Source organism: Podarcis muralis, chromosome 2, assembly GCF_964188315.1.
Source record: "Podarcis muralis chromosome 2, rPodMur119.hap1.1, whole genome shotgun sequence".
In the NCBI taxonomy this organism is placed as follows: Eukaryota; Metazoa; Chordata; class Lepidosauria; order Squamata; family Lacertidae; genus Podarcis; species Podarcis muralis.
In genome coordinates, this window is record NC_135656.1 from 103,453,618 (window position 1) to 103,596,368 (window position 142,751).

At 44.6% G+C, this 142,751-nt stretch overlaps 5 protein-coding genes across 16 annotated transcripts; 3 read left to right on the forward strand and 2 right to left on the reverse strand.

Annotated features, from left to right (window-relative positions):
* The first annotated feature begins 2,628 nt into the window (after positions 1–2,628).
* On the forward strand, positions 2,629–13,630 carry PDHB (pyruvate dehydrogenase E1 subunit beta). Its single transcript, XM_028719604.2, has 9 exons — positions 2,629–2,822; positions 5,486–5,593; positions 5,690–5,752; positions 5,905–5,940; positions 6,062–6,347; positions 8,436–8,546; positions 10,304–10,395; positions 12,265–12,406; positions 13,114–13,630. Exons 1-9 carry the CDS (start codon positions 2,703–2,705, stop codon positions 13,257–13,259), a joined length of 1,104 nt encoding a protein of 367 aa, XP_028575437.1. The 5' UTR covers positions 2,629–2,702; the 3' UTR covers positions 13,260–13,630.
* Positions 13,631–13,874: 244 nt separating this feature from the next.
* On the reverse strand, positions 13,875–67,145 carry PXK (PX domain containing serine/threonine kinase like). Of its 5 annotated transcripts, none has more exons than XM_028719601.2 (18): positions 66,857–67,144; positions 53,394–53,444; positions 51,459–51,506; positions 41,671–41,857; positions 38,769–38,846; positions 36,585–36,658; positions 34,901–34,975; positions 33,190–33,294; positions 32,386–32,487; positions 30,123–30,284; positions 28,709–28,826; positions 28,504–28,582; positions 27,815–27,863; positions 27,521–27,598; positions 26,849–26,935; positions 25,629–25,698; positions 22,445–22,504; positions 13,875–14,970 (listed from the first exon to the last, which is right to left on the reverse strand). In XM_028719601.2, exons 1-18 carry the CDS (start codon positions 66,956–66,958, stop codon positions 14,768–14,770), a joined length of 1,728 nt encoding a protein of 575 aa, XP_028575434.1. In that variant the 5' UTR covers positions 66,959–67,144; the 3' UTR covers positions 13,875–14,767. The 5 variants fall into 5 exon arrangements, with proteins under 5 accessions (XP_028575434.1, XP_028575432.1, XP_028575433.1 ...); XM_028719599.2 differs by having other exon boundaries at positions 13,875–14,973; positions 22,445–22,507; XM_028719600.2 differs by having other exon boundaries at positions 22,445–22,507; positions 66,857–67,143.
* Positions 67,146–75,013: 7,868 nt separating this feature from the next.
* Positions 75,014–79,924, reverse strand: LOC114591892 (ribonuclease P protein subunit p14). Of its 7 annotated transcripts, none has more exons than XM_028719605.2 (6): positions 79,839–79,924; positions 79,254–79,361; positions 79,052–79,136; positions 78,644–78,720; positions 77,353–77,431; positions 75,866–76,074 (listed from the first exon to the last, which is right to left on the reverse strand). In XM_028719605.2, the coding sequence occupies exons 2-6, from the start codon at positions 79,343–79,345 to the stop codon at positions 76,018–76,020; spliced, it is 390 nt and encodes a 129-aa protein (XP_028575438.2). In that variant the 5' UTR covers positions 79,346–79,361; positions 79,839–79,924; the 3' UTR covers positions 75,866–76,017. The 7 variants fall into 7 exon arrangements, with proteins under 7 accessions (XP_077781239.1, XP_028575438.2, XP_028575439.2 ...); XM_028719606.2 differs by having other exon boundaries at positions 79,254–79,358; positions 79,839–79,918; XM_028719607.2 differs by having other exon boundaries at positions 79,755–79,846.
* Positions 79,925–91,603: 11,679 nt separating this feature from the next.
* On the forward strand, positions 91,604–104,049 carry LOC114592779 (monoacylglycerol lipase ABHD6-like). Its single transcript, XM_028721052.2, has 8 exons — positions 91,604–91,725; positions 92,934–93,090; positions 94,860–94,973; positions 96,099–96,231; positions 97,729–97,886; positions 99,652–99,706; positions 102,826–102,926; positions 103,677–104,049. The coding sequence occupies exons 1-8, from the start codon at positions 91,604–91,606 to the stop codon at positions 103,851–103,853; spliced, it is 1,017 nt and encodes a 338-aa protein (XP_028576885.2). The 3' UTR covers positions 103,854–104,049.
* Positions 104,050–112,593: 8,544 nt separating this feature from the next.
* Positions 112,594–129,802, forward strand: LOC114591895 (monoacylglycerol lipase ABHD6-like). 2 transcript variants are annotated; one of them, XM_028719612.2, is made up of 8 exons: positions 112,594–112,742; positions 113,463–113,619; positions 113,982–114,095; positions 114,893–115,025; positions 115,495–115,610; positions 116,555–116,609; positions 117,370–117,470; positions 119,580–120,262. In XM_028719612.2, exons 1-8 carry the CDS (start codon positions 112,618–112,620, stop codon positions 119,754–119,756), a joined length of 978 nt encoding a protein of 325 aa, XP_028575445.2. In that variant the 5' UTR covers positions 112,594–112,617; the 3' UTR covers positions 119,757–120,262. The 2 variants fall into 2 exon arrangements, 1 of the variants encoding a protein (XP_028575445.2); XR_013392014.1 differs by lacking the exons at positions 112,594–112,742; positions 113,463–113,619; positions 113,982–114,095; ... (1 more) ...; positions 115,495–115,610; positions 119,580–120,262 and adding an exon at positions 129,490–129,802 and having other exon boundaries at positions 116,421–116,609.
* The last annotated feature ends 12,949 nt before the right edge of the window (positions 129,803–142,751 follow it).

A 142,751-nucleotide genomic window follows, 5' to 3' on the forward strand; every position in this document is an offset into this window, starting at 1 on the left:
GCAATTTGCTCTTCGAGTATTACGTGTTCACAATATGTACAAATTACACTTGACTATTAGCTGTGCTAATGAGCCCACTTAGAATAATCTAATCATTAGCTATTTGCATGCCTTAAAAAAAAGTTATTTCAGCTGCTTTCCTCTTCCTTTCCTTCCCCCTTTCAAACCAAATTCAAAAGATAAAAATGAAGTCACTGCTCCTTTCGACTGGATAATGCAAAATTCTAACATACATTTCCAAGAAAGAAAGCGCGCCAACCAACCAGCCTCAAAATTGACCCACTCAGTTATTTAAACTCATGATAATTTATTGGGTCTCACAGTAAACTCTTATAGAAAAAGGGTTAGGCATTAAGTCCTATGACGTGTTTTTCATTCAATTGCTTCAAAACGTAATAACTACATTTTCACTGTCTGAAAGCTCTCTTGTTCTGGCATCTTAATTGGTGCTCAAATTTATCTTTCTGCATAGTCCCACTGTTTTCAAAGGTCCACAGCCCACTCGAGTGCATTTTTACACAGAAATAAGTCCCCTGTGTTCAGTTGGAGTTAGTCCCAAATGGCTGTACACAGGATTGCAGCAAGCTTTCTTCTGTGCCTAAAGAGAAAATACTTGAGAATGTGAGGGTGTCACTCTGAACAGACAGCATAAGGCGGTTCCTGGTGTAAGAAGTCACCAAGCAACAGCCCAGCAGAGAGCCTGCCACCAGCTGGAGAGGCCTTTTGAATTGATAGGTGCATGAATGATCCACCCTGATGTAATGTTAACAGTCTGCAGGATAGTTCTGCTCGGAAACCTATGATAGTTACAAGTATTCAGTTCTTCAAATCTTCTACATTGTTGTTGACTCTTTGTATGGTTGCATTTTTAAATTTATGAATAGTCTCTTGTGGATTCCCATGGAACATGCTGTTTCCCCCCCTTTGATTCCTTTAATGAGTATTTTGAAAGGTATTTTTAAAATGTGGGGTTTCTGGTTTAGAAAAAAAGACAGAAAAAGAAGACTTTCCTTACCAGCATATTTATTTTAATTTTTCTCTCTTTTTTTTTTTTTTGGTGGTATATCAACTGCAGTCCACCTATGCCTCGGAAGATGTGAAACAATGACTGGAATGTGAATTTTGTGTAAATTTCCTGTGTCAGCAGTGTATCTAGTCTCTTGGCTGGTGAACTGGGCTGGTTTGGCTTCTTTAAAAGTTGATGCTGTTTTCTAGCAACACCACTGATTGCCTGAAAAGAACAATAGAATGTGGGTTCTGTAGAAATATTGTAGTTTAACGCATCATTCCCATCTTACTTAGTTGTAATGTTGTCCTTGGAAGTAGACACTCCAAAATGTTTTTCTGGAACAGAGTTTATTGCCTGGAACAGGTAGTTTATGGGTGTGAGGGTGTTAATAAAAGTATAATACAGAGGCAGTTTCAGTTCTGAAATATGTATCATGCTGTCATTCTCAAGTGTAAACCAGATGAAGGGCAGTACTGTACAGAAATCTCATAAATAATAATACTAAAATGTCTCTAACACATTCAACTGTTTTACCAAGGGGTTGTTGGGTCTGGTTTTGTTCTGTTCCAGCTTTTGGCTTGTACCCTGTCCCATACAAAGAGCCTGCTGGATCAGACCAAAGGCCCTTCTTCTTCCAACACCCTGGTCTTACACTGACTAACCGGTTGTCTGTGGGGAAACCCACAGCAGGACACAGGCACCTTCTCCCACAGCAAATGGTGTTCAGAAGATGCATGTTGCCTCTGACTCTGGAGGCTACAGCTACTGATGACCATATCCTCATTTATCTAATCCCTTTAAACCACTCAAGTTTGTGGCCATCACTACATCTTGTGGTAACCAACGGTGAAGAAATATGTGGCCTTTAGTCTGTTCTGAATCTCTCATAAATCACCCATTCGCACACATATATATAACCTACTTAAATACATGGAAACTCCCCCCCCCCCACTGCAAGGGTCCTTTAATAGGGCCACATCAAAACTTTTGCAGACACAGGCAAGCTGCATTAGGGGAAGAAATTTCAGATACTTCAAAGGCTTTCAGGCAGCCACTGTGGTGCAGTGGTTACTAGACCAGGGCTTGGAAGACCTGGATTCAAATCCCTTTTCTCAGCGATGACCTCGGGCCAGTCACCATCTCTCAACTTAAACTACCTCAAGGGTTGTTGTGAGGATTATTATTATTATTATTAATTTATATTATTATTATTATTTATATTAATTATTTATTTAAAATGGGGAGGGGAAAGAACCATATACTCTAGCTTGTCTCCTTGGGAGTTAAGGCGGGATATAATAAATAAACAAGGCTTCTCAGTTAACTAGTTCCTAGCCAGGTGGGTGGAATGAAACGCACCCCCTTCCCTCCCTAAGACATTTGACAGCCAAGCCCTGACCCGGGCTTAATGAAGCTGCTACCAACGTCACCCATGAAGCGCACGGATTGACGCAACGAGCCGCCCATCAAACGGCAGGGCCCGCCTCGGCCTTATAGGTCGAGTCTAGCCAATGGGCGCGAGCGTTCTCAACTCATGGCGGAAGTGAGGCACGAAGCAGCGTCGCGGAAGGGCCCCCCCCCGCCCCGTGCTGCTTTCTCGTTGCTAGGCGACGACGACGGCGAACGAGGCTGGCATAGGGCGCGCCGCGTAAGGTTACGCTGAGCCTCGCGCAGGGTTGAGGGCACATCCAAGATGGCGGCGGCAACGGGGCCACTGCGGGGTCTGGTGCGCTGCTCGCAGCTGGTGGCGGCCGGGCGCTTCGCCGGACTTCCGCGGCGGCGGTTCCACGGCTCTGCGGTTGCCGCTGCTCAGGTACGGGCGCTCGTGAGGGAGCGGGGACTGAGGCGACCTTCGGGGCAAGGTTATAGCGGAGCAGTTGCTGCTGCAGCAAAGCAGAGGTCGCATCCCTTTCTGTAGCCGGACAGAATTATGATGATATATTTGTTTATACGTCGCCTTCCCGCCGCCCAACTCTCTGCTTTAGCGCTTGAAACGTAAGGTCCTCTTTCTCCCGGGGGCTCCTTGGCATCCCAGCCGTGAAAGGCAGAAAAAGGACACTCTGCACCTGCTCAGAGACACTGTTGCCCCTTTTACGACTGCACGTCCTCTTCTTCCCAACCCCGGTAAATACTATTGAAGTTACTGGCGAAAGCCTAACCTCTGGCGTATCCTCACATCCTTCCTCTTTATTGCAGTCATAATAATTATAATAATTTATTATTTCTATACACGCTCAGAGTGGCTGGGTTTCCCCAGCCACTCTGAGCGGCTCCCAACAAACATGATAAAGCATCAAACATTAAAAACTTCCCTAAACAGGGCTGTCTTCAGATGTCAAAAGTCAGATAGTTGTTTATTTCCTTGACATCTGGTGGGAGGGCGTTCCACAGGACGGGCGCCACTACTGAGAAGGCCCTCTGCCTGCTTTATTATCATTATTGTATTTATTTATAATGGCGGCTTAGCGTAAAATTAGAAACAGTTTACATTTAAATATAAGCCAGGGAGTGGGAGGAATAATTAAAAGAAACAGTTAAAGGCCAGTACAATAGATACATCAATATGTATATGCACACAGAGAGAGAGATACAATAAAAACATCACAGCACCAGCCCTCTCCACCAGCCTAATTTCTCTAGGAAGGGAGCTCCAAAGTCTGGGAGCAGCCACCGAGAATGTTAATATTACAGATAGGTAAAAATACAGGTACCCCGACCGTTAGGCCCAGTTGCGGACGACTCTGGGGTTGCGGCGCTCATCTCGCGTTACTGGCCAAGGGAGCCAGTGTTTGTCCACAGACATGTGGCCAGCATAACTAAGCCGCTTCTGGCGAACCACAGCAGCGCACTGAAAAACCATTCACCTTCCCGCCGGAGCAGTACCTATTTATCTACTTGCACTTTTGACGTGCTTTCGAACTGCTAGGTGGGCAGAAGCAGGGACTGAGCAACGGGAGCTCACCCCATCACGGGGATTCGAACCACAACCTTCCAATCGGCAAGCCCTAGGCTCTGTGGTTTAGACCACAGCGCCACCCGCGTCCCTAATGTTACAGATAGTTTTATTTTATTATAAATAATGATAATAATGTAGACTGTATATCTTTGAAGACCGTGATTGTTTTCCGTGGTTTTCTTTTGTTCTTGGTGTTTATTATTTCTAGAAATTTGGGTTTCGGAGCAGAGGGCACATATACAGGTTGGGTTTTCTTCTGATACTATGGACAGCAGTACAGGACAATTTTGTACATGGCTGCTCAGAGGTAGATCCCATTCAATTCAAGAGGAAGGTTTGTAGGATTGCAGCCTATGTGGCTCAGGTGTGGGGATGAGGTTTTGGAGTTTTGAAGTAGAGAACTGAGTGAGCATCTTTGAGGCAGGTTTTGAAATAATACATGGGAAAAAGAAGAAAGAAATGGTGGTGGGAAAGGGGTATGTATGTGCTTGAATTCACAAATCTCTTTTTCTAGGAAGCTCTTTTGCTGTTTCCCTATTGTATCCTTATCTGTTTATGAATTTAATGTGCACTTGTCTATCAGTTCAGTCTTCTCCGATCTCGTAACCATGTTGGTGTAGCGTGCAAAAACGTTAACATGTCTCAAGGGGCAAAACAACCCATCAGTTAGCCTTCAGCTTGAATTTCCTGAAGCCGGTCATGCAGCTGTCACACAGCGAGCACCCAGATCTATGCTCAGATTAATCGATTGCTCAGAGTTCATTGACGGGTGAGGGCTCTTGAGAGGAGTCACTGCCAGTGAAAGTAGACAATACTTAGCAAGCACCAGCAGGCAGAATAGGCCTGCTGGCATCACTCTGGAGGCAAAGACCAGGAGATCCCTCTGGTGCTGGACAAAGGGACATTTTTGCACCATCCAACCAACATCCTATGTGGTGCAGCAGAGGTTTTCTTTACAAATTTCAGTTAAGCATTGCTACTGCTGACATGGGCATGGGCTGAAATTTGTAAAGAAACAAAGTTTTACAACAGTCTTCCTTGATCTATAAGGGATGACTTTGATTTGATATTTAAATCGCTTAATGATCTCTTTTTGCTGACAGCTTAGCCAAAGGAAATCTACCTGGCTGTTTAGAATTGTCCTTTAGAATTGACTTAGTGTCAACAGGTATCTCATCTCCAGGAACTGCTGTCAGGATCTAGCCTGGAGCTCACAAATATGCTGTGTCTCTTGGGAACATCCTAGCCAGACAAAAGGGAGTTCCACAGAAAATATGAATGTGACCCTAACCCTAACCTTTCCCACTTCTTTCGTGAGATCGTAGGTTAGCCCGAGACATTCATTTGCTTTCAGCCATGGAAGTTTCCAACCAAATTTCCTCCTTGATTATTGTGGGATTACACTAAAGCAATTAAAAATAATAATCATATCCTACCTTTCTTCCAAAAAGCTCAAGGTTCCTAATAACAAAGAGAAATGGTTTGTGGATTGTGACCTAAATATGTCTTCTCATTAATAGGTGACTGTCCGTGATGCTTTAAACCAGGCCCTGGATGAGGAGTTAGAGAGGGATGAGAAGGTTTTTCTGCTGGGGGAGGAAGTTGCCCAGTATGATGGGGCATACAAGGTAAGAAGATGATGCAGTAATTAGGGCAGCATAATCAGTGCATTTCTTAAAAAGTTATAAATAGCAATACCACAACCCTCTTTTTTAAACCTACAGATTAGCAGAGGACTTTGGAAGAAATATGGTGATAAGAGGATAATAGATACTCCTATATCAGAGGTATGAATTCATAATACATTTTAATTTTTTTCTATTTTAGTATTTAATCCGAAAAAGTGCAATAAGTCGTCTAGTTTTCCCGAAGTATATTTTCAGATAGTTATGATTTAAATTTTAGTTTTCGTCACACTTTGTTCTTCCTTCCCCCCCAGATGGGCTTTACTGGAATTGCTGTAGGAGCTGCCATGGTATGTACCTTCCATATGTGTATTAAAAAAAAAGCATCTTAAATACAAAATAGTGCCATTAATTCACCATTTAAAAAGCAACTTGGGAATGGCTGTTAACATAGCTACTTTGTCTTCACAGGCTGGCTTGAGACCCGTTTGTGAATTCATGACCTTCAACTTCTCCATGCAAGCTATTGATCAGATTATAAACTCAGCTGCCAAAACCTACTACATGTCTTCAGGTTTGGTACCTGTCCCTATTGTCTTCAGGGGCCCAAACGGAGCCTCGGCAGGTGTTGCAGCCCAGCATTCCCAGTGTTTTGCGTCCTGGTATGGGCACTGCCCTGGACTGAAAGTTGTCAGCCCCTGGAGTTCGGAGGATGCAAAAGGTCTCCTTAAAGCCGCAATCCGGGATAATAATCCAGGTAAATGAAGCCAAGATATCTTTGTGGGTGTAATGCTAAAGTGTTAGCTTATTGGGTTATTACCCGCATTAAACATTTTATGCAGGGCATTGGGTGCCAGAAACAAATCTAATTTGTGGCGTCTGCATCATGTTGAGTGTCCGATATTTAGCTGGGGTAGTGTGCAGTCTTCCATTCCCTTTCTAGGAGGAGAAGAAAACAGTTTGGGTATCCTTTCACATACTAGATTAAGGAAACATTTTTGCTTTTGGGATGATTTCCTTTTGCATTGGTTTTAAGACACGGGTTGTTCTTAGCTATAAAGTTGTGTGTTTTGCCTTGGAAACCATTATGGCTACAATGTTGTGTACAAAGGTAGCAAATGAACAACATAATAGCTCCCTTTTAGAGGAATTTTTCTTCTATTAGTGTTCCTTCAAGTCAAGCTAGTGTTCAGCTTGAGCTGAAGTGTAAGCTGCAGATGTTGCATTTGGAAATAAATCTTCAGCTCTCTCCTCCCCCTTCCAAAAAAAATAATATTGTCATGACCAAGATCTAAAGAGTTGTGCAGCGAGTTCCATGGTAACTCTAGAAGTACCTTTCATAAACAGAAGTCTCCCATGGAGCATATCAAACTACTTTAGAAACTGTGGGGAGTTAAACTTAGATTGGGTTCATGTGTGCTGCTGACGTAAGCCTCATCAGTTCTTTGGATCTCAGCCAGTTTATCATTGTGCAGGCCAGAACATACCAAAATAGCGTACATTCATTTAAATGCTATGTTTTCAGCTTGGTCAGAATTACGATTTCATAACAGTAGTGGAGGGAAGGGACTTCAAAGGACTTTGCATGGGTACAACACCCTTAGAGGTGATTGTAGAGCAATCCTAGCCCTGCCAGGAGAGCATCAGGACAGAACACAGTGGTCATAACTGAAGCTCTGACACTTAACACTAGCCCAAGGCAGGGATGGTGGTTCTTGTGTTGTGTTTACATATTTGGGTTTCGGTTTTTTACTGTGCCAGCTCTGGAGTTGGACCAGCATAGGATCCAGTGGGTCCGTGGTTGGCCCAGCTCTGCCTCTGAAATTGAGGGCTTCCTGTTGGCTACTGCCTAAAGGCACAGCACTAGTGATAGCACTTCCATTCACCAGGCTTTCCATGACTGTAGTGGCAGCCTCTGCAGCAGCAGGGCCCGCACATTGGAGGCCATCGGACTGGGATGTCCATTGGATCCCAGTCCCCTCCAGCAGTGCGGCTCATGGATTAGGACTTCAGGTACAGGAGGTTAGATTCCAATATAGAAAGGTGAAGAAAGCTGTCTGGTGACATAGGCATTCCCATCTACTAATCTAGCGCTGCTCTGGCTTTAAACTTTGAGCAGCTGCTCCCTCAACATTTTGGAAGCATTCTACTTTATCCCAAAGGGTTAAAAACAAATAAAAATGGATGAGCTCAAAGTACTGAGAACTACAAAATTTTATATCCTTTGTTCATTTGGCCAGCTTCAATTTGGAAGAAAGCTTTGCTTGGCTGGTTGTTGTTTTTTTTTGAAAGCCCTATTTGAACTAGATGAGCTACTTCCTCACTTCCTCCTCTGAAAGAAAAGTCAGAGCCCAGTTCTTTTTTTCTCTCCTAAATTTGTGGCTGTTCATGCTATCAATTCATGCTTTTATCAGCTGATATGGGTCAGATGACTGCATAAAGTTGGTATTGGAGAGTGAGCTGGGTCATTTTCCCATGCACACATCCTTAACTTCGACTTGGATATTTCAAATTGGTGTCAGCTGCATAATGGATGATGTCAAAATACTTGCATATCTTAGGCATCCTCAGGACTTTGGATCCTGTGTGCCTCGCCACCACAGGCCACATTTCTGGCATCAGCACAGGCTACTTAAGCCAGGACAAGTTCTCCCTTGGCATGTTGTACCTGCTGGATCAAGACCCAATCCCTTCTCCATAGTACCAAACTTGGAATGTGGGGGTGTTCTCTTCTGACATGTCCTAGGGGTCTTTGACCTCAAAACTTATTATTGTGGCTCACCGGAGATTTGGAAAAATGCATCATATAGTTCACATGTACCTATTTTTTAAATTGCCTTTCTAGTTGTAATGTTGGAAAACGAGTTGATGTACGGTGTGCCCTTTGAATTGTCGGAGGAAGTCCTATCAAAGGACTTTGTTGTTCCTATCGGAAAGGCGAAGGTAGAAAAGCAAGGTATGTAAAACTAGCTGTTTTTACTGAACAAGGCAAGCCCCTGCTGTGTTCTTTTACTGTATCTATCAGAGAAACACTGTGCTTTCTTCTTAAAATGCGTTTCTTTTGCTTGCAGCACAATCCTTTTATGTGCAAAGCTACCCAGTGTTCTTCCCATCCCAGATGCATTTCCATTAATCCTATATATATATATATATATATATATATATATATATATATGAAATTACCAGTTCTTCTCTGTGAAAGTGTGTTTCTCTATACATTGGGATTCAGTGAGAATGCCTTTTTTGTTTTCTCACTACACAAAAGACCATCCAGAAGCTGAGTTGGCTTTAGAAGAGATTATGCCTTTTTTTTTGAGGGGACGGTGGTGAAGCTCTTCCTTGACTATAGCACTGTAGGATGATCAGTCACATCACATTGTAAGCCCAACCCTCTTTGCCCAGCAGCTTTCTCTGGATTTGTGAGGCACATGCAAATTCCATGGTTTGGAGATTTGTTTGCCACAGGCGGCCTGTCAGTGTCTGAATTCCTTCTGTCTTTCATTGCCGTTCTCCCCGCTCCTTTTATTTTAGAAGGTTCAATAATCACAGAAGGGCAAATCTTTCTTTTGCCTAGTAAACTAGCTTTTTTGAATTCTACTTTTCCTTGCTCTCAATAAGTACATGAGTGCTTGGATATCTCAAGTTTAACAGTAATAAAAAGCACTGTGTTCTGACCTTACTTGGCACTAATATGAATGAGGGTGTTTTCTTTTTTTTTTTTTTTTTTTTTAATTTTTTAGATTTTATTAGAAAAAAATTACACGTTACACAACATAAATCAGATACATATATACACACAGTTAAAAAGGTAAAAGAAACAGAAAGAAGAAGAAAACGAATTACAAAGTTTCCTATCTTATTCCAGATTGGAATAAGATGAAGGAGTTAAAAAGACAAAAGGAAAGAAAAGAAAAAGAAAAAGGAAGAAAAAGGAAAGAAGCGGAAAAAAAGCAAACTTCCGTTCAACTTAGTATGGAATTACATAACCATCATATAATCTTTACAGTAGAGTTTACAATTGTATTATACATCGAGGGTGTTAACTATCTTCTGCTGTTGTATTATTAATGCCAATATTATTCTTAACATAAATTAAAAAATTCTTCCATTCATCTTTATGTTTCATGGTGTTATTTTGCCTTATTTTCTGAGTTAATCTCGCTAGTTCTATGTATTGATATAATTTCACTTGCCACTCTCCGATCGTGGGAATATCTGGAGATTTCCATTTTTGTGCAATTAGGATCCTGGCTGCAGCTGACGCATATTGGAAGAAGGTTCGATCCGGTTTTTTAATTTCCTCATGAATGAGGGTGTTTTCAGTGGAGACTCCACTATTGTGGAACACAATTCTACGGGGCATCAGGCGGGGTATCTGCCCTTGTAGGTTTTAAAAAGGCCCGAAAAGACACAACTCTTTACTGCAGTCTTTACTAATTCATGGGATAAGTTGCATAATTACTGTTTTGACCTGGTTTGGATGGTTTTTTATATCTTGCTGGAATAAGGTTTTTAACGTGCATTATTGCATGCTGAAAAAATGGCTGTAATCATTTACCATTCTATAAAGGATCATAAGCTGTTTGGTTTAAGAGGTTAAAAGAAGTTGACCGGGTGGCGACTGCTAGATAATCTTCTGTTCTTAAGAATATGTCTGCATGCTAAAGTTAACGACGTTGTAATTCTCAATCCTCACCAGCCTGTGTGTTTCAGGAACCCACATTACCTTAGTGTCTCATTCACGACCCGTCAGCCACTGTCTGGAAGCAGCTGCTGTCCTTGCTAAAGACGGGGTGGACTGTGAGGTATGTGTGTGTGTTGTCGTTACATGAGATTACAATCCACATTGAAGAAACCCTCTTAAGCTTCTACTCCACAGCTAACGAAGTTATGGCATCGCAGTGTTCTGTAAGCTACTTAATACAGATCGGTTCCACTGTTTTCGTGGCATTTCTCTTCAGTGAACTTTGCATAGCTGGGGCAAGTTAGCTACAGGCAGCAGAAGAGAGTGATTGCTTGAATTTCAATTCATCTTGCATGAGTTGGAGAAGGGTTGTGTCAAATCCAAACTTTGCACTGAGAAGCTGAACTATCTGATATGTATAAATTATACTAATTCACTATATGAAGCTGCCTTATCCCAAGTCAGTTGTTGTCTACTGTGACCTCCACCAGCTATCGAAGAACTCAGGTCTATTCTTGGTCCTACAGACCTACCCTACTTGATAAAACTTTAAAATTGGGGCCCTGTTTTAATCAGGTAATACATCTTTTTAAAAGTTATTTTTCCACATACCTATAGGGCGCACCTAGTTTTTTTTGGGGGGGGAATAAAGGGGAAAAAAATATTTCCCGCCCCAGGCGCGGGTCTGGGACGGGGGAAGCCCCCAGAACAGGCTGCTATCCGCAAGCCTTCCCCCACCAGTCCCGACAAGCTCTGGGAGTATTCCCCACCTCCCGCCAAAGCCACACGCTCTTTAAAGGGGCTGCGCGGCTTCTATTGACTTTTCTAGGAGATGGGGGAATTCCCCCACCTCCCGCCGAAGCCACACGCTCTTTAAAGGGGCTGCGCGGCTTCTATTGACTTTTCTAGGAGATGGGGGAATTCCCCCACTGCCCGCAGAAGCCACACGCTCTTTAAAGGGGCTGCGCGGCTTCTATTGACTTTTCTAGGAGATGGGGGAATTCCCCCACCGCCCGCAGAAGCCACACACTCTTTAAAGGGGCTGCGCGGCTTCTATTGACTTTTCTAGGAGATGGGGGAATTCCCCCACCGCCCGCAGAAGCCACACACTCTTTAAAGGGGCTGCGCGGCTTCTATTGACTTTTCTAGGAGATGGGGGAATTCCCCCACCGCCCGCAGAAGCCACACGCTCTTTAAAGGGGCTGCGCGGCTTCTATTGACTTTTCTAGGAGATGGGGGAATTCCCCCACCGCCCGCAGAAGCCACACACTCTTTAAAGGGGCTGCGCGGCTTCTATTGACTTTTCTAGGAGATGGGGGAATTCCCCCACCGCCCGCAGAAGCCACACGCTCTTTAAAGGGGCTGCGCGGCTTCTATTGGCTTTTCTAGGAGTGGGGAAATTCCCCCACCTCCCTAAAAAGCCTGCAGGCTGCCATCTGCAAGCCTTGGGAGCCCGGTGGGAAGTCGCGCCGGGCTCCCAAGGCTTGTGGAGAGCTTCCTGAAGCCTGGAGAGCGAGAGGGGTCGGTGCGCACCGACCCCTCTCGCTCTCCAGGCTTCAGCGAAAGCCTGCATTCGCCCCATAGTTCGCACACACATTTCACCTTCATTTTTGGAGGGGGAAAAGTGCGTCCTATAGGGCGAAAAATACGGTAGGTCCTTATTAAAAACTGCAGATCACAGGTGCTATTTTAAGGGGGATGAGGGTCCCCTATGTGCAAATATGTACGGATTTAATCAACCAGTTGACTTACGTGGTGTCCAAGATTTGAGAATACCAGTTGATAGGAATGGCAAATACAAATGTCCTGACTGGCCACTGTGAGAACAGGATGCTGGACTAGACAGGCCTTTGGCTTGATCCATCAGGGCTTTTGTTACTAGACAGGAGATGGCTGTTTTTATGCTTGTTTATTTTTCATAACTTGTTTTCTGCTCCGACTAGGCTGAAGTTAATCAGAAATTATCTAAAGCCTGCTCTAACCTCTCCAGGTGATAAACCTCCGCACCATTAGGCCAATGGATATCGAAGCTATTGAATCCAGTGTCATGAAGACAAATAATCTTGTAACAGTGGAAGGTGGCTGGCCCCAGTTTGGGGTAGGAGCTGAAATTTGTGCCAGGATTATGGAAGGTATTTGGGATTATCTTGTGTCTGACCTTCTTAAAATACGTTGCTATTTTCTTGAGAAGCTAGAAATTAGATCAGCAGTGGGGAACCTCTAGTCTTCCAGGTGGGGCTGGACTACATCACCCATTATCCGTGACTACTCTTCATGCTGATGGAGGCTAGTGGCAAGTTCGAGGGCCACAGGCTCCCTGTCCCAAGTTTAGGTCCTTGAATTGAATTTGCTCCATCCCATTTGTAGTAGCAGCCTTCTCTCCCACTTAAAAAGGAAAATGTATTCTTAGAGTAGGGGGTCATCAATGAGCCCACGGCTTTATAAAACCCTACTGTACAAAGCCAATGCAGTTTATTGCATTATAGATTGCAGGTAGGCTATTCCACAAACCGCATGGAATAAGCATCTTCTGTTCTTCTCCCTACAACTTTCTGCTCGGAGGAAAAATGAAACAAACCTACATGATCTTTGAGCTTGCTGCGCCCTTTACCTGCTGCTGAAATGCAAGAATAGGTAGTTTTTCTTAGGCAGGGACTTGGGTAGGTATTTTGGGGTTCACTGTCTCCTCATAGCCCTTTTTCTAAGCTAGAGGCAGTTATCAGTGTGGGCTGTAACCTGTATCACCCCAGCCACTGACTATGCTGCCCGCCCACCACATCTTAGTTTGCACTGACTGAGATTTCTTCAGCTTTTGAGAGATGAACCTTTCTGCTTTCAGGTCCTGCTTTCAACCACCTTGACGCACCCGTCGTGCGTGTCACCGGGGCCGACGTTCCCATGCCTTATGCAAAGATCTTGGAGGAGAACTGCGTACCTCAAGTAAAAGACATAATTCTTGCAGTGAAGAAAACGCTAAATATCTAGTTCTGTGTATGCTGTATGTGGGTGTTGTTCTTCTGGAGTGAAAAAAGTTTGTGGAATGTATATTGCAAGCGATTGTATACATAGCTGGCCTTGTATAGGATATAGGCCTCTGGCAAAGGAAGAGCAATAACTACGTTGTCTGTTGCAAGGCATGTCCTCCCTTTCCCAAGGGAGATGCAGATGGCCTAGAATTGTAATAATTGTAATTCTCTAAAGAACTCTCGTTGCAAGATGAAGTGTTCTGTTTATCATTGTACATGGTGATCAGGCTTGCTCTGATTAGCAGCTCTAGTGTCCGAGGAACAGTCTCTTGCTGCTCCTGCTCGTTTTGTAACCTACAAGGCTTGGAAATAAAAGTACATTAACAAAAATGGGAGAGGAAAGTGTTTTTCTGGTGTGAAATAGTCCAAAATGGAAGCAGCCTGTGACGAAACATTTGATGCAGGCTGAATTGTCTCCTTTCAGAAATTAGTGCATATTAATGTAAGGCTGAAGGTGCTGCAAAGTATCTTTGCCAAAACCACATAGATAAATGGAAATTTTAAAGCTTCTAGACATTCACATTTTTCACCACAGAGGTGGTAATTAACATTAAAGTGCGTTCCCCTCCCAGCATTATTGAAATTCCATTAACATTTATTTTAATAAAAATATGACTGAATAATATAATAGGTTACATGAAATCTTATACACAATGACACTCTGCATAGTAACAAACACTGGTGTATACTCGACTTTAAAAATCTAGCGATAATCCTTTAAAGTGCAATTTAAGAGTTTGAGCAAATCAAGAAGGGCATCTTTTCACTAACATTAAATTATGGAGCTCTTTTGTTAACGCCCACTTCAACAACACATCTCACATTGCTGCAAATTTTGGTTTGATGGAAACGCCCCGCAACTCCCAATTTAAAGTGTAACGCAAGCTCATTACAAAACTTACTTGCTTGAATTACTCCTCTTTTAAAGCAGAGCCATCTTAGGCTAACAGGCCTTTCAATAGTATTAAGAGTAGTGCTCAGGACTTTACAGATCAGAGAAGAAAGGGAGACCAAGCCTTAAATCTCTCACCAGTGTTAACTTTCAGACCGAGTGAATGTTTAGCATAATTAAAGCTAATTCAATGCATCGAATCTTGATGTACCGGGTTTTAAACTTTCAGAAGCAGGTCTCAGAAAATGAACTGCCGTTGTCGAGCTATTTTTATTCTATTAGAAGGAATACAACATAGCCAAAAACAAGATCCCACCCCCCCTAAAAGAAGAAGGGTTCCTTTAAACCAGAATCGACACTTCACCCCCCGAAACGGCAAAGCAATTTGACACGGTACTGCTACTCAGTTAAGAGATTGTGCTAAGGGGGGGGGGGGAGTGGGGAGGAGCTTGAAATGGCTCTAAACAAGCAGCTGTAAAACAAGACGCCACCAGGCAGTGGCTATATCAAATAGTTATTTAAGATTTGTTCCTAGAACACAAGGAATACCCCAAGCTGGGTCGGTATGAACAGTTTCAGCTGATTCTAGGAGCACTGTAGTCACAGGTTTCTGTTTTCTTCAGACCTCCTTTCTGGAAATTCTGAATTGAGCTGAGTAAGGCGCCCCGGCTTGTGCTGTTGACAGGCCGCAGGTCAGGCTGCGTTGCCACATCCAAATTAGGAGGAGGAGGGGGAGCTGCTGGTGGCGGCGGCGGCGAAGGAATTGTCGAGGCGCCTGCTGCTGGGAAGATATTAGACGTAACACAGTCAGAAACCGAAACCCATGAAAGCAAGATACTGCTGGATAAAATGACACATCTGTGAAAACTGCCCAATGTACAAAAGAAAAGAGTACGGTAGGAAAGCATGCAAAAAAAACAAAAAAACCAAGATGATTTCAGGTTAAATAATAATAATTTAAAAATGGACAAGAATACAGGCATACAGGATGAGAATAGATCAAAAGAGCAGGCAGGACAAATAAGTCACACTTAAGATGTTTTATGGTCCTTGCAATCCATGGTCATGTGGACAAGCAAACTGGAGGAGGAAATAATTATCATTCCAGGTCCAGTTCGTAAGCATAAAAACTGGGCTGTAGACCAGTGATATATTGCCTACGTCCCGTAGCTTGTGGGACGCAGCCAAACAGCATTGGCTCAGCTTGTGCAAAGCAAGACATTGGCCTTCCAAACGTTATTTCTAGACGCTAAGTAGAAACGTTATTTCTAGACGTTATTTCTAAACGTTATTTCTAGAAACGTTATTTCTAGACGTTATTTCTAGCCTCAAACTGACCACCACCTAACTCAGTAACACACTCCACCTTTGAATGCTGAGTGAAAGCTGGTGCCTGCTTCTCATGCGCAGCTAAGGCAAGGACCACTGTTGTAAGTCTTGCTTAGATAGGCACAGGGTCCTTATGTGCATTGCACACAACGGCATTCACGGCGCAAAACAGGAACAGGCATTTCTCACTACGTTATACATTATCCCTGACAAGCATAGCAGTAACAACTTCAGGATTAGCTCTTCCAGGATATGAACAGAGTGCCGTAACAGAGCTAAGAGGCTGCCATAGCTACAATTCTCTCTTTGGAAAATGGGGTAGATGTAACCGCTGTAACAGCACCTGATAGCCAGAAGGCTAATTTCTTTTCGGTTTTAATCTACACCGACGATACACCCACCCACCCCCAAAAATATACTTTGGGTATAGGCACCAGGACAGCATATCTAGAAATGCAGAATGACGTCCTGGGAAGAGCACAATTAAAAACAACAAAATGTTATTTTTTTATAGGTGCCTGCACTAGTACCTACCCAGGACTTCACTGTTATCACTGGCTTGAAAGACAAAAGTCATTGTATCCTCTTAGTAGCTTGGTACTATGGAGAAAACCCACACAGCAGGGGTGAGGAGCCTGTGGCCCTCCAGATGTGGTTGGACCACAGTTATCCCTGAGCATTGGCTGGGCAGATAGGGAGTTGGGAGCCCAACTTCTGGAAGGCCACAGGTTTCCCACCACTGCTATATAAGGGTTGAATGGCAAAAGAGTTCACGTGGTGCTGCTCTCCAGCATTTGTGCCCCAACCCACTGCTGAAGTCAAAGAGAAGAATGCACGTGGAAGACTTTTGAGTTTGCTTGATACTAAGCGTTTTCAGGAATTCCTACAAGAGGTAGACCAGGTCCTCCTCCTAGCAATCACACATTTGTTGGATTGCCCTTATCTTCTCCATGTATGTAATAAAATGATTTATCAAATACAGTCATACCTCAAGTTACAGATGCTTCAAGTTGCGTTTTTTTGGGTTACGGACCGCCGAAACCCGGAAGTACTGGGACGGGTTACTTCCGGGTTTTGGCGGTTGCACATGCGCAGAAGCGCCGAATTGCAACCTGCGTGTGCACAGACGTGGGTTGTGAATGCTGTGGGTTGCATCCCGCACGGATCACGTTCGCAACCTGAGCGTCTACTGTATTATGACTGTCAGAATAAAAGATGTTTGAAAAGCCAGATTTGTTATGGATATGGGAAACTAAAGGTAACCAAACTAGACTACAGGTAAACAGAACATCCTGGCAGCTCAAGTCCTTTCCCACAGAGCAGGTAACCCCTAGGCAAGTGCAGAGGGCGACAGTGGAAAGGCTTTAGCAGGTTAGAGGTAGCCTGCAAGCCAAGATCAACTTTCCACACCCAACGCAGCTGCTGGCAACGTTGTACAACACCCTGTGTACATTTGCACCACAACAGCACCCAAACCCAAATCCTGCCTAAAATGTTGGCAGAGCTGCTGCTTATGACAGCAGACATGGAGAAGCAGCACTGTATTAAGGCCCTTCTCCCAAGCGCAATCGCTTTTTCATCCTCCCGCTCCTTTCAGGAGACAAAAGCCAGCCTGACAGTCCCTATCTCACGGCACATCAGCTTAAAACCAGAGAAGCCACATGTAGGCACCATCTTTGACATGCTAATGGCAGCGAGGGATCTGGTTTTAAATTCTTCACAGAGAAATCCCTTTGAAACACTTTCTCCAGCAACAACATTTCTAAATGCTTTGATTCAGTTGATAATCAGTTTAATGCTTTGGCGGAGGGGAGGAGGGAGCGAGCTCAGAGAGAACCGAAGAAGGCTGCAGGAAATAAAATGTACAGCATGGTGAAAAATGCATGATGGGGTGACAAAGGAAGAACATGGGGAGAAACAGCAGCATGCTACCAGCTGAGCAGGATCAAGCGGCAAATACATATTGAGTTTATTAAAAAAAACAAAACAGCATCCTAAACAAGCACATACAGGTTTGTCTTTCAACCATCCCTGAGACATCTAAACACAGCAGGTTGCGAAGACGAGTAACATTCAACCAACCAAGTGAAAGAAGGAGGTATAAAAAGCTAGAAACATATAGGTAAAAATGCACCGACCGTAAGAACCAACTGAGAATGCAAAATTAGTTGCAGGATGCTAGGAACAAAAGATCAAAAGCAAAAGGATGCTGAGCGCAAGTGCCAAGGCGCATTGCTTGCAATTACAGTGACAGATGAAAATGCCAACAGTCCAATGAAAGGCAGCTTTCTACACTTAGGAATTCAAAGTCACCACCCTCAGTTACTAGAAATAGGACTTGGACTTTTACACTGGGTACTCATGTTGCTTCACTGAAAGTAATTTTGAAAAAAAATTCCAGTTAGAGACTCTCTGGCCTCGATTTGTCTTTTCAGATAGCAAATAGGGGATGGATCGGGGTGATTCTTCTTCCAGCTTGCGTGTCTGTTAGAATTAAATACTCCTAATTCTCTTTGCCGACTTTACTCCCGACTTCTGTTTCACTAGGGAATTCTGAGTGGGGTCTTGCTGCACCAGTGTCAAGAGCGCCCATAATACCCATTTAAGAAGGTGCAAAGACCACTCCCTCCCCACTCTCTCTTAAAAGCATATACACCCAACTTCTACAGCAGAAATGCTTTCCTCCATGTGGAGGAATTACATTACTCAATACGAACCATCGCTCATAAAAATCTCCACTAGAATTTCTAGAATTTCCTCCTTTGTTCTTTTACACACTACTCATATGAGCAGACTAATTGCTAAATCTGCCAATATTGCCATTTGCTGTTCCTCCTTTTTTTTTATTAAGCAGTATTTCACTTGGAAGAGTATGTTGATTGGCAAAAGCAAAGGAATCGTAATACTGGCTAGGAGGTCTGGTATGTTCAGCAGAATTTCTGTTCCACTAAACTCCCTAAAATCAAGCATTTGCCCAAACGCGCTGTTATGATTTAACAAACAACTATTCGATGAAACGGCAATCTTCAGCCAATTCAATCCACATCTATTAACTAAAGCAGGCATCCCCAAACTCGGCCCTCCAGACGTTTTGGGACTACAACTCCTATCATCCCTAGCTAACAGGATCAGTGGTCAGGGATGATGGGAATTGTAGTCCCCAAAAAATCTGGAGGGCCGAGTTTGGGGATGCCCTGAACTAAAGCATTAACTGCTTATTAGAATTTGTCCCCTTATAAATTATAGGACTAAAATGAAAGGGCAAACTAGCCACACTCCCTAGCATCAAAGAGGATGATAAAAGAACCTAATGATGTTCTTTATCTTTCTAGTTTGCATCCAATAATTTGCAGATTCCCCCCTCCCCACCATTCCAGCATGAAAGATTACCGCATTTACGCGAATCTAATGCGCCATCAAATCTAACCCGCACCTCAATTTTCAAAACCTTGAAACCAATAAAGTATTTGCTGGCGAATGTAAATGCACCATCAAATCTAATGTGCACCCTGATTTTTGCGATGTAATTTGGCCATAAAAGGTATGCATGACATTCGAGTAAATACATTAATTACAGCCAACTGAAGCCAACAGCACCTAGCTAAAAAACCAAGGCTACTGTGTCTTTTTCCATCTATACCATCAATAAAGCCAGCTCGGTTCAAACCTGTTCACACTTAAGCTATTTTAGCTCTAGAGAAATCTGTGTGTGTAACATCTCCCACTACCACATTCTGGGCAGGGTGGGGAAGAACAAGACAGGTGGGTAGGAAAGGATCTCTACTAATGGAATATCACCTCTCTTACCCTTGCCAACAAATCATGCGCTGTTATGGAAGACAGCGAGGAAATCTGTGGCCTCCAGATGTTGCTAGTCTCAACCAGCTTGGCCAATGGAAAGGGATGGTGGGAACTGTTGCTCAACAACTTCTGTAGGACCAGATTCCCCATCCTTGTGCTATAGCATATCCCCACAGCACTAAGGGGCTGCTCAGGGTCAGCTCACTGGCTGCAAAAACATGAGCAGCCCACTCTCACGTGACATAAGTCATGCTACCATTGAAGGGCAACTGATTAGTGCCTACAATCTCTCCTGCAACTGTAGATAGTGATCAAAGGTCAACTAGCAAGTCTCATGGCTGAGAGGTGATTGGCCAGGGCATTCCACCTGCCTACTTGACTACATCAGCTCACAAATTTATTTCAATTTAGGTAACACTTTTACCATTATGGGGATAAAATGGGGGGGGGGGGTTCTGCTAGCACCAAAATATACTGGACTGCCTCACCCACTCTTGTGTGTGTGGGGGTGTCCTTCAGAGGCCAGTTCTTATTTTCCTTCATGCCTCCTTCCCTTACAATTCCTTGAGTGTCTCCCTGTATTACATATTTCATAAGGCTGCAAAGGAAAATATTCTTTTCTTAACTGCTGACAGCAAAGAGTACCTCTTTGCCCTTTCATCAATGTCTTCGTAGAGACACTGATACTGTGGTTTGGACATTATAAAGAAAAAATGTTTAAAAAGCAATCAGCCAGCTAAAAGCTGAAGAGAGATGGCAAAGAGTGTTTAACGCACAGTTCACCACAATAACTTGTGAATAATGCTTTCCATTTTGGGTAAACAACTTTAAACATCAACATCAGATTACTTTACCAAGAATTCACGTTCAAAATGGCGCATGCTCTATTGAAGACAGCGGAAAGGAAAGAGAGAGAGAGAGAAAAGAGACAGGAAAAAGAGCACAAACAGTCAGTATTCTGATGTTAAGAGGGCTATTCAACAACAATGAGATACAGACATCGGTTATTAAATACAGTTATGAACACAATGGTTAGACAAACTGGCCTGCTGACATGTTTTTCTATGGCTTTAAACTGGGGTTCACAAACTGTGGTCCATGGACCACTGGTGCTGTCTGCAAGCTTCATTTAGGTGGTTCACGGCCTGTCTGTGAAGAGTGACAGCAGCAGAAGCAGCGGTGAACCTCTGTCACCCTTAGAACCCAGTGATCAACCCAGAGGGTGAGTTAGGTGGACCATTAGTGATATTGGGCGGAAGCGCTTGAAAGGAGTGGAGAGGATTAGCAGCTAAATTAATGCAAGGCTATAATTAAGAAGTTTAATATTGGTTCAATGAAAAAATATATCATGTAGCATCTAACAGAGTGCCTTACAATTGCTTAACAACATGCAGAAAAATAATTAAGCGGTCTAACAAGACCCTCAGCAATTTTCACATGGTCCATAGGCAGGGAGGGAAGGTTTGGGAACCACCAACCTAGAATGAATTGTCCAGAGATAACAAAACATCCAGATTGTAGTACACACACCACATACAAAAACATTCAATTTTTTTCCCTTTCGCAGGACTTCAGAGGCTGGAACTTTTTTATAGCGTCAGACGATTCACTCCTCTAGCCTGTATTGCCTACTCAGATTGGCAGTAACTTTCCGAGCTCTTAGAAAAAGGCATCTTGCAGTCCTGTTACCTAGGAATATTTAACTACAGGAGCTAAGAATCGAACCTCTAGCTTGCTGCAAGGCATGTATGTGGTCTACTGAACTATGGACTCCCATCTGTCAAGCACTGTGGATAGTAGGTTCCTTTAGACAAGGTGTCTTATTCACAATCCTGTCCCCAGAATTTAAGCAGCAGCAATCTCGAAATACATTTTCAAAACCCATTTGTCTTGTATGGAAGACACCACTAGAAAATGGACCTGAAATGGTCCGCTGTCTTCCAAGCTACGATATAGGTTAATTCAGCCACTATATATGGATTTGGTAAGCTCACGACAAAATATCAAAACAAGCAAGCAACTGTGCCCAAATTATATCTACCAAAGGCCTAGAACCACAGAGGTTTGTGTGACGATCAACATCTGCCACTACCTAAATAAATTAAGGAATAATGTATCCAACCAGGAGGAAGGAAATCCTTTAAGTCATTTCGCTTCTGAGCTGCCACCCACCACACAAACACACAATATGCATTTATTGTGTACTCTGGTGGAAGTTGTTCCAATGGAAAACACACAGTTTAAACCACTCACGTGGCTGTTTCATCCACCACAAGTACACCGTTGAGTTATCAGCTGCTCAATCAGGGCTTTTTTTAAAATGCCAGTTTGTATTATTCTATTTAGAAAAAGCACCACTCAGGATGCCTAGCAATGTGTATGTCTTGTCATCTGAAAGTGGAGCGAGCGCTTTTTCAAACTGTTAAAAGGTCCAAGGGGGTGACACATAGACATGTAATGAGACGGTTGGTCATGCAACACAGGCAAACACCCAAAGGGCCCAAGCGTATGGTGGACCTAAGTAGTTTAGAGACAGCACAAAAGAGTTCTCTGATTTCCCTTCCTGCCCTTTCCATGTGAAAGAAACCCACTTAGGGGGCTTTGACTGAAGCCTGCAAAAATCCTAAGTCTAGATAGAGGAAAACTTGAGCTAACCAACAGGAAGGAAAAGCACAGTGAAGAAGGCAGACAGAAGAACCCACCACACTGGAAAACAAGGAGATATTAACCTGAACATATGAATATATCTTATACAGACTATTCTGCTTCGGTGCTTAAAAGAAGTCATCTCAATGGGCTAGGAATAGCTTAGATTTAGCATCAGCAAAGGGGCCAGGCAGGATTAAAGGAAGCACAAACTATGAAGCACGGAGTCATCAAGTAATTCTCATTTATGCTGATAAAACAAGAAGGCTGAAAACAGTTTGCCAGATTCAAAGAAGAAACACAAAATCTGAACTCTCTTCTATGGTGACAAGGCAGAATCAAAAAGCTATCAAGATGCTTTTTAAGGCAAGTGGTATTATTTCCTGTCTCATCAAGAGCAAAATTGGTCATTCTTCTGCTTGGCAACAAAACCCAAGAGAGAGATGGGCAGGCGGCATGTCAACTCTTTAACTCACCTGCTGTACAAGGTGGAACAGGGGAAGAAGGTGATGTCAGAGGTGAACTCGCCCCAGAGCCTGCTGAATAAGAAACATCCAGAGTTGCTAGAAAGGTGCAGTTTCAAAATCCTTTTCACTGCTTAAAACGAGGCTTGCTGAAATAAGCAGCAAAGCTACACACACAGGGAGGGGACTGGGCCAACTGCACATTACAGGTTAAATATAGAGGCGTATTTAATGTGACATTTTTTTTATAAAAAAAAAAACAAGTAATAAATAATAGTAGTCAGAGCGGCTAACATCATATAAATAACACAGTATATATAAAAAACAGGCATCAATTAATTAAAATACATCTTAAAATCAATGCAGACAAATTAAAATCTGGACAAATGGCAGTTACCAGGTTAAGATTGAGAGCGGTTAATACGTGGCAGGATCAGCTGTTTTCACTGATCATATAAGGACTTGTGAACAGGCTGGGAGGCCTCCTCCATGCTTGTTCTTATACAAAGGAAAATAGGTCAGACTGCACCCTGGCCAAAGGCCTGGCGGAACAGCTCCGTCTTGAAGGCCATGCGGAAAGATGTCAAATCCTGCAGGGCCCTAGTCTCTTGTGGGAGAGCGTTCCACCAGGCTGGGGCCATGGCCAAAAAGGCCCTGGCTCTGGTCGAGGCCAGTCTAATCTCCCTGGGGCCCGGGATCTTCAGAGTGTTGTTGTTTGCAGACCGTAAGGTCCTCCGTGGGACATACCAGGAGAGGTGGTCCCGTAGGTACGAGGGTCCTAGGCCGTATAAGGCTTTAAAGGTTAAAACCAGCAGCTTAAAACTGACCCTGTACTCCACTGGAAGCCAGTGCAGCTGGTATAGGATTGGATAAATGTGATCTCGCGGCGAGGCAGGTACAGTGGGAAACACTCAAGATCAGGACCACAGCAGGAGGGGAAAGGGAATTTAACTATTTCATTCTCTGCCACAGTCCATGTGAAAATCCCACCTCTCCTTAAACTACTATTAGTATCAGGAGGAAAGCTTCTATTAGCGCCAATGAGAGTTTTCCTTCCAAAGCAAAATAGGAGGCAGGGGTGGGGAGTGGGGCAGTCTTTTCTTGTCAGGAAGCAAAAGAATTAAACTTCTCACCTGTCACAGTCCTGACTTTTAAACAAAGAACCGCTCTGGCAGCTATTTTGTTTTGTTCTTGTTTTAAATAAGGCACACTGAATGCAAAGAGGCATTCAACGTGATACAGTTTGGCCTTGTAGCTAAGCTGAGGAACTAGGCAGAATATGAGTGGGTGGGATGCAAACAAGGCCAGGGTGTTCTGCGGTGGGTCACGCCACGCAGTTTGCAGCAGAGAAGGGCAAACCCTGCACAAATTTCACTACTCTGTCTGCTTCAGAGGGACTAATTCTATCCTTAGGAGCACTGATCAACTAGTGCAAACTTGCCTGGAGGGGAATTAAAATTCCAGTGAGAAACTTTACCAACTGTACTCCTAGCTAAACACAAGGGGATTTGCAGGTGGGTTTTGCCAGGTCAGCGGATGTTCTCGGCACCTGGTCATGAACAAAACTGAACACCATGAAAAAGTTCTGGGAAGTAATGAATTACTAAATCCTTGAGGGTCAAACTAGGGGATTTGTGGGAGTTGGACAAAATGTCTCCCAGTGCTGGGTTTGTTTTTTAGAGAGAGAACTGCAGCAGGCAGCAGTGGCCATGGATCAGATCAGATCAGAGTGTGTCTGTGTGTATTTAACTCTTGTTCCACAGGCCTATTGTCTGATCAAACCCCTGCTTCTTTTCCACGCACTGGGAAGAAGACACAAGGCCAATTTCATTTAACAGCCCACTGGGGAGCATGGTCTACCTCCCAGACACTGCTCGGATCAAATCCACAGCTTCCCACTGCTCAATTTCAGGCTTGCCTGTTTTAAAGCAACAAACCCCAATGGGTTTCTTCATGTATCCTCTGTGCACAATCTAATTTGGGTCGCTAAGTGCTGCGCAGCAACACACGTCTCTCTATGTGGCGAGGCTACCTTACTGATAAGCAACGCTTCCAAAATGTCCCTTGATGAAATATTTTTTATCACATAGAAGTATGCAGAACCTTCTATTAATTTTATTCTAAGGGGAATACCATGCTCTATATAGTCATTCTTTATTGTTTAAATCTTGTTTGGATGTTGCTGTGTTTGAAAACTTAATAAACACATCTCTCTCTTTTAAAAAAATTTAAATGCTCTGCTTGGAAAGTGTTTCAAGGGCCTATCGCCCTTCTCATGGAAGCAGCTTCCCTTCCCTTCCTGGTGAATCAATTGCTAGAAGCAGAAGGGAAATATTAGTGAATTCACGCTGAGATGATGTGCATTTTCCAGCTTCTGGTCTCAGTCAGGCTCACCATAAGCAAACGGCTGCTGCCACAGCCAGGGCAAGGGTGTGCCAACCCAAGTGTGTGCCAATCCTTGTGCACATATGGAAAATGGCTTAACAAGGAGATCCTGAGCACTGCAAGTCAAGTCACTATCCCAGAAAAAGTCCCCATAGCTCACAGCTCGAGATCTGACAGCCTCATAGCAATGGCACTGTCAGCATTGTACACACACTTCATTAGACTCCGCAGGAAAAAATCTTTCCCCGGTGCCTCATATGTCACAACAAGGCTCCTATCTTGCTGTAAATCATGGGTAGGCAAACTAAGGCCCGGGGGCCAGATCCGGCCCAATCACGTTCTAAATCCGGCCCATGGTCAGGAATCCGCGTGTTTTTACATGAGTAGAACATGTCATTTTATTTAAAATGCATCTCTGGGTTATTTGTGGGGCCTGCCTGGTGTTTTTACATGAGTAGTAGTAGTAGTAGTGGTAATAATAATAATAATAATAATAATAATAATAATAATAATAATAATAATAATTTATTTATACCCCGCACATCTGGCTGGGCTTCCCCAGCCACTCTGGGCAGCTTCCAACAAAATATTAAAATACAGCAGTATTTTAATAGTTAAACATTAAAAGCTTCCCTAAACAGGGCTGCCTTCAGATGTCTTATAAAATGCATCTCTGGGTTATTTGTGGGGCATAGGAATTCGTTCATTTTTTTTCTCTTCCAAAATATAGTCTGGCCCCCCACAAGGTCTGAGGGACAGTGGACCGGCCCCCTGCTGAAAATGTTTGCTGACCCCTGGTGTAGTTAGTTACCTGAATTGTTAGAGTTGCTGTATTTCATCGTTTGTTCCTCTCCACTCTCAAAGGACGAGCGTTTAGACTTCTGCAGGCACAAAAAGGAAGAGATTCAACAGTTCACAAGTGGTTAGCTGATTGCCGTTTCGCAACTCTTTTTCCTAGTTCCAAACAGGCCTGCGCATTTCACACGCGTTAACCCTGTGAGAATTAGCATGGCGACTGCATGACAGGCAGCAGCGCCTGTGGACAAATCTTAACTGCAGGGGCCAAGAGCATTTACACAGGGCGCCCCAAACCCTCACCAATTACCACCTTTCGGAATACTGCAAGTACAGTTTCAGTGCACAGTGGCAACTGGAGCGCACTACTATCGTTGAAACATGACAACAGTTTCAAAAGGCAGTGTTGAGACCTGGAACTGGAATCTTCCCCTCTCGTTGCGTTAGCTGGGACCATTCTTCTGACTACGTCAACGTGCTGACGGAGGAGAACAACGTCCTTTAAATGAGCGGAACCTTCCCCTCACAGGTTTAGATTTTTCCCATGAGAAACTACCTTGAGAAGCAATGATTATCTGGCTTAGAAATGTGCCATCGCAGAGGTGGACAGGATGTAGACTGAACCAGTAGTGTGGTCCTTTGTGCAGGGTAGATTTCAGTCTGTGTTTGTCTCCCGCTGGACAGTCACATTATGAACTTTTGAGGGTAGGGTGCACATCAAAGTCTTTTGACATAGAACCAACTCCACAACCACCCACACAGAGTTGGTACAGAGCTACCACAAGTTACCGCATTGTGAGGTAGTGTTCAAAATGCTAGACTTGGATCAGGAACAGCTGGGTTGAAATCCCCTTAGCCAGGAAGTTTCAGTATAGCTAAAACTTCTTATTCTAACTCTAGCTTCTCTCACAGAGTTGCTGCAAGTACAGAAGTAGAATGATCCCAAGACACTATCTTCTTAGGCAGAAGAGATATATATAAATGAGATAAACAACAATGTGCTAGGCAGCTATCCACCCCTGTTTTAAAACTTTATTAATAAATAGAACTATTTTCCCATTATATTTATTAATAAAGTTTTTAAGCAGGGATAAATTAGCTGCCTAACATAGTGTTGCTCCTCTCATTTGTATCCTGTTATACTGTATACAGTTTGAAATGGGATGATCGCATAGACACTATTTTCCCATTCTGAGAGAACTATTATTATTAATCTTAGATTCCAGTGCTGCTTACTTTTCGTGCCAAGATCTTCCTCTTTTTTTTCTCTTCCTCTGAACCATAATGAGATTGGGCTCTCGTCAGTCTTCTGTGCTGATGAATCTTTTAACAAAAGAAGAAAAGGACTTAGGGGGCAAAGCAGATTACAAATGTTTACCAATTCAAAAACCATTTCCCCATTAGATGTTGTTGTAATAGCTTTCTCTGCTTTATATACATTATAAAATGAAATAATTATAAAAATATTTACCAATAATAATAATAATAATAATACAGTGGTGCCTCGCAAGACGAAATTAATTCGTTCCGCGAGTTTTTTTGTCTTGCGATTTTTTTGTCTTGCGAAGCACGGTTTCGGAAAAGTTTTGGAAAAGCTTCAAAAATCACCAAAGTCTTCAAAAACCTCAAAAAAGGCTACCACACCGCGTTCCATGAGTTGCTCCTCGAAGTCAAGTCGCAACTGTATTAACGGTTTTAAGAAAAAGGAAACAAACTTGCAAGACGTTTCCGTCTTGCGAAGCAAGCCCATAGGGAAAATCGTCTTGCGAAGCAACTCAAAAAACCAAAAACCCTTTCGTCTTGCGAGTTTTCCGTCTTGCGAGGCATTCGTCTTGCGAGGTACCACTGTAATTAGCAGTATTTGTCTGAGAAGCCATCAGCACTAATGGAAAGAGGTTCAAAACTTACCTGTTTCTGTTCTTCTACTAGTCTTTTCTCTATGCATTCTTTGGCAGTCTTCAATGCTTCTTTTAACTTAGTGGGGATCTGATAAGCGAAAAGAAAAAGGTCCACAGCTTGGTGACAGAGACTAATATTTATAACATGGCATTCATGCAGATATTCTCTAAAAGTCTGTTGGGCTTAGGGGGAGTGGGGGCCAGGGGGAGGTAGCAATGTGTCAAGGACTGAAAAGTTGGGAAGGGACGGCTAGATAAAATACACTATGAAAAGCAAATTGCCATCAATGTAATTCAATTGTACCTTAAACTGTGTTTTTTCTGAATTTGTTAAAAGGACATCACTGAATAACCTGAAATAAAAAACAAACAGATAATGCACATTCAAAAGCCAACCAGCCAGCACCACCCTACATAACTGCTGGGTTGTTGTTTTTTTAATTTTGCACTTGGACTAATAGGAACTGCAGCTAATTGGGTTAAGCTCCATATGGCAAGGTAGAATGGGCGAAGCAGCTCCTTTCAACTCAAGTCTCCAGCAGCTTAGCGGAAACTAGTACAACTAGGTAAGGAGCTGCTTTGCAAAAATAGCTTGCCGTGCAATGACTAAACCACGAGACTGCAATTCCAACCTTGGCTGCGATATAGGTGACAGCAGCCTCCTAACCAGTGTTGCTCGGAAATTCTAAGAAATGGGAAAAAATAGTGCAGTTTTTAAAATAGTGGTGCAAACCAGTGCCATTTCAAAAGGTTCAATCCACCACCTCCTTGACTCATTAAGGCGCCCAACTGTATCCAGATAGACAAAAACCTGATCCGTGATCCCAGGAACCGCCACACAAAATGTGGTGACGGCATCCGAATGCACAGCAAACAAAGCAACTTTCAAAACTATACAGCAGATGTTCAAACATGTGGTTCCATGACCAAGTGAGTCACTCAAAGCCAGTTAGGAGTGACTAGCCTGTACTGAGTGATCAAATAGGGACTTACGGCATTTGTAGGAGCCGGGAGACTGTAGGCATGCCGTTCTTCATGGCTTCGGGAGAAATAATGGATTCCAGTACAGTTACTGAAGGGGTGAGAAATACAGAAGCTAAGTTGAAGGTGAGAATTGTAGAAGCTCATGAAAGAAATGCAAACAATCCGAGTTTCCGCTTGAACTAGGCTGAAATGTTGCTTCGGGCAGTTCACTCACCTACAGATGTGGATGGTGCAGGGGGGAAGCTGTCCACTGGAACAGAGTCTGGGGGTCTCCCGTAGGTCATTTCGTACAGTAAGTGACCAAAGCAATGCACATCAACACTTTCTAAAGTCTGCGAAGAGAAATGGGAGGGAGAGACAGCTTGCTTAAAATATCGATGTGATTATCACGTGAACTCTACTCTCCATTGGCATCAGCGATCCTGCGAATGTAACAAATGTTTACTTCCTGCGTGTACTTGCTGCAAAATGAATAACAGCCAACAGCAAGCATGAATTACATGAATTAAGGCTATATTCCTATACACACTCACCTGGGAGTCTGTCCCATTGTACTCAACAGGACTTGCTTCTGAGCAGGCATGGGTTAAGATCGAGCCACAGGAGGATTAGCAAGTTTAGGGAACTGTGATTTGGGACAGACACAAAACAGCCTCTCTGCTGACTGCTTATATTGCAAGCTCACGTCTTGAGCAAACTCAAAACAACTAGGTAACAATTTTTGAAAGCAGCAAGATCCAACTTGTTCTACAAGGTATTTTCAGGACTACCAATATGGCAGAGATCCCATCAGATAAGTGATGTTAAGTATGACATTATAATAGAGAGAGGAGCTTTTCCAAGTGATAAAACAAGACCCCACCCCCTCCAGGATAATCCATCGGTACTCTGCTCACAAGTTTACAGCACCAGTACTACAATACAGTCATACCTTGGTTTTCAAATGCCTTGGGAGTTGAACGTTTTGGCTCCCAAACAATCAAAAACTGGAAGTGATTGTTCCGGTTTTCGAATGTTCTCTGGAACCCGAACATCGATGTGACTTTCGTGACTTCTGATTGGCTGCAGGAGTTTCCTGCAGCCAATCAGAAGCAGCGCCTTGGTTTCCGAACGATTTGGAAGTCAAATGGATTTCCAGAACGGATTCCATTCGACTTCCAAGTTACCACTGTATGTGGTATTCACAAATGCCCTTCTTTGGTGAAAAGACACTGTAGCAAAGGAGTAACAACTGTACATTTATTGTGCAATATAATATTTATCTGAAAAAGCCAACTACATACTGCAAGGTTTCGGCATTTCAGAGTTGGCTTATTGTTCTCCCTCTCCCTCTAGCAAAACAAAACCAGAACAAGTCAGGGGTTTCTCCCTTCTGATTTTTGGTGCCACCCTCCATTTCTCCTCCTCTTTCTTCCCAGAAAAAGAAGTGCTAACTAGCTCTTGTAACAAAACAAAACAAAACAAAAAACAACACATATTGCTGTGTTTCCAAACATCCTTTAAACATCTTTCTATTAAGCTTCTCTCATAGCATTACTGAAAAGCTTTTCTTTTTAAATAAGACGACTATTGCAACGTATGACATCTATAATGGATTCCCACACACACAGATGCTTGCCTCGACGTACATTAATTTTGCGGAACTGTGTGAAGTAGGACCGGTAGAAGGAGGGGAGCCCCAGCAGCGAATTCTCCAAATCCAGTAACCTGCATGTGTCCCCGTCCATCATGACATTGGAAGCATGGAGGTGGCCGTACGGAAATCCTTTTTCGTGCAAGAACTTTAAGACCTGGGAGACCAAGCACACAGATGTTTTAGTTTGAGGAAATGAATTCCCTTGGCAAGATTATTAAGTGCCTGTCCAAGGATGTATCCCACACCCTCCCACACATCCCAAAGGGCATTAATTGGGGGCTTTCGTTCTGTGATGGGTACAAGCCCTATTCACACTTCCCCTGCCCAATCGCCTTTGATGCTTCTGTTATTACTATCCAATAGCCCTTCCTCTCCCCTTTCAGATGCCACACCTCAGTTTCTTCCCATTCTGTCAATAATTTGCTTAAATACCTTCCCTCCCTTCTCAAGCCACCTCAAACTCATAAGGTGCACACCCACATTTTGTGGGATGTGATCCACGGGTAGCAGTCAAGTACAACATTCCTTGTTTTCCTAGAGTGGACATGCAAGGGAATGTTTGGTCCAGCCAGTCGAAACTTCCTGTTCCTCCTGGCCTGGAGCATCCTTCCTCTTGGATGTGACCAGAGGTGGGCATGAACTTACCTGTCCAGGTAACAAAAGGACGAGTCACACAGCTCCCACCCCTTTTTTCTCTTTCTCCTTTCGTCTGCTTCCAGCTAGGACTGCTCTGTTGGCTTGCAGCCAACAGCAGCACAGGGATTGTCCCCCATATGGGGTAAATCCACATGTTGCTATTTGTAACTTTAAGTTTTTAAGCCTGCCTTCGGGATTGATATTGTGTACTGCCTGAACGTGAGTAAACTTACTTTTTGTTGACTAAGAATAGGATTGTGGTGTCTTTATTCTTTTAAGAGGGATTCAAGGGAACGTACCAGGAATGTACAATTCAATCTGAGACAGACTGACTTGTATAATAGTGAGAGGCTCACACGAGCCTGCAACCAGCTATCTGCTGTGCACGAGAAAGGGAATGTAACTCTGCTATATAAAGAACTTGCTAGCGCAAGTTAGGAAGGATATTAATAAACAATATATCCTTTCCTGCCACCCTGAACATTCCCGCACATTTTGCAATTTTTGGCCATGTACTGCATCTAGCACACTTCCAATGATCTTAGGCAGTGGTTTCCGATCAGTGTGCCGTGAATGATGGTCAGAGGAGGAGGAGGAGGAGTTTGGATTTGATATCCCGCTTTATCACTACCCGAAGGAGTCTCAAAGCGGCTAACATTCTCCTTTCCCTTCCTCCCCCACAACAAACACTCTGTGAGGTGAGTGAGGCGGAGAGACTTCAGAGAAGTGTGACTAGCCCAAGGTCACCCAGCAGCTGCATGTGGAAGAGTGGGGAGGCGAATCCGGTTCACCAGATTACGAGTCTACCGCTCTTAACCACTACACCACACTGGCCCTTTGGCCCTCTTTCCTTCCTTCCCTCCTCTGATGCCCTCTTGTGTCTCTGCCTCCCCAAGGCTTCCACAGCTGTTTGTTGCAGCTGCCCTGGCTACAAGCTCCTCAGGAGAATGGTGCCTCCGGGGCTGGCCAGGGGGTGATGGTTGCCAGGAGTTGAGATGGCCTTGGAGTAAGCAAGCAAGTGGGTGAGGGAGCGCAGCTAGCCAGTCTGCCAACCCTTGCTGCTGGGAATGGACAGACAAGTCCCAGGCCCCTGTGGGGCAGTGTGAGGAGGAACCTCTCTTTAAGGTGGGGGGAGACCAGGGATGGTAGCAGCAGCTGCCCGGAGGACTCCCAAGGAGAGGAGGCTGAGGGAACACCCCACAAGGGAGGGTGTTTGAAAAAGGGTGAGAGGCTGCCAGCTCTGCAGGCATGCATGTATTCAGGGACTGCTTCTTTCAAAACAGATTGACTTCTATATGGCAAGAAGTAGGTCCCTTTCCCAGGTAAGGTGTGCTAGATAGCTGCTTTGCACCTGCACCCCAGGAACATTTTACAGGAACAAAATGCAAGCAAGGCCAGAGTCTCCTCTACCTGCACGCATACAGTCAAACCTCACCCATTTTCCTCTGGAAAATTCATTCAGATTTTGCCTTCCTATGTGACATTTCTAGCACACATGGAAAAACATTCACAGCTGAATTGGGTTTCAGATACACTTTTTGTTACTGTTTAGAACTTCCAAGTGGATTGTCTGCCTTAACAGCAAATCTATTTTAGACAATTAAAAAATAATCCTGTACCTCTAGAATTTGTCTGCCGAACGTTTTAATTTGCTGAAGTTCGAGACCCTGAATTTTCTTCGGGTTGCAGTACTTCTTCAGAAATGGATCTTTTGGCTTCGCCTGTAATAATCGTAACAGCAATTTTGTTTTTAATCCCAAACGTCACAGAAGTTATCACATCAGCGCAAGGCATTTCAATTCTTAAAAAGTTTTTTTTCCTTGCGTGCACTAAGAAAATATTAGGGCAGGTCCCTGATTAAAGAAATCTTTAGGCAATGAATCACATGAGTTGCAGTCTAAGGGTTGTGTCCAATGATAGTCCTGCTAAGAGTAGACCTAATGAAATTAATGGACAACTTGGGTTCATCATTTCAATTGATCCACTCTCGAGTAGAACTTGAGTTGGATACAATCCTAAGTAATTACATTTGCATATGAGTAAAATAATAGTTCTGAAGCAAGGCATCGTTTTCTTTGATTTTAGATGCAGGTCTTATAGCAGGCAACATCTTAGAAGAGGAACACCCCACCCCCACTCCCACCCCCTTGTGTGTGAGAAAGAAAAGTTGAAAATGCCGAAAATGCCTCTTAGTTTGGTGCTTGGTGCTTATAAGAACTTCATTAAAAAGAATATATACACCATACTATGTTGTAAAAATCTGCTGTCCAGTTATTAGGGATATATATATAGCATGCAAGCAAAATGGTTCTTTAGATTTATTCAGTGTTGCAGACCTAAAAAATACGCTCTGCAAATACTTCAAGTCCACGTTACTTATGTACCTTGAAAACATTACGCCTCAAGAGCACACTTAACCCTACCTTATATATCAGGTCTTTGAGTGTTCCTTTTTCGCTGAAGGGTCTTATTACCAGTGCAGAAGATTCATTGGCCATTGCAAAAGTGACTTTGTAAATATAGGGATGCTGTTTTTTAAAAAAGGGAGAGAACACATTTAAGTTTTCTAACATTCTGATCCTAAGTCCCACCAAGTTCGATGTGCAAGTACGGCCTTCACAGTGATCTAAACCAGTGATGGGGAATATGGAGTCCTTTCAACCTCATGGTTAAGAACATCTGGAAGGCACCAAGCTAGGGGAAGGGATGATTAAGATGACAGTTTGAACGGGGCTTTACTCAGCCAGTCTGTTGCTCGATAAAAAACCCCTGATTTTGTTGAACATTCATTGTACCAAACACGACTCACTCCTTCACATGACCAAGTTCCAGGCACATTCTGCACACGGTAAGTTAAGAAGATTGTTGCATGATCGGTCCCCCCCCCCCCCCGCCCCCAGTATGCAGCAAACAGCACAGTCTGCTCAAAAGAGTGAGAGATGCCCTGGCAAAAACACTGCTGTGTGTTCTAGACAAATTTGTGCACGGCCAATTGCTCACATTTAAAGGATTAGCGTTTCCCAGCAGAGACCTTTACTTTTGTTTAAATTTTGAACATCATAATCAGCTTTTTGGTGGCAACTCTGACATGTGTTTGCTTACAGAGATAAACCAAACGACACTCTCAGGAGCTTCTATTGCGTTGTAAATAAGTACCTAACGCCTAAAGTGATAAAATAGAAGGGCATACAAGGTTGCTACTGCACATGGTGTTTGGGATGAAACCATGACGGTCGTTCATTTGTTTGCACAAATTAGCTCACAAATAAACTTGTTTTGTTCCTGCAGAGCTTATGGTTGCACACCTTGTTTTACCAGATCCACACAGTTAAAATCCCCATTAACACAGTGGGGCTTGCTTTTGAATAAATAATAAGCACAAGTCTTCAATGCAGCTTTCTTTAATGGCTACTAGCCAAGATGGCTATGTTTCACCTTAACTGCTGAAAGGCAGAATTGCCAGTTGCTGGGGATCCCAAACGGGGAGAGCAATGAACTTTTACTGCCTCCCCCTTCCTCCCATCTCTCTTCCGACATCTCTCTTCCCTCAACCCCTTATTGCCTATAACAAAAACGTCTCGCTCTCTGAACATGACAAAATTTACAACTTGAAAACAGGGATTCTGTATGTTCTACTGCAGGCTTCCTCAACCTCAGGCCCTCCCATGATCCCTAGCTAGCAGGACCAGTGGTCAGAGATGATGGGAATTGTAGTCTCAAAACATCTGGAGGGCTGAGGTGGAGAAAGCCTGTTCTACTGTTACCCAAGAAAATATTGCAATAAAAACATATTTAAAAAACAAAACACAAGAAACAAAACCTGCAATAAAATGTATTTCTTTTACACTTTAAAATGTATTTATTTTTACAAATAAAATGTATTTACTTAACAAAAAGAGAATGCTCAAAATAAACTCCTAGCCAGCTGTGACAGGGAGATTCACAGCTAATGAAAACCACTTTAAATGCCCATCCAGTTTAAGAATGATGCATGGGTGGTAGGTAGCCCAAGGGCCAAGCTTTGAAATCAAGATGGGATACGGTCACCTCTGTGCACTACTGACTTCTGTGAAGTTTTGTGTTGGACCAAGGAAAGTATGTGGATTAAAAGTAACAAATAAAGAAACTACTCACAGAACAAGAAGAAAGAAGTTTCACAGCGCACTGAAGATCTTTGTCAGACAGGTACTTGTCAGGGCCCAGGTCAGCCTGGAAATACAATGACTACGTTACTCAAAATGACAAAAAACAAGCAAAACACCACACGCTGATTAAAAGAACAAGCACACACTGTAACTGAAGCACCACAATGGCAGCCAGCGCAGTGCCCTCCAGATGCCATTGGACTTCCAACTCCTATGAACTCTAACCAGCAGAGGGATATTGCAAGTTGTTGTCTGCAACATCTGGAAGGCCCACAGCGACTACATCTGAAGCACTGCTGTTCCTGCATTGTCTGAAGAGCTTCCCCCGTCCCGTCACCCCAGCCCTCTTTTACAGCATGGAGCAGCACAACACTGACCACAACCTACTGCTTTTCCATTGAATCACCACACTGGCCATGCCACTGCTGCCACCTCCTGGGTACCACTGCCCAAGAATCATAAAGATGGTGTTAGTGGTCCTAAGAATCCTTCCCTCCCCCCCCCCCGCGCCCACCAACCAGGTATAATGGTTGGGGGAGAATTTCACTTAAACATGCAAGTATGGACATATAAGCATCCTTAAAGGTAAAGGTAAAGGACCCCTGACAGCTAAGTCCAGTCACGGACGACTCTGGGGTTGCGGCGCTCATCTCACTTTACTGGCCAAGGGAGCCGCCATTTGTCCACAGACAGTTTTTCCGGGTCATGTGGCCAGCATGACTAAGCTGCTTCTGACGAAACCAGAGCAGCACACGGAAACACCGATTACCTTCCCGCCAGAGCGGTACCTATATATCTACTTGCACTCTGACGTGCTTTCGAACAGCTAGGTTGGCAGGAGCAGGGACTGAGCAACGGGAGCTCACCCCGCCGCGGGGATTCGAACTGCCCACCTTCTGATTGGCAAGTCCTAGGCTCTGTGGTTTAACCCACAGCTCCACCTGCGTCTGGCCCTGGTCCCAGCCTGCTCTGCATGGAATTCCAGAGTTGGAAGGGACCCAGGCTCATCTAGCCCAACCCACACAGCAATGCAGGAATATGCTGCCGTCCCATATGGGGATCGAACCTGCAACCTTAGCATTATCAGCACCACGCTCTAGCCAACTGAGCTTATAAGACTATTGTTGCGAATACAGCATGCCCAATTGCCACTAAATGATGTCTCACAATAGGCCTCATCTTCCTTCCCTTCTCGTCTCTCTCGTGTTTACTTTTAGGACCCATCTGCACTATTAGGAGGGGTGGGTGTCATAGAAGCGCACTTCTTTTGTCATCTTGGCTCCTGTGCTGAGTAACTGCTTCCATGATTCAAAGTCTTGGTTTCAAGGCTGCTTGAGCCATTGATGGACATTCAAGGCAAAAGGCCAGAGCGGAAAGAAATCTCTGTATTAACCCTATAAGATTTGTTTTGCTGTCCCCCAGAGGCTGGTGGGCTGTATGAGTCGCAGATTGCATGAGCCTTGGCAGAGATCTCTGCTGGGGTCCCATGCTGGTTGTCTGCTGTAGCCCAGTTTACGTCGTGATACTCCTACAGATTCACAGTATCTTCACTACAAAGTGGGCGGTTACTAAAAACTGCATTATGTATAAGTGCGGTGAAAAAGGAAGAAATTCGGAAAATGCTGCCAACCCCCTTGGAAGAGATGACAGAACTCCCCAAAAGTGAAACTTGCCCAGCTCAACGCTAGCCGCTCCTTTGGTTGATTTTTAATCTTCATTAAGAAATATTTCTTCCGTATCCTCCACCCTAAAAAAAGAAAACGGCCACGTGATTACCAATAGATTGAAGTTGCCAAATCAAAGTTTTCATTTTCTACACAAGCCACCTTCAGATAAGCAGATTGGCCAGGCGTGCACCCAACATGACCCCAATTCTCCTGCAGCATTCTGCGTTTTCTATAAACACCAATTAGTTCGGAAAGTCTGTTCCAATACGACCTCATTGTTTCACTGTCTCAAATGAAAAGGAAAGGGACTTTTCACTATCAACTGTACAAATGCACTATTGCATTAAATTGTGTGGACGTGGGTGGTCCTTAAAAAATAATATTTGGATTACTTGTGTTACGGGCTGATTCATGACTGTTCTCCCCAGTGCTTTTTTTCCCTGAGGGGTGCGCAGGGGTACGCATACTCCTAAACGTTTTGTGAATCTTTGTGCTTTTGTCCATTTACTGTATTTATTTTTCCCATTTTGAAAAAAGTGGTGATTTTCTTGAGTCAAAATGAGAGCACCCCTAAACATTTTTTTAAGAAAAAAAGCATTGGTTCTCTCTAAATAGTCTGAAGTGGGACATGCCTATGTATACACTCTCTTCCACCTTTCAAAAGCCACTTGTGGAAACTATATTTCAAGCCTTAGTTTTCTCGTCTACAGCAGAAAACGCAAAGAATCAGAAGTTTACATGAAACAAACTTTCTAATTCATTTTCAAGTTTTAAATGTAAATATAGAGGTGTGTGCATGGAATGTGCATTTGAATAAAATTTAAGCATAACAGAGGGAGGGGGGAAGTCTGTCTCTTGAAAAGGGCCTCAAACTGTAGGAGTGTTCTGATAAAAAGATAAAGGGACCCCTGACCATTAGGTCCAGTCATGACCGACTCTGGGGTTGCGGCGCTCATCTCGCTTTACAGGCCGAGGGAGCCGGCGTACAGCTTCCAGGTCATGTGGCCAGCATGACTAAGCCGCTTCTGGCAAACCAGAGCAGTGCACGGAAACGCTGTTTACCTTCCCGCCAGAGCAGTACCTATTTATCTACTTGCACTTTGAGGTGATTTCGAACTGCTAGGTTGGCAGAACTACCGCAGTGTTCTGATACACAGTGATAAATGTCTAGTAAACAGGGGGAACCAATCCAGAAACATATCAGGGTCCACAGTTTGATCCATAGCTGTCAACTTTTCCCTTTTTTTGCAAGGAATCCTATTAGGAATAAGGGAATTTCCCTTTAAAAAAGGGAAACGTCGACAGCTATGGTTTGATCATCATCACCAACTTAATATATGACACAAGTATTAAATGGTCAAGGCTTAATGGTCAAGGTGACATGGCACATGAAAAGGACCTAGATTCAGTCTCTGCCATTACCACTGGGAAAAGCTTTTACGGAAGGCTAAACTAGAAGAGACCAGGGACGTGGGTGGCGCTGTGGGTTAAAGCCTCAGCGCCTAGGACTTGCCGACCAAAAGGTCGGCGGTTCGAATCCCCGTGGCGGGGTGCGCTCCTGTTGCTCGGTCCCAGCGCCTGCCAACCTAGCAGTTCGAAAGCATTCCCGGGTGCAAGTAGATAAATAGGGACCGCTTACTAGCGGGAAGGTAAACGGTGTTCCGTGTGCTGTGCTGGCTCACCAGATGCAGCTTGTCACGCTGGCCACGTGACCCGGAAGGGTCTCCGGACAGCGCTGGCTCCCGGCCTATAGAGTGAGATGAGCGCACAACCCTAGAGTCTGGCAAGACTGGCCCGTACGGGCAGGGGTACCTTTACCTTTACCTTAAACTAGAAGAGGACTAAATTAGCAACTGCATGATTATTATGTTTTAAGTAAACAGAAGGCATAGAGGGAGGCCATCTGGATCAAGACTAGGAGGGAAGGGTAGAGGAATTTAACCCTGCCCTCTGCCCCTTGTTTACATTGCAAAGAATGCTTCCACTAGTGCAATCGGACCACGGCAGAGAACAAAATCCCTCTTTGTGCCTGATATTTTGCATGAAGGTATCATGTCTAGGTATCATGTCTGCTGCTGCTGCTGCTGCTGCTGCTATTCAGAGGACACTCAATTGGGTTGGATAAGCCGACAGCACATTTCTGTGGTTTGTGGTGCAATCGCTTTACCTAGCGAGCAAAAAAACTCTTACCGATATCCTTTAGCGGTTCCACCACTTCCCACTTTGGCTCTGACCGAAAGAACATCGAAACGTGCTGTAAGGCAATCTCTGCAAAGAAAATTTTGGGTGGCCGTCAGGTACACATATTAACAAGGGTCAGTGGTGAAGCTGTTACCTTATAACGTTTTGCACAAGAGAGGGACTCTCATCAGAGGGTTCTTTCCCACTCTAGTTCAACTTAAGTACACACACTTCCCGGGATTTTATTTAAAACCAGAGGACTAGGCACCACAAATTATTTTATATGGGTATAACAGGTGACAACCCCACCACCAAAAGAGGTGATTGGTAAGCTTCCATGAGGGCAAAACTCAGCAAAGACTACAACACTCTATTTAAGAAGAGGAGTCCCTAGATCAGGAGTGAGGAACCTGTGGTCCTCTAGCTATTGCTGGACTACAACTCCCATCAGTCCCAGAGAGAATGGATGATTGACAGGGATGGTGAGAGCTGGAGTTCAATAATATCTGGAGAGTCACAGGTTCCCCATCCCTGCCCTAGATAAAATAATTTTTCTCTCAAGGTAGCCTGGTGTTGAAATCAGGAACGGCAATCCTAATTGTCAACATCTAACAACCCTGGTAGCTTTCCATGTGAGGCCCTTTCAGAGGTCCAGAGAGGCCTAGGTCATTTCAGGCTTTTGAGGTCCTTAGCCACAACAACAACAACATGACATATGGAAATAAAATAAGACACCAAAATATTATGCCACTAGAACAGATAGATTTTAAATATTCATAAATGTTAACAAAACCTTTTTCAAGTAACAACAACAAAAAAGTTTTTTATCATGTCACATCTTTTTTTGCTTAAATTTGCAGGTCTAAACGACATGTGTGTGTCTGATGCTCACAAAAACAAGTTGTGAAATTTATCAAATGCCCCAAAGTCAACAAGTTTCTAAATCTGAGGCTCTGGCCAAATAACCCTACCCTTCTTGACTGGCCCTTGTCTGAAAAAAAGGACACAAGCATCTGTATAATGTGTGGAATCAGATGTGCTGGATAAAATAAAATATTTGACCTCTGAAGTAAGAGTCAACCAAGGATGCTATAATCTCTTTAGAAGTCTCTCTTATCTACAAGGACACTGTTAAGCCTACAAAAAAGATATTCTCTGTCATTTGTCTGGAATATTTGCTATTTGTTACATTTCCTTTCGTGCACACGCACGCACACACAAAATGGCCATGTGCCTAGTTTACAGTTTTCTATGAAGACAAATATTCTGTGAATCAGCACGGAAGGTTGCATCACAGTAGGCAGCGAGAAGCCGAGGAAATCAAAAGTTAAAAACAACATTCCATTCTCACGTTGCCCCACTGTGCTCAGGTGTTTCATCTCTAAGGATGAAAGAAGTGCGCAGTGGGAGATGAGGCCTTGAGCTGTGAAATGTTTAAGCAGAACAGCCTAACAAGGATACGGCAGCTACTGCAGCAGGCATTTCCATGAGCTGGTGGGCTGAAGAAAGAACAGGACGCTTTTCAGTTCCTTAGTTTAGATTTGAAATGGATGGGGATCTCTTGCTGTAGTCCTAATATTCCCTCAGATAAATAGCGGCGGGGGGGGGGGAGCTGTGAAAGTCTGGCTAAGTAATCATGAAATGCAAAATACCACCCAAAACCAAAGCCTGCTTGCACCCACAGAAGATGGGCAAATCTTGGGCAGAAGAGTTGCAGAGGCAGGACTCCCAATAACACTTAGAGCACAATTTGCCGGTGAAGTTTCTCACTGTTGAAGAAGGCCCTTTTCTGCTGAAGAAAACAATGGCCTGGTTCACATATCATTACAATAAACCATGGTTCATGTTGTCCAAACCAGGGTTCATAGTTTATTCCTCTCCTAACAAACCACAGGCAGTAGCCAAACCGATGACACAAGAAGCCAAAGGTTGTGGTTTTGAATCTGCTTTAGATGGACAGCCACTTGCTGTGTCATCCATACATGGAACAACTGTGGTAAATCTGTTCTCTAGTTGGTGGAAATAAGCCAGCTTCAAACCATAGTATATATGCAGCAGTATTATCCTCCTCCTCCTCCTCCTCACCATCTCTTTTTTGATGTAAATGGTTGATCTGCTTCTATGGCCTATTGAACGCTCTGGTCCTAGGTGCGCAAGACTCTTATACGATGGCTTCATGAAGGACCTAGATGTTATAACCATTGGTTCAGCTGCTCCAGAGTCAAAATACAGACTTGTAAAACGATCAGCTAAAGCGCTATGGTCCAATAGGGGCTGAAATCCAGGGCAAACATGTTGCTGAATTGCACTAACATTATGGGGTTCTTGTTGTTGTTTACAGAGCTTCTCACTTTAAAGCCACTTTTCTTTTTAAAACAGAGAGCTGCAGGTATAAATGCTTTTGCTTTGAACTGTTCATCACTTCCTTCAGGAAATACATCAAAACTATATTGCCAGGCTGTGACACGCACCACTTTCAAGTTCCCAGTCTCCTGAATTCAAAAGATGTCTCAAGTATTCTGAGGCTGCAATCCTGCAAGTTTTAAACACTTTTACAAGACAATCCGATGCATGTCTACTAAGTAAGTACCAGCCTTAAGAAGAGAATTTCAGTGTCCCAAGCTTGGGACCCCTAGACTGCAGTCCATGGCAGTAAGTTCAGCTTCCCTACATCCGTATTATCCCCTCCTCTCTTTGACAAGGATGCACAGATTTCAGTTGGAAGTCAACTGTTTCAAGCCCTTGCACCATTATGGAAGAAGGGTAACTCCTTAGGAGCTATAGTGGGCAATGTGGATTGCTCCTCCAACCCTCAAAAAGGAGAAGGGTGAAGTCCTCCTGCCTTAACTGTTGGGCTGAAGGACTGTTCCAATGAAAACAAGCAAAGAAATTTCCAAAACAGCCTACTTACCAGTGTAGTTTACAGAGTAACTGTTTGGATCCAAAAATTTCTTTACCAATTCACAGTTGGACAGAATGTGATTGGAAGTAATTGCATTGAGATAGTTCTGGAGTCCTTTCTGTCTTTCAGCTATGAATTCACGATCCATATTTCCAATCAACTTTTTGGGAGGAAGAGGTAGACTGAGAGCAGATATCTTCAAAAACAAAAGTTGCAGAAGAGGTACAATGTAAGAGAAGTGCAGAAGTTACTATAAAAATTCCATTAAGCAGTCGGTTTCCATTCAATTAAAACAGCCTCATATACTTCCCTTCCCCCATAGCAGCGACAGAGACTTTCACTTCTATATTTGATTAACCACTGCTTAGGGTTAGGTATGAACCCTAATCTTGGCTATACTTGGTTGAAACAAGTCCACTTCATAACCCATTGTTTGAAGTTGGCTTGTTTAATGCAAACCATAATTCGGATTAACCAGGGTTTATTGAGCTCGGATGAAATGCTGGTCAAAAACAGAAGCAAAAGCCCTTTTTGCTCCAAGCATTGCCAGAGGAGAAGGGAAGGAGGAGCTCCCTGCAGCTCATTCCCATCACGGTATGCTATAGCAAGCGATGCTTTTATCATGACATTCAAACACAACCGCTGACATGTAACTGAAATTTGGTCATTAACAAACCCAGACCAGAGGGAATTAAGCAACCCTGAGTATTTACCCAGAAATACCTGAGTATGTACCCAGATTAGTTAATGATAACACCAGTAAAATTACAGTAAAAACATAATAGGGGGGGAAACCCCAATTTAAAATACAGGTTAAAATGCAATTTGAAATGCAGCCTCATTTTAAAAGTAGCCCATAGATCAAAACCATAAGGGGATGGAAACATAAGGGTCAGACTGAGTCCAAACCAAAGGCCAGGCGGAACAGCTCTGTCTTGCAGGCCCTGCAGAAAGATGTCAAGTCCCGCAGGGCCTTAGTCTCTTGTGACAGAGCATTCCACCAAGTTGGGGCCAGTACTGAAAAGGCCCTGGCCCTAGTTGAGACCAATCTAGCCACCTTGCGACTTGGGACCTCCAAAATGTTATTCCTAAATACACTAAAAGGCCTGGTTTGGATGTCAAAGCACAGTTAAAAACAAACCATAGTTTGATGCGAATGAGCAGCCCACTTATGCAAGCTGTTGAAACGTTCTTGCTCTGCTCATCCCACGCTCGTACTGCTGTAGGACTGCAGAGAAACAAGGCAGAGTCTGGCTTGCCATGATGTCTGAACCCAGGTTTATGGCTTCTTGCCCCCCTGCAAACACACCACAAGCAGTAAGCCGAGCACAGACCTTGGCTACCTGCTCCAACCACCTGCCACAACCACCACCAGGATTCAAAAAATAGTTTTGTGTGTGTGTGTGTGTGTGTGTGTGTGTACATATAGAAAGTTTTTCAGTCTCAATAACTCTGAAGAAGTGTAGAACAGTCTACAACAGCCTTTCTCAACCTGTGGGTCCCCAGATGTTGTTGAACTACAGCTCCCATCATCCCTAACTAGCAAGGCCAGAGTTCAGGGATGAAGGGAGTTGTAGTCCAAGAACATCTGGGGACCCACAGGTTGAGAACCACTGGTCTACAACATCCATAAATAAGCACAACAAGATAAAATATCAGCATCTCAAACATAATGGTAAACAGACAACAGCAGCGGCTGGAACAATTCAATTCTCCTAGAAAGGCTGAAAAAAAGAGGACAGGTTTCACCACCTGCTCTTTCGTAGTCCTTTGCTACTAGGAGTTTGAACCACGTCCAGCAATGCCCCACCACAAGATGACCCAACACACAGAAGTCAGTGATTCTGATTAAAGCTTTATAATAATCCACTAGCCAAAGAAAGTACAGTTTTAAGACCGTACGATGGTCACATAACACAAGCATGTCTTGGCTGCTTTGAGTCACCAGAACAGACTGCAGTCATTCGAGGCGACTACAACAGCACGATATCTCAATGGCAAAACCTTTCTCGGGAAACAGAATGAGGATGGACTGCGAGAGTCATAGAATCATAGAATCATAGAATCATAGAATCATAGAGTTGGAAGAGACCACAAGGGCCATCGAGTCCAACCCCCTGCCAAGCAGGAAACACCATCAGAGCACTCCTGACATATGGTTGTCAAGCCTCTGCTTAAAGACCTCCAAAGAAGGAGACTCCACCACACTCCTTGGCAGCAAATTCCACTGTCGAACAGCTCTTACTGTCAGGAAGTTCTTCCTAATGTTTAGGTGGAATCTTCTTTCTTGTAGTTTGGATCCATTGCTCCGTGTCCGCTTCTCTGGAGCAGCAGAAAACAGCCTTTCTCCCTCCTCTATGTGACATCCTTTTATATATTTGAACATGGCTATCATATCACCCCTTAACCTCCTCTTCTCCAGGCTAAACATGCCCAGCTCCCTTAGCCGTTCCTCATAAGGCATCATTTCCAGGCCTTTGACCATTTTGGTTGCCCTCCTCTGGACACGTTCCAGTTTGTCAGTGTCCTTCTTAAACTGTGGTGCCCAGAACTGGACACAGTACTCCAGGTGAGGTCTGACCAGAGCAGAATACAGTGGCACTATTACTTCCCTTGATCTAGATGCTATACTCCTATTGATGAGGCCCAGAATTGCATTGGCTTTTTTAGCTGCCGCGTCACACTGTTGGCTCATGTCAAGTTTGTGGTCAACCAAGACTCCTAGATCCTTTTCACATGTACTGCTCTCAAGCCAGGTGTCCCCCATCTTGTATTTGTGCCTCTCATTTTTTTTGCCCAAGTGCAATACTTTACATTTCTCCCTGTTAAAATTCATCTTGTTTGTTTTGGCCCAGTTCTCTAATCTGTCAAGGTCGTTTTGAAGTGTGATCCTGTCCTCTGGGGTGTTAGCCACCCCTCCCAGTTTGGTGTCATCTGCAAATTTGATCAGGATGCCCTTGAGTCCATCATCCAAGTCGTTGATAAAGATGTTGAATAAGACCGGGCCCAAGACAGAACCCTGTGGCACCCCACTAGTCACTCTTCTCCAGGATGAAGAGGAACCATTGATGAGCACCCTTTGGGTTCGGTCAGTCAGCCAGTTACAAATCCACTGAGTGGTAGCATAGTCAAGACCGCATTTTACCAGCTTCTTTACAAGAATATCATGGGGCACCTTGTCAAATGCCTTGCTGAAATCAAGGTAGACTACATCCACTGCGTTCCCTTCATCTACCAGGCTTGTAATTCTGTCAAAAAACGAGATCAGGTTAGTCTGACATGACTTATTTTTCAGAAATCCATGCTGACTATTGGTGATCACAGCATTCCTTTCTAGGTGCTCACAGACTGTTTGCTTAATGATCTGCTCCAGAATCTTCCCTGGTATTGATGTCAGACTGACTGGGCGGTAATTATTTGGGTCCTCTCTTTTTCCCTTTTTGAAAATAGGGACAACATTTGCCCTCCTCCAGTCTGCCGGGACTTCGCCTGTTCTCCAGGAATTCTCAAAGATGACTGCCAGTGGTTCTGAAATCACATCTGCCAGTTCTTTTAATACTCTTGGATGCAGTTCATCTGGCCCTGGAGACTTGAATACATCTAGACTAGCCAAGTATTCTTGTACTATCTCCTTAGTTATTCTGGGCTGTGTTTCCTCTGCTGAATCATTTGCTCCAAATTCTTCAGGTCGGGCATTGTTTTCTTTATCGGAGAAGACTGAGGCAAAGAAGGCATTGAGGAGTTCAGCCCTTTCTGTGTCCCCTGTTTGCATTTCACCATCTTCTCCTCTGAGTGACCCCACGGTTTCTTTGTTCTTCCTTTTGCTACGAACATACCCATAAAAGCCTTTTTTGTTGCTTTTAACCTCTCTAGCAAGCCTGAGTTCATTTTGTGCTTTAGCTTTTCTGACTTTGTGTCTACACGTGCTGGCTATTTGTTTGAATTCCTCTTTGGTGGTTTCCCCCCTTTTCCATTTTTTGTACACATCCTTTTTTAATCTTAACTCAGTTAAAAGTTCTTTAGATAGCCACCCTGGCTTCTTTAGGCACCTTCCATGTTTCCGTCTCATTGGTATTGCCTGAAGTTGTGCTTTTACTATCTCCCTCTTAACGAACTCCCAGCCATCTTGAACTCCCTTTCCTTTTAGTATTACTGTCCATGGGATCTCACCCAGCACTTCCCTAAGCTTTATGAAGTCGGCTTTCTTAAAGTCGAGAAATTGAGTCCTAGTATGCTTGGCTGCTCCTTTCCGCTGTATAGTAAACTTCAGAAGAGCATGATCACTCGCGCCTAATGATCCTTCCACTTCTACCCCACTAACCAGGTCATCAACATTGGTTAGGACCAGATCTAAAATGGCTGTTCCTCTTGTTGCTTCTCCCACTTTCTGGACAATGAAGTTGTCTGCAAGGGCAGTGAGGAATCTGTTTGACCTTATGCTCTTGGCTGAGTTTGACATCCAACAAATATCCGGGTAATTGAAGTCCCCCATTACTACTATCTCCCTTCCTTTTGCATGCTTGGCCATCTGTTCCAGGAAGGCATCATCTATGTCCTCCGTTTGGCTTGGGGATCTATAGTAAACTCCCACAATGAGGTCACTGTTATTCTTCTCTCCCTTAATTTTGACCCAAATGCTCTCACTTTGGCTTTGAGGTTCTAAATCTTGGATCTCTTCACAGGTATACACATCCCTGACATATAACGCCACTCCTCCTCCTTTCTTGTCTGGTCTGTTTCTTTGAAATAGATTGTATCCCTCCATTATTACATTCCAATCGTGGGATTTATCCCACCAGGTTTCAGTGATTCCTATTATGTCATATTTAGTTTGCTGTACCAGGAGCTCAAGCTCATCTTGTTTATTTCCCATGCTTTGCGCATTAGTGTACAGACATTGAAGTCCATTAATCATTCCCCCGTGTCTCTTATTTAAGGATTTTCTCCTCCCACCACTAGGTCTGCATGCTCTTTGCTCCATTCGGTCTATGACATTTGGATGATCATCTTCATCAATTGATAGACTCCTACCTTCAGGAGCACTGTCTCCCTCCCCCACATTAGTCAGTTTAAAGCCCTCCTGATGAGGTTTCTGAGATTTTTTGCAAAAACATTCCTCCCAACCGTTGTGAGGTGCAGCCCATCGCTTGCCAGAAGTCCATCTTCAAGAAACTGCATTCCATGATCTAAGAATCCAAACCGTTCCTGTTTGCACCATTTGCGAAGCCAGTTGTTCACTTCCACTATTTTTCCCTCTCTCCCTGGGCCACGTCGTTCAACTGGGAGGACAGATGAGATGACAATTTGTGCATTTAATTGCTTCAATTTCCTGCCCAGAGCCTCGTAATCTCTTTTGATCTTCTGGAGGCTATTGCTTGCAGTGTCATTGGTTCCCACATGAACCAAGAGGAAGGGGTATTTGTCAGTGGGTTTTATGATTCCTTGCAGTCGTTCAGTTACATCTTGGATCTTAGCCCCGGGGAGACAGCACACTTCCCGAGACATCTTGTCAGGCCCACAGATCACTGCTTCTGTTCCCCTCAGTAGGGAATCCCCTATCACCACTACACGCCTCCTCTTAGGTCTGGTCGGGGTTCTTCTGTGAGCTGTCGGTTCCAAGGTCGCCTGGACATTCCCAGAGGACTGCCTTTGCTCCTCGTCTTCATATACCTGATCGACTGTAATGAGGGAGAGATCCTCAAATGGAGTCTGCTCTTCGTCTTCCATGCTAGGGGAAAGGACCTCAAAGCGATTGCGTATTTCTAAACAATCAGAGCGAACCCTGGGCCTCCTACTTCTTTGAGTCACGTTTCTCCATATATCTGGCTCCTGTGTTGGTGAACTAGCCACCTTCTCAGGGGAGTCCCCTGTCTCTTCCTTGGTGGAGACGGTGTGCTCTGTTGCTTCCAAGAAGAGTTCCAGCTCTCTAATTCTTTGGAGCGTAGCTACACGTTCCTCCAGTTGCTGGACTTTGTCTTTTAAGTCATCATTTCATTTTGCAATGGAAACTACAAAACGTCTTCCCGGCCTGAACGGAATTTGATTCTTGCTCTTCGTGCAAAAAGCAAAGGGTCAAAGATCCTACAGTTCCCAGGGCAAACAAGAAGTGCGAAGGTCAGAATGCACTGCTACCTATTTATGCCATCCCAGTGTTGCACAATATGTTGGAATAACTTCAGTGCCTGCATAAATGACAGTGGCAATATTTACAATGCCAGGGCTAATACTTTCAATGGAGTGGAAGTATCTCAGATGCTTTTTTTAATAAAAAAAAAAAGTTGAACCAAGATGAACATAATTCAAAATTTTGTAAGCAGAATCAGCATCAAGTTTAACCTGCTGGGGAGTGCAGGGTGTTGTGGGGGGCCCTAAACAGTTGCCCGAGTGGTTCCCCCTTATTTTTTGTTTGTTTGTTTAAACTTGTTTTTTTCATGTGCTGTTTTTCGAAGAATTATCAGTCCATACGGAGGAAACAGGAAGGAAGGTTCACAACATTAGTAAGTACCACAGAATTGCTTCTTCCTTCCCCAGAAAAACTTTTGCTGAGCTCATTCACTTCTCAGGCAGTGATTTACTATCACCATCCTGCTGAACTGACACATATATTACAGTCTGCTTTGCAATGAAGACTTTGGCTTGTCAAACAGATTCCCCCCCCCCTTTTTTTTTTTTTTAATCTACTGTCATTACTGTTTTAACCAGTGGTTAAATTGCTGGTTTTATCTTCTTTTGTGTTTTATAGGACTGAGCTATGCTGTATTTTATCTTGTTCGTTGCTATAACTGCCTCGAGCCACAGTGTGTCAAAAGACAGGATATGAATGTAAATAAAGTGATCCTTGAATGTGAAAATGCCCAGTGCTGATCTTTAAAACCACCCTGGAGACAGCAGTATTTTGAAATACAAACCATCTCTTCACATCAGTATAGAAAAAGAATCAATATTTTATATATATATATATATGAAAGCCATTTAAAGGACTTAATATGAATGGACTTCTCTCCAATAGTCTATTGTACTGAAAATTTGGTACACCACACACAGAGAACAGGCACAAGGTAGTCATTGTAGTTCTACTGGCTTGTTTTGTTGGAATCATCAGGGTAGGGCTTTGCCGAATGAGGAGGGCCCCCCAACATAGCACAGCTGGTTTACTACATTTTGAAGCAATGTGAAATAATACTTAATTTCCCCCTAAAGGAGGAGGGCCCGATAAGATCATTATGCCTTGCTGCCAAAATTACTTAACTGCGCCATTTGTTTTACATATTACCGTCCACGAGAATGCCTTAGCAGAATTCTTGCTCCATTTGTATCTCACAGAGAATGCGAGAAGAGCCAAAGGGTCTGCTGAAACCCACTTGACAAAATTCTGCAATCACTAACTTCCCTCTTCTGCCTAGAAGTCACTGAACAGTTCTTTAACATACATCCTCTTCCCCTGTACTTTCCCACGCACGCTTAAAAAGAATTCAATGTTCTGGGAAAGCACAAGCACACAGTAGCTGCAGTGTTTGAAAAATGAAGGAATGCTACTCAGCAGCAAGGCAATACATCACGCGATAAAACAGCACCAGAAAGTACTTCGGAAAGGAACAAAACGACTGCATACACTGCATAGCTTTTTAAAAAAGCACATTATGACTTCTGCTTTTGTAAGAAATAGACATTTTGACCGCAGAAGATGAATCAAGTTAAAGTGAGTGTCTGCCACTCTTCCCGTCTTCAACAGGTTGCACAAAACATTACTAGGAACAGGTTTTTTCCATAGAGTACTTTAATACAGTGGTACCTCGGGTTAAGAACTTAATTCGTTTCTTAACCTGAAACTGTTCTTAACTTGAGGTAGCATTTTAGCTAATGGGGCCTCCCACTGCTGCCGCACGATTTCTGTTCTCATCCTGAAGCAAAGTTCTTAACCCAAGGCACTATTTCTGGGTTAGCGGAGTCTGTAACCTGAAGCGTCTGTAACCTGAAGCATCTGTAACCCGAGGTACCACTGTAGTTTGAATTAGCAGGTTTGTTTCTTCAGTCTGTACACCTTTGCCTGTTCAGACGTTTGTCTTTTCATTAGCCTGGTTCATTTGTCTTGTTTAACTTCAGAGTGTTTAACTATGGTTTAATGGATCAATGTGCTGGCACTCGCTGCTCCAAAATCCTCACTTCCCCTGGTCTTGGCTATGCCATTCCAGAAAGAGCAACACTTTGGCTTATCAGATCGTCTGAACCTGGGGCACAAGTTTCACATCTCTCCAAACAAACCACACACCTGGGTATCGCTGACAGGAAAAGCAGGAGCTCTGAGCAGCAGGCCTCAGCATACCGCTCACTCCCGTTAAACCACCGTTAAACATTAACTCTGGTTTAACAAAACGTGCAAACACACGGCATCCATTCACATATGCAAAAGTGACTTCACAAAACACACAGTAAAGATACTGTCAGGAGCTCGTCCTACTCTCGTGTAGGACCCTGGCAGAGACACATGCCCGACTGGCATGTTCCCTCCCTCCTGGTCAATTGTTTGGGAGCTTCAAAAGCTTTCTTCTGCCCGAACTTCACAGCGACCGATGCCAACAGACATCGGCACACTTAGGGATCCGCAGAGTCTTCGCAGCTTGCGTAACAGACCTCAGCAACTCAGCATTTTGGCTAATCTACTTTATTTATATATAAACACACACAGAGCACTGCAACATGGCTCCCTCTCTCTCTAGCATCAGACGGCAAAGAGAAAGAACAAAGGACAATAGTCCCACTTCAGGGAACACAGTAACACAAACATCCTGTCTCCGTCACTTCCCACTTTGTGGAGTCAAAACATATACCGTCATGTGATAGACAACAATCCCATGACTGCAATCACGGAGCAGGAATTCTAACAGATACTTGAGGAATTTGATCTTTGTGAATTCTCATATGAACTGTCCTGATCCACACTTCCGGGACTAATGCAAAGAACAAAAAACTTAGCTGTCCATTGGATAACGCCAGCCCACTTTGCTGCTTGAGGCAAAACAGAAAGTGCTGCCCAGTGGTTGCTGCGGTCACCAGCACTGCCATACCTGCACCTATCACTTACCCTGCCGCCACTACTACCACCACCACTTGCCCACTCTGCTGCCTCCACTACTGGGGAAAAAACAGTGCTACCATCGGCACCAATTTCGGGTGAGATCTTGGTGACTGGGGACCGCTGAGATCCTGCCCAAAATCAGCACTTCTTCCCCCCTGCTGGCAGAGATGGCAAGGTGCCCACAGGGGTGCCACCGCCTGAGGCAGTGGCCCCACCCCACCTAATGGTTGCGCCGGCCCTGGATTTCACACTTCCCAAATTTCCAACATGCTTCTTGGCTCAAAAAAGTATCAAAACACTCTTCAAGATCCGTATATTGAATATGACTTTGAAATGCAGATTTTGGCGCAGAGCTGCTGCTTCTTCTTTTGATGCAGATTAATGCAGAAAACATGTCAAAACAGATATGTGGCTGAGACGAGCAGAAGTGACAGGGAACAGACACAGACTGAATTCTCTAGCCCTAAATTCCAAGTACAGTGGTACCTCGGGTTAAGTACTTAATTTGTTCCAGAGGTCAGTTCTTAACCTGAAGCACCACTTTAGCTAATGGGGCCTCCCGCTGCTGCTGCGCTGCCAAAGCACGATTTCTGTTCTCATCATGAAGTTCTTAACCTGAGGTACTATTTCTGGGTTAGCGGAGTCTGTAACCTGAAGCGTATGTAACCCGAGGTACCAGTGTAGTTTTCATGCAGCAACAAAAAACAAACAAACCTCTTACCTGCAAACTATTATTCAGCAAATCGAAGTCACTGTATCTTCTTATAATCTACAAAAGCAACACAGAATTAGTGCCGGTACCACACATTCTAATACAACTGGGTATCGACAATCCCATTCTATGGGTACAATTGTGGCAGGAGCCAGGATCACGAAACCTCCAAGGAGAACTAGGGAAATCTCTCTCTGGGCATGCTGCAATCACTCTATAGGAGCAAAGCATTGCTTCCATTCCATGTACACAAGTTTATGGGGGCTTGGGCTGCCCCAGCGGCATGGATTTGTAGTGATCCCTCTTATATCTGGGCTTAAGGTAAAGGTAAAGGGACCCCTGACCATTAGGTCCAGTCGTGGCCGACTCTGGGGTTGCGGTGCTCATCTCGCTTTATTGGCTGAGGGAGCCGGCGTACAGCTTCCGGGTCATGTGGCCAGCATGACTAAGCCACTTCTGGCAAACCAGAGCTGTGCACGGAAACGCCGTTTACCTTCCCGCTGGAGCAGTACCTATTTATCTACTTGCACTTTGATGTCATTTTGAACTGCTAGGCTGGCAGGAGCAGGGACCGAGCAACGGGAGCTCACCCTGTCGCGGGGATTCAAACCGCCGACCTTCTGATCGGCAAGTCCTAGGCTCTGTGGTTTAACCCACAGTGCCACCCGCATCTGGGCTTACATGAAAATAAATTGTCAGCGGAGGAACATAAATAAGAGCCTAATTTTATTAAGGTTTCAATGTACAGGTGTTTCCCTTTTGAGTATTGCTGGCTTCTGTTTTAGGAAAAACAGATTGCCCTTTCCAGAAATCTTCGCATCATGGAATTTGGAATTTCAGGAGGGGCTCCACGCATTAAATGGTAATAGTGCTTCCAATTCTGGGTACAACAGCATTTCGCACAACCAACATTCAGAGTGTGAACAGGCAGCTTGTGTCTTCAAGCCCCTTGGAATGCACACATTAAGGAGTCACACCCAACCAGACTTCTCCAGCTTGTGTACTTGGATGTTTAAAGATGCTCACCCAAAAGAACATGCTAACAGTATGCAAGCAGACTGAAAGGAAGCAAAGAGTCATATAAGCTTTTTCAGCTCGCAAGTGGGAAATCTGGCACTTGCCCATGTCCTTCTAGGCCACACTTTTAGGGTCTCTCCCCTACATTTCTCTCTTTCTTCAGAAGAGATTTGAGTCGTCTCTGGTGCCTTCTATTCTAATAATAAATAATAATTATTATTTATTTATACCCCGCCCATCTGGCTGGGTTTATCCAGCCACTCTGGGTGGTTCCCAACAGAATATTAAAAATAGAATCAAACACTAAAAGCTTCCCTAAACAGGGCTGCCTTCAGATGTCTTCTAAAAGTCAGATACTCATTTATTTCCTTGACATCTGATGGGAGGGCATTCCACAGGGTGGGCGCCACCACCGAGAAGGCCCTTCGCCCGATTCCCTGTAACCTCACTTCTCGCAAGGAGGGAACCGCTAGAAGGCCCTCAGTGCTGGACCTCAGCTGGCTGAGCGATGGGGGGTGGAGACGCTCCTTCAAGTACTTGCTCTCTGTGCTTGCAGCATACTTTATTATTGACTGAAATGGGGTAGGTGTGGGAAATCAGTATGAGTTTGGCTCCTTTTTACAGTCTCATGAAGATGAAGAAAAAGAAGAAAGCATCACAGCGGTGCACTTTCAGGATCTAAACACTGATGCGCCTAATTTGAACCAACTGGGTGAGAGCAAAGAAGAATCTGCAGGCAGAAAAGAACATACAGGAACAATTCACCAAGCCCACATGCCGCTGCATAGCTTCTTTCATTCAAAAAAAAAAAAGTTGTGCGCAGAAGCATCTTGTCAGTGCTCAAATGACGAGGGAGCATTTCGCTGTGTTCCCTGTAAAATCCAATTAACAAAATGCATTTCCTTATGTCAGAGGTGAACAAGTTACCTGCCAACTGTTTTCCATGGAAATCCCTCTTTGCACACGAATGATGTATTCCTAGGAAGGAGAAGAAAACCCAATTAGAAAGCAGAGATTTGTCCATTTGAAACCTATTCATGCTTTAACGGTAATCTAAATCTGCCCATTTGTTGTAAGACCACGCTGCCCCCGCCCATGAACGATATCTTGTGACCTTTACGGTTTTTTCAAGGCTATGCAGAGCTCTGCATTTTGCTCTCTCTTCTCTGTGCTGCCCTTTCACCCCATCTGATTTATTTTGTTTCCCTCCATCGCATACACTTTTATGTTTTGCATTATGCCCCACTCGATGATGGCTGCACTCCTCTCTTGTCAAACAAACACTGAAAACAGCAAAACAAGAAACCAAGTCATCCAAACTATCTAGGCTACTGTCCTGCAAAAATGGACCATGTTATTTCCGCCTTCTGTACCAGAATACCCCCACTAACTGGAGCTACGCAAGTATCTCTATGCTAAGAGAATTGCACACATTTATTAACTACTTAAGTGTTTGAAGTTTACTCAGTAAACCAAAAAGCAAGACACATCCTACCCAAGCCATGAGTAGCAAAAGAAAGAGAAGTGCTCTCCAGAGAACTAAAGTACAGTGGTACCTCAGGTTAAGTACTTAATTCGTTCTGGAGGTCTGTTCTTAACCTGAAACTGTTCTTAACCTGAAGCACCACTTTAGCTAATGGGGCCTCCCACCAGAGCACGATTTCTGTTCTCATCCTGAAGCAAAGTTCTTAACCCGAGGTAATATTTCTGGGTTAGCAGAGTCTGTAACCTGAAGCTTATGTAACCTGAGGTACCACTGTAGAAGCCATTCATTTCTATACGTTATGGCCTCCTCCTTACGTCAGGGAAACCTCAGGTTGCCCGTTTCATTTATTTTTCGTTTCAGATTTTAAACACAGATCCCCGGAGCACACTCGAGACTTTAATTGCAAAGAGGTACACCTCTACCCAAAATTGCTCATCAATGAGTTTTTTAGAGCAAGTTTTAAAGCAGCTTTATCACATGGTTATTCTGGACCCAGAGCCAGCGACAGAAGAGGAGGCACAGCTAGAACAAGTGTAGGGCGGGGGGGGGGGGTTTGCTCTCTATCCTTGCTATGCATTTGCTGCTGCTTTCTCTGCAAGAGAAGGGAGCTGTGGGATCACACACAAACACACCGCTTTACAGTAGCTGGTCTTGACCCTGGACTTCTTGCTGGAAGGGGGAGATTTAAACCAAAAGACCACTAACATTAAAAAATATGGTTTGGGTTTTCATTTTTTTCTGCTGGCTAGTGGCTAGGAGTACAGTGGTACCTCGGGTTAAGTACTTAATTCGTTCCAGAGTTCTGTTCTTAACCTGAAACTGTTCTTAACTTGAAGCACCACTTTAGCTAATGGGGCCTCCTGCTGCCCCCGGAGCACGATTTCTGTTCTCATCCTGAAGCAAAGTTCTTAACCCGAGGTACTATTTCTGGGTTAGTGGAGTCTGTAACCTGAAGCATATGTAACCTGAAGTGTATGTAACCTGAGGTACCACAGTACTCCGCTAACCCAGAAATAGTACCTCGGGTTAAGAACTTTGCTTTAGGCTGAGAACAGAAATCACGAGGAAGCAGCGCGGCGGCAGCAGGAGGCCCCATTAGCTAAACTAGTGCTTCAGGTTAAGAACAGTTTCAGGTTAAGAATGGACCTCCAGAACGAATTAAGTACTTAACCTGAAGTACCACTGTATAATAATTTTCTGGGGAGTGGGTTTATTAGAAATGTCCACTTCCTGATTACCCTACTTCATTTCAGCAGTCTAATTCACGAGGGAAAAGTAATTTTTCTTGCCGAATAAACAGGCAGTCAGAAACCCTTCCTAATCTGCTGCAAATCATCCAGAGATCTAGCAGTAGATTCCAATCTACTTTCTGCCCACCCCTGCTGTACAACAGGCACACTTATCAGTAAACCAGCATATTTATGTAACGTACTCTTTCACAAGTGGAGGCAAACTCCCACAAAGGTAGTCTCATGAACCGCATATCCCAGCTCATCCTATTCTTCCCTGCCCCTTCAGTCTTCCAAAGCATTCCAGTCTTCGTGATAGTCACCATGTTCAACCTCCCTGCTGCAAAGCAGCTGATCTGTTGTCTTGCATTTAGAGCTGAAGGAGGAGTCCAAGGCAGGAGCAAGCCTGGCATACTGGCCAGTGTGGCATAATGGTGAGAGTGCTGGACTAGGACCTGAGAGATCGGGGTTTGAATCCCCACTCAGCCATGAAGCTCACTGGGTGACCCTGGGCCAGCCGTCATCTCTTAGCCTAACCTGCCTCACAGGACTGTTGTGAGGATGAATGGGGAGGAGGAGATCCTTGGGAGAAAAAGCAGTATACAAATGGACTCAATCAATCAATCAATCAATCAATCAATTACTGCTGTGGCTTGAATTGGGGAGGGTGTTTTCTATGGTGTGTGTGAGTGAGTGAGTGAGTGAGTGAGAGAGAAATATGAAATATGAATTTTCACCTCTATAGTATAACCATTTTTTATATAAAAAAGTAAATTACTTGGATACCTTTTAGGTAACAAGCAACTAATAAGTTGAATATTATTATTAATAATAATAATCCACACATGAGGATCTGCCAGTTTACATAAACTGGAGGCCTATTATATAGTCTACTTAGGTAATGGTTTAATCCAGCTCTAGATTGCCTGGGTTAAAATTGCCTTATGCTTTGTTTTCTAATAAATACTGTATTGTGCAAGAGATAATCCACATTCAGTTTCTGATTTCCACACACTGAGGAAACACACTTTTATTCAGCTAGCTATCAACGGCTCTCTCGGGGCCACAATTTACATATGTTAAAAACCAGGTTTTTACTATATTCTACTGAAAGTGACGCAGGTGGAACTGTGGGTTAAACCACAGAGCCTAAGACTTGCCGATCAGAAGGTCGGCGGTTCAAATCCCCGCGACGGGGTGAGCTCCCGTTACTCAGTCCCAGCTCCTGCCCACCTAGCAATTCGAAAGCACGTCAAAGTGCAAGTAGATAAATACAGTAGGTACCGCTCCGGTGGGAAGGTAAACAGTGTTTCCGTGCGCTGCTCTGGTTCGCCAGAAGCAGCTTAGTCATTGAAAATAGCAACAATGCCTTCAAGCCCTTGCTCACGCTGGCTGTAGGAACCGCTTAGGGGAGCTGAAAGCCAACAGCCCCCCAACAAATAGAGTCAGAACCACCAGAAAGAAAACCAGTTTTGCTTTCTGAAGCACACACATGTACACCAAGCATTGCCATTTACACTGCTCAACTCTGGAGAAACTGGGAGTGGAGGGAGGGAGAGAAAGAATATAAACTTCCGGTAGAACGTACAAGAAGATGCAAATGAAAGAGTGTAAATTCATGAAGAGAAATAAACGGGCAAGGTAGCTAATCCTGAAGCAGTATTCAAGTATTCATTTATTTATTTCATTATATATGTAGAGAGAGAGAGAGAGTGCTTGATTGTAAAAAAAATAATAAAATAAAATAAACTTCTGTGGTAAGACAGTCTCTAAGTAGGTAAAAAAAGAAATAGGGAAAGTACAGCAGCAAGAATTCTTATTGCAAAGTATTGGAAGGCACAAGATTTACCCACACTGGAGGAGTGGCAGACGCAATTGATGGACTACATGGAACTGGCTGAAATGACTGGCAGAATCCGAGATTTGGGAGAGGAAACAATGGAAGAGGACTGGAAAAAATTTAAGGACTATTTGCAAAAACACTATAAGCTGTATGAATGTTAAGAATGTGCACGATTAGGAAACCTTAGCTTCAGCAACTCGATTTGGTGAACTGAAAATTAAGTTATAAAAAAGACGAGGTGGAAACATGAAATAACTTTATTATGTTTATTTTAAGGTATAAGCAACTGAGATACAGTATTTCGAATTTAGAAACATAATATTTGAAAGATACAGTAAGACATGAAACAAGGTAACAAATTGCTGACGTTTTTATTGCAAAGAACGCAGGGTTCGGAAGATGTGGGGAAGTCCAGTTGGATTGGTAAAAATACTTTGGAAAGTTGGTTTTTTTATATTTTTCTTTTTTTCTTTGTCCTTTTTCTTTTTTCTTTATTCTGTATATTTCTGACTGTGTGAAAGAAAACTTAATAAAAATATTTATTAAAAAAAAAAAAAAGAAATAGGGAAAGGACCCCTAGACGGTTAAGTCCAGTCAAAGGCTCATCTCGCTTCAGGCTGAGAGAGCCGGCATTTGTCCACAGACAGCTTTCCAGGTCATGTGGCCAGCATGACTAAGCTGTTACTGGCACACGGAGGACCATGAAGGAAGCCAGAACGCAAGAAAACGCTGTTTACCTTCCCGCCACAGCAGTACCTATTTATTTACTTGCACTGGTATGTTTTTGGACTGCTAGGTTGGCAGGAGCAGGGACAGAGCAACGGGAGCTCACCCCATCGTGGGGATTCGAACCGCCAAGCTTCCGATTGGCAAGCCCAAGAGGCTCAGTGGTTTAGACCACAGGGCCACCCGCTCCCTTAAAGCCTCGTAGACACACAGGGATTCTAGCAGCAGAGCAGCAACCACATATACAGTGGTACCTCTGGTTAAGTACTTAATTCGTTCCGGAGGTCCATTCTTAACCTGAAACTGTTCTTAACCTGAAGCACCACTCTAGCTAATGGGGCCTTTGGCTGCCGCCGGAGCACAATTTCTGTTCTCATCCTGAAGCAAAGTTCTTAAACCGAGGTATTATTTCTGGGTTAGCGGAGTCTGAAACCTGAAGCGTATGTAACCTGAAGCATATGTAACCCAATGTACCACTGTATGCTCTTCTGCTCAAGGGTACAATTGGAAATTAATCACTGCACTCTCTTGACGCAAATTTGCAGTTTACGCATATACCTCCAGTGCTTCACGCTTCAGGGTTGACAAGCACAGCTTAAGGACTCTAGGCTAGTAGAAAACCTCTCTTTCCCCTCTCCCGTTACTGACACACACTCATGAACCCTGACACCAAAGCAGCTTTACTCCTGTGGGGCTTTGACACTGATAATGCTGATGTAATGAGTGTAGAGAAGCAAAACAAACAAACACGCTCCCTCCGTAGGGAAAAGTATTCACCCACAAAAGCAATGCTTCCCTAAGAACGCCAGCGGAACTTTAATGTATGTAACCTGCAAAATTAGGAAATATTAAAGCACCTGTTTACCGCAATGTGCAGCAGTATAAACAATCATCATCGTTTTGTGAGATAGTATCTGGAGCTCTGTCTTTGCTGCCTTGTTTGATCCCAAGCCAAATGCTCTCACAAAACCCAGGATGTTTTGGAACAGCAGAAATATTGCTTAAGCAACACACACACACACCCCGCTTCAATATTTACAAAACTACAAGTACAGTTTCAACACTGCTGCAAGCCCAGAACATGAAACTGCCAAGACAGAAAGCATTACATTGCCCAATAATGTCTGTGCTTGAAGGCAGGACATTTTTAAGTATATAAAGTATGGGGGGGGGGAATTCCCTTCCCTTCCTCATGCACCCTCCACCATCACCCGGTGAACTCAAAACTCCCCAGTTGTGCACTTTTTATTCTGCCTGACCCCGGTTTCCATTTGGGGAAAACAAAATGCAGGTTTAGATGCTGTTCATTCCTGCCACACTGAAAATTCCTTTTTTTAAAAGCCCTATTTGAAAGTTAGGACTCATCAGTTTTACAACTGCTGGTTTAGGATCCACAAATGGATTGTATCCTAATCTAAAGTGGGTCACACCCACAGATATATTTTTTTAGCTTATTAAGGTATTTCATTTTGGGTTTTTTCAAAGAAGGAGAGCGACAGGTGGAAAACAAGAGACTGTGTGTGCAGGAAAAAGGGAGGTGAAGAAAGAAGAGGAAAGGAAGAAACAGGAAGGTTGAAGAATACTGATATGTACTATTACTATAGCAAAATTAGTTTAGCCATAACTTTTTTGAGTAAGATATACCACTGGCATACAAGCCTGAGGCTTTTTCTGGCTACAGTGCCAATTTGTCAACCTGCCAGTAAAGTTACAGATAGGTAGCCGTGTTGGTCTGCCATAGTCAAAACAAAAAAAATTCCTTCCAGTAGCACCTTAAAGACCAACTAAGTTAGTTCTTGTTATGAGCTTTCGTGTGCATGCATGTGTATCTGAAGAAGTGTGCATGCACACGAAAGCTCATACCAAGAACTAACGTAGTTGGTCTTTAAGGTGCTACTGGAAGGAATTTTTTTTGTTCTGCCAGTAAAGATGTGGGATAAATATATTACCAAGAATTCATACAATTCCAAAAGGCCTCTGGATTCCAAATTCAAATCTAGAATTTGCCTCTACTGGAACAACAGGCTTTTCTAATCCCTGCCACCACCCAAGTAGTGAACAGCCCCCAGCTCCCCCCCCCACCGCCCCCAAAGAAACCACACAGAGAAATACAAATAATTTGTTATGCCACACCACTGGGTTCCACACATGCATATGGAAGCTGGGGGGGGGGAGGGGGGGAAACCTTTGGAAAGGAAAAAACAGATGGCAGGGAAAGAGTTAAGCATGCTTACTCCCCTCCCCTTCCCTGCTTCTGCACTCAGAAGAGGCCACTCCCAGAGATATTTTTCATTAAAGCTACATTTCACACCCTGCTTCCAGGCCAGGAAAGCCACACACACACACACCCCCCACAAGGCAGCCTAGCTGACAATTAGGAAAAATAAAATACACACAGCAAAATGAAGCAACAAAATCCGAAACAGTGCAAGTCATAAAACAGGTAAGCCAAAATGCTTTCCTACCAAGCAAGATCTTGATCAGCATTTTAAATTTCAGAAGGGAAACAGGCAAGAAGTGCCACTGTTGGACAAAGTCGTCCCAAAGAGCAAGAAGGGAGACAACAGAGGAAAGGCCTTGTGATCAGCTGCCACACCTGCAACACTTCAGAAGACAAGGGCGCTCATAACAGGCTCTTTCCTACAAATAAGGCATGAAAGGATGTACATGAGACTAAGTCAGGGATGGGCAACCTAAGGCCCGGGAGCCAGATCCGGCCCAATCGCCTCCAGCCCGCAGACAGTCCGGGAATCAGCATGTTTTTACATGAGTAGAATGTGTCCTTTTATTTAAAATGCATCTCTGGGTTATTTGTGGGGCATAGGAATTTGTTCATTTCCCCCCAAAAAATATAGTCCAGCCCACCACATGGTCTGAGGGACAGTGGACCAGCCCATGGCTGAAAAAGGTTGCTGACCCCTGGACTAAGTGCTCCTTCAGAAGTTCAGTGACTAGACCATTTAGAACTGACCTGGACACACAGTGTGATTGATTTTTATTTTACAGTGGTACCTCGGGTTACATACGCTTCAGGTTACAGACTCCGCTAACCCAGAAATAGTGCTTCAGGTTAAGAACTTTGCTTCAGGATGAGAACAGAAATCGTGCTCCGGCAGCGCGGCAGCAGCAGGAGGCCCCATTAGCTAAAGTGGTGCTTCAGGTTAAGAACAGTTTTGGGTTAAGTACGGACCTCCAGAACAAATTAAGTACTTAACCCGAGGTACCACTGTATTTTCTTTGTGTACTGCCCTTCATCCAGAGATCACAGGGCCATTTCGCAACATAAAAATACAAAATGAGGACACAAAATACACCATAAAAACAAAAACAAACCAGTATTTCCCTTCTCACAAACACATTTAAAAGGCCACAGAATGTGAATCAACCCAATTAAGAATAAGAAAATGTATAATCTGCAACCCTCCATCATCCCCAACAAGTGGCAATGCTGGCTGGGGCCGATGGGAGTTGGAGTCCATCAACATCTGGAAGGCCACAGGTTCCTACAGGTTACCAGTGCACATACTGCAATAGTTAGATCTGCACTTCCCCCACTCAAAAAAAAGGGCAGTGCTATTTACCATCCAAAGGGACGCGGGTGGCGCTGTGGGTTAAACCACAGAGCCTAGGGCTTGCCGATCAGAAGGTCGGCGGTTTGAATCCCCTCGACAGGGTGAGCTCCCGTTGCTCAGTCCCAGCTCCTGCCAGCCTAGCAGTTCGAAAGCACGTCAAAGTGCAAGTAGATAAATAGGTACCGCTCTAGCTGGAAGGTAAACAGTGTTTCCGTGCGCTGCTCTGGTCCACCAGAAGCGGCTTAGTCATCTGGCCACATGACCCGGAAGCTGTACGCCGGCTCCCTCAGCCAATAAAGGGAGATGAGCACCGCAACCCCAGAGTCAGTCATGACTGGACCTAATGGTCAAGGGTCCCTTTACCTTTACTTACCGGTATTTACCATCCAAGTTGGGAAAGGGCAGTCCTGTACTTTTTGACCACTTGGGAGTTAAGAAGCAGAGCTGGAATCCAAGGGCACTCCAAAATCTGCAAATTTCTGGGACTGTTTTGAGAGACAGATAACCCGCCCCAAGGGTAACAGGGCCAATCACCATCAACTATTCAGCCTTATCTGCACTGAGCCTCTTCCAGTCCACCCAGGTAGCGTGTTGGAAAAGTATGATATTTGGGAACAACTGATTTGGAGTGACTTCCGAACACCCTGAAGCATTGTGACATTTTCTCAGTGTTCTGTCTAGTCAAGAGGGCTAGAGCGGTGGTAAAGGGAAAATGCGATTTGCCGGATAATAATAATAATAATAATAATAATAATAATAATTTGTACCCCGCCCATCTAGCTGGGTTTCCCCAGCCACTCTGGGCGGCTTCCACAGAGACCAAAAATACACTAAAATGTCACACATTAAAAACTTCCCTGAACAGCTTCAAGTTTCCTTGCTCCATCTCAAGAGGATGTTACGTAAAAATGTTAATTTATGAAGGAAAATGCTTACATCAAAGGACAGGACCTACTTCTCACTCCAGATAACAGGAAACCCAATGAAACATTGTGGCAAACTACTAAGTACAGCTATGCATCATATTCTTTCTTAAAAAATACGTCAACACACTTTTTGCCTCCTTGTGCAACTGTTTTGTCTCTGCCTCCTAACAGATGAAACAGAAGTTTAAGAATGGCCAAATACAGCTCTGAAATCACTGAAAAAGCCCAGCAGGACTCTTGCTTCACAGTACACATGTGATTAAAAGAACAAACCCCTATTTGAACTTTCCTCAGTGTGCATTAACAAAACGGAAATGCAAAGATAAGGTTCACAAAATTGGTTTTTTCAACTCCCACATATGAAAGACACACTATTTGGCTGGAAAAACTGCTTTGAAATGTTTGTCAATGGGGAGCCAGACCTGACTCTTCCTTTGCCAATTTGAGCCAACCTCCCCAAAGACCCATAGAAACCAAGGCAGAATGTCAAGACCACAAAAACCTTTGGGTTGCTTTTATGCCCTTTAGAATAAAAATAAATGTATCAGATATACAGTGGTACCTCGGGTTAAGCACTTAATTCATTCCGGAGGTCTGTTCTTAACCTGAAACTGTTCTTAATCTGAAGCACCACTTTAGCTAATAGGGCCTCCTGCTGCTGCCGCGCTGCCGGAGCACAATTTCTGTTCTCATCCTGAAGCAAAGTTCTTAACCCGAGGTACTATTTCTGGGTTAACGGAGTCCGTAACCTGAAGCGTATATAACCTGAAGCGTATGTAACCCAAGGTACCACTATACTTAATGGCAAGAACTACATAGCATGTGTAAGTTTTAATAAAGTAGTCTTTCTAGAAGACAACCCAATCCACAACCCAGCAAAAGTCAAAACCTATTCTACAACTGAACCGTGACTCATCACCTAAAGTGTGGCCGATGTGAACCATATCCAGTTCATTTCAATGGGACTACATTAGCTTAAATCCACATTTTCTGGTTTATAATCTGTGGGCCAAGGAAATGGAGAGGAAGGAAGGAAGGAAGGAAGGAAGGAAGGAAGGAAGGAAGGAAGGAAGGAAGGAAGGACAGAGACGCAAAATATCCGCATGTCAACCAATGTCCCCACTGAAGTGAAATTACTAAATTCAGGTTGTCCAGTTTAGCCTACTAAATGAAGTAACACCAAATATGACTCCAACTATTTTGTTCGTGTTAACAAATGAAGATAATGTAGCTTGGAAACCTCAAGGAAATACTGAAAATCATTTTCTTTAAACCTACTCCTGAACAGTAAGATGAGGGGAATTTCTTCTATCATCATCATGCTATTTGGAGAGTCAGGAGAATGGGCATGTCAAGGCAACCAAGGGATACAAAGGTGATGTGGTTTAATATAAAATCTGGTTTGTCGAGAAAATGTTGTGCAGGATAGTTAAGATATGTGAGCCATGTGACTTAAGGCCACAAAGGGACCAGGCCTCAGACATTTTCATTCATATACTTGCCCACACATGATATTTGTGCTTGTCATTTAAGGAGAACTCACAGCCTGAAAAGAAAAACATAGTAGATTCTTTTCCAGTATAAAAATACCTTCCTAGTTTTGAGGCAATTGTTACTTCCCAGTTATTTATGGGACCCTACTACTACTACAGGCTTGTAAATAGTTAGCAAAGTCTTCTTAAAACTGTGTTTGGAGGAGGGAGGAGATGATGGTTAGTGCAGGTAAGTTTCTGATTTCCTTACACTGTTCATGTCTTAGTTGTAAACCTAGCTTTGTGTTACATGACCATGAAGGATTGTCAGGTCATAGCAACGATCAATACCAGAAGCTGCTGCGGAGCAGTTTTGGCAAATAAACATTAAACAGGTCCAGGGCTAAAGCAAGTTTATTCCAATATGAGTCCTGCTTAGTCCCAAATCTCTATTCAAGGCCATGGTTCCCCTTCTAGTCAACAGTTCTCAGCTCTCACCATATAACAATTTCTCTTATTACACACTTAGAAAGTGTTCCATATTTCCATAACTAGAGAACTCTGCTGCAAATATGCTTTATTTAAAACTACACAGGCAGAGCAATGGGGAACCAAATAGGCTCCTAAAGTAGGCAGCACAACTGTTGATCCTGAATTAGATTTCCAAAGAGAGCACTGAACCTCAAAGGTGATTTACCAGTAATCCAATCCACAGTTTTATCTTCTCTCAAAACCCAAACTGAAAACTCTTTTCTCACATTGCACCATGTGCACACACACACACGGAGTGAAGAATAATTGTGTCACCTGCCCTGTAAAAGGGCCCATTCAGAAAAATAATCCATCACCGAACAATCATTCTTGCGTATTATCATGCAATCAGTTTAATGAAGGGCGATCACAAAGCAGCAGCAACCCACAGACATTCAAACAACTTAAAACAAAGTATGTTCCATGTAGTAAATCACTCTTGATAATAAGCTGCCTGCTCTTAGCCCCACTGCAAGTGACCAACAGTTGTTTCCTGGAAATAAAACTGATCAGAGATCATAGTCAAATGAAGGCAAAGAAACATGCATTTATATGATTTCTTAGTATGATAAAAAAAAACCATCTATAAGCTACAATTACCACATTGGCTAATCTAAGCATATCACAGCATGATGCACTTCATCTGACTATGCTCTCTGATCAGTTTTATTTCCAGGAAGCAACTTGTCAGTATCTAGGCTGTAATGGATCACAACATAAAGCAGGGTTGGGCTTTTAATGTTGTTTTTGCCCTTTACACTCGATAAACATAGGCATTATACCTGTGAATGCCAGGGGCAAACAAATGGTGACTGCTACTGCCTTCATATCCTGCTGAGACCTTCCCAGAGGCAGTCTGGATGAATGGTTTCAAGTTGGATGGAAGTGTTTTCTTTCAATGCAAAACCCAAGGAGCACCTCACACCAATCTAAATAACCTCTGTTCCCCATCATGCACTAACACCACCTTCCAATCTATCCCACCATGGCAATACCTGGCATTTTACATATTGTATTGTGCAGTAGGTATCCTCTTAGTTGATTATTATTATTATTATTATTATTATTATTAATTACTTATAACTGGCAAGACTGGTTTAGCTTTATTTTTAACTTTGTCATTATTTTATAACACTACAAGCAAAATGGGACTCTCGAATGTTGACATGTGGTTCTGAACTGCTATAGGACGGCAGTGTGGTTTTTGCTCTATGTTTTGTCATTTCTCTCGGTTTACAAACTGCCTTGAGTACAGCAGCGTTCATTAAGGATGAAATGAAAATTAAAAGAAAAACATTCACACTAACTCCGCACCTAGACAGAGCATCTCACAGCAATACAGTACTCCATTTTCTGGTCACAGCTGAAATCCACTTTGAAACAAAACACCCTCTTACCTGAAAAACTCTTCCCTCCAATTGACAACACTGCAATGACACTCTCCATTACTCTGCAGTCAGAAAAAATACACTCTGCACCTACTCAGGGGCGCTGCCAACTATTCACACTTCACACTCTCTGGAGTTGTATTTTTCCGTAACATTTCACCCGACTATTCTTCTATCCCAAAAACTCAAATCAGCCAGTGTACATGGCGTGTCCTTGCTTCCCATTTTATCTTCACCAAAAACAACAAAAAACCAGAGAGATAAGTTTGGGACAGTCCTCCTTCAGCCTCGTCCAATGATGTTCGTGGCAGAGTTGAGACTCGAACCCAAGTCTCCCCAGTTCTCCTCCAGCCACTGTAACTCCTAAGCCCTACACTGTGTCTCCCAAGTCTGATCAACACCCAAGGCCTTTCCTTGCTTGTTTTAACCCAGGCACCCCCAAACTCGGCCCTCCAGGTGATTTGGGACTACAATTCCCATCATCCCTGACCACTGGTCCTGTTAGCTAGGGATGATGGGAGCTGTAGTCCCAAAACATCTGGAGGGCCGAGTTTGGGGATGCCTGTAATTTAACCCATGCACCACTGTACTCAAAAACCTTGGACTTTGTTATTTTAACCCGTGTACTCATCCTACGTGCCTGTTCTATAGTTTCCCCATCTTTTCCATTTCCCTCTGCCGTTGCAACTGTTCCCTCGGTTTTAGGCACAATACAAAGTGAAACAAACGAATAAAAATTAACCCCCCCCCCAAAAAAAATCAGCAACCCTAGCAGTGACAACAGACCCCAAGGCTGACCCTTAGCACTAATAACAGCAGCTGCAGAAGAAGTAGCAGTAGAGTGGCTGGGGGCAACCCAGTCGGATGGGCGGGGTGCAAATAATAATAATAATGATGATGATTATTTTAATTAAGACTTACTTTCCACCTATTCTCCACTTTCTGCCCCATCTCCCTCCCAAGCCAACGACGTGCAAAATCCTTCCTGGGGAGGAAGGGAGGCGGAGAGAGGCTCTTGCCACCTCGAAGGACCACTTAGCCCCAGGGCACGTTGCAGCCAGCAAACCCCCACGACCCGCCGAGCCCCCTTTCCCTTAGCCCCAAGCGCCCCCCCCCAACCATCACGGCCGGGCTCTGCAGACGCCCCCCACCCACCCAGAGAGCCCGGCCTGTGCGCCGCCCGCGGCGACCCCCTTCTTCCTGCCCCAGCCGCATACCGTGTGCGAATGGAGGCTCTGGCTGGCCTCGATCACGGCTGTCAGCGGCGCCGTGTCGTCCAGCAGCACTTTGCCCGCCGCCGGCTTCTCCATGAAGGCCATGCCGAGCTGAAGGGGGGAGGACGGGGAAGAGAGAGCGGCGCCTCGCCCGCCAAGCCCCGAGGAGGATTTGCTGCCGCCGCCGCCGCTGCTGGTGGTGGTGGTTCCGCCGTCAACACCGGAGCGAGCGCAGCCGGCCAGCGAGGCCTCCTCTGGGTCTTAAAGCCCGAAGGGCTCCCGGCCTCAGCAACTCCGGCCTGGGGAAAAAAAAAAAAAAAGGCTGGAGCGTTACGAGAAGAGGAGGAGGAAAAAGGGAGAAGCGTGGCCAGGAGCCAGCCCCACCCCTTTCCCAGAAACCGCATCGGATCCGGTGCAACGACGCCGGTTGTAGGATTCGCTGCGCTTTAAACAACCCCCAACCACAGTGGAAACGGCCTCCCTCGTTGGAAGGCGCTCCTTACTCCGAGGCTTTCTCAGTTGGATGGCCGTCTGCCAGGCAGTGGCGGGTTTATGTATAATAATGATGATGATGATGATAAACTTTTATTTGTATCCCGGCCGAGACCGGGCTCAGGGCGTCTAACATCAAATATAAACATGGATATAAAATCAAACAATAATTAAATCGCCTCTTAAAAACAAGTCAGGATAAAATTAAAATCAGAATTAGATGGCTTTCCGCAGGATTTGGGTTGGGAACAGTAAATGCTCAAGTTAAAGAAGTTATAGCTTAGGGCCCCACTTTCTTGGTGGGCCCCCAAAAATTTAAATGGGGGAAAAAATGTGTTTCTAAAGGAACTTTTGTTACTGCCAAATGCCAATGTGTTTGCATTATTGTTTGTTATGAATAAAAAATCATTTTAAGCTAGAGCTTAATAATTATTTCACTATTAATATACTTCTTAATTGTATTTCACTATTAATATACTTCTTAGTTGTATTTCAGTTCAACAATTGCTTTGATAAAATACATATTTTGTTAGTTGCAAATGGCTGTAGATACCGTATTTTTCGCTCTATAAGACGCACCAGACCACAAGACACACCTAGTTTTTGGAGGAGGAAAACAAGGAAAAAAATATTCTGAATCTCAGAAGCCAGAACATCAAGAGGGATCGCTGTGCAGTGAAAGCAGCAATCCCTCTTGCTGTTCTGGCTTCTGGGATAGCTGCGCAGCCTGCATTCACTCCATAAGACGCACACACATTTCCCCTTACTTTTTAGGAGGGAAAAAGTGAGTCTTATAGAGCAAAAAATACGGTACCTATTAGGTCCATAAATTACCATATAGCATATATTCAACACAAAAAAAGTGACAATTTGTTGTTGACAAAGGACAGCTGGACTTATAAAGGGCCCTATTACCTTCAATAGCTTTAGGGCCTCATCAAACCTAAATCCAGCCCTGCTGCCAGGGATGCTTTCATTGAAAGTCCTGCATGGGATAGGGAGGTGGACTAGATGGCCCCTCAGGGGTCCCTTGCAAATCTACAATTCTATGATTCTATTACAAAGACAATATCTGCAGCAGATTAGGGATCAGCCAGTTTATTATGGCCTAAGCTTTGGTGGGTTTCATCTGCTGAAGTACCGGCCTCATTTTTTTTGGGGGGGGGAGTGTGTGGGTATGCCCATGGCAACTGGGAAACACTGGCAACACCGAAACTGGGAAACAGTGGCCTGCGAGCACTGCAATTGGAGAACAACCTTTACCAAAGGTGTCATGGGCTTTGAAGACACTCAAACTCAGGACGCAAGGGAAAAACGCTCTAAGAGGAAGGCACGCTTGGCAAACCCTCACCATGATCAACTCCCACCCGGAAACCTATGTCCCCACTGTGGAAGGACATATGGATCCAGAATTGGCCTCCACAGTCACTTACAGACTCACTGTTAAGACCATGTTCATGGAAGACAATCTTACTCGGCTACAAGTGATCGCCAAAGAAGAAGAAGACGCCCATGGTTGCAGAGAGGGAAGAACTTGTAAACTGTGGAGTCGAGTCAAATGATGATGAAATGTGCATATATATATCTGGGACAACTCAATTAAAGCTTAAGTGGATGCAGGATGAAACATGATGACCACTCACCACAGCAGTAATGAACGGTAGATGAAAATCATCCCAGCACTGCTGGGTAGAGACCAGGGTTCAAATCGCCACTCACTGCCTTTCAGCCTAATCTAGGGGTCAGCAAGCTTTTTCAGCAGGGGGCCAGTCCACTGTCCCTTGGACCTTGTGGAGGGCCAGACTATATGGGGGGGTGAATGAATTCCTATGCCCCACAAATAACCCAGAGATGCATTTTAAATAAAAGGACACATTCTACTCATGTAAAAACATGCTGATTTCTGGACTGTCCGCAGGCCGGATTTAGAAGGCGATTGGGCTGGATCCGGCCCCTGGGCCTTGGTTTGCCTACCCACGGCCTAATCTATCTCCAAGGGGATCAAATGAGGAGGTGGAGGGTGGGGGTAGAAGGAACCATGTACACCACTTTGAGCTGCTTGGAAGAAAAGGTCAGATATAAACACAAAATATAATAATAGTAATTAATTCACAAACGATTGTGGGTCAGGAAACCATAGTCTCTGTTCATGCCCAGATGGGTTGAATCAAACTTCTGAATGCTTTTGTTTACGTTAAGTTCTCTCCACTTCTAGTGTAGCCAATATGGTGCCCTCTAGGTAGAACCGCAACTCCTCTCTTCCCTGAACACTGGCCATGCTGGTTGAGACGGGAGCTGGAATCCAGTAACATGTTGACAACCCCTGCTTACCAGTGCAATTCACTGCTATTATGCACCATGGACATGCAGGAGACTTAACAACAAGTGAATTCTATTGATTGCATCAACTATAAGCTAATATATAACAAACTTAGTTTTAAATAGTGCTGATTTTAATTTTTTGCACTGCCTGTCCTGGGACTCTTGAGTAAAAAGTCAGCCAATAGTCTCAGAAACAAATAAGGGGCTTATCACTATCCTAGGAACCATATTAATACACAATGGGAGGAATGATGTACTGAAACCCGAACCATTTTCCCTCCCCCTGCTTGCCCCCCTTCCTTTCACTGCTGTTGCCAAACCTGTTTTGTGGTATGGAAGGCCCTGGGAGCAGTTAATATGTTGGGCAGTGCTCCCAGCCAAAGCTGAAGAGGCGGCGCACTTGGCAGCAGTGAGCTGAAGGAACTCTAGGAAACAGAAACCGTGAGCTAAAACTTGAGAGACAGTGGAAGCAAAAGCAAAACTACAATGCGTTCCACAGCTAAAGTGGCGCTAGCGGTCTGCCAGACTTGAGGCTACAAGCACCATGATTCTTGTTGTTGTTGTTGTTTAGTTGTTTAGTCGTGTCCGCCTCTTCGTGACCCCATGGACCAGAGCACGCCAGGCACTCCTGGATTCCACTGCCTCCCGCAGCTTGGTCAAACTCATGCTGGTAGCTTCGAGAACAAACGCTTATTTAACGGCCAGTGCACCATAGCGGTTAGAGCATGGGTAGGCAAACTAAGGCCTGGGGGCTGGATCCGGCCCAATCGCCTTCTAAATCCAGCCTGTGGACGGTCCGGGAATCAGCGTATTTTTACATGAGTAGAATGTGTTATTTAAAATGCATCTCTGGGTTATTTGTGGGGCATAGGAATCCCCCCCAAAAATATATATATAGTATGGCCCACCACAAGGTCTGAGGGACAGTGGACCGGCCCCTTGCTGAAAAAGCTTGCTGACCCCTGGGTTAGAGGGTTGGGCTAGGACCTGCAAGACAAGGGTTCAAATCACCACTCAGCCATGAAGCTCATTGGGTGACCTTGAACCGCTCACCGTCTTTCCACCTAACCTACCTCACAGGGTTGTTGTGAGGGTAGCACAGTGGGCAGCCATGTATACCACTTGAAGCTCCTTGGAGGAAAAGTACAGTAGTGGGATTTAATCACCACCACCCCCAGTGAAATGTTATCCTCACCCCAGTGATGTAGCTTCCGCCTGGCAAAGGGGCCTGCTGCTTTCTCAAGCCACAAACACAAGTTGCCTTTGCATGAAATGGGCTGCCTCTCCCAAGTACAGTGGTACCTCGGGTTAAGTACTTAATTCGTTCTGGAGGTCCGTACTTAACCTGAAACTGTTCTTAACCTGAAGCACCACTTTAGCTAATGGGGCCTCCTGCTGCTGCTGCGCCGCCGGAGCACGATTTCTCTTCTCATCCTGAAGCAAAGTTCTTAACCTGAAGCACTATTTCTGGGAGTCTGTAACCTGAAGCGTATGTAGCCTGAAGCGTATGTAACCACTGTACTCTCCACAGATCAGGCTATAGCCCTGGATTGGGGGTAGCTTACATGGTGCCCTCCAGATGATTGTGGACTACAACTCCCATCACGCTGGCTAGGGCTGATGGGCATTGTAATCTAGCAGTATCTGGAAGGCACCACACCTTAGCTACCCATGGCTTAGGCCAGGCTTCCTCAATCTCGGCCCTCCAGGTGTTTTTGAGACTACAATTCCCATCATCCCTGACCACTGGTCCTGCTAGCTAGGGATCATGGGAGTTGTAGGCCGAAAACATCTGGAGGACCCAGGTTGAGGAAGCCTGGCTTAGGCAGTCAATCCTCCAACTCTGCCATGTGACAAGCACTCAAGAGCATTAAGCATGTGCCTAAGAGCAGTTTCAGGCTGTGGAGGTGGCAGGCTGGCATTTTAACAATTAGCATTTTTCTTTTATTAGGTCATGCGGAGTGACGCTTTGCATCTCTTACTGCAGTCAGGCAACGGAGGGCAGTTGACACCTCTCAAAAATAGGGCGAGATGCAAAAGTTCTACCCCATACATTATTTATTTAAACAAAGTTTATGCAGGAAGGTGTGGGAAGCACCTTTTATTTTATTACTATTTTTGTTTCTCTCTCAATCTCCGGCTAACCAAAGCTGCTCTGAGAGGGTAGCTCCCTACTGAGATGAATCAACAGTCTACTTTACAAAGGGTCACAGTCTTTTCAGCTGTGAAAAGTGAAACATGCTTGTGTCAGGCCAGACCACATGGTCTTTTCCTTCTCGCTCTTTCATTCATTATCCTTTTTACGCACAAAAATGAAAGAGGCTATTCAGAAGTGAACAGGACGCAAGGAGCCCTGTCCCACAATAACTTTGAAGTGTGTGCATAGTAGACATCCACACAGCTTTGATCAAAATCTTTAAAAGGTGCTCTGGGGAGTGATCCGTAATGCCATGAAGCATAATTTTAATGTATCCTTGTACTTCACCAACACACCATTGCACAGATTTGATTAAATCTAGCAAACAGAATACCCCCCCCTCCGTTACTCCCTAGATAACTGTTCTAAAAAGCAATACCTCTTACAGGATGAACCACAGCATGTGAAACAAATTTCTCCTCGAGGAGTTGTGTTTTTCAGCCATTTAAAACCCAAGTTGACATACTGACCAAATTAACTAGGAATGCAGATTTTTCAGTCGTGCTGGGCAGCTTATGTTTTAAATTCCCGTCTTTCGCCCCAGGCCACAATCCTACAAACATCGCTGAGGAAACACAAACCATTTAAGGCCACCATTTTAATGAATGCTAGCTCTACAACTTTTAAGCATATAGTGTTTCAAAAAGAGAACAACTGTGTTGAATGGAATTGTTTCAGGGGAAGATAATGTTTTCCACTCAAAACATCTTTTTGTGAAAGTTGCCATCTCAGGACGTAATGTTTTCCACATGCCCTAGCTTTATGACTAAAGCCCAAAGCAACCCACACATCTTAGGAAGAGTACACATTACTTTACGCTTTGGAAATAATGGTAAAGCATTTAAGGAACCTGAGTTAATAATGGCCAGCTTAACATTGCCACTTGTCAGTTTTAAAATATACAAATTAAATTTTGGCAAGTCAGCAAAACTAGTTTGCCGTATTTGATATGGTCAGTCGTCCAGGAAACTAGCACTTCTCTATATTCATCCTGTTTAGTTAACCTGAAGTACCCATAAATATTCTGGAGGGAACTGATTTCTACAGGAAGGTGTTAACTTATAAATTCTACCCTCCCTGGAATTAACAAGCATTTAAATTATGAACAGCCAGCTCTGCCTTGACCCCAACTCTTATGGGTCCAGGGATGGGAAGGGATGGTTGTCTGATCTCATTACCAACACAGGGGGGGGGGGGAGTTCCCACAAATGAAAAGAAGAGGCAAGACAATGACTCAAGTTGTCTCACTCACACACAAGTGCTGGTTTTGACCAGAGGGCCATGCAGGAGAAAGATAAGACAGCTCCAGGATATGGAGAACCTAGGAGCATGTAACAAGAGTCATCTTGAACTTACCAAAGTGGCTTGAAACAAGCGATTTTTAAAAAAATAAAAAATAAAATGTAGGCACTGAGCCTGCTCTGTATTGCTAGCCAAACCCTAAAAAAAGGAAACCACTCACTATTGTTTTACACATCAGCTGAAACTTGTTTTGGCAAGCCCACCCAGTCATATGATTTAGGGGTGGTTGTTTTTACAAAAAGGCAATTTCTTTTAAAAGAAAAAAAAAATGCTTCATAGGTTTTACTGATTTTATCTGTTTAATTGGGGGTTTAAGCATTTTTTAATTTTTTAATAGATTTGCATATTTTTACCAGGGTAACTAAAAGCAACTTATGATACATAAAACAAAACAAAAAAATATCACAAACTGAGATTGGATGTCCTTCGAGCCAGCCAGGCACGACGACGCAACAGGCAAAGTTCAAGCACTCTAACAAAGGCCCTCAAAACAAGCAAACGTCTATTATGACAAACTGGAGTGAAGCAAAAAAAATCAAATGAAACAAAGAAAAAGAAGCAGATTCTAACGATGAGCACAATCTTTGGTTTGCTCTCTGCTGGAGCTTTGATATGATTGAAGATCTTTCGACACTCCAACCCTTTCTTAGGTTTGTGCCCTGTATGAATCTTTGATGCGAAGTAAGGTTGTTGCCACTCTGACTGAAGCTTTTCCCACACTTGAAGCAACTATAGGTTCGTGCCCTGTGAATTCGTTGATGCAAGAGCTTTGAGTGAAGCTCTTGCCGCACTCCCAAGCGCATGGCCAGGATTCACGTTGTGGGGGGCAAGATTTATTGGGGGGGGGACTGAGCTATTTGCGACACGATTGGCCACTTAATTATTTTTTATTTATGTACTTGGTTGGGGGGGGCAGCTTGCCACTTGCCGCCCCCCCGGCTATGCCCCTTTCCCATCACTTACTATGAACGTCTCCCTCATTCTCTTATCATAGCAATGGCACCCACTGGAGAGGTGCTGGAACTGAGCTCTGGCAAGTTCTTGCTGAGAAAAAGCCCTGGAGAGAACCACAGGGAAACCAACAGCAGCCATTTTTCTGTAGGCCAGAGCAATTCCAGTAGTACTTGTTGCCCACGAAGGCACGTGTACTTCTGAAAAACAGATCTTTAAAAAAATAATCATTTAATCAGCTATAGTTAAAAAGAAATCAAACACATGTACAGTGGTACCTCGCAAGACGAATGCCTCGCAAGACAAAAAACCCGCTAGATGAAAGGGTTTTTTGTTTTTTGAGCTGCTTCGCAAGACGATTTTCCCTATGGGCTTGCTTCGCAAGACGGAAACGTCTTGCAAGTTTGTTTCCTTTTTCTTAACACCGTTAATACAGTTGCGACTTGACTTCGAGGAGCAACTCATGGAACGCGGTGTGGTAGCCTTTTTTGAGGTTTTTAAAGACTTTGGTGATTTTTGAAGCTTTTCCAAAGCTTTCCCAACACCGTGCTTCGCAAGACGAAAAAAATCGCAAGGCGACAAAACTCACGGAACGAATTAATTTCGTCTTGCGAGGCACCACTGTAACTTGTGCATGTGTGGACAGGCTTGTCTAAAAACAAGCAACAGGCAGCACAAAGAGCTCAGTGAAGGCCCCTGTCAAATGTCAACAGGCGGGGAGTTCCAACGAGTAGGTGCCGCCTGTACTAAAATAACCATTTCTTACAAGCGCAGGACAAGTATTAGGTAGCACCTGTTGGAGTGCCAGTTCGGTGAAGTGGTCGAGTGAATATATATGGGGTAAAGGGATCCTGCATTTTGCTTTGAGCATGAAGGGAATAGGTAGCAACAGACCATTTAGAAGTAATTATTTTTATTGCGGGCGGCGGGAGGAACCCACCAAACTATGCATTGGAATACAAGAGAATGAATTTTTTTTCTAATGGGATCTGTGCTTTATTAAAGTTTATGAACCCATTACCAGGAAAAGCCCATTTTGAACAACAAACGGTCCAAAGGAATCCAAACCAGCCATGGTCACAAACCACGGAAATGTAGGTGAGAATGATGCACTGGTGCAGGAAATCTGCATTTAGCTCTCTGTTCTGAGCCATAAAACAAAACACCAACAATTACAGATATAGATAAGTATAAGATGTACTCTGTGTATCATTAAGCAGTTGCATTAATGTAGGCAGTTGGCATTGTCTTGAAAAGTATTTAAATGTATGTCCACGCAAACTATTCATGGCCTCAGCTACAATAATATACTGCAACTTGGGGTCAGATCTGAGATTTCTGATCCTCTGGCACCATGACTTTAACAGTGCCTTCCATCACTGTTTTGCCACTTTCTACAACAGTACAGGAGACGGAAATATAAGCAAGACATCTCTTCAGTTTCTTCACTTCCGCTGCAGCTAAGACCTCTTCTCCAACATATAACGGGGATGGGAAATGAATTTCCTGAGAAAGAAAAACGCAGCCATGCCCAGGCATCTTAGTGCCCAGAACAGCAGAGATGAGCCCATTGATCAGAACACCGTGGACAACTCTCCTGCCAAATCTTGAGCTCTCTGCATAGTCTTCATCCAGATGCAATGGGTTTGTGTCTCCCGTTAACTTCGAAAAGGTAACAACATCCTCCTGCGTAAATGTCTTGGTTAATTCCGCCTTGTCTCCGACTTGTATGTGCAAATGATGAACAGAGGCTTGAGCAAGTGGAATGGCAACATCTGGCCATGCTGGGAAAGTTCGCTGGAGTCTCGCACATAGAAATCTGCATTTCAGCCACGCTACCTGCATCTTAAGACAGCTCTGGCTTTTCACAAGCTCGAGTCAAGTTGCCTTTTCGGTTTATTTAATCCAGCACCAGTTCTCTGCTGTTCCCAGCTAACGCAAGAAGAAACGGAGAAGTCTAGGAAGGGGAAGAAACAGGAACATGAATTTCAAAACAAGAACAGGAAAATTCTTCCTGCAGAAAACAAAATGTGAGTAACTTGTGCCAACAGAATGGAAGTTGATTAATCTTCTTGGAAACCAGATTTAATAAAATATAAGCCTAGGAGGTGAGGGGGAAGTGGGCATTTCAATGACCATGGGAGGGCAGGAACACTCAGTTCTGTAGCCACCAAGAATCACTTTCACATGCTGATGACAGCCTATATAATTATTTGGTATTCAGAAGAGGGCCAAGGACAATGGGGAGTGTTCTTACAAAAATAAAACCACAACATGATATATCAGCAAATCAGTAGCCACAGAAGTGAACATTCAGAGTGAGCTGCTTCTAAGCAAGTTTGACAAGGGTTTTTTTTACGCATTTGTTATTTAAATTTCTATTCCACCTTTCAGCACTAGGCACCTGCAAGGACTAAAAATATATGATGGGGAAAAGTCACTTTCTCAGAACACACAGAATAGCTTACTTTTCTAAACAATCCCATATTGAAAAGAATTGGTCTTTTACCAACATGAATACTGTACCACAGTACGGTACATAGATTTCCACAATCTGGAAGCTCCAGGGCAACAACCAAGAATATTTGATAAACAATGGAATTAAGGCATAAACTTTGATCAGCCAGTTATAATGAGGAGACTGAAGTGTGGCTAGCCAAGTAGTGTGAAAGAGAATTCTGATCGATTAGTATTAACCAATGATCCAAATACCTCATCGATTACTCCATCCATCTAGAAAGCTGTGCTTTAGTTAGCTGGGACTATTAACCACAGAGGAAAATCAAAGCAGGTGTGGGACTTAAAATGAATTTTTATCTCTTCGCTATGAAAAAGCAACCCATATGGGTTTCAAATTCCTTACTTGAGGTATTCATTGTAAGCTACTTTTGGTTTTTCAAGAGAAATTCAGAAAATAAGACCAATTAACTACAATTTGCTATGTGTGTACTACAAACCATTACTGAAATAAGACTTCTGTGACTGGTTATCACATAACATCTTTTGGCAGCAATTTTTTATCCATCTGGGAGTAACCACCATTGCACTCAAAGGGACATAGGTAAAGGGACCCCTGACCATTAGGTCCAGTCGTGGCCGACTCTGGGGTTGCGGCGCTCATCTCGCTTTATTGGCCGAGTGAGCCGGCGTACAGCTTGTAAATGTAAATCCTGAAAAAAATTCTGTTAGGCAGCTTTATAACCTGGGATCAGATTGCTTGCATCTTAACTCTTACCTGTATCACCCTAAAAGCACACTTTCTGTTCTGATATGAACCAAACAGCGTCAGAGCACTCCACAGCTTTGCAAGGCCACTGTTCAAACGACAGAATTAGAGACATTCTTGTTCACATAAAACAAGTGCCAAAACAACATGACAGAAAAGGCTAAGGACAAATATTAAGATTTCAGCCTCATTCACTGAGAGGCAAGATCCACAGTTATGTGTTGTTGGAATTTTTAAGCACATCTTTCCACACACAAATTTAACGAAAACTTCCTCTTTTTTAGGAGAATGCAGAGAACACCTTGCAAAGGATTGGTATGTGGTTGCCAGAAACCAATTTGACTATTGCCAAGTAACTCAAATCAAGTTTTTTGGTTAACATTGTGTAGGCCTGGTGCTGCTACTTCATACAGTGGTACCTTGGTTTACAAACTTAATCCATTCTGGAAGTCCGTTCCAAAACCAAAGCATTCCAAAACCAAAGCGAGCTTTCCCATAGAAAGTAATGCAAAATGGATTAATCCGTTCCAAACTTTTAAAAACAACTCCTAAAACAGCAATTCAACATGATTTTTACTATCTAATGAGACCATTGATCCATAAAATGAAAGCAATAAACAATGTACTGCAGTCACACAATCAATCAAGCAATCAATCAATCAATAGCTGAACTGGGTTCCACAGTCACAAAAACAAATCAAAAAGAGCTGCAAAAACAGACAGACCTCAGCGTGACACACAAAATGGAAGCGTGGCACTCAAATCGGAAGCATAACACTGAAAACGGAGCACGTTCGGCTTCCGAAAAAGGTTTGCAAACCGGAACACTTGCTTCTGGTTTTGCAGTGTTTGGGTTCCAAGTTGTTTCCGTACCAAAGTGTTTGAGAACCAAGGTACCACTATACTGGCATCTTGAAATTGGAAGTATTTTTTCAACCCTGACCTTGCAGAAACAACGAGGAAATTACACCACCACCATTAAGTAACACTCCTACACCCAAGCAACAACAATGCTACATACAGGCAACTCCCCATTTGTGCATGATTGGCACAAGCAGAACCATGGAAGCAAGCACCATTTTCAGCACCAGAAGAGGGTGAGAGGGACGGGCTTCTGCATGTCCTGCTGACGTGCGCAGTTCCTCAGAACGCAACCCCTGCGTAAATGAGGAGTTGCCTGTACAGTACCAACCAAGCTTGTGACATCTTCTTTAAACATACAAGAGCATCTCCTTCATTTTAGAGAGCCTTGTTTTCACCCAATAGCACTTGCTAAAGATGTATATTCAGAGTTCCTTACACATTAGGTACTCTGAGTACTGCAGACAATGTTTCTTCCTCATATGTCAGCACATCGACAAGCAAAGCGGCACCAACCTAAAAAGAAAAGATATTACGTTGTTACTAAGAAGCAGAAAGAGACTTTGCAAAATGAAGTTGCTGAATATTCATATTTTATATCGCTTACTCTCTTCATAGTCTTCTCTTGTTATGACTGCAATGTTTCACCCTTTAAAGTTGGGAGAAACAGCTGCCTATTTTCACCTCGTTTTAAAAGCATAAAGACAAACAGTGCATAGTTGTACTCCTTCAGAAGCCATCTTTCCTCTATGCAGCGGATCCAAATAAACAAGGGGATATTTACATATAGATAATTTGGAAACTGCCATCTCCGAATAATGACCGTCAACATAAACAACAAACATACCTCACCATGCAGCCGTTTCAGAGCAGAGATGATAAGTTGTTTGAATTCAACAGCATTTAGGCTAAAGTCAGCTTCCTGAAACTCCCTGAAATGTAAGTTAGCAATAAGTCTTATTAGCAAATCCTATTGACCAACAAAAGAATACGCCGCACAAAATCCTTCCAAGGTGAAGGGGCAAAAGGAAAAAAAGGCATGAACTTACAAATGGATCTTTAGATAGTGGTATTCAGAAGCATTCTTGAGAACTATTCTTTTATAGGAAGCTGGCTTGTTGCCCTCTCCAAATTCAGTCATTTCGGTAAGCCGACTTCTAAAAGAAGAAATAGACACTTAATGCACATCAAGTCCTACACTGGAAATTCCACAAATTAGGGCCCCACTCTCTTGGCCCCCCCACCCCAAAATTCACTATTAATATACTTCTTAATTGTATTTCGGTTCAACAATTACTTTGATAAAATACATAAAATGGCTTTAGATACCTAGGAGGTCCATAAATTACCATAAAGCATATATTCAACACAAAAAACAGCGACAATTTGTTGTTAACGAAGGACAGCTGGACATATAAAGGGCCCCATTACCTTCAGTAGCTTAGGGCCTCACCAAACCTAAATCCGCCCGGTATATAAATTCAATAAAAATGAATGAATGAATGAATTTTCCCGTAAGATAAGTGGAGCCAGCATTGAAGTCAACCTACGAAATATGCATCGGATACGCACAGGATCCGGCCAAGGCTGCCACGAGAGTTTCTTCGACGGAGCCCTGCGACGGGGAAACCTACCTACAACTATCCTGCAGCGAACCAGGCGCCACATGCCTCCCGCACGTGCCTTTCTTCTCGGAACAACACACTGAACGATGCACGGGGTTGTGGGGGGGGGGGGGACAACCGGACAGAACTTCCGCCAGCCAATGACGGAGCCCCGTATCTTCCGTTCTGGCCAATGGCGGATGCGCGAAGTCGTCAGGAGCTCCGCCCCGCGCGTAGGCCGGCGGCCCAATGGGCTGATCGATCATGGAAGAGACGTAAAGGAGCACTCGGGAGAAGAGAGGGCGGGGGAATAATCAGAGTGGGCGGGGCGGTTTGGAACGCTTGGTAGCCAATAGGATCAAAAACTCCATAATTCGGAGGCGGGGGGTGTCTCCCTTAAGTTACTGGACCTAGCGCGCCTGCGTCAAAGGGCGTTCGAATGAGGCTGTTTTGTAAAGCGCTGCTGCGCTATCGCGGAGGCTGAGAGCTGGGGAAGGGGGACGGGCAGCGAGCAGCGCTTGCCTTGCTGTGGGGACCGAGAGCAAAATGGGTCGCGGGGTCTTTTTTCCACCCCGTGCCGCTTTTGCTTTTAATCCAGGGAATGCTTACAGTCAAAGCAAATGGGCACAGGATGCCTCGCTTTGCTGCCATTCTTAGTCCCAAGCAGGCACCATTGTGCTCAGTGAGGCTTACTCCCGAGTAAGCGTGCAGCGTTTTTCGGGAGCCCTCCCGTGAATTACACCAATGCCTTTTGTTGTGGTCCCCCCCCCCCCTGCTGAGTCTGTTACTTCCCCATGTCTACATGGGTGGAGGGGAAAAAACATCATTTTTAAAAATCAGTCCCTTTGCAAAATTCTCTACTTGGGCATGAAGCTTGGATGGGTGGTCTTGCGCCAGTCACTTGCCTCTCAGCCCAGTCTACCTCACAGGGTTGTTGTGGGTACTATTACTCAGTGCTTTTTTTCCTGGGGAGACGCAGGGGTACGCATACCCCTAAACATGAAAAGATTTACATAATTACAAACATTGCAAAGTTGTCATAAAAAAAAATATATAAAACGCATCAAAAACTACATAACCAAACAACAATTTCCACATAAAAATAAAGATACAAAAAATAATGTCAGTAACAGCAGCCTCCACGCAACTTGGGATGAAGGCTCAGTATGCTGGCAGATTGGAAGCACCCAAAGTGAAGAAAAGTAGAGAGAGGAGAACATCTGAAAGAGATGCCACAAGAGGCCGCCAGTAGACCGATGAAAGGAATTGTAGTTTGCTACATAAGAATGGAACACAGTCTTGTGGCGCCTAAAAAGACTAACACATTCATTATGGCATAAGCTGTTCTTTCTATGGCTCCATCACTGCAAGCCTTCCAATCTTATCCAAATAAACTAAATCGTTAATCTTGCCCTCCGGTGCACTAATTGTTAGAAGTAGGCCTACAACACAGCCTTTCTGATATATTATTGCTTGCACAGCTACACAAAATGTGTGATATCCAACTAAATCATTGGATAACATCCCAGGGCTAGTGTGGTATTAATGGTTAGCATGTTGGACTATGACCTGGCAGATCAGGATCCGAATCCCCACTCAGCCATTGGAGCTCACTTACCTCTGATGCACCCACCCTGATAACAGTCTTTTCATTCAGTGTCCTAGACACACCCTGCCTTGTTGTTAGAATTGGCTTTCTTCTTCCTATATCATTGTCATACTAGTTTCCAGGCCTTGAATGTTCCATCCTTTCTTAATACGTTGCAAGTTCATCCTGTATCACCCGAGTGGGAATCCTGCAGACCTCCAGATGTTGGACTACAACTCCCATCATCCCAGATCATTGAATGGGACTGATGGGATCTGGAGTCTGGCAACAGGAGGGTCACGGCTTTCCCAGGCTTACTTTATAGCTTGGGTCCAGATTTCCCATGAGATTTCCTCCCTCCCTTAATCCAACAGTTTCCTCTGCTGGATCTCAGTCCCTTCTGTGAAGGGAAGGAGCCCTTCCATACTCGAAAGGGTCACACTGGAACCAATTCTGTATCATCACCATGAACTTGGATGACATAGTACGAAATCAGGATGGTGATAAACATTGAGAAGCAGAAGGTTAGTGCACATCTTCTGGAGCATCAGGTTTCCCCAGGGGTTAGAATCATAGAATCATAGAATCATAGAATCATAGAGTTGGAAGAGACCACAAGGGCCATCGAGTCCAACCCCCTGCCAAGCAGGAAACACCATCAGAGCACTCCTGACATATGGATGTCAAGCCTCTGCTTAAAGACCTCCAAAGAAGGAGACTCCACCACACTCCTTGGCAGCAAATTCCACTGTCGAACAGCTCTTACTGTCAGGAAGTTCTTCCTAATGTTTAGGTGGAATCTTCTTTCTTGTAGTTTGGATCCATTGCTCCGTGTCCGCTTCTCTGGAGCAGCAGAAAACAGCCTTTCTCCCTCCTCCATGTGACATCCTTTTATATATTTGAACATGGCTATCATATCACCCCTTAACCTCCTCTTCTCCAGGCTAAACATGCCCAGCTCCCTTAGCCGTTCCTCATAAGGCATCGTTTCCAGGCCTTTGACCATTTTGGTTGCCCTCCTCTGGACACGTTCCAGTTTGTCAGTGTCCTTCTTGAACTGTGGTGCCCAGAACTGGACACAGTACTCCAGGTGAGGTCTGACCAGAGCAGAATACAGTGGCACTATTACTTCCCTTGATCTAGATGCTATACTCCTATTGATGAGGCCCAGAATTGCATTGGCTTTTTTAGCTGCCGCGTCACACTGTTGGCTCATGTCAAGTTTGTGGTCAACCAAGACTCCTAGATCCTTTTCACATGTACTGCTCTCAAGCCAGGTGTCACCCATCTTGTATTTGTGCCTCTCATTTTTTTTGCCCAAGTGCAATACTTTACATTTCTCCCTGTTAAAATTCATCTTGTTTGTTTTGGCCCAGTTCTCTAATCTGTCAAGGTCGTTTTGAAGTGTGATCCTGTCCTCTGGGGTGTTAGCCACCCCTCCCAGTTTGGTGTCATCTGCAAATTTGATCAGGATGCCCTTGAGTCCATCATCCAAGTCGTTGATAAAGATGTTGAATAAGACCGGGCCCAAGACAGAACCCTGTGGCACCCCACTAGTCACTCTTCTCCAGGATGAAGAGGAACCATTGATGAGCACCCTTTGGGTTCGGTCAGTCAGCCAGTTACAAATCCACTGAGTGGTAGCATAGTCAATACCACATTTTACCAGCTTCTTTACAAGAATATCATGGGGCACCTTGTCAAATGCCTTGCTGAAATCAAGGTAGACTACATCCACTGCGTTCCCTTCATCTACCAGGCTTGTAATTCTGTCAAAAAACGAGATCAGGTTAGTCTGACATGACTTATTTTTCAGAAATCCATGCTGACTATTGGTGATCACAGCATTCCTTTCTAGGTGCTCACAGACTGTTTGCTTAATGATCTGCTCCAGAATCTTCCCTGGTATTGATGTCAGACTGACTGGGCGGTAATTATTTGGGTCCTCTCTTTTCCCCTTTTTGAAAATAGGGACAACATTTGCTCTCCTCCAGTCTGCCGGGACTTCGCCTGTTCTCCAGGAATTCTCAAAGATGACTGCCAGTGGTTCTGAAATCACATCTGCCAGTTCTTTTAATACTCTTGGATGCAGTTCATCTGGCCCTGGAGACTTGAATACATCTAGACTAGCCAAGTATTCTTGTACTATCTCCTTAGTTATTCTGGGCTGTGTTTCCTCTGCTGAATCATTTGCTCCAAATTCTTCAGGTCGGGCATTGTTTTCTTTATCGGAGAAGACTGAGGCAAAGAAGGCATTGAGGAGTTCAGCCCTTTCTGTGTCCCCTGTTTGCATACAGATCTTTTCCTGAAGATGTGTGAGGCAGCAGGTACGGATTTTCTTTGGGGTTTATTCCCGAAGCCTTTCTATAGCTGCAAGACAGCAGAGGTTTAGAGCTACCTAGATGGGCTATCTTCCCAGGTTAACAAGCCCTACTTTGGCCCTTGGTCACCTCTACAGCACATGCAGAAACCACCTCCTTGCCTGTTGGACCCACTACTGGTCTTGTATGCTCAATCTTCGCATGTAGAGGAAGTCCCTAACTCACCAAGGGTTTGAGGCCCATCGGCTACACTCACCTGTTTTAGTTGGCTAGCCGAAGCCTCTTCCCAGCACTGCTGTCACATGCTGACAGCTTCTAGAGCCACAGGTGAGAGCTGAGGACAGGGTGAGGACCAAAAGTGGACAAACTACGCCAGAAGGAGCACCACGTATGATCCTCCAGAGGTACCACCCCTTGCCTAACACTCCATTCACCCCTCCAACTGCCTTAGGGGCTCCACTCTGGATTTCTGTAGAGTTTACTCCTTAGCCTTTTCTTCTCCTGAAGATATCCTGCAAGGCAGCAGAGTTTTAGGATCAGACTTTTCCTTCTCCTAGGTGGGCTACCTTCCCAGGCTGAGAAACATCTGCCCCTCACTTCCCTCTACAGCATGTGCAAAAACCACCTTCTCAACCTTTGCACCCACTATTGATCTGGTCCATTCAATCCACCAGAGCCTGTCTTAGCATACAGGGGAAGTCCCTAATTTACCAAGGGTTTGAGACCCATCAGCTACCGTCACCTGGTTTAGCTGGCCAGTCGAAGCTATTCCTGGGGTGTAGCCGCTGTTGACAGCTTCTAGGAGCCGCAGGTGAGAGCTGAGTACAGGGTGGGGACCAAAGGTGGACAGACTAGCCCAGAAGGAGCATGACATGCCCCTCAACAGAGGTACTAGCTTTCCCCTAACATCTCATACATCCCTCAGGTGTGTGCTGGTCAAGAACCACCCAACATTGGCAAATTGGCCTGATTGGGGGGGGGGTATCCTTCCTGCCCCCGAATACAGCAACCAATGATGACAAGGACAGTACACAATTGATAATACAATAGGGAGAGTGGGCGGGAGGTCCAATGACAAACTGGATGCAGCGCAAGAGGCAGATTGGCCCATTTGCAGGCAGGCTTGTATTCAAAGTCCCAGCCAGTGGGAAGGACTTTTGGCCCCTCGACAGCTGGGCATCTCCACCAATAGCCATTCGACAGCGGATCATGCCAGGCAAGGAGCCGCCAGCCTGCAACGCAGCCGCACCCGTGAATGGCAAGCAGACTTTTGAGGGATAGCTGTGTTTTAGTTCACATATTGATTCAGAAAGTGTTATTGAGGTTGCTTCATAGTCAAATGTGTACAGAATCAGGTCCCCCTCCACCCTGCTGCCTGCCACGTGTTCACGCCCTTTAGAGGGCGAAAATGCAGGGAATTCTGATCACAAATCTCTGGAATCGAGGGCATCGTGATTTTTAATCACTAGTTACTCTGTTCCGTCAAACCCAGCCCTGATTCCTTTGCATCATTACGCAGCACACTGTAATCCAGTTCTTAACAGAGATCTAATCATCTTCCTTGGTGAGTAGCAAATTTGCCTTTCCTGAAAAACAGAACTGGAAATCAGGTCTTTTTTTTTTCAAGGCAAAGAAATGGTGATCACTAAGAAAACTGCCAGTCCACTCAAAGAGAATTATGGCTGAGCAAAATATAACGTGAATGGCCAGAAGAGGGCTAGAGAGAGAAACAGAACTCATCTTGTCTGCAGGTGTGTCTGCAGGTGTGTCCACCTGTGCTGCTCATCTGAATATCTGCAAACTGAAAAGCGAATACAGTGGTACCTCGGGTTATATATGCTTCAGGTTACATACACTTCAGGTTACAGACTCCGCTAACCCAGAAATAGTGCTTCAGGTTAAGAACTTTGCTTCAGAATGAGAACAGAAATTGTGCTCCGGCGGCGTGGCAGCAGCAGGAGGCCCCATTGGCTAAAGTGGTGCTTCAGGTTAAGAACAGTTTCAGGTTAAGTACAGATTAAGTACTTAACCCGAGGTACCACTGTATTGCAAAACACCACAAGTCATTCCACATCCTACAGGGGGAGGGTGGAAACCCAACATAAATAAGTGTAGCATATAAATGAGTCTCTCTACCAGAAACCTCACCACCACTGGGGCATTATTGACTTAATAATAATTATATACTGGGCCAGATTAGATTAATCTACTGGATTTGGCGTGGTGTTAGCAATCAATGGCTTACTCACGGAAAAGTTTGCCAATAAAGATTGCCTTGCTGGTTAAGAACCAATCTTCGACTCAGATCTATTAGGGTTTATTGACTTGGGTTTATTGCGAAAACCTGATCTCACCCACTGAACGGAGGTTTGGGTAAGCAAAATCTTCCTTCAGATTTTGCATGTGACGGATAGGATCCAGTGAGCAAGATCGGGTTTTCGCAAGGCACATCCACAGAACAATGAGAAAAATTATTGGACTTCAGGAAGTTAATCAGTACACAATACAGTCAAATACAGGTCAAGCAAAAGTGTGGATGAGCTTTTAGGGTCTATCCGTTTGGAAATTAAACAAGACTACCCCCAGAAAAGTTTAAACAGTTATGAAAGAGTTTCTAGGACTTATCCACTGCTGAGTAATCCATTGAGAAAAAAGAAACTGAACTGTTTAAATTAACATTCTTAAAGAAACCAGAAACTCTTCTGTTGGGAATTTTAGGCAGAGATATCCCGAAAAATATAAGAGAAATCTTTTTATATACAATAGCGGCCATCCGTCTATTAATAGCATCTAATTGGAAGGGGGGGAAGATACCAACGCTAATGGAATGGCAAAATAAATTATTAGACTATGTGGAAATGGCTCAATTAACAAATAGGTTAAGAGGTAACACAAAACAACCATTTTATCAAAAATGGGAAATGTTTAAGAGATACTTACAAAAAAACAACAGCAACATCTATGGCAGTGTTTAAATGACCCTTGTGTATGTAAAATATTAAGAAATAAAGAAAAATCGGTACAATATGTTGTAAGAAAGTATTAGAAAGTATATTAAATGTAAGGTAATAATTATTAAGTACATTCAAAATCATAAAGGTCAACTATATCGGGAAAGGATGGGAAGTCTACATTTATTTTATTTCACTTTATTTTGTTATATGTTACTTTATTTTATGTAATATTATTTGATCTTAGCTTAGTTGAAATCTAAGCGGAACTAGAAGTTTAAATTAACACCTGATGGTAAATTAATTTAAGAGTAATTCCTCTTTTTGTCTTTGTATGTATGTGTATGCGTGAAGTTCAATCTGTAATGACATTAATGAATTTCAATAAAGAATTTTTTTTCCACAATAAGAAAAGAAAGGGAGCTTTTTAGTCCTAGGAAGAGAGAGGGAAAGATGATACTAGGCTTGAAGTTTAAAGCAAGAGGAAAGGAGCATTTTTTTTCATCCCAAGGGCCTCACTTGCTCACTTCAGGGGCAAAGAGTGAGTGGAGCAACAGATGTGACTTTTCCCTTTGTACAATAGTTTATGTCCCGGTCAAGCAAAAGCAGGTTTTTCTGTATTCCCGGGTAGAACATCTCTCCTCTCTGCACCCAAGAAAGCGAAAGGCATCCTCGGACAGACCAAGGGCATAGAATCCAATGAGGGCATGTAGCAGGGCTGAGACCTAGTGATGGGGATTGACTTAGAGAGAGTACGGAGGGCTGGACTGGGAAACTTGGAGGGCTGCATTCATCTCCTGTCATGGACTGGCTGGATGTAGAGGAGTGGAGGGAGACACCAGCTGGGGAACCCCCAGGGGAAGAAGTCTCAGAACCAGGGGACTGGTGGTGGGGCGACGGTGAGCGGTCAGAGGGAGCAGACTGAGAGAAGTGTCAGAAGCGGATGAGGTGACAGGGTTTGGTGAGCAGGAAGAGTCTGTGGTAGAGGGCAGTTCAAACTCTGAGGCAGAAGCGGAGGCTGGAGGGGTGCGGGGCCAGGAGGCAGAGAGGTAGACTGCTGAAGAAGCCAGGGAGTCTCCCCCTCCTGCTGCAACCAGCTCCTCTCCACCTTTTCTCCTAGGGCAGAAATGAAGAGGGCAGAACAGAGGGGGTTTGCAACTGCTTGAGAAAGACCCTGGAGAAGAGGAGCCTTAGCAAGTGGTGGGAAGATGGGGACCTTCAGTTCTTGCAGCTGCCTCATTGGGACAAGACCTGCTGGGAAGAGTTGTTGGGATCACTAGGGCTGCACTGTTTAGGATTCTTTGAATAAAGTGCTAACTTCACTGACACCGTATATTCTTTGATTGACGACCTACGCTTGACACCAGTTCCTGACAACTCCCCAGGCTTGTGGTTTACTCCCCTACTTTAAAGTATCCTGGAAGGATTAGTGGAATTAGGGCCTCAGGAGTAGGAGTAGGAGTAGTACAGTGGTACCTCGGGTTAAAGATTATTCAGGTTACAGATGCTTCAGGTTACAGACTCCACTAACCCAGAAATAGTACCCCGGGTTAAGAACTTTGCTTCAGGATGAGAACAGAAATCGCGCCTTGGTGGTGCGGCGGTGGCGGAAGGCCCCACTAGCTAAAGTGGTACCTCAGGTTAAGAACAGTTTCAGGTTAAGAACGCACCTCCAGAACGAATTAAGTTCTTAACCCGAGGTACCACTGTAGTGTTTTTTGAAGGGTGACGTTATATCCTTCCCCCTCCCTCCAAATCCACCACTTGGGATCCTGAATTGGCCAACTAGTGGATTTACACAAATCCAGAGGAATGGGAACAAACAATATTTGTCTTTGAAAAAAGCATTTTTCTGTTTAAAGGGGAAAGGAAAAAAATATGCTCCAACCATATGAGAAAAGGGTGGTGAGAAATTACCAGTGACATACAAGTAATCCATTGTTTTTCTTTGTCAATGGTTACAAAAGCAGCAGATCTTAGCTGTGAGTCCCGGAAGACCTGTTCCCTGCCTTGCAGGCCTTTTCCACCTAGCCTGGGAGGGTGAGGCCTAGACTGACTCCAGCTACGAAAGCTGAGGCTGCTGAACAGACTCTGTGGCTGGAGGGGGTTGTTGGCAGGGGGTTGTTGCTGGTGGTTATTTTAGATTTTGATGTAAGTGGAAATGGTTCAGTATGGTTTTGTATTGTTTTATTTATTGTTTTTGACTACTTTTGTTATGCTGTAGTTCTCTATTTCTCTTCATGCTGTAAGCTGCCTCGACCGTGATTTGAACTGTGGAAAGGTGGACATATAAATAAAATTATGTATGGAAGACAGGAGTGCCTGGCATGCTCTGGTCCATGGGGTCATGAAGAGTCGGACACGACTAAACAACTAAACCGCAACAATGCAAATGTGCGCATGCTCTTGGAACACATCCCACAGGAAATTGATGCTGATGGCATTCTAGGGCACTTGAGACATCCTGAAAAATTGGACGGTGCTTCCTCTAACCCAGGATGGGGGAATGTGCGGCCTCCAACCCCTATCAGCCGCATGACCAGTTGTCCAAGTTGTTGGGAGCTATAGTCCAGCAATATCTGGTTCCTCATATCTGCTGTAACTGAACCATTTTGGCCAAGGGAAAGATGGACTAATAGCTTTTCCCATAGTACCCCTTGATTGTGTGGGGCAGGAGGGTGGGCAGTTATCATTCACATGAGTGGTAGTTGGTTCCAGAAAACAGTCGCCTTGGTTTTCTCTGTGAAGTGAGATGAGGTCTTTCTTTTTTCATGTATATCCTTCCTTTCTTCTTCCTTCATGATACCCAAAGCAGTGTACATGTGGCTTCCATAGGGTTGCCCATCCAAACCCTGACCAGACTTGAACCTGTTTAGCTTCAGTTAGGTGGCTACCTCATGTGCCTTCATACCAGACCCTGGGACCATCCATCCGGAATCAACCAAGACAGGAACAAAGCTGGTTTCAGGAATGTATCAGTCAGGGACACTAACCATTTGGTGACAAAACTCCTGGTGGTTTCAGTCTCACAGTGAGACGGACATCAATATGAACCAGGCTCTGGAATATTCAGTAGCATCAAAGGGCGTTGGCAGGGTGTCGGCGGAAGAAATTATTATCTTAACACCTCCACCGACCTGGGGAGGAAATTGTTTACAACTTTGCAAGCTCCTCCTGCCTGCTACAAGACGTAGATGCCCACAGCCGTGACAGCAGTGAAAAAGTGAGGTTGGAGAACAGCTCACAACTTCCCATCCCAGGTAAGTTTCAGCATATTTCAGAAATAGGAGTGAGATTGCCATTTATGTATTTGTCAGCCTCTCTAAGCACGTTGGCTATGTCAATGGGAAGAGGCAGGTGGATCAACCTGCTGAGATGATGTAAATCCTGTATCATAACACAACGTTGATTGTAGTACACTGTGTAGAACAACTCATCCTTGGACACTTTGTTGAGCTCAGTACAGCGTACAAGAGGAAGGTTTGTTGTCCATTGTATTTATGTTGCTGGAATTCTGCTAGTGCTGGGAACTATCCCTGAGATTTATGCAAGTTGCTTGGGCTAAAAACCATTAAGTCTGGGGTGAAATAGATCTTTACTGGGTAGCATAAACTGCTGGCGTAGTGGCAGTGACTGGAATGCATATACCGTTCCTTCAGAAGCTTCTGGCTTCCTATTTCTCAATGTGGCTTAACCCTGATTGCCCAGAACCATTCATCCCACACAATCAGAGTTGAAGCACACAGAGAGTTGAATGGAAAGATTTCAGAGAAGTGGTGCCAGGTGGTGAGTTTGGTTGTGAACTTTATGCACAGAATTCCGAATGTGGTTTAAGTTTAAAGTTTCCAACAGGCCCTTTGTTTGTGCCAACAGCCAAATAGGACCTTCCAGTTCATAGCGAGTTTGCTTTCATTAAAACACTCAGACTTGGGGTTGCGTCCAGTTGTGTTGCTCCGATGAAGGGAGGTTTTTGACCCAGCAGATGCTTGCATCAGTGGATCAGGAACGGAGGGTAACTTCTGCACATTCACACACAAACACACACCCTGCAGACTCCATTGCCCACTCTTGATTAGAGGCTTGGTGGACACTTTGGAACAACATGGGAGGTGGCACCAGAGGCTGCAGAGGGAAGGGCAAATCATCAAAAATAGCCACCCATCTCATTTAGCTAGCAGGTGCTTCTGCTGAATTAAACTGGCTTCCGTCAACAGAATGATGATAAAACCCTTTGATAGTACAAGTGGGGCTTGCCACAGAATGTTGGACTGTGGTGAGTTGGTCCTGTGCAGCTTTTGGCCAGATAGCTGTGTCCTTTTCCGTTCCCCCAGCTTCCTGTTATTTTACTCCAACAGATACTTAGTGGTTTCTGCCCATGGAACATGCTCAGCCCTCATCGGGGTCCTCACCCCTTGGGCTTATTTTCTTTCTGTCCTTCTTTCTTTCTTTCTCTCTCTCTCTCTCTCTCTCTCTCTCTCTCTCTCTCTCTCTCTCTCTTCACACCCACCCACACCCTGCAAGCCTTGGTGTTTTCCAAAGCCTGGGGTTACATGGATGATGTGCATGGATGATGTTATTCTTATGTTTTGGCTGCGTCAATTTTGATACTCAGTGAATTCACTATTAGTAGATAGGACTTTATGGGCAAGGAAACTGAGTTGTTTACCTGCTGTCCCTTAAGATGTGCTTCAACCTCAGTTTGAAGGCATCTGAAGGCAGCCCTGTATCGGGAAATTTTTAATGTCTAATGTTTTACCATTTTTTATGTGCTGTAAGCCGCCCAGAGTGGGAAACCCAGCCAGATTGGTAGGGTATAAGTACAACAACAACAACATTTTGAGCTGTAATTTTTATTACCTGTACCCCTTTAATCTTTCCTGTTGTTGTCTAAATGTTTACTACGCAGGCAAATAAAGAGAACCTTAACTAGTTGCCATGAATTTCACTCTGGGCAAAATGCTGATGCTGATTGCATTCTTCTTTGTGGGTATCTTTTCAACCATCTTTAACAGGCGGTATTCCCACTGGACTTTACTGTTGTTCAGGATCATGATCAGGTAAGTGTTTACCTAGGGAGATATATGGGGTGACTTGTAATGCCTTGGTCAAAGAGAGGCGAGCATCAGTGTCAGGGAACTGCCATCAGTGCCGGAGGGAGAGAGTAAGCTCCAAAGGGATCCCAGAGAGCGTCCCGGGATTGGGAGAGGCAGCCCATCTTCTGGGGAACGGAATCAGCTTAGCTCCAGTGGAGAAGGGGGGCAGATGGGGGAATCAGAGAGGGGGTCACATGACTCCTTGCCGGGGACCAGCGGGGGGAGGAAGGGTGCTCCGCTGTCTACGCCCTCCTTGCGCAGAAGGCTTCCGCGCAGGGAAAGTAGGAGGAGACTGGGTGTGAAAGAACTTCTTTGTTGGAAGAAGTTTAAGAAACGCCCACTGATGGATTCTGCCAGCGATTGAGACAGCCACGGGTGAGTGGCTGTCCGGACAGAAAAGGTTCACTTAGGCAACCCAGCCAGGTGTTGGCACCGGCTTACGCACGAGCAACCCCAAAACCATTACAATCAGCATGCATGGTCTTACATAAAACCTGGATGAGAGACCACACAGGAGTCCCTCATCCTTGGCTCTGAATCCTACCCCTACCCCTTGCCTTGGGGAATGTATTTCAGAGAAGAAAAGGCTAAGGAGTGAACCCTACACAAGTGTGGAGTCCCTAAGATGGTTGGATGGTGCTTTGCATGTCTCCTCCCAGCAACTCTTGCAGCCAAACATATTGCTCTGCTTTCCTTTGGACCACATCGGCGAGGCTGAGAGGAGGGTCTTGTTGACTGGGCAGCCCAGGACCTCTGTACACTCTGCCCAGGTCTGTTGCCTCAGGGATGTCACTTTGGTGCTGCTAACATAGTGGTTGGACTTCACCCCCAGAGGCACACTCCATTGTCTCTCGACGCAGACAGATGCCAAAAACTATGGCTTATTAGAAATTTGCCATCATCTTTGGGCAGAACAGTAAACATATGAACTAGAGAAGGGATTCTTTAACTGTGATTCCTCTATTGTAGGGGTTTGGACCAGATGACCTTCCAACTCAATTCCATATTGGTACAGGAAGTACAAGTTAGGCCGGTTGGCATTTTAATGCAAACCAAAACTAATTTCTCCTCGTGGTAGAGTTAGGCGGCTCCTTCCGCTCCTCGCTTTAACTGGAAGTGCTTCCTCTGAAGAACCACCAGTCTCTTCATCTTGCTTCTCTCTGTGCTTTTAGGTGCAAGCGTCTGAAGAGGGGCGTGAAGGTGAAATTCGTTGAACATGAGGGCTACAGGTTCTGTTATTTCTGCCGAGGGAAACCGGGCTCCCAGCCATCAGTGCTGATGCTTCATGGCTTTTCATTCAACAAAGATATGTGGCTAGACACCATCAAAGTAGGTTTCCATTTTTCCAATCGGGCAACTTTCATGTCTCTTTTGTGCCTTCCCTGAGACTGTTGGAAATGACCAAACGTACCCAACTTTTACACCTTCAGCATTTCACTTGGGGCATTCCCCCGCCTCCCTCAAGCCATTGTCGAAAAGGCAAGAGTTTGCCTGGTGAGACGTAAAGTGTGAGCAGCAGCCCTAAGGACACACAGCAGCCTCATCTTTCTGTAGTGCAGGGGCTGGGGGCATCATGTGGCCCTCCAGATGCTGTTGGACTCCAACTCCCATCAGCACCAGCCACAATAGCCAATGGAATGGGTGAGAGGAACGTTACTCCAGCAACATCTGGAGGAGCCATAGTTTCCCTACCTCTGATGCAATGTGTTAAGATGCCATAGGTAAAGGTAAAGGGACCCCTGTCCATTAGGTCCAGTTGTGGACAACTCTGGGGTTGCGGCGCTCATCTTGCTTTATTGGCCGAGGGAGCCAGCGTACAGCTTCCGGGTCATGTGGCCAGCATGACTAAGCCGCTTCTGGCGAACCAGAGCAGTGCACGGAAACGACGTTTACCTCCCCGCCGGAGCGGTGCCTATTTATCTACTTGCACTTTGACGTGCTTTCAAACTGCTAGGTTGGCAGGAGTAGGGACCAAGCAACCTGGATCAAAATTGTGGAAGTACAGCTGTGAGGCCAGGCTTGTTGGTCTAGAAAAGGGAGCCAATTTAAAGACTATCTGCAGAAATACTGTAAAATTAATGAATGTTAAAATGATGTTGGATTGAAAATAAGTGGCGTTGGCAAATAAGAGTAATAAGAATATGTAAATATGGATTGATAATGGATGAAAATATATTGTTATAATAGGTTAAGATCAAAAGTTAAGATAAATGAAAGAAGGCTAGGATTTCCTGAATCAATTATATAAATGGGAATACAAAAAGGGGAGGTGTGAGGAAGTCAAGAAAATAAGCAAATGAGCCTATAAGTTTTGAAAATTGGATTTGTTTTTAAATTTTTTTCTTTTTTCTTTTTAGCTATTTTGTCTTTCTTGGTTTTTGCATGTATTTTCTATCTGTATTTTTTCTTAGCTTTTCTATATTTTCTATGTTCTTTCTTTAACAGTGTAATTTTTTGTTTGTAATTTTCTTATTTTGTAAATTTACATGTATTCTTTGAAAAAAACCTAATAAATATCTTATTAAAAAAAAAATAGAAAAGGGAGCCAAGCTAGTGTCCCCCAGCTGCTATTGGGCTACAACTCCTGCAGGCCCCATGGCCAATAGTCAAGGATGGTCCCATAAGCCATGTGCTTGGCCACTGTGAGAACAGCATGCTGGACTAGATGTTCCCTTCTAATGTTCCTGTGATGGGAGTTGTAATCCAGTAACAACCTGGCTGCTCCTGGGTTGGGAGAGGAGTGATTGTTGCATTAGATTTAAAGTCTGGCATTCAGCTGCCCAACTACCCCATGCTCCAGGGGGGAAAAGGGACCATATCATAAAGAGGGAGTGGATGACCAAGTGGTAAATCTTATTGTTTGCATGATCTTGCACCTCAGGCATTGCAGCTCTGCCTTTTAAACTTAATCCTATCTACCCACTCCATAATACACTCAAAAATTTTCTCACTGTATATGTTTCTTTATACCATAGGCTAAAGAAGGGCGTAATGGTATTTATTTGGGCACATCAACCACTCCACCCCTTTGATAATGACCAGCCCAATTATGGTTGCTTTGAATTCTCGGTCTCATTTCCGATGCCGTCTTTCCCCAGCTCTTTCCTAAGGACCTCCACGTGGTCTGCCTTGACATGCCAGGCCACGGAGAAACCACTCGCCTCTTGGCAGAAAGTTACACAGCAGTTAACCAAGCGAAAATGATACACCAGGTAAGGCTGGCAAGCAAGTGGTTCTGGACTGGTAAGGGCGTCACCGTCGCTGATCGATGAAATATGGAGATTGCCTTGGCTCCGATTGCTTAAGCTGGAGCCAAGGAGCTGGTTTTGCAATCGCTCACCAGCAGGGTGCATTGCAGTTTTCCCATTCCTGCGGAAGGCGCGACGTCTCCTGGGCTCAGCTTTCCTTGAGAACCTTCCTGCTCCACAGCCTCGGCTGACTATTATTTTAAAGAGAATCCAAAGTAGGAATGATTGGCGGCAGCTAGGGACTTGCTTGGGAAATTCCCTTTGCATGGCGAGTTCCCGCCCCCACCAGGTGGAAATAATGATGCACGACACAATTATTAAGGTTAATGGGCTAAAAAAGACCACAGCTTTATTGGTTACAGGTGATGAGCGGTATTGGCTTAGGCATTGGTCCTAACCGACTATATCCGACTCCAGCCCGTCTGCTTGAAGTCCAGGAAGGGTTAACCACCAGTAGGGGGAGTCCTGCTGATGCACATCAACTAGGAACTTCCCCGGGTCACCGATAGGGGGCGTGCCTTAGGCCCTCACCTCCTTAGGCTTCGGATAGGGACACGCCCCCCGGAATCCTTTATCGGACTACCCTTCCATGTGGGGGGCAGGTGATGGTGTTACCTCCCCTCTTCCATCTACAGAACTATACCAATGCCTAATCACCAATACCAAGAAAGTTGTGACGATTTGCTACAAGGTAGGCGAAAACCAAGCGGCTGGTGCCAATTTGCCAAGTGGAAAAATTCCTACCAGGCCCCTCAACGGCGACCAACCAAGGTCCATAGCAAGGTCAAAGACAAAACCTTAAAGGGCGAGAGAGTGGGAAAGCCAAACAGCTGTGGAGCGGCAAAGAGGGAGATCCCCAGCCGCGTCCTGCCTTAAATAGGGCAGGCCATGCCCCCAGAGCCAGCCGATTGGCTGGCCAGGTGGTGACACGGCCGGGAATCCCCCCAATCGCGTGGGAGCTGGGCTCCAGCCACTGCGCGTGTGGTAGGGCCGTGAAGCCCACAGCCCCACCTCTGCTGAAGGGCAGAAGTGACTAAACTGGTAAGGACACCTTTAACATCCAGCTTAACCTCATGCTTCTTCTTTCAGTTTGTTGAGTGCATTGGCCTGAACCAAAAGCCTTTCCACCTGGTTGGCATGTCCATGGGCGGAACAATTGCTGGTATTTATGCGGCTCAGTATCCATCTGATATCTCTCGCTTGTCTCTCCTTTGCCCACCTGGTGAGTGTCTGAGGCAGGGGTGGGGAATGTCAGACCTGGGGACCAGATGCAACCCCACCTCCAACAACCCCTCGGCCTCTCTATTTCATCCTCCAAACTCCCCCCAGGTCACAACCCTCTCACCAACCTTGCTTTGCATCCCAGATTCCTGGCTGCAATTTGTCCTTGAACACCGATGATTGCCTCTTGCTTGTCTGACTGAAGGACAGAGAGGACTGTGTGTGTGTGTATATGGAAACTAGCCCTATACAGTGGTACCTCAGGTTACATACGCTTCAGGTTACAGACTCTGCTAACTCAGAAATAGTGCTTCAGGTTAAGAACTTTGCTTCAGGATGAGAACAGAAATCGTGCTCCGGCAGCGCAGCGGCAGCAGGAGGCCCCATTAGCTAAAGTGGTGCTTCAGGTTAAGAACAGTTTCAGGTTAAGAACGGACCTCCAGAACGAATTAAGTACTTAACCTGAGGTACCACTGTACTATTAAAGCACATTCTTCCCCTCAAAGAATCCTGGGCACTGCAGTTTATCCCTCACAGAGTTCCCACTCCCAGCAACACATAACAAACTACCAAGCCCAGAATTATCTGAGCTGGAAAAATGTGCTTTGAATGTGTTCAAAAGGTACAGTGGTACCTCGGGTTACAGACGCTTCAGGTTATGCGTTTTCAGGTTATGGACGCGCCAAAACCCGGAAGTACCAGAACGGATTACTTCTGGGTTTTGGCCACCACGCTTTGCACATGCGCAGAAGCGCCAAATCGCGTCATGCACATGCGCAGACGCAGCACTGCAGGTTGAGAACGTACCTCCCGCACAGATCACATTTGCAAACCGAGGTTCCACTGTACAGTGTTTCGTTCTCAGTGCTGCTCAGAGAGTAGTTTCTCTTCACAGACAGACACAGTGGTACCTCGGTTTTCGAACGTAATCCACTCTGGAAGACTGTTCGACTTCTGAAACATTCAAAAACCGAAGCACAAAGGGAGGTCTGCAGATTTAATTGAGAAACACTCAACGAAAGCCGTTTGACTTCTGAGGTGCTTTCGAAAACCGAGGTACCACTGTATACAAATATATACAATATACGGGGAGGAACCTAACCCATACATTCTTACATAAATTTGAAATTATTATCCTAACGCATACGCAAATATCAATAGCATACCACATTTGGCAACTGTGCTAGGACTATTGAGGTAGCCACCAGCAATATTCCTTGCTCCATTAGCTCACTCCAGTCCCAACTTCTATTCCAGCTGTTACCAACTTGGCCTTGCAGATATTTGCTGCACTACAACTCCCATCAGCCCTTGCCAGCATGCTCTTACTGCCTGGGGCTGATGGGAGTTGTGGTCCAACAACATCTAGATGGGGTCAGGTTGGCAAAGGCTATTGCGGACTTCCAGCACTGTTCTGTGGTTCCAGATCTCCCATTTATAGCAACCGGTTGACCAGTAACTACATTTCTAAGCCGCACATTTTCTCCGAACTCTTTAGGCCTACGGAATGCAGCAGATAATGAGTTCATCAAACGTTTGAAGGAGCTGCGGAAATCTACCAACTCACACAGCAACCCTCTGGTTCCTTTGACCGTAAAACAGGGAGAAAGTTTGCTCAGACTTGGCTTATACCATCCCAGCAGTACAAACATGCAGGTGAAGAGGTAGCGCCCTGAAAAATTGTAGGACTCTGGCCTAATAGTTTGGAACAATGTCCCAGACCTTGGCAAGCTTGTCCACCTGCCTGTCTTCTGCAGCATGTGGTGGTACAGGCAGGAGAGGCACGAGATGAAATCTGAAACAGAAGGTTGGGTAAATAGACTGAGTTTGGTGAACTTGCAACTTTTCATTTGCCAGGGATTCTTAAGCTCAGTTGCTTAGAGCGTGGTGTTGTTAATGCCAAGGTTGCAGGTTCGATCCCTGTATGGGACAGCTGCATATTACTGAATTGCAGGGGGTTGGGCTAGTGTCAGGGTTTGGGGAATCAGCTCCCCCCCCCCCCCCGTGGCTGTAAATGAGCAGATCAAACGAAATGAATTCTTACCAGTTAGTTTCTTTAATAAACACAGCAAAGGGCAAAAGAAAGCATCTAACCAGAATGGCAGTGCTCCCAGTAAAGGTCACTCCCCCTTCCGTCCATGTTAATCCACGTCACTCCCACATTTTGTAATCTGAGTCTGTAGTCTCTGCGCTTTCTAAGCTGACACTTTCTGAGCTCTCCGTGTCTTTGGGGAAGGGGTGTGTGTGTGGATACTATCCAGAGACTGTGAATCTGTTAACTCTCTCTCTTCTAGTTTTTCTTCTGCTAGCTGTTCCCCATCCTGTAATTCCCAGCTTCTGCCTTCTGCACTATGCCCTTCTGCAAACCACGGTTCCAAATCTATACTGTCCTCCTACTCCTGGGAAGATTCAGGATCAGGGGAGGGGGAAGGGGGAAGCTCCCACCATTCTTCCTCGGTGCAGCCCTCCTCAGCACGGTCCCTGACTGGTAGATGATCCTCAGGGTCTCTTCCAACTCCACAATTCTATGAATCTATGATTTTTAGCTGTGATTGCTGTATTGCAGAAAGTTGGACGACTTCTTCTTCTTCTTCTTCTTCTTCTTCTTCTTCTTCATTCTACCTCACCCATCTAGCTGGGCTGCCCCAGCCACTCTAGGCCACCCTTGGGATCCCTCACAAGACTACATTTCTATGCTTCTAATTAGGAGAGAGCTCCCACAAGGAACTGCCCTGGAAACTTCATCCACCTATTCATTATATAGTGCCATCAATCTGCATGATGCTTTACAGAGGATTGGTCTCTGCCTGAAGAGCATAAGACAATATAAACAGCGAAATGGCAGGAAAAGGGGGCAAGTGCAGTCGGACTTAAAAGTTGCATGTGTTGAGGTTTGGCTTGGAACACGCGGAAGCTGCCTTATTTTGGTCAGACTATTTGAAGAGGCCCGTAGTGAGACCATTGATCTCCTGCTGGTGAGGCTGGCTGACCTCCTGGAAAAGCAAAATTTTGACCTTTTCCTGTTAGGCAAAGATCATAAGACGACCCAGATGATCACCAGATTCTGTGTACAGATCTGTAGACACAGACCATCCCTTGACCCAAACTAGTTCGTTAAGAAAATCCCCAAACTCAGTTCCATGGGTGACTCTGGGTCATGTCTCTGTGGTAGCTTAGTTTTAAGTGTCTTATCGCATTTATAAATTTTAAATTTCTTGTTGTACATTGTTTTAAATGTTTGCTTTCCTCCTGGGATTGTACCCCCAAGTGTGTTTTATAAGCTGGTCTCCGAACGTAAACAATTATCTATCTATCTATCTGGTCAGACCATTGGTGCGTGTAGCTCAGTTTTGTGTACAGGGGTTGCCAGCCTTTCCAGACCTTCTTACTTTTCTTTTTTTTCTTTTCTTTGTCCCCTTAGCTCCTAAAGGGCTATCTGGAAGACAGGAGGCCACACAAGTCTTTCTTCTTAAAATGTAAGTTCAATAGCATTGCCTACGCTCTGCCTGGGGAATTTCACAGAGGCTGATCCTGGTTTCCTGTCAATATGCTAGATGGAACAAAGATATGCAGCCTAGCCCAGCTGTTGCCTTGTGTTCTGTTTTTTAAAAATATATTTAAATGTTATTAACATATAAAACACATACATATACATTTACACAATACACATACACAACACACTACCTTATTTTCATAACATAAAACATACCTACGTTACTATATAATACCTACCTATGCTATACATATCAACATACCTACACTCCTACCCCACACGGACACCCACCAAGTGACTTGACTTCCAGCCGTTCTTGTTACGCTACTTTATTTTTCCAACTAGCTTAAACGCATTTCATTATTTCTTTAATCTCTTATTCTATCTTGACTTTACTCTCCTTTCACTCTAATCATTTTCTGGATTCACTCAATATCTGTCAGAAGTTCTACTTTTTCCACATAAATTTTGATGTATTCCTTAAAGGTAGCCCACTCCTTATTCACTTTTTGTACCATATCTCCTCTTATCCTCCCTGTTAGTTCGGCAATATGGAAGCGGTTGTCTTGAGGCAGCAGATTTGCTGCTTGAAGCAGTCTGGCTGCACCTAGGCTCAGCTTAGCTCGCATCCGCACCATACAGTTAAAGAACTCTTGTACCATGTTTAACAGTCAGGGGAAACTCCTGGGAACTGCAGTTTGTTAAGGATGCTGAGAGTTGTAGGTCTGTGAAGTCAGTAGAGGGTGGTGTCCTTTAGGATAAGTAGAGTGTTAGGCAGGAGGCCAACAGTAGGTGGCGCCAGAGCCAGCCAATCAACTAATTCTAGTTTTGCCACCTTCCCTCCTCCCTGCTTGAGTTCTGCAAGGACAGTGCTAAGACTTAAGGTGAAGGAAGCTGATAGCAGGTGCCACCCTCTGGACTGGTTGTAAGGAAGAAGGCAGATTTGTCATGAAAAACAGAGTTAGGTTCCTTTTTTACCTTTATCAGAGCATTTTCAAGAAAGACCAAATGACACAATTAATTTAATCAGTTCTATATCTGTAATTCAATAACGTCTTTATCCTTGGTTCTTCAGAGCCCAACCATCTGGTTCTCATTCATACTTCAGACATTCATGTCCATCCATATCGGCATTCAGACCCATCAAACATACTAAATATATAAGCAATTATAAAATGAGATCACATTTGATTCTCACAGACCATTCCTGTGACTTAAAAACATCTTAGTAAATCACATATATTCTGTAAGAGATTCAGCATATCCCTGAACATTCGGAACATGCATGTTGTTGTTTGATAGTTTGGGGAGCTTGAAACCAACTGTATTGAAAGAATACCTTTAATATTACCATAACATCAGTGCCCCACTTGCTGTAATCGACCAGTTCCCACTGCACCCTTAACAAACTACAGTTCCCAGGATTCCGTAAGGGGAAGCCATGGCTGTGAAAGTGGCCTAAGAGTTCGTTAAATGTATAGTGTGAATGTGGCCTTGCGCAGAGGCAGATTTAGGGCAGTGCAACCGGTTCTGCCACGCCGGGTGCCAAGCCTAGGGGGCGCTGCAGGGCATCACAACTATGACGTAGTTAATTGAGCAGAACAGAAGGTGAGAGGTGTGGGGCGGGGATTTTGACCTTGTACAGGGCTCTACTGAAATCTGAAAGACCAAAATCTGTCCCACCTTGCGCATTTGTAAATAAACCCAAATATTACAATAATAATAATAGTAATAATAATATTTATTTATACCCCGCCCATCTGGCTGGGTTGCCCCAGCCACTCTGGGCGGCTTCCAACATATATGAAAGCATAATGAAACATCAAACAATAACAATCTGATCCAATATAAAAAGTAGCAATAACTTTAAAATAAACAACTTCATATCAAACAAAGCAACATTCAACAATCCATCAGAATCAGTGAACAGTAAAACTACACATCAGCAAATAATAATTAAACAGTTTGCACTTATCAACCACAATGAAGAATTACCGTACTTTTCCATGCATAATACTAGGCTTTTTTACGTGAAAGTAATGTTTAAAAAGGGACACGGGTGGCGCTGTGGGTAAAACCTCAGTGCCTAGGACTTGCCGATCGTATGGTCGGCGGTTCGAATCCCCGCGGCGGGGTGAGCTCCCATCGTTCGGTCCCAGCGCCTGCCAACCTAGCAGTTCGAAAGCACAATTAAGTGCAAGTAGATAAATAGGTACCGTTTCTAGCGGGAAGGTAAACGGCGTTCCGTGTGCTGCTCTGGTGCCGGTTTGGCAGAGCAGCTTCATCACGCTGGCCACGTGACCCGGAAGTGTCTGTGGACAGCACTGGCTCCTGGCCTCTAGATTGAGATGAGCGCACAACCCTAGAGTCTGTCAAGACTGGCCCGTACGGGCAGGGGTACCTTTACCTTTACCTTTAATGTTTAAAAATTGGGGTCGTCTTATACACGGTTAGTGCTGAGGAGGGACGGGTGATTTGTTGCTGCTGCGAGCCGGAGATTGTCAGGTGGCAGTGCATGTGATTGGTGGCTGTGGAAATGGCTTTTTTAAATTTGCTGTTGCAAAACAAAACAAAAACAAAAAAAAGCCATACGTCTCCAGATGTCATTAATACTCCAACTTCCATCAGCCTCAGCTAGCACAGCCAGTGGTAAGGGATAATAGGAACTGTAGTCCAGCAACAGCTGTGGGGAGAAGGGGGCACAGGGTCTTCAGGCCTGCTGACTTTAGGCACTCCTTTGCTTTGTCACAGAAAAGTGTCAGGACTGCATCACATAATCACATTTTATGTCTGTAGCAATCTCTAAAGAAGGGTGCTTATCTGCATTTTCCCGCCAACAATAAACAGACCAGGGGAGCAATGCACCCAGCTTTAAGATACGACACACTTTTTCATGTGTGGGGCTGGCCCTGTGTTTCTAAGAAGACATGCAAAGTGACCCTCTGATGATTCAAAATGGTTTGAACGTGGTTATTGGGCTTCTGGGGTTTCTCTTCTGCTGCAAAACAGACGCACACCTAACTTCAGGGCAACAAGCCTGGAAATGCTCAAGTGTAAAACAACCACCGAAACAGGCCTCACTCTGCTTCTTTCTTGGAAAAGGCTTTTTAGACATGTCCAGTAAGGAGTCCAGGTACCACTTGCATGACAGCATGAGCAAGATCAGGGCTCCAGCGCAAATCATCTGGGGAAGGGAGGACAAGGTAAGCTAACTGGTTAAATCAGCAATGGTACACTGGGCTAAAGATTTAGGTCATCATATTGACATGACCTCATGGGGGGAAACTGTGGAGAGTGGATATGAAATTTACAGCCCATTTTAAAGGAAAATTTTTATGAAAACGATATACAGGTGGTATTTAATGCCAAATAAATTAGCAAAGATGTATGGACTGTGTCCAATAAATTCTGGAAGTGTAAGCATAAGGAATGGACAAAGCAAGCTGTATTTGTAGGTAGAGTTAGACAGATGTAACAAATTGAGAGAACTGTTCATGAAATGGTCCTGAACTGGTCTCCTGCAGTGTGCTTCGGTAATAATAATGATAATTTATGATTTATTATTGATTAGAGTATTTGTGTGAGATTGTACAGGAAAAATACGGAATAACAGATACAATCTTGCTTAAAATGTATATAGGAAGTGCAGTGTAAGCGATGGAAGTCAATCAATGAAATTTTATTATTATTCTCATATTGAGATATTTGTAGAATAAATTTGGAAGAAACTCTTCCAACTTTTCTTCTTCTTTTCTCTTTATTTTTTCTTCTTCTTTTATCTTCTTTTATCTTTTGTTCCTTTTTTCTTATATATGTGCTTATTTGAAATATATATGTATGTATGTATGTATTTGCAATATTCTGCTTATATTTTGTAACAATTATGTTAAATAAATAAAAAATTATTTAAAAAAAATAAATTGAAACAATGCACACATTGTTTTGTTGTTTAGGTGATGGATCCTTCCGGGGCAGAAATGTTAGCCAAAGCCATCCCTTCCTCCCAAGTACACATGCTGGAGAAATGTGGACATTTCATCACTCTCGATAGACCCAGGAAACTGTCAAAACTACTTCTGGAATTCCACTATTTAGTCTGTGGCACAGCGGAGAATAAGAAGATGGCGTAAACCACGCCAAGGATGGTACCTCAGAAAGGACAATGTGGACACGACATTTTGAATGTCTGTGAATGTCCCCCCCCCCCCCGCATTTTTCACAACAAAAGGTTTATGGAATATGATATATGGGCTCTCCACAGGGCCTAAACAGAACTGAGGAATTTGCATGCTTCACTTTCCATGTCGCAACTTGTAATTAGGTCACGTCGGTGGGGAGAAACCAACCAACTTGTGGGTATTAGATTTCAGATTGCGATCCTATCTAGGGGCGAGCCCCATTGAATGCACTGGAAGATATTTATAAGTAAACAAGTGAAGGGTTGCACCAGATGGCTGCAATGTTATGCATACTTAACTGGGAATAAGTTCTCTTGAACTCGATGGGTGTAACACTGCAGAAAAAGCACTGAAACTGTGGAAGATAAAATAGGCCTCCTCAATCTAAGGAAGAATGTTTTGAAATACAGTGGTACCTCGGGTTACGTACGCTTCAGGTTACATAAGCTTCAGGTTACAGACTCCGCTAACCCAGAAATAGTGCTTCAGGTTAAGAACTTTTCTTCAGGATGAGAACAGAAATCGTGCTCCGGCGGAGCGGCAGCAGCAGGAGGCCCCATTAGCTAAAGTGGTGCTTCAGGTTAAGAACAGTTTCAGGTTAAGAACGGACCTCCGGAACGAATTAAGTACTTAACCTGAGGTAACACTGTATGGTGAAATCATCTAAGGTACATGGCATTTTTGAACACTTCCCCCCATTTTAAAACTGAACTGTATCCACATATGAAATCTTTGCTTAATTTTGACCTGTTGCCAGCAAGTCACCCAGCCACCTCCTATGAATATTTGACTTATGCATCAGAGCAGGAGAACGCATTAGATAAAGGTGAGTCCCAGGGTGAAAAAACTGGGGTTGGTCAGAGGCAAAGCTGGGTCTCTGCAAGATGGCATGATTTGAAGCAAGGACCCTTGAAGTGCTTTGTGGTGCTTTGATGATGCAGATATTTTAAAAATGCTGCAGACAAGCATCTCCTAAAAGTGAACGTACCTGTCATTCACCCAAAGGTCCCAGAGTGGGTTACAACAATTAAAGCACAAACAAGTTACAGAAATGAGGTGAGTCCTAAAAATATGTATCTTGGGTGTTAAAAGCCAGGGTAAAGTGGTGTGTCTTCAGCATTCACCAAAACCTATACAGTGGTACCTTGGTTCTCAAACTTAATCTGTTCTGGAAGTCCGTTCCAAAACCAAAGCATTCCAAAACCAAGGCGCTCTTTCCCATAGAAAGTCATGCAAAATGGATTAATCCGTTCCAGCAATTTAACATGAATTTTGCTATCTAACGAGACCATTGATCCATAAAATGAAAGCAATAAACAAGGTACACAAAGTCACACAAGCAATCAATCAATCAGTAGCTGAACTGGGTTCCACACAGTCACAAAAACAAAAAAAAGCTGCAAAATAAACATGCAAAATAAATAGCAAAAATAGACGGACCTCAGTGTAACACTCAAAACGGAAGTGAGACACTCAAATCGTCAGCGTAACACTCAAAAAGGAGCATGTTCAGCTTCAGAAAATCGTTCGCAAAGCGGAACACTTACTTCAGGGTTTGCAGTGTTTGGGTTCCAAGTTGTTTGAGTACCAAGGTGTTGAGAACCAAGGTACCACTGTATAATGAAGATGCCAGACACAACGCTGTTCTACAACATAGGGGCTTCCACAGAGAATGCCTTCTCCTGGACTACAACTACACTGTCTGAGGAGCCATTAGCGTCCCCTTTGCTGAACATAACACCTGAGGGGATCTGTAGGGAAGGAGGCAGGCTTTCAGGTGTTTAGGACCATGTCAGGGTCAGATGATGGGGAAGGGGGACCAAACACCAGAACAGAGGGAGCGCTCCTCTGTGACGGACAGGCCCAGCCAATCAGAGAGAATGCTTGTACCTGGAAATCAAATCCTCCTTAGCTCCCACCAGCAAATCAATGTTAAAAATTTCTAGCACAAAAGCTCCTGGATCTACCGTATTTTTCGCACTATAGGACACACTTTTTCCCCTCCAAAAATGAAGGGGAAATGTGTGCGTGTCCTATGGTGCGAATGCAGGCTTTCGCTGAAGCCTGGAGAGCGAGAGGGGTCGGTGCGCACCGACCCCTCTCGCTCTCCAGGCTTCAGGAGAGCCCCACCGCCAGCCCCACAAGCTCGGGGGACAGCAGGGAGGCGGAATCCCGCCATCCCGCTGTCCCCCGACTTGGTTAGAAGGCTGGCGGGGGGGGGGAGAAGCCTGCTCCTCCCCGTCGCCAGCCCCGCAAACTCGGGGGACAGCGGGAGAGGCGCAGCACTGCCAAAGGGATGGATGATATTGATAAGCAAAGAAAAGCCAGGAGAGGGCACCAAGCGCCAAGAAAATGTCCCCAAGAAATGTCTGGTTTTAAGTTATTTTTTACTGACCACGCCTGCAGATTCCCTGCTTTGTTACGACCTCAGCTCTTAGGGTTGGGGCTGGCATGTGGGTAGCAGAGCCAGCCGGCCCATGAGGTGATGTGAGGCAGTCTCCTCGGTCAGCAGACCTGGCCTCCTCCACATGTGCTCATCTGCCGCTGCAGCCACCTCCTCCATGTCCAGCCACTGTCTCCATGTGCACCCAACCTCCTCCCCTGTGCACCGCCTCCTCCTCTGTGCATGCGTGCACATTGTGACACCAGCACTTTCAATTGCTGCTGCCTTTCCATGGAGCCCTGTTTGTGGGCATCACAGAGGCCTCTGTTTGAAAGGTTGCCTGGTCCACGTGGGGACGCGGGTGGCGCTGTGGGTAAAAGCCTCAGCGCCTAGGGCTTGCCGATCGAAAGGTCGGTGGTTTGAATCCCCCGTGGCGGGGTGCGCTCCCACTGCTCGGTCCCAGCGCCTGCCAACCTAGCAGTTCGAAAGCACCCCCGGGTGCAAGTAGATAAATAGGGACCGCTTACCAGCGGGAAGCGGCGTTCTGTGTGCTGCGCTGGCTCACCAGATGCAGCTTTGTCACGCTGGCCATGTGACCCGGAAGTGTCTCCGGACAGCGCTGGCCCCTGGCCTCTTAAGTGAGATGGGCGCACAACCCCAGAGTCTGTCAAGACTGGCCCGTACGGGCAGGGGTACCTTTACCTTTTACTGGTCCACGTCTGGTTTCAAGAACCATAAGAACAGACAGCGGGGGGCGTTGAACCATTAGCACCTAGACATCAGATCAAGCAGGCACAAAGGGCAGCCACAGGCCCCATCCATACTACACATTTAAAGCAGTATCATACCACTTTGTTTGTTTATTGGTTTTCACATATTACATTACAATACAAGTGTACCATAGCCAACACCATTTCCTCCCCATCCCCCCATACATTTACATTTATACTTCCTCAATCCATCATATTATTCTTTTCTCCTTCCTCCCACTTCCCTCCACCCCCACTCGATTTCCTCCACATTACACAATTTACAATAATCTTTGCATTCTACAGTCTTCTCAAATCATCTATATATTTTTATTATCTTTCCTTACTAATTTTTCTTCCATCCAATACTTCACATTTTAATCTAGGCATATTAGCGTATCTTTTTGGGGGCAATATTTTGCCATATATTCGTCAAAACATTTCCACTCCTTTTTAAATTTTTGATTCGACTGATTTCTTATTACAGCAGTTAATTTTGCCAAAATTAAATATTCATTTAGTTTACAAATCCATTCCTCCTTTGTGGGTATAGTTTGTGACTTCCACCTAGCAGCAATCTGTAAGCCAGCCTTTTCCTGAAGTTCTTTTTGCTCTTGTTCTTGCATATTTTTTACAATACGTTTTGTCTTTTCCATATTCGTTTTAAAGCCAGACACCTTGCCAAAGTCATATATTATCTTTATTGCTTTAGCAATACTGGCTTCTGGTTCTTCTGTTGTTAACAAAATATCATCCGCAAAGCCCCTGATCTTAAAAACCTCTTTTCCCAATGTTATTCCTATAATCTCTTTGTCTTTCCTTATTTCCGACAGCAATATTTCTAATGTCAATATAAAAAGTAAAGGTGAGAGGACACCCTTGTCTGGTGCCCTTCTCCACTGGAAAGCATTCTGTCCTGACACTATTAATTATTAGACTAGCCTTCTGCTTCTCGTAAATCGCATTTATACCTCGTATCATACCACTTTGAACAGCCATGGCTTCCCCCTCCCCACAAATCCTGAGAACTGTATTTGTGGCGGGTGCTGAGAATTGTCTGGAGACCTCTATTCCCCTCACAAAGCTACAATTCCCAGAGTTCCCTGGGAAGAGCGGTTGACTCTTAAATCACTCTGTGGATTGTAGGTCTGTGAAGGGAATGGAGGAGTCTCCAATTTCCCCCACCCTTAACAAATTACACATATCAGGAATCCTTTGGGGAAAGCCATGAATGCTCAGTGGCATGAGAGGCAAAAGGGGTCTCCGTCTTCCCCGCAATGGTGAGATATGTTGTCAATTCATAAATTTGCATCTATACATAGAAAATAGCACATGCAAGTTGTATGTTTATCTACTTCCTCCAGTGGCTTTGCCACTCTTCAGGCGAACAGCACAAAGCAGTTTAATATAAATGCTAAATCAAGTGAGCAACACTTATTGCTACATAATAATGCCTGCCAAGGAATTGCTTTGGGTGAGATCACTCTTCAATGGGTTGCATCACCAATGAATAAATTTAGCTTATATGTAAATCCGGCACTGGATGTCAGCAGATGGCTGCTCTGACAAATAATCTTACTGGGATTCCTGTGCCAGGAGACAACTGCTTCTGCTTCCTGGGGCTGATGGATCTTGTCATCAGAAGGCAACTACAGGCCAGTTAGACCTGATGGGGGTTACCACATATGACGAAAATGCAGGCCTTATTTTAACAGATTATTCTCCTTTTTCCAAACCATGGGGAAAAGAACATAGCTGATTTTGTCAAATACTACTGCCTCTACTACATAGGTCACCTAGAGCCATGTTCTTCAATCTTGGGTCCCCAGATGTTGTCCATGGTGAAATAAATGTATTTGTTGCAGGATTTGATCCTAGAAAAGAAAAAGAAAAACCATAATATTGAGTAACTGAGTCTGGATAATTCAGGAAACTGCAACAGCAGTTAAAAGATCAAGTGTCTGTCTCTGAGCAGGGCAAATACTTTAAGCCAAGCGGCCTCAACCCCGGGGGCTTCCAGATGTTTTTGACTACAGTGCCAAAACATTAGGAAGTCATCTGGCTGGAAAAGGCTACAAGCTCACCCCACCCCAGTCTTTGTGTGTGTTTCCATCATCTGAAGAAAAGTGCTTTTGTAGGTATGTTTATGCTATAGTGATGAACAGTGGCTGCTACTTCTCAGAATATTTATTTTAAGAAATGCAGGGAGAGCTATGTATCAGCAGTATGATAAGGTGTGTTCCAGGGTGATCTCTGCTTTGGGCAACCTGGTATTTTGGAGAGCAAATTTGGTTCATTATTTCATTCATTTTGACTATTGGGATCCACTATCTATTTGTTGGATCTGCACTGGCTTTGACTATGCATTCATTCACATGGTTTTTTATTTTGTTACCCATGTTAATTTTCTAATCTTTTCCCCTTGATGGGGACAAACCCCCTGTGCTGGCAATTTCTGTAAAATAATCTAGACTTGACGGCCTAAGCTTTATTTAAAGAGAGCCTGAAAGCAATTAAGAAGTTCAATATGTTAGTCAAATAATTTGTGACAAGGTGCATACTCTGGTAACTCGTGTTCTATTGAGCAAAACTGGAATATTGGCTAATTGCTAATTAGAGTGAGCAGCTGCCTAGCCCTCATAATTAAACTATAACCCTCTCGGGGAAGCATTGGTGACTTGAATCTTTGCCAGTGGCTGTATCCTGGGCAATACTGTCTCAATCTGGTAGTAAGTATTATATTTCTCAGTTACTTTGACTGGAAATAAACTTTGGTGTACATGAGTGGGTTGTTTCAGATGTATTGTTGTAAGAGTCTAATTTTGCTTGCCTCTTGTTTCTGCTTGAAGTGGTTGTATAGCTATGGATTTTTTAATTCTTTAATATGCATGATAAAGCAGGTAATACTTGTTTACAAGCAGCTAGATCTCATCCACTCATGGTTTTGTTTCCCTATAGGAGCAGGCATTTTAGAACAGAGTATTTTAAGACGCATTGTTATTTTGTCTAAAGCAGGGATGGGAAACCTGTGGCTTTCCATATGTTGTTGGACTTCAGCTAGTGTTTTCAGAAGATTTAGTTTTATCATACAGCAAAGCATTTCAGGAGCAAAATCTGAAATCTTTGTGAACAATGTTTTGCTAATACGCACAGCTTTTTTCCAGCTGGAACTCAGTGGAACTCAGTTCTGGCACCCATTCTAAGAGGACAAGGGAGGTGTTCATGGTGAGTTCCGGCACGCCTTTTTCTAGAAAAATAGCACTGCAAATACGTTTGTTGTATGATGGGGTAGGTTTTAAGAACAGTAGATTTATAGGCATCCTAGAAATTGAAATGCTGACTGATTTAAATTATTTTGATGACAAAACATGAGTGTTCAGGTTTCTTTGAATGCACTGTATACTTGGAAGCAACTTTTCTGTTGTGTGTAAAGTGCACTAGGATCTAAAACAAATATGGTAAAGTTTTGGTCTATACAGATGGTTATTACAGTGGTACCTTAGTTCTCAAATGCCTTGGTACTCAAACAACTTGGAACTCAAACACTGTAAACCTGGAAGGAAGTGTTCCAGTTTGCACACTTTCTTCGGGAGCCAAACGTGCTCCGTTTTGAGTGTTACGCTTCTGATTTGAGTGCCACACTTCTGTTTTGAGTGTTACGCTGAGGTCTGTCTGTTTTTGCTATTTATTTTGGGTTTTTGTTTTTGCGGCTCTTCTTTTGTTGTTTTTGTGACTGTGTGGAACCCAGTTCAGCTACTGATTGATTGATTGACTGACTGATTGCGTGACTGCAGTACATTGTTTATTGCTTTCATTTTATGGATCAATGGTCTTGTTAAATAGCAAAATTTATGTTAAATTGCTGTTTTAGAGGTTGATTTTAAAAGTCTGGAACGGATTAATCCGTTTTGCATTACTTTCTATGGGAAAGTGCACCTTGGTTTTGGAACGCTTTGGTTTTGGAACCGACTTCCGGAATGGATTAAGTTTGAGAACCAAGGTACCACTGTACTTCTTTTTTTTCTTAAAAGAAGAAAGTAGATCTAAGTGTAATCCAAAACATAGTTACTCAGAAATAAGTCCATTTGGGTCCAGTGAGGCTTACTCCAAGGTAAGTGGGCATAGGATGGCACCTTAGTCTGACTGGTGGCCCTCCAGATGTTGGCCTCCAACTCCCAAAAGCCCCCCTCCAGCATGGCCAGTGCCAAGGAATGATGGGAGTTGGAGTCCCACAACCATCTCCCTCAGGAAGTTGTGGACTCTCCTTCCTTGGAGGTTTTTAAGCAGAAGATGGATGGCCATCTATCAAGGGTGCTTTAGCTGAAATTCCTACACTGCAAGGGGTTGGACTAAATGACCCCTGGCGTCTCTTCCAACACTACAATTCTATGATTCTATAAACATCTGGAGGGCAACAGCATCTTCATCCCTAGTACAGGCCCTGGTAATAAAATAGTTACACCCTACAACATGGGACATGTTTGCCTCCATTGGAAAAGGTGGGTACCGCAACACATGTGCTATGAACATGAATGAATCACAGGGAAGAATAGCAAGGGCGGCCTTGCTTCTTGCAAGAGGACATCATATTGTAAGGAAAGGGTTTGCCTACATTGGAAAAGGTGGGTACAGCAACACATGTGCTATGAACATGAATGAATCACAGGGAAGAATATCAAGGGCGCCTTTGCTTCTTGCAACAGGCCATTGTATTGCAAGGAAAGGGTGGGAAATCTGTGACTCTTCAGATGTTGTTGTAATGCAATTCCCACTATCCCTGATCCATTTCCAGAAACTTTGAGCAACATGTCAACGGTGCTTTATTTTGACAACACCTCTAGGAAGTAGTTTCCTTCCAGTGGATCCGGACAACAAGCTGAAACACGGCAGGACAGAGTTAGTGATTATTAGAAGTCCCTGTGAGTGCTGTCACAAAAAGCCCTGATTTAACAATTATGGCTTCATGGGAACTGTAGTTTGTTAAGGGTGCTGAGAGTTGTCAGGAGATGCTTCACAGAGCCACAATTCCTGGCACCCTTAGCATATTACAGTTCCCAGGATTCTTTAGGGGAAGCCATGACTGTTAAAATGGTATAAGTGTGCTTTAAATGTATGGCGTGGATGTGACCTCACTTACTTTTAATCCAGTTTTGTTAAAAATGGTACAGTGGTACCTCAGGTTAAGTACTTAATTCGTTCCGGAGGTCCGTACTTAACCTGAAACTGTTCTTAACCTGAGGTACCACTTTAGCTAATGGGGCCTCCTGCTGCTGCCGCACCGCCGGAGCACAATTTCTGTTCTCATCCTGAAGCAAAGTTCTTAACCCGAGGTAATATTTCTGGGTTAACGGAGTCTGTAACCTGAAGCGTATGTAACCCGAGGTACCACTATATACTCCTTGTACTACTCTTCCTTGCCTCTCTTTTGAAGAAACATCTAACAGCAGGAGACATTTAGGTGGCGAACCTTAATTTTAATACACTGCCCTCTTTCCCTCCCATAATAATTGACCATATTCACTTGAACTATTATCCAATTCTTTTATTTGTACAGGCAGAAAAGAAGAGCGTTTGGCTACCCAGCATGGAGCTCTCTCTGGCCAATATATTCTTGAAGATTGTGAGCATCGTTGGATTAATCTCTGCACTGACCCTTGTCACAGTGTACCACCTGCTGCCTAGGGCAAAAATATCCAGGATCATGATATGGTGAGTCTGTCTCTAGGAAGGTATATGGAATGATTTCCATGTCTCAGGTTTAGGTTAGGTTTATGACATTTGCACCTTCTCAGCTAGCAGAAGCTCTGGGATTAACCCCCCACATGGGGTAGATCCACAAGTACATATTTGTAACTAAGTCTGCCTTCAGGGATCCAACTGTGAACTGATGCGAGTAAACTTTTATTGACATTAAATAAGATGGTCGTGTCTTTATTCTTTTAAGAGGGATAAAAGGGAACTTACGAGGAACATACAATCCAATACTGAATTGTATGGTAGTGAGAGGCTTACAAAAGCCTGCAACCAGCTATCTGCTGTGCATGTAAAAGGGAAATGTAAACTCTGCTACATGAAGGAACTTGCTAACGAAAGTTAGGAAGGATATTAATAAACAATATATCTTCTCCTGCCTCCCTGAACGTTCCCACAAAAAAAGTCCCAAATGGATTTACAATGAGGATAAAAGACAAAAATAAAAAATACATCAACATAGAATAGAAACAGCCAATCAACTGCCCAAATGCCCAGGAAAACAATTGGTTTGACGGCTGGGCTGAATTATACCCATTTCGCAGATGGGCAATCCGATGCAAGCAGTAGAGCTGCAGAAATCCTAAAGCCCCTACTTTAATTGGAAGCCACTGCAAAAAACATCCCTCCAGTTGATAATCCATTGTCCGTTCATTTTGCTTCTCTTTCTGCTTTTAGGTACAAACGTCAGAAAAGGGGTGTGGCAGTGAATTATGTTGAGCATGAAGGCTACAGGTTCTGCTACTTCTGCCGAGGGGAACCCGGACTCCAGCCATCTGTGTTGATTCTTCATGGATTGGCTTTCAACAAGGACATATGGTTAAATACAATCAAAGTATGTTTCTGTACTTTTATTCAGGCAACCATGGTTGCCAAATCAAGGCTAGTGCAAGACATATTGTGCTGGGGGGCAGGGGAGTCCTGTGCTTTTCCACAATTGTGATTTGTTTTAGTTGGGCTAGATCATTCCACCCAGTGCATTGTGCTAGAGGACAGGGCTAAAATTAACCCTACGGCTTAATAGGAGCTGTCCACTCCCCTATTTTGCCACTATTTAATGGCCTCCCACTCAGGACTCTGTGCAACGTTTATACACTTATACTGGAGAAACATCAGGGTGTTCTTTGACAACAAAGAACTTCAGCTATTATTGCTTTGATTCCTTGGCATCATCACTGATTTGACATCCTTTCCCAGTTCCTTCCGAAGGACCTCCACCTGGTCTGCCTTGACATGCCTGGTCACGGTGAAACCACATGTCTGCTGAGAGACAGTTACGCGGCGGTTGATCAAGCTAAAAAGATACACCAGGTACGGTCCAGCTGTCCTCAGGTGTGCCTTGAAATCTGGGAAGTGAGAGGTTGTGAGAAGATGGCCTCTTTTGGTATGGTGTGGTGGTGGTGGTGAGGGAGAGATGTTCCCTGACCAAAAATGATATATTGCAGTTGACTGTGGTTACTGAAAAGTAAAGGTAAAGGTAAAGGGACCCCTGACAATTAGGTCCAGTTGCGGACAACTCTGGGGTTGCAGCGCTCATCTCACTTTATTGGCCGACAGAGCCGGCGTACAGCTTCCGGGACATGTGGCCAGCATGACTAAGCCGCTTCTGGCGAACCAGAGCAGCTCACAGAAACGCTGTTTACCTTCCCGCCGGAGCAGTACCTATTTATCTACTTGCACTTTGACGTGCTTTCGAACTGCTAGGTTGGCAGGAGCAGGGACTGAGCAACGGGAGCTCACCCCGTCGCGGGGATTCGAACCGCCGACCTTCTGATCGGCAAGCCCTAGGCTCTGTGGTTTAGACCACAGCGCCACCGACGTCCCTAGGGTACAAACCAGGTCTGTTGAGCAGCTTTGGCTGACAGTGGAGTGGAGTGGGACTGCGTTGATGACCTGGTGTCTTAACCCCCACCCAACTGTCAGTGGCACTTGCCAAGTGGTGAGCTTGGCCACTGTGAGAACAAGATACTGGGCTAGATGGGTCATTTGCCTGATTGCTCTTCTTATGGTCTTCTCCAGAAGTTCTTACAGAGACCTGGGACTTTCTTGGAAAATGTCCCAAAACCAGAACTTCTCAGCAATACAACCTCTCTGCGTTCACGTTTCAGTTTGTTGAGTGCATTGGCCTGAACCAAAAGCCTTTTCACCTGGTTGGCACGTCCATGGGGGGAATGATTGCTGGTGTTTACGCAGCTCAGTATCCATCTGAGGTATCCGGCTTGTCCCTCCTTTGCCCACTTGGTGAGTATTTAGATTTTCAAGGGAGATCTGAAGCCGGTTAACTCTGAATAAAGAAGACATGATAATATGTCTGAGAATAACAAGGGAGAAGGGGGTTGTTACTATGGGTTGTAGCCAATACTAGTCCTTCTCAAAACAGATTCATTGAAATAAATGAACTCAGGACTCCCAAATTCAGTGGGTCTGCTCTGACTAGGATCTAACCCCTGTAGTGCTAAGCTACCATTCTGTAGCATGTTCCAGAACGTGAATGAACAGGGATGATGGCAGATCCATGATTACAAACACCTTGGACAGGCCACCTTTCTGTCCTCACATACCCTCGCTTAGTCCCAGCATGTGCATAACCTCCTCAGCCGTCAATCATGCCAACACAACCCTGACAAGCAGCAGGTCGGAATCCCATATTTTGGAACTGGTTTGCCGCTATATTCCTTCTCTCAGCTGTGCACTCTCTGCCACCTCTTAGGGCTGCGATATCCGGACGATAATAACAACGCCTTCAAGCGCCTGAGGGAGCAATCGATTAAGTCGCATGATGTCTTCAAACTTGGCTTATATCATCCCAGCACAAAAAACATGCAGGTGAAGAAGGCAGCTCTCCAAAGATGGCAGTCCTCTGGCCCAGGGATGTTGCTTAAAAGAATTCAGCTAATTTTGACTCATGGTAGACCAGATGTGGTGAACCTTTGGCCTTCCAGATGTTACTGAACTACAGCTGCCCTCATTCCTGTTCATTCAGTGTGCTTCTTGAGGCTGATGGGAGCTGTAGTTCGGCAACACCCGGAGGGCCAAAGCTTCATTATGTCTATCCTTGACCCACTGAAGTTAATAGCCACGACTAACTTAGGTCCATTAATTTCAATGGGTCTCCTTTGAATAAAACTTAGTTGAGTACAACCCCAAATGCTTACATTTGCTATATGCTCTTGAAATATAGAAATAATGCAGCCCATCCCTTCAGGGCTTGCGATCTGAAGAAACAGAGGGCACATGAGGGAATCACTGCCACTGAGGCCCTGGCTGAAGAGGATGGGAATGGCTTAGAGGCTCAGGGGAAAGAGACTGGGGTAGGGAGATGCTGTACTGCAGCCCCAAGCAGCTGTGCCTGAAGGAACCACTTTATATGAACCAAAACAAGGAGATACTGATTATCACCCCTCCCTTTGCCTATGTCATGGGTAGGCAAACTAAGGCCTGGGGGCCGGATTCGGCCCAATCGCCTTCTAAATCCAGCCCACGGACAGTCCGGGAATCAGCGTGTTTTTACATGAGTGGAATGTGCCCTTTTATTTAAAATGCATCTCTGGGTTATTTGTGGGGCATAGGAATTCGTTAATTTTATTATTTTTTTCAAAATATAGGCTGGCCCCCCACAAGGTCTGAGAGACAGTGGACCAGCCTCCTGCTGAAAAAGTTTGCTGACCCCTGGCCTACATTGATGGAAGTGCTACGTCCTGTTGCGTGATGGGGTCCTAACTGCCTTGCACTTCCTGTGAATGACTCACCTCTTTTCCCCCTCTCCTTAGCTGCTAAAGGGATATGTTGCCGACTGGAGACAACAGAATGCCTTTTTGGTAAAATGTAAGTACGATAGCAATAATATTACTGTTGTTCTTGTTGTTTATTACCTGCCCTTCACGTTCTGAGGCTCCAGGGCAGGGTAGAGCATGAGACTCTTAAATCTGAGAGTCGTGGGTTCAAGTCTCACATTGGGCAAAATATTCCTGCATTGCAGGGGGTTGGACTAGATCAGGGGTCTGCAACCTTTAAGACAAAAAGAGCCACTTGGACCCGTTTCCAAAGAAAACAACAACTAGGAGCCGCAAAACCATTGCGACATTTAAAACAAATATATCTCCGGAGCCGCAATCTGACAGCGGGCGGGAAGGTGACGTCGGGACGGTGCGTGACTAACGCACGCACCGCCCCCATGCGATGTCACAGCCAGTACAGCGCCCACCACAGTGGGGAGTGTCGGGGCGCACAATGCGCCTCCTCCCCTCGCTAGTATCCGCCCCGGAGCCGCGGCAAAGGTGTAAAAGAGCCACATGCGGCTCCGGAGCCGCGGGTTGCAGACCCCTGGACTAGATGATCCTCGTGATCCCTTCCAACTCTATGATTCTAATTCAAAACACAACAGCAAAAACAGTTTAGGGACTACTTAAATTCACAAGCAGGGTGGGCCCTAAAAATATACATTTCAAGTTTCAAAGGCTATGGTAAAAGCATGTGTCTTCAGCAACTGCCAAAATCTGTCTAGTGAACCCATTTGAAATGCACCATTAGGAATGATGCCTTCCTGAAAAATCTTCACTCTACCTTTTTGGTTTTTGTTCTAAAGGTTTTTTAGATCTTTCCAACCCAAAATCCGAGTACAGCCTTCATGACAATATGAGCAATATTAGCGCTCCCACACAGGTCCTTTGGGGAAAGGATGACCAGGTAAATGCTTTATATTCACGTGGCTTCTATAGCTATAATTGTAACAAAACAAAAAAATCCATAGTTTGGATTCCATAGTAGGGCTTGCCTACCTATGAGGCAAGTTGAGGCAATTGCCTCAGGCGGCAGGATCCACAGGGGCAGCAGATTGGAGGCATTGCTGGTCTCCTCCCATCCCTAGGGAGAAAATGGTGTGGGCTGCCCTCTGTGGTCTCCTGGGCTCTGCACCCATTACTTAAACCGTCACATGCTGTTGTCTGTGCACGTGCAAGTGATGTCCAAAATGTACACACTAAATTGCAGTGAGGAAGCCAACAATACTGACTCTTTTCTTGAAATTAAAACAATGTCCAAAATATTCAAAAAAAAGTTTACTTGCAGCACATATGGCTAAAGAGGAATATATGCAAAGTATTTACATTCACCTGCTTATCCAAGCATGGGCTTATTTTTTCTAAGCTGAAGATTGCAGCTTCTTCCTTAAACATTCAAACAAGCTGTGTCTTCCTCTCTTTCCAGCGCTTGCACGCAGCCTTTTGCACACTGCCCAACTAAGCCATGCAGTTCCTCCTGAGAGGTTTCCGCTTTCCCCTCCCAGCAAACTTCTCTTTACTGCTTCTTTGGGAGAACATCAACTTCTCTGTCACATGCATTCACACAGAAGCATTGGCACCGCTCTCCTCTATTGCATTTGGACAGTTATCTAAGGCTGTCTCTTCTTCGGTACTCATGGAGATGCAGCCATTACACTCAAGTCCCGTCCCCCCGTCCCCCAAAACAAAATGGAGAATGTAATAAGATACCTCCCGTGTGACCAGAGTTAACCAATCACACGAGAGTTACTGGGGAACATTCCAGAATTAAACACACAACAAAACACACATTTAAGCATTCCCAATTAAATCACTATACTTAACAAGCTTAACTCTTTCTTACATTTTCAAATTGGATGGAAGCTGGTTTGAGGGGAAACAGCAGTGTATCTCAAGAAAGTGAAGGGCACAGATAGATTGTGCTGAGCGCTACATGTAGTTTTTTTGTTGTTTCGAAAAAGAAAGCGGCTTACAGCAATAAAATATGCAGACAACAAAACTGAATCCACAAAATGCATTAAGCAACTGTAGCCTTATGAGGCTTTGCCCTCGGGTGGGAAAAAATATTGCACCTGGGAAAGGGAGTGGGAGTCAAACAGACAATCAAGGAATAGTTTCGGAGAAAAAGCTTTATTTCTACCATCCATGAACTGGTAGAAGGAGCAAGTGTGATAGATTCACAAACAAGCACGGATTCACAGAGCATATATTCCCCTTCCAGTTCCCTCCCCTTTCTCCTCCTCCTCCGGAGTCCTGCCCCATGATGTGTTTCCTGAGCATGAGCAGAAAGCTCCTGTCTTGGGACTATTGGGACTCTTGCCAGGAAAAGGGGATGAGCGAGGAGCCTTGGGTTCAACATGTCCAAGATGTTGCAACTGAATGAGATAAAAGTCAGTTCTCAGGCTTGCTTTGAACAGCGCCTATTAATTAGCTTTTTGAAGCCTTCTTGTGCTGATAAAAGAATAACATTTTGCCTTTGCAACAGCATCTTGTGAGAATCCACAGAAAAGCTGTAGCTGTGGATTTTTAGGAGAGAAAAAGGGAATTTTGGACAGTTTTGAGGCCTGGGGTGATTATTGGGGGGGGGGGGTTTGACTTCGGGCCTAAGTGGGGTCACCTGTCCTCACCTTCACAACTACCAAAAACAGCAAGGTTATAAAATCCAACCAGTTTTAAAATTTAACAACAGGAGGAATTCCATGTTGCATTATGGCAATTGTGATGTCAGTGCAAGCATTTCAGCTTGTCAGACTGAACGATTCCCACTCTCCTCCTCCTTCATGCTGCTATGGGGGTTCTCCTGGGGGGGTTGGGGCACAAGGGGAGGGGGGCGGAAGCCCTGTTGCTCTAACAGAAGCATTTGCAGGGGCTTCCACTAGTTAATAGGACTCATTGATTGACTCCTGCCCCAAACAGCAGCTCATAACCCAACTCTTGCAAAAAAAAAAAGAAGTCAAAGCACTTTGTGAGATGTGAATAGCAATGGGAGGAAAAACACCGATTCTTTGTTGTTCAGGTGGCTGACTCGTCTGGCGCAGAAATTTTAGCCCACGCCATTCCCAACTCCCAGGTGCATATGCTGGAGAGATGTGGACACATCATAGCATTTGAGAGGCCCAGGAAATCTGCAAAGCTCCTCTTGGAATTCTACAATTCAGTTTGCGACAAAGCGGAGAATAAGAAGTTGGCATAAACCTCACTCAGGAGTTAAGACGCTGATGCGTTCCAAGCGACTTTCTACTCTGGAAAGGAAAATATGGATCTGATATCCAGGATGTCTGTGATGGTTTCCTTCACTGGTCATTAAAAAAGAAGACGCTGGTCTCTGCCCCCTGCCCAAAAAATAAAGTTTGGTGTACAGTAGTACCTCGGGTTAAGAACTTAATTTGTTCTGGAGGTCCGTTCTTAACCTGAAACTGTTGTTATCCTGAAGCACCACTTTAGATAATGGGGCCTGCCGCTGCGCCGCCGCAGCACAATTTCTGTTCTCATCCTGAAGCAAAGTTCAGGATGGCTTAGCGGAGTCTGTAACCTGAAGCGTATGTAACCTGAAGCGTATGTAACCCGAGGTACCACTGTAATTTGTTTATTTACTTACCTTACTGTCAAGCTGTCTCCTTTACGTCTACAAATTTTCATACTGGTGAAATGACCTATGGGCACAGAATGCAAAAAATATTAAAATTGTGGCATTTTTTGCAGTAGATGACTACTTTAATCATTGGAACAGAAGTGGGGAACCTGAAGACCAGGACACTCTATCTGGCGCAGCCCCAGACCAGAGCCCTCACTTGTCCTCCCTCCATCATGCCTTCTATAGTGGTCAGGTGGGATTACTATGAGGAATTATGAAATATGGAGCAAGCCATTGTGTCAGCAATGAAAGCATTGCGTTGACTGGGTTTGATTCATTGACAATAATTTCTGATCAAATCCCACAAGCCTCTGCATCTCTGCCATTTGCTTTCTCTACACCTGACAGGCACACATAAGCATTCTAAAACACAGGCCAGTTGCTTCATCAGGCATCCTCAGTACATAAAGAAAGTAGGTTACTTTGATGTAGTTTAATCTTTAGATAGATCTTAAGGGCCAGGAAGAGAGTTCACAAGGAGATGGTGAATACTGCCATCCTGCCTCTCCTGTTTATGACCTCTGGGGTTTTGCTGAATGCATTCCTCCTTTTTAGTCCTGTTTTATTTACCCCAGAACATATGCATGCTCAAGTAGGAAATAGTTTCTTTGTCATTAAAAGAATTTCTTCTGATCTGACTTTGTCCCACATGGCGGTTTTGAAATGCTCAGAGGAAATCTGATTGGTTCTTACGAACACTATGTAAAAAGTTCTTTTGTGAATAAAACGACCTGGGCCAAGGGGTGGACAGAATTATTATTATTGGCACCTCCTCCCAGAGTCTTGCTGGTCAAGCCTCGTGTGTATTTTTTTAATCAGAGTCCAATCCTTCCTTGCTTTGGGAATGCTACACCTTCCTAAAGTTCTTGTTCAACATAGAATTGTAGAGTTGGAAGAGACCCTGAACATCATCTAGTCCAACCCTCTGCAATGCAGGAACATGCAGCTGTCCCATACAGGAATTGAACCTGCAACCTTGGCGTTATCAGGATGTCAATCGGGCCTTGGGGCTGTCGTCCTCCATTCAGCAACCCAGCATTGGCTTCCTTCCTTTTCCACAATAAATGTCACAGAATGTATTTTTATTCCACCTTTTATTCCACAAGAATATCTGTGGAGAGGATACTAGTAATTGATAATACATAAATAAATGTATTGCTTGTGTACTATGTACTCCATATGAAACTTAGTAAGAATGTTGTGCTTGTATTGAAATGAAAAAAATTTACAAATTATTGGGGTTAAATGTGGAGCTGCCCTGAAAAAGGTGCTTGCAGACACAACAACTTGTATTGTGGCCTCAAAGCAACCCTGAGAGCTCTCCAAGGTGCTCTGGATTCCTACCTTGAATTCGACTTAGACCATGGGTAGGCAAAGTAAGGTCCGGGGGCTGGATCCGGCCCAATCGCCTTCTCAATCCGGACCACGGACGGTCTGGGAATCAGCATGTTTTTACATGAGTAGAATGTGTCCTTTTATTTAAAACACATCTCTGGGTTATTTGTGGGAAATAGGAATTCGTTCATTATTCATGTAACTTGTAGAGCTGGTGTTCGCTGAGGTCAGCCAAAAGAAGAAAACCATTTCATACGCACCAACATTTATCCAATGAAAATAAAGACGTCCTATTCCATAATAGTAATTCTACTATTTATACCTCACCCATCTGACTGAGTTGCCCCAGCCACTCTGGGCAGCTTCCAACATATATAAAGACATATATAAACTTCCCTGTATGGGGCTGCCTTCAGATGGCTCTATACCTGCCAACATTTCTCTGATGAAAATAAGGAGAGCCTACCATACCTTCCGATGTTTCTCTGATGAAAATAGGGATGTCCTAGGGAAAAACGGGACATTCCAGTATCAAATCAGCAACCAGGAGCCAGTGTGGTGTAGTGGTTAAGAGCGGTGGACTCATAATCTGATGAACCGGGTTCGCTTCCCCGCTCCTCCACCTGCAGCTGCTGGGTGACCTTGGGCCTAGTCATACTTCAGAGCCCCACTCACCTCACAGAGTGTTTGTTGTGGGGGAGGAAGGGAAAGGAGAATGTTAGCCGCTTGGAGACTCCTTCGGGTGGTGATAAAGCAGGATATCAAATCCAAACTCTTCTTCTGTAAATCCAGGACTGTCCCTGGAAAATAGGGACACTTGGGAGAGTCTGCTATTTGTTTGAACAGGATGCTGTGAGCCTGGCAGCATTTTCAAAAGTGTGCTGTTGCCAAGTAAATAAAACAGAAATAAAGTAAAATCCCCCCGCCCCACGGTAGCATTACTAAAAGTATGCAAGGAGGACTTTGTGCTGAAGCTAAAGCTTTCACAGGACGCAGGTGGTGCTGTGGGTTAAACCAGAGCCTAGGACTTGCCGATCAGAAGGTCGGCAGTTCGAATCCCCACGACGGGGTGAGCTCCCGTTGCTCAGTCCCTGCTCCTGCCAACCTAGCAGTTCAAAAGCACGTCAGAGTGCAAGTAGATAAATAGGTACCACTCCGGCGGGAAGGTAAACGGCGTTTCCGTGAGCTGCTCTGGTTCGCCAGAAGCGGCTTAGTCATGCTGGCCACATGACCCAGAAGCTGTATGCCGGCTCCCTCGGCCAATAAAGCAAGATGAGCGCCACAACCCCAGAGTTGGTCACGACTGGACCTAATGGTCAGAGGTCCCTTTACCTTTACCTTTAAAGCTTTCACCTCGGCCGCAGTAGTGAGGCAGACAATTACAATTCTAGGGGGAGAGTTTCACAAATGGGACACCATGACTGAGAAGGCCTTTCCCCACATCACACCACACAGCAAACTGCACCAATGGGAAGGACTGTGAGGAGGGCATCCTCAACAGTTCTTAAAGCCCAGGTTGGCAGATACCAAGAGACGGTGTGGCTTGCCCTCCTAGGTGGGTCATAAGGAAAGGGTTAAATGAGTGTGAAGTGATTGGCCAGTGGGAACCCAAGGGGAGGGGTTAGAGTTGGAGTTGTTTGGAAGTCAGTTGGGAGTTGGAGAAGGAAGAGGGAGGATAAGTCTGTGGGTTGGTCGAGTTGTGTTGTGAGAGAGTGAGAGAAACTGATAGGAGGAGTCAGATAGACAGTTGGGATAATCAGTTAGCAGTTATTAGGAAAGGTATAAGCCGGTATAGAAACTAAGATTAAGAAACTGACAAGAAAAATTATCTGAAACCATAAACTTGTTAAGGCTTATAAAATAAACTTGCTTATTTGATTTAATGTTAACAACTGTCTGGACTCTGTGTATGCCTGAGAGAAACGGGTTGGTGACAGCGGGAAAGCAATCACAGTGGTGGCACAGGGATCAATAGACCGTCAAACGTCCGGGGACCCTGTGTGATCGCCACAGACGGGCCCATTCAAGCTATTTGGATCTATGTCCTCTGGGGATATATATGGTAATACCTGGACCTTGAATTGGACATTTAGTTGTGTTCAACTCTTCGTGACCCCATGGACCAGAGCACACCAGGCACTCCTGTCTTCCACTGTCTCCCGCAGTTTGGTCAAACTCATGCTGGTAGCTTCGAGAACACTATCCAACCATCTCGTCCTCTGCCGTCCCCTTCTCCTTGTGCCTTCCATCTTTCCCAACATCAGGGTCTTTTCCAGGGAGTCTTCTCTTCTCATGAGGTGGCCAAAGTATTGGAGTCTCAGCTTCAGGATCTGTCCTTCCAGTGAGCACTCAGGGCTGATTTCCTTAAAAATGGAGAGGTTTGATCTTCTTGCAGTCCATGGGACTCTCAAGAGTCTCCTCCAGGATTCAGAATGCAGCAGTCTGATTGGTCCTAGAACAACAGGATTCAGAAAGCTATAGTCTGATTGGTCCACAGGAGCCACCCAATCCAGCTCCAGGTGGAAGTGAATCCACCACCTGATTGGCCTACAGGAGAATCCCGGAATTAGCCAATCACGTGAGGCCCATTGTGTAAATAATGTATATAAAGCAGACATTCTGGGGGAACTCCCATTCCTCCTCACCACCATGAGCTGAATAAAGAGCATAAAATCCACTCTCGACTCCGAGTATATTTCATTAACCTTAATATTACATGCCCTGTCCTCTTCCCCTTTCATCATAACACTTGGCTTTAGTCCTTTTTATCTTTGATGATGATGATGATGATGATGATGATTACTTTTCAGGTAGAAGAGAAACTTTATATCACAAACATGGATTTTTCTCTGATCAAGATATTCTTGATAGTCATAGGTTTCATTGTGGGGATCTTATTGACGGCTTTTCTCACAATATACTTCCGATGGCCTTCACTATTGATCAAGATAGCGATATGGTAAGTATATTTCTTGGAAAATGTACAGAATGATATGCATGCCTTGCCCAATTAGGTCAGCGGTAGGGAGCCTCTGGCCCTCCAGGTGTTGCAGAACTACAGATCCCGTAATCCCTGTCCATTGGCCATGTTTCCTAGAGCTGGTAGGAGTTGTAGTCCAGCGCCAACTGGAGGCCCAAAGGTACCGCATTCCTCAACTATGTGGTGTCTCAACATAGTAATGTTGCAAGATCAGAATCTATAAAGCCAGATTACAGAAAGTGGGCATTCCCCTGATCGGTACCAGGAGGGGAGACCACACAGAGATGTGTGTAGTTCTGAGCATCTTCAAGAAAGTGTTTGCAAACACATGGGGGGGGGACCAGCTACAGATTGCAAACAGCAAGAGCAAAGCATATCCAACAGATCTGCAACCAACTACCACTTCTAAGAAGGCTTCAGCTGGGCAGTTTGGAAAGGGCAGCAAGCAGGGAAAGGAGAATGGTAGCCGCTTTGAGACTCCTTCAGGTAGTGATAAAGCAGGATATCAAATCCAAACTCTTTTTCCCTTCCTCCCCCACAACAAACACTCTGTGAGGTGAGTGGGGCTGAGAGACTTCAAAGAAGTGTGACTGGCCCAAGGTTACCCAGCAGCTGCATGTGGAGGAGCGGGGAAGCGAACCCAATTCACCAGATTACGAGTCTATCGCTCTTAACCACTACACCACACTGGCTCTCATCACCTCCACTGGTCCCATCACCTCCTGGCAAATCAAAGGGGAAGAAATGGAGGCAGTGAGAGATCTTACTTTCTTGGGCTCCATGATCACTGCAGGTGGTGACAGCAGTCACGAAATTAAAGGAAGCCTGCTTCTTGGGAGAAAAGCAATGACAAACCGAGACAGCATCTTAAAAAGCAGAGACATCACCTTGCCGACAAAGGTCCGTCTAGTTAAAGCTATGGTTTTCCCAGCAGTGATGAATGGAAGTGAGAGCTGGACCATAAAGGCTGATCATCGAAGCATTGATGCTTTTGAATTATGGTGCTGGAGGAGACTCTTGAGTGTCCCATGGACTGCAAGATCAAACCTATCCATTCTTTTTGTAAGAATAATTTTTTATTAACCGACCAATCACATCAAATCAAACCAAATTACATAAATTCCAAATTACACAGCCGAGTTTTAAATTTTTGTTGTGGGTACCCATATTTCAAGTTCTGAAGGGGATCCAATCAACTTCTTGCTTCTTACTGCTGTTTTAATGTCCACAAATCTAACCTTATGATGTTCACAGTACTATCCAGTCCTTTCTTCTTGTTTTTCCACATCTCTTGTTGTTATTTTCATATATTTTTCCTTTCTCTTTGTGACCTCTGATAGTCTGCACAAGCTGGTTAGACAGTTTGTAATCCTGCGTGGATATTATTATTTTTTATCCAGTAGCCATATCCAGACGTTTTCCATGTAACATCACTTCCATACATCAAAACAGTCTTAGCGTCATTAATCTTCACCAATCTGCCTCCTTTCTCAAAACCTCTGAGGAGATTCACCAGGGATGCAGTCTGAAAACAAGTCCGTTCCTTCTCTCGGCTATAAATCCTTTGGCAAGATGGCGACTCCGAATTTATTGCTGCGTCATTCCAAAAGCTCTTATTGCTTCTCAATCTCCATAAAGCATACTTTTGGTTAAAGTTTATCTCCACACAGACCTTAATCATCCTGCTTGGGTCAGTTCAACCGACGATTCTAATGAGGAGGGATTCTTGTAAATCACATAGAAGGAAAGTAAAAAAGGTCCCCCCCCCCATTCAGTCCCGTTGTCAACATACCCAGCCTTTGGTGTGTCTTCATCGTAAAATATTCCTGTTTCTCCAACCCGTCGTCTTCTTTCGCAGAGGTCACTTAAATTAGCAGACTTCACTCCCCTTCTTCACTTGAAATATGTGCATTTGCTTCTTTTGTAATTAATTATTCCAAATTGCTGCAGCTAGCGCGCGATCAGAGACAGCGTCCAGGAGAGCCGAGGTCCACACGGGGGCATTCTGCCTAGGGCCCTCACCCCCTTCTTTCAAATTTGGGGGTGATTTATGGGCACAGCAGGCAAGGACAGTGTTCCCTATTTCCTTGGGGCAACAAGGGAGGCTGCCTACTCCCATAACAGCCTCTTAATTACTCCGTGTGGGTCAGAGAGATGGTATTGTTGGCCATCTTCCAATGCGCCCCCTAGTGGCCCCCAAACCTATCCATTCTTAAGGAAATCAGCCCTGAGTGCTCACTGGAAGGACAGATCCTGAAGCCGAGGCTCCAATACCTTGGCCACTGCATGAGAAGAGAAGACTCCCTGGAAAAGACCCTGATGTTGGGAAAGATGGAGGGTACAAGGAGAAGGGGACGACAGAGGACGAGGTGGTTGGACGGTGTTCTCAAAGCTACCAGCATGAGTTTGACCAAACTGTGGGAGGCAGTGGAAGACAGGAGTGCCTGGAATGCTCTGGTCCATGGGGTCACAAGGAGTCGGACACAACTAAACAACAACAGAAACAACAACCACAGGAAAGTCCTGCTCTTGTGTTGCTGTCTTCTAGAGGCTTCTGGTGGAGGAGGCAGACGAAGAAGGACCTCAAATGATGATTGCAGGGTTCAGGTTGCTTCATATGGAGAGAGGCAGTCCAAACAAAATCTACAGTAGCATACCAAAAAAAGGGCATAAAATGCCCTGAAGCAAAACAATCACAGCAGGAATCACAACACAGGATGGCAGGAAGATAATCTTTCCCAAATGATTGAAGGATCAAATTGCACCCAGAACATTTTGTGGCAGCTTACACAGATGATCTATGATCTATAAAGGGGCCCTTTATATGTCCAGCTGTCTTTTGTCAACAACAAATTGTCTGTTTTTTTGTGTTGAATATATGCTATATGGTAATTTATGGACCTAATAGGTCTATACACAATGCAAAACACTGTTGCTGTATGTAGGTTTTATTTTATTTGTTTTTTAACTTATATTTTGGAAATGTACATCCAGGTGTTTTTTTCCTTTAATTTTTTTGGGGGCCCCCAAGAGAGTGGGGCCCTAAGCTATAGCTTGTTTAGCTTATACACAAATCCGGCACTGGCTGAGGGCAGCATGCAGGCTGCAACGTCTGTCTTAAAGTGAAGATACGGATCTGGCAATGATAAATGACCTATACAGTGGTGCCTCGCAAGACGAAATTAATTTGTTCCGCGAGTTTTGTCGTCTTGCAATTTTTTTCGTCTTGCGAAGCACGGTGTCGGGAAAGTTTTGGAAAAGCTTCAAAAATCACCAAAGTCTTTAAAAAACTCAAAAAAGGCTACCACACCGCGTTCTATGAGTTGCTCCTCGAAGTCAAGTCGCAACTGTATTAACGGTGTTAAGAAAAAGGAAACAAACTTGCAAGACGTTTCCGTCTTGCGAAGCAAGCCCATAAGGAAAATCGTCTTGCGAAGCAGCTCAAAAAACAAAAAACCCTTTCATCTAGCGAGTTTTTTGTCTTGCGAGACATTCGTCTTGCGAGGTAAGGTAAAGGTAAAGGTACCCCTGCCCTTACGGGCCAGTCTTGACAGACTCTAGGATTGTGCGCCCATCTCACTTAAGAGGCCGGGGGCCAGCGCTGTCCGGAGACACTTCCGGGTCACATGGCCAGAGTGACGAAGCTGCTCTGGCGAGCCAGAGCCGCACACGGAACGCCGTTTACCTTCCCGCCAGTAAGCGGTCCCTATTTATCTACTTGCACCCGGGGGTGCTTTCGAACTGCTAGGTTGGCAGGCGCTGGGACCGAGCAACGGGAGCGCACCCCGCCGCGGGGATTCGAACCGCCGACCTTTCGATCGGCAAGCCCTAGGCGCTGAGGCTTTTACCCACAGCGCCACCCGCGTCCCTGTACCACTGTACAAAACCATTGTGTTGATTCCCTGCAAAACAACCTTCCTGTGCATTATCTCCTTTATCTTCCTCTCTCTTTACTTGTGGGTTCAAACGCTGGCAGACCGGGGTGAAGGTAAAATATGCCACCTTCAAGGACTACCGGTTCTGTTACTTCTGCCGTGGGAAGCCTGGACCCCAACCAGTCATGCTGATGCTTCATGGGTTCTCCATCAGCAAAGACATGTGGTTAGGCACAGTTGAAGTATGTTCCCATTTTGCTGTTCAGGGCCTGGGACCTTCTCCTCCTCTTCCTCCTCCTCCTCCTCCTCTTATTTATACCATGCCCATGTGGCTGGTTTTCCCCAGCCACTCTGGGTGGCTTACAGTAAATAAAAAAATTGTAAAACATTAGATATTAAAAATTTCCTGATACAGGGCTTCCTTCAGATGTTTTCTAAAAGTCAGATAGTTGTCTATTTCCTTGATATCTGATGGGAGGGCATTCCACGGGGCGGGCGCCACTACCGAGAAGGCCCTCTGCCTGTTTCCCTGTAACCTCACTTCTCACAATGAGGGAACCGCCAGAAGGCCCTCGGAGCTGGACTTCAGTGTCCGGGCCAAACGATGGGGGTGGAGACACTCCTTCAGGCATATTAGACCAAAGGTGTTTAGGGCTTTAAAGGTCAGCACCAACACTTTGAATTGTGCTCGGAAACGTACTGGGAGCCAATGTAGGTCTTTCAGGACTGGTGTTATATGGTCTCGGCAGCCACTCCCAGTCACCAGTCTAGCTGCTGCAGACCAGGGCTTCAGGATCCTGCCCAACTAAAGGAGGCCACGATGCCACCCTTCAAATTAAGGGTCAATAGCCTAGGTAAAGAGAAAAGACAGTGCAGAAGTGATTTCCAGTATATGGTGAGAGAAATGCTCGGAACCAGCCCTTACACGAGAACCTGTGCGGTTCTCTTCCTTGCTGTCTGCAAACATGTGAAAACGCAGCCCTCTCACATGAGCAGTTTTCAAGACAAAGGCTCCCCAGGTGTTATCCTGTTTTAAATTCTCACTTATCAAGGCAAATTGCTTCGATGGTTTAGTTTCTTTCCTGGTTCCATCTTTCCACAGCTCTTTCCCAAGGATCTCCACTGCATCTGCCTTGACATGCCTGGCCATGGCGAAAGCACTCACTTGCAGGGAGAGGAGAGCTACACAGCAGCTGCTCAGGTGGAAAGGGTACACCAGGTAAGTCTTTGCCCTTAGCTGTCCACAGGTGCACAGCCCCTTGAAGGCTGGCAAGTGAGAGGTTCTGGTTAAAATGCCTGTCTTCTTTTTATTTGCTGGAGGGGAAACCTGTTTCTGCATCACTGTAGTGTCAAAATTAAGATTACTGCTGCCAAATTAACTTTCATCTGTTGGTGAAACCACTTACATGCACTATTCATTGCAGCTTTGCCACTTTAACTCACCAGTTGGTTGATTCCCCCCCCCCCCCCCGAGAGAAACCAGTAGGGCGCGATCTGGCTCTGGGCCCTGATGGTCTACCTGAACCAGGGGTCAGCAAAGTTTTTGTGGCTTGGGCCGGTTCACAGTCTTGCAGACGCCGCGGTGGGCTGGAGGGTGTGAGTGTGTGCGCACACACAAGCATGTGCAAACACTATTTCCGGTGCTCCTTTTGGTGTGGAGGAGGCGTGCGCAGCTTCCCATAGGCTGCAGGAGCTTCCTGCAGCCAATGGGAAGCCGGTCAGCGTTGCGGAAGGCGGTCCCTGCTCTGCTCTGCGCCTGGGATATCTGGGGAGCAAGCAGAATTGTGAAGCAGGCCTTTGAGTGCCACCACTTCCGTTCTCCCTTTGGCATCCTGGGAAAAGCAGTACAGTGGTACCTCAGGTTACATACGCTTCAGGTTACAGACTCCGCTAACCCAGAAATCATACCTCGGGTTAAGAACTTTACCTCAGGATGAGAACAGAAATCGTGTGGCGGCAGCAGGAGGCCCCATTAGCTAAAGTGGTGCTTCAGGTTAAGAACAGTTTCAGATTAAGAACAGACCTCCGGAACGAATTACCGTATTTTCCGCTCTATAAGACGCACCAGACCATAAGACGCACCTAGTTTTTGGAGGAGGAAAACAAGAAAGAAAATATTCTGAATCTCAGAAGCCAGAAAAGCAAGAGGGATCGCTGCCCAGTGAAAGCAGCGATCCCTCTTCCTGTTCTGGCTTCTGGGATAGCTTCACAGCCTCCATTCACTCCATAAGACGCACACACATTTCCCCTTACTTTTTAGGAGGGAAAAAGTGAGTCTTATAGAGCAAAAAATATGGTAAGTACTTAACCTGAGGTACCACTGTAGAGGCAACAGTAGGATCTCCCACGCTTTCCCAACCCATCTTATGTCACCTAGAATCTGTGACAAGAGCCCCAAGTCTTCTTGGGAGTACCTACAAAGAGTACTGGAGAGCTGGAAAAGAGCACAACATCTCCACCCGTGTGTCTTCTTTCAGTTTGTTGAGTGCACTGGTCTGAACCAAAAGCCTTTCCACCTGGTTGGCATGTCCATGGGTGGAATGATTGCTGGCACTTATGCTGCTTGGTATCCATCTGAGGTCTGCTGCTTATCCCTCATGTGCCCAGCAGGTGAGTGTGCGCCGCTTATCCCTCCTTTGCCCATCAAGTCTAACACTGCAAAGAAATCCCACTGAATTCAAGGTGATTTATATCTGATTAGGTAAGCCTATGGTTGTGCCATAAGGTTGCAATCCTATACAGTGTTACCTCGGGTTACATACACTTCAGGTTACATACGCTTCAGGTTACAGACTCCGCTAACCCAGAAAAAGTACCTCAGGTTAAGAACTTTGCTTCAGGGTGAGAACAGAAATTGTGCTCCGGCGGCGCAGCAACAGCAGAAGGCCCCATCAGCTAAAGTGGTGCTTCAGGTTAAGAACAGTTTTAGGTTAAGAACGGACCTCCGGAACGAATTAAGTACTTAACCTGAGGTACCACTGTACATACTTGCCTGAGAGTAAGTCCTATAGAGTTCAGAGGAGCCACTTCTGAGTAAACGTGCATAGGATTGCATTTGGGGTATTGTTTAGCTTCTTCCTTTATTGTTATTTTTGCCCTCATTGTCTCAATTGTTTTTATGAGTTTCAGTTAACAAGGCTCAAGGATGTGGGCACAGTGCTTGGATCAGTCAGGGTGACCCCTTGCGCTCTGGAGCCTTGCCCATCATGGCTGATAAAAACTAGCAGGGAGAGGACAGCTGGCTGTGGCAGGGAAGTATACCTGAAGGAGCGCTTCCATCCCCATCATTCAGCCTGGACACTGAGGTCCAGTGCTGAGGGACCTCTAGCAGTTCCCTCACTGCGAGAAGTGAGGTTACAGGGAACCAGGCAGAGGGCCTTCTTGGTGGTGGCACCCGCCCTACAGAACGCCCTCCCATCAGATGTCAAGGAAATAAACAACTACCTGACTTTTAGAAGACATTTGAAGGCAGCCCTGTACGGGGAAGTTTTTAATGTTTGACATTTTATTATGTTTTTATATGTGTTGGAAGCCATGCAGAGTGGCTGGAGAAAACCAGCCAGATGGGTATGTATGTATGTATGTATGTATGTATGTATGTATGTATGTATAAATGCCTCCTTGCGAGGAGGGTGGTCCTTGCCTGCTTGAAGGAGGTTGTAGGAAAACCACTCCTCAAGAAACCCTCCCAGAATTTGGAAAATTTGGAAAAGCCAGTTGCTAATCTTCCTTTCTTGGGCAAAGTTCTTGAGCGGGTGGTCGTGGACCAGATCCGGGATCTCAATCTCGCCTTCTGGATTTGTTCACCAGCAAATTCAGCCGTGTGCTTTATCTCCCGAACCTTAGGTCTGCGGTATCGCACAGAGAATGAGGTTGCCAAGCAATTGTGGGAACTGAATAAGACTAAGGGCTTGGGCAAGATACCTTGCCTTCCTTCGACTGTAAAGGAGGTAGAAGAAACCGCGGCACTCTCCCTATACCACGTTCCCAAAAATGTAAACAAACAGGTAAAGAAGCAGCCGTCTGCAGTTGGTAGTTCTCTGAGCTAAATATCTCTGCAGCCCTTTCTCCCTTCCCTGAACTGTTTTGTTGTCATAGTCAGAAAAGCCACATGCTGAAATCCAAAAGGGAGAGTAAATAGGAAGGGTGACCAGGGGGCACGTGCTGAGACTGTTGGCATTTGAGTTGTATACCAAACTGTATACAGAGTCCCTGCTGGGGGAGCATGCTTCACCCTGGATACCATCACACTTAGACTCCAGGTTTTGGAAAATAGGAAAGTTACTGTTGAAAATAAGAAAGCTACGTGTATTACTGTTGGAAATACACATTTGCTAGAATAAGGATCTTAGATGGAGATACAATAAGCTATGCTTGGATCTCCCAAGTATGTCTGCTATCATTAAGGAGGCCTGGAGAAGGAGGAAAGGAAGGAGGAATTGAGGTCAGCAACCCTAAGATTATCAGTCTAATCTGAAGATCAGCACATCAGGTGAAGGAAGACAAGTCTAGGAAGCTTGGAGGTTTTTCTGGCTGGGGCTGATCGATGTTGAATTCTCAACCCCTGATTTACACACTGCAAGTTCATACTAAGTGAACTATCGTTTAACTGCCTGTCATGTGTGTTAGGTTGTGGGTGAACATATCAGACGACACAGTGATTCTTCCAAAGCAGCTCTTTATTTGTAAGCTGGAACAGGACTGAACTGAGCAGCTCAGTCAGCCTGCTTATATAGAGCTCCACTAGAATGCAACAGTAACCATTTTCTGTAACTAGCCAATCACTGAACGTCACTTTCGCTCCTTCATTTGCATAACTATCTACAGTATCCCCCTGCTGGCCCAGGGTAAGAACTTCAGTACATAACAATGTGCTTCCTGTGACTCTGACATCTCTTTGTTTTCCCTCCATAGTTCACACAGGGATTTCTGGACTATCAGATTCCACATTACGCAATATTAAAAAAATGTAAGTGCAACAGTGACCAAAAAAATGCTTCTAGTGAGATAACTCCAAATATGCAGTTGCAGCCAGTCACAGCTCTTTGACTTGCATACCTGACTGACATACATGTTGATGTTTCTCATTTTCACCTCTTAAAAGTAATTTCACATAACTAAACAGCGAAGCCTCCTCAGAGACTTCTTCCCACTATTAGAGAAATACTATGTTATCTTCAGCTCTGTTGTCGTGAATGAATCACACCAGTAATGATGCCAAAATCTATAGTTTATTGGTTCAGAATAACCATCTCCACAACTCATAACACTTGTCCATAAAGCCAGTGTGGTGTAGTGGTTAAGAGCGGTGGACCCATAATCTGGTGAACTGGGTTTGATTCCCCGCTCCTCCACATGCAGCTGCTGGGTGACCTTGGGCCACTCACACTTGAAGTCTCTCAGCCCCACTCACCTCACAGAGTGTTTGTTGTGGGAGAGGAAGGGAAAAGGAGATTGTTAGCCGCTTGGAGACTCCTTAGGGTAGTGTTAAAGTGAGATATCAAATCCAAACTCTCTCTCTCTAACTTGTTTACAAACAGAGGGCCTTCTCGGTAGTGGCGCCCGCCCTGTGGAACGCCCTCCCTTCAGATGTGAAGGAAATAAGCAGCTTTCCTATCTTTAAAAGACATCTGAAGGCGGATTTGTTTAGGGAAGTTTTTAATATTTAATATTTAACACTTGATTGGGAGCCGCCCAGAGTGGCTGGAGAAACTCAGCCAGATGGGCAGGGTATAAATAAATTATTATTACTATTACTATTATTATTGTTATCGTTATCTTTAAGTCCTTCTCAGGATGGATTTTAATCAAATTTGAGGAAAAGCTACACATATTCCCACCCACCATCCCACTTACCTGCTTAGGGTGGTGGGGGCATGGCAGGAATGGAGGTCTCTCTCACACAAACCCTCACCTTTCTCTCTCCTCCCCTTTAAGTTCCACCACAGCAGGAGCAAATCCAGCTTTGGTAGGGTCCTTAGGATCTGATTGGGATGCTGCCCAGGGGCTGGATCTATACTAATCTAAAAAAAACACTAAGAAATTTTTTTATATAGCTCTCAATGCAAGCTTCCATTGCAGGCTTCCTCAACCTCGGCCCTACAAATGTTTTGGCCTACAACTCCCATGATCCCTAGCTAGCAGGACCAGTGGTCAGAGATGATAGGAATTGTAGTCTCAAAACATCTGGAGGGCCAAGGTTGAGGAAGCCTGGTCCATTGACTGCTGTGCAGCGCCCCCTGGTGTCACATTTTTATAATGCATTTATAACATTATACGGTAACTCACAAATATAGATTAGTCCAAATTCCCTCTTACGGGCCTGTCTCTGGAGGTAAGCCACTTAGCTGCTCCACTGAGTCTCCTCAAAATGCCCGCTGCCTCCACCTGACTAATAAAGAGGAATGGGACTCTCCTTTTACAATACTACTCAGGTACATCCACCCTGATACATGGGGCGAGAGACATTTACCTGAGAACACACCCAGACCACAGCAAAAACAACTATGTTTAATAATAATAATAATAATAATAATAATAATAATAATAATTTTATTTATATCCTGCCCTCCTCAGCCAAAGCCGGGCTCAGAGCTGCTAACAACAGTAAAAATAACACAGTTTACATAAAATCACAATCAATTAATTGAAATACATTCTAAAATCAATTCAGAGTCAAATCAATTCAGAGTCAAATTAATGGCAACCATTGGGCTAGAGTTCTATGAGGATTGCAGAAGGAGAGAGGGGGTCAGACTGTGCCCTGGCCAAAGGCCTGGTGGAACAGCTCTGTCTTGCAGGCCCTGCGGAAAGATGTCAAGTCTATAAGGGCTATAACTTCTGGATCCAGCAGCCACTATATACAGAGTCCTTCTAGTTTCCAGACAGCAGTACCATCTCTTTTAGATATATACTGTGCTTTCATGTCTTCCTCATACTCCTCCCTGCCCCACAAGCCTCTCTATCCCCCACAGTCTGTCATTTTCCAATGGACTCTGTCTCTCTCTGCCTGTCACTCAAACTCCTCCCAACATTCCATTCTGCTGGCCCCTACTGTCCATCATTCTTCTAGCAGCTGTCCTGCCACAGGCGGTTTTCCAGAGTTCTGGCATCAAGGACCCTGGAAATCGCTGGCTTCCCAATGTTCCCTGGCACCTTGGCAGAGCCAGGTTTCTTCCGGGTGCTGGCAAAAGCGAGAGGAAGTGGTTACAGTGAGCCGCCCTGCGGCTTACCATGGCATGCGAACTAGGCCAATGGATGCAGTTATCTCTGCAGTATTTGTGGCACACCCTTTCTGAACAGCTTTCGATGTATTAATAGACATTTTATTCGTTTTATTTTGAAGTGTCAATCATAACGAGAATGAGAATAAGGCATAGCTGTCAAGCGTCCCTTATTTGGCGGGACAGTCCCTTATCCCAGCGCCATGTCCCGCTGCTGTCCCTTATTGATGATGTCCCTTAAATAAGTTCCTGAAGGTAATGGGGCCCTTTCTATGTACAGCTGTCCTTTGTCAACAACAAATTGTTGCTGGTTTTTTGTGTTGAATATATGCTATATGGTAATTTATGGACCTAATAGGTATCTAAAACCATTTGCACGCAACAAAATATGTATTTTATCAAAGTAATTGTTGATCCCTTATTTTGGCTGCTGATCCCTTATTTTCGAGGTTGCTGGTCCCTTATTTTCAAATCTGTAAGTTGACAGCTATGGAATAAGGACGACGGTTCACCAGGTTGCGAAACAGGCACACACCTTAGGAAGCAAAGGGTTGTATTCGGCTAAGATATATTCAGAGCAGACCCACTGAAATCAATGAACCCGAGTTAGTCCATTTAAATGGGTCTGCTCTGAGTAGGACAAATGTAAGAGGCAACCCAAAAATGTGCAGAGCAAAATGTGATGACAGAAAGAAGTCTAATTTTGCTTTTTTTACTGGGAAAGGTTTGCTGGACTGTATCTCTGAGGAGTCCAGGTATACCCTTCATGACAACATGAGCAAGATCAAGGCTCTCACACAGATTATTTGGGGAATGCACGACAAGGTTAGTGTGTGTGTGTGTGCGCGCGCACACGCTCTGCTTTCTTTTGCTGTGCTAATGGCTGGGTGCAGCTTAAGCCAACAATCACTTTTAGTCCTAGCTGATATTTTAAATCACTCCATTGTTACTTTGAACTGTTCTGCGAACTGGTATGCTCCTCATTCAGAAAAGCAGCTAATACATTCCATAAGCAGCTGAAAGGCAAAGTCCCCAGTCCTGGGGGAGAGAGAGGCTCCACAGGGTGGTACCCAGGTATGGTGCAGGTGCTCATTGCCACTGCTATTGACACACATTCCTTGAATGCATGGAGACCCAGCTAGCACCTCCAGAAGGAGCCAGGGCTGGAAAACAAAATTTGAAATGTTGTACAAAGAAACACCCACCCACCTTGCAGCTAGAGCCATGTAACAAAAATGAGAGAACCACTCGCCAATGGAAGCTTGTTGGTTCCAGAGGGTGTTGCTGTTGGGAGCTAGGGCAGAGAGAAATGCTTAAGAAAATGTCTGGCTGGTGGTGGTTTCAGCCTACCGAGCAGAGATGCAGAGGTCACATTAGAAGTTCTTGTATGGGAGGTGTGGGTGGCGTTGTGGTCTAAACCACTAAGCCTCTTGGGCTTGCCGATCAGAAGGTCGGCGGTTCAAATCCCTGCAATTGTCGGAATCTCCGCTATGACTGAGCTACTCCTCCGGTTGAGCCTTCGGAATCTCCTCCGATGATGATTAACGACCCGAGCCTTTGATAAGGCTCCAGGCACGTTCCCCATTCAGTAGAGTATCAAAGCAGCAGAAGGGACAATAAATATGAGCTACATTGCCAAGCTTTATTTCTCGCTGTGCAGACAGAAAAGAAATATACATGCTCTCTCTGTGAAAGCAGAGAACAACTGGAAAACAAAGGAACAGGAAACCAGTAACATCACATCCGTCTCTCGTGAGACTTCCAACAGTCTGGAATGGCCGGAATGCAAAACAGAGTCTTGTGACTCCAAGCACTGCACAGTGGCAACAAACAGAAACCAACAGCAGTGGGGTGAGCTCCCATTGCTCTGTCCCAGCTTCTGCCAACCTAGCAGTTTGAAAGCACACCAGTGCGAGTAGATAAATAGGTACTGCTGCGGCGGGAAGGTAAATGGCATTTCCATGCATTCTGGTTTCCGTCATATGTGTTCTGTTGCGCCAGAAGCAGTTCAGTAATGCTGACCACATGACCTGGGAAGCTGTCTGGACAAACGCCGGCTCCCTTGGCCTGAAAGCGAGATGAGCGCCGCAACCCCATAGTCGCCTTTGACTGGACTTAACCATCCAGGGGTCCTTTACCTTTTACCTTGATGTTCTTGTGTGCTTAATCATGGTACTTTTCTATGTCAGATGACATGCAAAAGGAAGAGAGGCAGGAACTCATCAAGTCTGACACTGGCACACAATTCTTCTATAGATTACAGCCCCATCCAGTTGTGCACCTTATTATTACAGCAACCTTTCATTAAATGCAGATACAATTGCATAAGTTTGTAATCATGTGGCAGTAAGTCAGCCCAATCAGCATTTTGCTTATATCTTAACCCCTTGTATAAGTTCCCCTGGTGCTCTCCGGATGGTTTGGGCTACAGCTCCCACCCACCCCAGCCAGAATGCACCATTGTAGTCCAAACCATCAGGCTGGAGCATCAAGTTGGAGAAGCCTGCTTTATATCTTCCTATATACATAAGCATGCAAGGCTGTCATCACACAGTCCTCATTGGAGGATTAGTGGTGCTGCAGCACAATGCTGGGTTTGGGGTAGGGAAGCCAAAGAGAATGTAGGCTGAACAACACCAGAGGCTATGGCAGGGGAGTGAGATGGGGAAGGGGTGATTTAAAGCAAGAGCGGAAGTTTGAAAGCAGTTTGAAAGCACACCAGTGCAAGTAGATAAATAGATACTGCTGCGGTGGGAAGCTAGATGGCATTTCCATGCGCTCTGGTTTCCATCATGGTGTTCTGTTGCGCCAGAAGCAGTTCAGTAATGCTGGCCACATGACCCGGAAAGCTGTCTGTGGACAAACGTCGGCTCCCTTGGCCTAAAAGCAAGATGAGCGCCGCAACCCCAATGTGGTGGAAATGGCAAGGGATTAGCGAGCAGAGTGAGTAGGGACACAGCCTGTAGTTTTAAAATAAAGATAGAGGCGGTCATCTTTATCCCCCCAAGAATACCTGGGAGCAACGCTATGTCACTCTGTCCCAGGAATGTGGCTGGGCTGCTGAGAACAATGTGGGCACCAGACATAAATTTCTTTTCATTTCTTTCAGATCACTGATCCTTCTGGAGGAGAAATTTTAGCTGCCACCATCCCCAACTCCCAACTGCATATGCTGGAGAAATGTGGACACTTCATGATGATGGACAGGCCCAAAGAATCCGCCAAGCTCCTTGTGGAATTCCACAATTCAGTCTGTGGCAAGGTGGAGGCTAAGAAGTCAATATAACCCTCACTAAGGAGTCAAGCAGATGGAGCATTCGAAGCAACTTTCTTGCTCAAATGGACACTGTGGGTGTCTGCACTGTGAATGGATTTGAGATGATCAGGAGTGTGAATGGTCGCTGGGTATTGTGAAGGGAAGGACACATTGCTTATCCAGGGAAGGCCTCAGCTGTTGTAGACATTTAAAGCACTAGGATACAACAAGCTGCCATGGCTTCTCCTCAAAGAATCCTGGGAACTGTGGTTTGTTAAAGGTGCTGTGAGTTGTTAGGAGACCCCCTATTCCAGGCTTCATCAACCTCGGCCCGCCAGATGTTTTTGGCCTACAACTCCCATGATCCCTAGCTAGCAGGACCAGTGGTCAGGGATGATGGGAATTGTAGTCTCAAGACATCTGGAGGGCCTGAGGAAGCCTGCCCTATTCCCTTCTGAGAGCTGTAGTTCCCAGAGTCGTCTAACAATCAACCCCTCACCCCAGGGAATGCTGGGAATTATAGTTCTGCGAGCGGGAAGAGGGAGTCTCCTCGCAGCACCCTTAACAAACCAGAGCTCCCACTTTGGAGTTGGCACTTTGAAGCTCCTGCGATCAGCACAGGGTGAAAGCAGCTCCTCTGAGACCCCCGTGACATGGGATTCACAGGAGGAGAGCCCCACTCACCTGTCAAGCTTGGCTTGTCCATCAGATCCTTATGTTAAGAGCCTAGAGGCAGGAGTGGTTAACCTGTAGCCTTCTAGGTGACTGCAACCCTCATGATTTCTGGCTGGAGGGCCACTTGTGTGGGACAGAATGCAAAAGAAATTACCGTATTTTTCGCTCTATAAGACGCACCAGACCACAAGACGCACCTAGTTTTTGGAGGAGGAAAATAAGAAAAAAAATATTCTGAATCTCAGAAGCCAGAACAGCAAGAGGGATCGCTGCGCAGTGAAAGCAGCAATCCCTCTTGCTGTTCTGGCTTCTGGGATAGCTGCGCAGCCTGCATTCGCTCCATAAGACGCACACACACTTCCCCTTACTTTTTAGGAGGGAAAAAGTGAGTCTTATAGAGCAAAAAATACGGTATTTGGAGTTTAGGCATAGCTGCCCAAGCCCTATCTGTGACACCTCCACCAATATTGTTGCTGTTGGATGCGTGTCTGCAAATTTAGCCTTTTGAGACCTGGATTATTTTGGATTTAAGGATTATTAGAAGAAAGAAGACGACTGCCGAACAATAAAAGGGGTGGTGGAGGAAATACTGCCGCAAATTGATTACTGCTACCACTGACACAATGGTCCTTAGAGTTCTCATTACATTAATGTGATTCTTATCTCGATTTTCTGGACCTTCTGTTTGGCATTTGGGTTACAGGCATTAGTTTCTTTCACACCATATTTTTGTGCCTGTAAAACTTAAGACAAGCAAAACACGATCGTCCACAAAATAGGTTAGGTCACACCTCGAGGGCAGAAGGTTGGTGGTGAAGTCTGGGTTGGGAACTCGTTGTTTATAGAGATGTGGTGGCAGACAAACATGTTTTTGTGCTTAGCAATATCATCAAAGCATGAGAAAGAATCACAGAATCGGAAGGGGCCGTGAGGGTCATCTTGTCCAACCCCCTGCAATGCAGGAATCTTCCACCCAACGTAGCTTGAACCCATAGCTCTGAGATTAAGAATCTCATGCCGTACCAACTGATCTACCCCTCAGGGCTAAGAAAGCAACGGTGCAATATAATTAGAAACTCTTATAGCAGAGGTTTGCAAGGGCTGGGAAGGTTGGGTTTGGCTTGAACTCCACAGTTCGCACATTCAGGGTGTTATAAACAAAATCTGCCCTTTTCCCCTTATGGGGTATCCAAGAGCCCATATAGAGTCCTTAAGTAGGTTCCCTGTTGGTAGGAGAAAATAACAGAGGCCAACCAGAGAATATTGAGAAGCAAAGCAGCTAGTAAGCCTGGTCTTTATTGATCTGTTCCAACAGGGTGCTCCCCTCACATGCAGGAAAGGAGGAGGAACCCAGAACAATGGTGGCAAGGCCTTATATGGACTTTTGAAATTGCCACCCTGTAGATCAAGACCAGGGACGCGGGTGGCGCTGTGGGTTAAACCACAGAGCCAAGGACTTGCTGATCAGAAGGTCGGCGATTCGAATCCCCACGATGGGGTGAGCTCCCATTGCTTGGTCCCTGCTCCTGCCAACTTAGCAGTTTGAAAGCAGATCAAAGTGCAAGTAGATAAATAAGTACCGCTCCGGCGGGAAGGTAAATGGCGTTTCCGTGCGCTTCTCTGGTTCGCCAGAAGCGGCTTAGTCATGCTGGCCACATGACCAGGAAGCTGTGCTCCCTCGGCCAATAAAGCGAGATGAGCGCCGCAACCCCAGAGTCGGCCACGACTGGACCTAATGGTCAGGGGTCCCTTTACCTTTACCTAGATCAAGACCATCCCCAGAAACATCATGCATACATCACAGAACGGGTGTAACCTAAGACCACCCCCCAGATACATCATACCTACATCACAGAAAAGGCGGTCTAAAACAGAAATTTGAATGTTGTTTTTCCTATTTGCCAGGTTTCCTGATAGTCTGTCACCCATTAAAATGCTGATTACTCAATTCCTGAGACAATGGGAAGGCTCCCTGACCCCCCTCCCCCTTGCAGGGAAAACATTTGGTCAGTTTGGGAATCAAAATGGTTCCAGGTCGGTCTTCTTGTGCTGATCTATGTACGTGCTTGGTTGGTACACTTATGAACATTACCATATATCTAAGACCTCAAAATTCCTGTCACAAGGGTCATGGAGTCTGTTGGTGTCTGGGTGCAGACAAAAAAATCAAGATGTCTCAAGGCTGTGGAACACCATATTTAGAATCTGCCAGCATCTCAAATGTGGCGCTCTCTTATGCGGTGAAGCACTGGACTGCAGGCTAATGAAAAACCTATTTCTAGAACTGAGGTCACATCCACAGCACAGAAGTGGTTTCAGGGTAGCGCAACGGGTTCGGCCGCACTGCATGCTGCGCTGCAGGGGGCACCACAACAATTTGGAGCACAAGAGATGGGGGGAGCTGAATTTTAAAATCACACTGGGAGCCGCTTAAATTTGAGAGCCCGAAGTCCATCGCTGTGCACCACACATCAAAATCAAAGAATCCTGGGACCTCAGTTGTTCTGCAAACCACCACCACCACCCTGACAAAGCTGCAAAAATCCTGGAATAATTGTTCTGGTCACCTCACCTCAAAAAGGAGTTGCAAAAAAGGGTTCAGAAAAGGGCAACCAAAATGTTCAAGGGGCTGGAGCAACTCCCCTGTGAGGAAAAGTTGCAGCCCTTGGGGTTTTTTATTTTTAGAGAAAAGGCAAGTAAGAGGAGATGTGATAAAAGTTATGGAAAAAAGCAGATAGGTAAAGCTTGAACTCATGGACTTACAACAACAACAACAATTATTTATTATTTATACCCCACCCATCTGACTGGGTTTCCCCAGCCACTCTTGGCGGCTTCCAACAAAATATTAATGATAATAATAATAAAGCGATAAAACATAAAACATTAAAAACTTCGCTTGTAGATAGTAATCTGGCATGGGGTGAAGTTTTCCCTTCACAGACATCCCCCTTCATAGATGGCCGTTCAGTTGTTCCATACCCTTGCCGCTTTGGAAACAGCCTTGTTACTGGAAACAGCCACAGCTCAGTGTGAGAGCAAAATCCTTGGCTGGGAATGTCTCCTGTCTGAGTCTCTGGAGAGCTGCTACAAGTCAGTGCAGACATTAATGAGCTCAACTAAACAATGGTTTTTTTTTATAAAAAAAAATTGGCATAAGACCGCTTCGTATACTCCTTCATACTGTATTGATTTGCTTTCGTTGTCTTC

Excerpts from the sequence above, each read along its gene's own strand:
- LOC114591892 (XM_077925113.1), bottom strand. The coding sequence starts at position 75,962 with ATGCAGGTAGCGTGGCTGAAATGCAGATTTCTATGTGCGAGACTCCAG.
- PXK (XM_028719599.2), bottom strand. The coding sequence starts at position 66,958 with ATGGCCTTCATGGAGAAGCCGGCGGCGGGCAAAGTGCTGCTGGACGAC. Across the intron at positions 32,488-33,189 it reads TCAAAGACCTGATATATAAG|GCGAAGCCAAAAGATCCATT; the intron begins GTAGGGTTAAGT and ends CGATTATTACAG. Across the intron at positions 27,599-27,814 it reads CAGAAAAAACACAGTTTAAG|ATCCCCACTAAGTTAAAAGA; the intron begins GTACAATTGAAT and ends TTCGCTTATCAG.
- LOC114591895 (XM_028719612.2), top strand. The coding sequence starts at position 112,618 with ATGGAGCTCTCTCTGGCCAATATATTCTTGAAGATTGTGAGCATCGTT. Across the intron at positions 112,743-113,462 it reads ATATCCAGGATCATGATATG|GTACAAACGTCAGAAAAGGG; the intron begins GTGAGTCTGTCT and ends TTCTGCTTTTAG. Across the intron at positions 116,610-117,369 it reads GAATGCCTTTTTGGTAAAAT|GTTTTTTAGATCTTTCCAAC; the intron begins GTAAGTACGATA and ends TTTGTTCTAAAG.
- PDHB (XM_028719604.2), top strand. The coding sequence starts at position 2,703 with ATGGCGGCGGCAACGGGGCCACTGCGGGGTCTGGTGCGCTGCTCGCAG. Across the intron at positions 2,823-5,485 it reads CTGCGGTTGCCGCTGCTCAG|GTGACTGTCCGTGATGCTTT; the intron begins GTACGGGCGCTC and ends TCTCATTAATAG. Across the intron at positions 6,348-8,435 it reads AATCCGGGATAATAATCCAG|TTGTAATGTTGGAAAACGAG; the intron begins GTAAATGAAGCC and ends TTGCCTTTCTAG.
- LOC114592779 (XM_028721052.2), top strand. The coding sequence starts at position 91,604 with ATGAATTTCACTCTGGGCAAAATGCTGATGCTGATTGCATTCTTCTTT. Across the intron at positions 94,974-96,098 it reads AAGCGAAAATGATACACCAG|TTTGTTGAGTGCATTGGCCT; the intron begins GTAAGGCTGGCA and ends TTCTTCTTTCAG. Across the intron at positions 97,887-99,651 it reads CCAGCAGTACAAACATGCAG|CTCCTAAAGGGCTATCTGGA; the intron begins GTGAAGAGGTAG and ends TTGTCCCCTTAG.